Source organism: Melitaea cinxia, chromosome 3 (genome assembly GCF_905220565.1).
Source record: "Melitaea cinxia chromosome 3, ilMelCinx1.1, whole genome shotgun sequence".
Lineage (NCBI taxonomy): Eukaryota > Metazoa > Arthropoda > Insecta > Lepidoptera > Nymphalidae > Melitaea > Melitaea cinxia.
Window position 1 is genome coordinate 6,125,899 of NC_059396.1, and position 117,161 is coordinate 6,243,059.

The 117,161-nt window shown below is 33.0% G+C and overlaps 6 protein-coding genes across 7 annotated transcripts; 4 read left to right on the forward strand and 2 right to left on the reverse strand.

Moving 5' to 3' along the window:
• Window positions 1-21,058: 21,058 nt before the first annotated feature.
• On the reverse strand, window positions 21,059-41,798 carry LOC123669118 (sodium-coupled monocarboxylate transporter 1-like). Its single transcript, XM_045602752.1, has 11 exons — window positions 41,599-41,798; window positions 36,196-36,355; window positions 34,039-34,104; window positions 28,385-28,436; window positions 27,325-27,392; window positions 26,843-26,997; window positions 26,015-26,155; window positions 24,539-24,763; window positions 23,871-24,052; window positions 23,183-23,427; window positions 21,059-21,859 (listed from the first exon to the last, which is right to left on the reverse strand). Exons 1-11 carry the CDS (start codon window positions 41,796-41,798, stop codon window positions 21,536-21,538), a joined length of 1,818 nt encoding a protein of 605 aa, XP_045458708.1. The 3' UTR covers window positions 21,059-21,535.
• Window positions 41,799-47,375: 5,577 nt separating this feature from the next.
• LOC123669120 lies at window positions 47,376-55,016 on the forward strand. The gene is made up of 9 exons (XM_045602753.1): window positions 47,376-47,484; window positions 48,054-48,433; window positions 48,912-49,128; window positions 49,350-49,498; window positions 50,435-50,626; window positions 51,569-51,740; window positions 52,340-52,572; window positions 54,197-54,394; window positions 54,823-55,016. Exons 1-9 carry the CDS (start codon window positions 47,376-47,378, stop codon window positions 54,955-54,957), a joined length of 1,785 nt encoding a protein of 594 aa, XP_045458709.1. The 3' UTR covers window positions 54,958-55,016.
• A 1,365-nt stretch (window positions 55,017-56,381) lies between these two features.
• LOC123669121 (sodium- and chloride-dependent glycine transporter 1-like) lies at window positions 56,382-63,200 on the forward strand. Its single transcript, XM_045602754.1, has 12 exons — window positions 56,382-56,513; window positions 56,715-56,846; window positions 57,619-57,773; window positions 57,849-57,913; window positions 58,092-58,224; window positions 58,320-58,454; window positions 58,708-58,811; window positions 58,885-59,122; window positions 59,405-59,533; window positions 61,133-61,333; window positions 62,104-62,232; window positions 62,904-63,200. Exons 1-12 carry the CDS (start codon window positions 56,390-56,392, stop codon window positions 63,027-63,029), a joined length of 1,671 nt encoding a protein of 556 aa, XP_045458710.1. The 5' UTR covers window positions 56,382-56,389; the 3' UTR covers window positions 63,030-63,200.
• A 2,273-nt stretch (window positions 63,201-65,473) lies between these two features.
• LOC123669122 lies at window positions 65,474-93,153 on the forward strand. The gene is made up of 6 exons (XM_045602755.1): window positions 65,474-65,539; window positions 71,873-71,982; window positions 83,702-83,852; window positions 84,340-84,531; window positions 84,640-84,840; window positions 92,892-93,153. The coding sequence occupies exons 1-6, from the start codon at window positions 65,474-65,476 to the stop codon at window positions 92,946-92,948; spliced, it is 777 nt and encodes a 258-aa protein (XP_045458711.1). The 3' UTR covers window positions 92,949-93,153.
• A 121-nt stretch (window positions 93,154-93,274) lies between these two features.
• LOC123669732 (uricase) lies at window positions 93,275-96,697 on the reverse strand. The gene is made up of 5 exons (XM_045603323.1): window positions 96,675-96,697; window positions 96,031-96,536; window positions 95,806-95,929; window positions 95,466-95,652; window positions 93,275-93,903 (listed from the first exon to the last, which is right to left on the reverse strand). Exons 1-5 carry the CDS (start codon window positions 96,695-96,697, stop codon window positions 93,730-93,732), a joined length of 1,014 nt encoding a protein of 337 aa, XP_045459279.1. The 3' UTR covers window positions 93,275-93,729.
• Window positions 96,698-100,738: 4,041 nt separating this feature from the next.
• On the forward strand, window positions 100,739-116,430 carry LOC123669123 (protein PALS2). Of its 2 annotated transcripts, none has more exons than XM_045602757.1 (12): window positions 100,739-100,956; window positions 104,942-105,042; window positions 108,338-108,487; window positions 108,635-108,835; window positions 108,911-109,141; window positions 109,223-109,321; window positions 110,274-110,432; window positions 110,825-111,035; window positions 111,833-112,003; window positions 112,429-112,574; window positions 113,480-113,554; window positions 116,254-116,430. In XM_045602757.1, the coding sequence occupies exons 1-12, from the start codon at window positions 100,875-100,877 to the stop codon at window positions 116,428-116,430; spliced, it is 1,803 nt and encodes a 600-aa protein (XP_045458713.1). In that variant the 5' UTR covers window positions 100,739-100,874. The 2 variants fall into 2 exon arrangements, with proteins under 2 accessions (XP_045458713.1, XP_045458714.1); XM_045602758.1 differs by having other exon boundaries at window positions 104,951-105,042.
• The last annotated feature ends 731 nt before the right edge of the window (window positions 116,431-117,161 follow it).

The following is a 117,161-nucleotide window of genomic DNA, read 5'->3' on the forward strand; positions in this document are numbered from 1 at the left end:
TTTGCGATTGTTTGACTTCATCTTAAAGGATAAGTAAGTCGGCGAGGAATTTCGGAATTATACAATTGTATGTAATTTTTGTTATTCATTATCTTTATAAGGTAAGGTATTAATTCTAACAAGCTCAAAAGTTTGTTGTATAGATATGGCACGGAAGTACCATCCATATAATATTTGCACAACGATCAATTAACGCTAACATTATTGGAACTATAGTTATTGTATTCGATGACATTAGGTGGTAATGTTCTCTACATTAGATGGTAATTAAAATAACCACAGTTACAACATACAAATGAAACAAGTACATGTTTTTCTCTTTTCTTTGAAATCATTAATAAATAGCTTATAACTTCAAATTAACTCAGCGCTAAGCAGTTTTTATACATACATATAATCACGCCTCTTTCCCGTAGGGGTAGGCAGAGACCACTTCTTTCCACTTGCTACGATCCTTACATACTTCTTTCGCTTCGTCCACTTTCATTATTCCCTTTATACATGCTCTTCGGTTTAGTCTCTCGGCTGTTGACCTGGCCCTTTTTTTAAGACGTCCCTTATTTGGTCTCGGAACATCCGCCTTTTTTTTACGCTGGAAAATTTATTTACGCACTAACTCCGCCGCCCTCAGGCAACGGGAGTGTGGGGCTCCCGGCGGTAGGTGCCATGCCGGACTACACACTAAAAACCAGCGCTGCCCTCGTCGTCGTGGTGGGGCGCCACGGGGTCACGTTAGTATGCTACCGCAACGACAAAAAGACAATGGAAAAATTGGGTCTAGCTTGGTGTTGTATACATCCATAAAATGATTAGAAAAAGTAATTGATAAAACGTACAAAGGTGTAAAATCTAATATATAAAATTCTCGTGTCGCGGTGTTTGCAGTTAAACTCCTCCGAAACGGCTTGACCGAGTCTCATGAAGTTTTGTGTGCATATTGGGTAGGTCTGAGAATCGAACAACATCTATTTTTCATCCCCCTAAATGTTATGGGTAGTCCACCCCTAATTTTTTTTAATAGAATACCGTTGCTGTGTGATATTATGAGAATTTAAAATACTCTTTGTAATAAATAAGATGCGACACTAAAAATAAATAAAACGAAATATGTACGGTGTCAGAAGGATGAATTTTCATCAGTTGACAGAAAATTAAAGCTTGAGGCACTGATATAGTTCTAGTGATAGCGACAGCTCGATACTCTTTAACGATCACCTCACCAGCACAAATAAAACGTTATTGCAATTGGTGAAGAAGACAGCAAATAATAAGATTTATAAATATGTGTGGGTGAAAAACTGCAGTATTATGGTCTTTCCGATACTAGTCCAGTTTTATACTTCACGAGTTTGAAAGATTTAAACTACACTTAAATTGCAATTACGTATTGTCTGTGATAGATCTACTTTTTCCACTCCCCGTTAAATACAATTATTTCGTTTACTAATTATAATAAAATAAATAAAGTCATCTTCTATATATTTATTTATACGTGAAACAAAAACTTTGTACCCCTTTTTACGAAAATTGCACCGACGGAGTATAAAATTTCGCACACTCCTAGTTTATATAGAGAAGATGTGCAGAATGCTATTTTTTTCTTATTATGCATAAAAACATATCAAATAAATAAAATAAAAAAAAACATGCACACATATATATATATATATATATATATATATATATATATATATATATATATATGTATACTCTTTTGTTTATTATTATAGAATATAGTCTTTGACAAAAGAACCTTAATGTTCAAACCAATAATTTAAATAAATTATGGTTGAATTTCGACCACTGGGTGACCACTAGTATGTGCAAACAATTGGTGTCATTTTCTGAGTAACTGTGACAGGTGTTTTATGAAATGCTTGTGAGTCCTAGAAAATAACTTTTAAGACTAAGAGAATAGGAAGGAAATGGAAGTAGCAATCAGTGGCAGCAGGCAGGCTTATCACAGTAATAAAATTAATTACTTGAAAAGTTGAAAACCCAATTAAAAAAACACTCTGTTTAGGTAGGCTTCACCAGCACTTTTTAGCTGTCATTTCATAAATTAAAATTGTATTAGTTTTTAATTAATTAATTTTTGTTAATAACAGTGAAATCGCACTTATTACACTTTTGTTTTCTTTTATATGACAATATATGAAAGAAAAATCGTCTTTATTTATGGAAATTAATGCTAATTAAATAAATCCGAGAAACAGTGTAAAGTTTTAATGTGGAAAAATTGATAAAAACGTTGAAGTACTACTAGTTTCAATAGACAAGTTAATGTTCACAAAAAAAAAAAAACGAAATTTCCTTGAAAAAAACGAATATATTGTTGATGTTTAAGGCCACGGTTAAACACAGTGATGGAAATTCACGAAAAATGTAACCTCGGCAGTTTTAACTATTATTGACTACTCTAATTTACTTACAAATTCTTACTCTGCAACCTTTTTAAAAAAAATAGGAATAAAATAAAAAAAGTTATTTCAATTAATATTCAAATAAGGCAAATATAATAAGAGAGAGTATTTCTTTCCAAAAGAATGAATTACGAAATTAAATTTCATACTTGAAACTTAATTAATAACGACGTCAATATAAGTTTGTATCCGAATTTTTCCTTGAATAGTTCAGGCTCAAGACTTAGTGAACTTTGAGTCAGAACATAAGCTATTTTATAAGCGTGAATTTAAAGCTTAATACAAAAAACTATCTAAATATATAATAATAAACCGCAGTCTAACTATCTATCTATACCACAAGCTGGTTGTAAATTTATAAGTTCGTTTTCCTTATTTACGAAGACGATATTATACATATTATGTTTCCTTTTATATTAGAAGACATGTATCCACATGTAAAACACGTAAAAATGCAGTAAAAGTAAAATTAAATACTAGATTTTAATAACACACACTAACAAATAATAATTATTATTATTATTCAAATTAATCTAAAAACTAAAGTTAGGAAGTTATTTACTTAGATCAATAAGTTACCTTGGTGTTTTCATTAGCTCTAGACTATTAATGGTAATAACTAATCATCATTACTGTCCTTGCTGTAAATCTTATTCCTATGTTATTAATGAGACATAGAGGGGACAATTTGTATCTATTTTTTCTGTTTTATGCTACGCTGTTATTCTGTAATTGTTTCTGTACCGTTCTTCAAATAAATAAATAATCATTATTCAATATAGATTCGGTCTTTATTTATTTATTTTTTTGACTCGTAAAGTATGAAATCACTTTCGAAAAGTGAAATGTTATGGCGTTCGTACCTTTTAATATAAAACAACTAACACGGAAAAACTATTTTTAAAACAACTAGCACAATATAGATTTTTACATCACCTTAAAATCACTATATAGGTAGATACAGTATCTTATTTAACCTTGACATAAAGTTTGGCTACTTCAGTACAATGAACAATTAAAAACCATAACCTCTAACAATACATGGCTAGATATTTTCTAACGCCATAACTCAACATGCATATTTATTTATATTCAATTAATATTCCAGTAGCAGACTAATTGACCGTGGAAATGAAGTTGTCAAGCAAATAACGAATTCTAAGAAAACTATCAACGATGTCTTGAAAAAGTTGTTGCCAACGTTCTACTACATTGGATATTTGTAATCAAGTAATAAATTATCATAATACTCTTTATGAAAACTTATTACAATACAATTTTAAGTATTATTATTATAACACACGCACATGTCTTTACAAAAAGCTAAGCAAAATCCTTAAAAACTACTTTTGCTACTTGTTTATTTATTTTCTACTAGCTGCTGCCCGCGACGTCGTCTGCGTGAACGCTATACAGCAACAAGTTCTTTACCGAAACCCATAACTATTCAAAGTTTCATATTACAATGAATATCTTTGACAGGAGACGACACCATGCTATTTTTAATTTGTAAGATTTTATTTTTATTTCCCACACATTTCTCACTATAGATGGCGCCACGGTGACTTAGACCTAATATAAAAAAATCATCATATCACAAATTTCAATCTAGCGGGTACATAGTTCCATAGCTTGGCTAGAGCACCGACACGGTCAGTCGGAGATGCAGGTTCGATCCCCGCTGGAACGGTCGATTTTTGATATGATATTAAAAAATGTTTAGAATGTCTTCGTATTTATTCAAATTCGTATTTCAATGTAAAATTTTACAAAATGTTACAAAATTATTATTATTTCTGTAAAAGTAAAGCTACCACCGAATCGGATTGTAGATTCTGCAGAGAAGAACGGCAAGAAACTCCGCAGATACTCTTTTGAAAAATAATATATAAACTGTGTTTTAGTCCAAAATTAGTAACATCTTAAATGAAATACAGCGTCACTAAGTCCACACATTTTTATCAACTCTGTAATCCTGCACCGAATAATACGCTTTATCTATTATTATTTTCTTAATAACAACTCTAAATTTATGTAAAAATTATAATATATATGTACCATTTTGTTCAATAACTTGCCGTCATCTCGTAGGTAGTGACAGGACTCCGTTGCTGTAGAAATTTTTGGACTTCTCATTAAAACACCGCGGCAAATAGTTTTGACAGTGCTCTCTTGATCTTTACTTCCCAGTAAAGTTTTGTCAATTTTCGTTGAGTGGCTAAAGACGTATGTGATCAGGCGTAGCCGTGATGGAAGAACACACTTTTTCTAGTGATCAACTCCGGCCGTTTATTCTCAATTTCTTGAAATCCGAATCGATGGTTTTGCTCCGCGGTAAAGCTCAAAATGAATGACGCGTCCTTCCAATCCCACCATACACTAAACACCATCTTATTGTATCAGCCCGGGTTGCGCAAAAAGATCTTTGGCCACGATCTCTTTCATATATTCTTGTCGTAGGTGAACCACTTTTCATCAACAGTGATAAACCTCTCCAAAAATTGTTCGATATCATTACGTCTTAAGAGAGAATCTCAAATAAGTACACGGTCCATTAGGTTTCTTTCAGTGACTATATGTGGCACCCATATGTCGTACTGTTTTGTATAGCCAGCCTTTTTCAAATGGGTCAAAACTGCTTTATGGTCCATTCTCAGATGTAGATCTAGCACCACTTTTCAAAAATGTGGTCACCTCTTCATAGTATGAAAACCAGCCAGTTACGAACAATACAACCAATAATTGTGTTTGCTTGCAAACGAAAAAAAAAAACCGACTTCAATTACATCGACGAGTAATACAGCGTAGATCGACGAAAAAATAGTCAAGAAACTACGCGTTATCAAAGATTACTCAAAAAGTAGTTATCAGATCTCGATAAAATTTATATGTGACCACATGATAAACATCAGCTTTCGATAAAATTAAAATTTATCAAAATCGGTACACCTAGTAAAAAGTTATTGCGGATTTTCGAGAGTTTCCCTCGATTTCTCTGGGATCCTATCATCAGATCCTGGTTTCCTTATCATGGTACCAAACTAGGAATATCTCCTTTTCATCAAAAAAAGAATTATCAAAATCGGTACATCCAGTAGAAAGTTATGCGGTATAATACAATGTAGGTCAACGAAAAAAGCGTCAAGTAAAAACGCATTATTAAATATAACTCGAAAAGTAATAGATCTCAAATAAATTTAAATGGGACCAATTGACATACACCACCTTTCGATTAAAATAAAAATTGTCGAAATCGGTCCTCCACCCGGTCAAAAGTTCTGATGTAACATACATAAAAAAAAAACAGTCGAATTGAGAACCTCCTCCTTTTTTGGAAATCGGTTAAAAAGATTTCATTCCAACTTTTTATTACATAATTGTGTTTGCTCGCAAACGAAAAAAAAAACCGACTTCAATTACATCGACAAGTAATACAACGTAGATCGACGAAAAAATAGTCAAGCAACTACGCGTTATCAAAGATTACTCAAAAAGTAGTTATCAGATCTCGATAAAATTTATATGTGACCACATGATAAACATCAGCTTTCGATTAAATTAAAAATTATCAAAATCGGTACACTCAGTAAAAAGTTATTACGGATTTTCAAGAGTTTCCCTCGATTTCGCTGGGATCTCATCATCAGATCCTAGTTTCCTTATCACGGTACCAAACTAAGGATATCTTCTTTCCAACAAAAAAAGAATTATCAAAATCGGTACATCCAGTAGAAAGTTATGCGGTATAATACAACGTAAGTCGACAAAAAAAGCGTCAAGTAAAAACGCATTATTAGATATAACTCGAAAAGTAGTTGTTAGATTTCAAATAAATTTAAATGGGACCAATTGGCACATACTACCTTTCGATTAAAACAAAATTTGTCGAAATCGGTCCACCCGGTCAAAAGTTCTGATGTAACATAATAAAAAAAAAAAAAAAAAATACAGTCGAATTGAGAACCTCCTCCTTTTTTGGAAGTCGGTTAAAAATATGAAAAGACTTTTTCCCTGACCCATTATTTAAAGTTTTAATAAAAAATATGCTTTATATAGCATTATCAATACAATTTCTCCAACACACATACACTTTTCCACTCATTTTTCAAGAAAAACAAAATGCAAATTTAGATTGATAACAATCAAACATTTTTATTAACTCAGTTATTACAAACATTAACATTTTATTCGAATCCCCTTCGTTTTTAGTTGTCGTGTGGCATATTTAATGCGAGTGTTTAGACGACTCGATTGATATTCCGACGGCGGACTAATCGACCGGAAAATACGTTTTTCATAAAAAATTGCGAACTTTTTTAAAAGGGGAAAATTTATGTTGTATGTTTTCCGTACTGTCAGTTTACATGTATTCCTTGTAATATGTTTTAAATGGAGTTTTATTAATAAAATGTATTTATATTAGGAGACACCTTATGTATTATTACATTTATTTTTGACTTTTTTTGAAATTCTATTCTTTTAATTTCTTTTTTTAGCTATTATTAAGAACTATGTCTTCATGGAATTTGTAACTTTGACTATTACAGCTTTATTATCGCAATCTAATACACATTTTTTGTATAAATATGAGGAAATATAAAGCCAACTAACTATGAGTGTCTTTATAAATTATAAATCATAAAAAAGGCTCTATAAATTATAAAAAAGGTTACAGCAATTTTTACTCCTATAAATTTTGCATACCGCATAAACATTTTAAGATATGCCGTAACCCTAATTCATTCATCCCCGAGGATTACCGGTTTCCGAGGAGACGTCACATCACGTGTCCATGTCCGACCATCATTGTCGGGTAACTCGGCAAAAATGGTAAAAATACTGCAAGTATATTTGTCGGGACCTAATTCTTGAGATCTCACGTCGCTCTGCTAGTCAAATTTGATGACAGGGTTCTCAAATGATAACTTTAATAGGTCTAGGATATTTATTTTATTTTCTCTTACAGCTAAAATAATTATGTTATCATGTTATCTTTATGGCCATTTTAGTAACTATATAAATTAATCAAATCTTTAATCTCGACGTCGACAAATAAGTTGTTATATAATAGTAACGACAACGTACACAAAAATATATTTATTACAGTAACAATATGTTAAATTATCATTCAATTTGAAAATATGCTTTTTTTAATTATTGCACAATTGTATAAATACAAACTGCTAAAATAAAAAATTAATGATCTCTGTTAAGATAGCGGGTATCCAGATGCACAACGTCGTTTAAATAGAGAGATGTATCAACCCTGGCTGCTCAGACAAACAGACGTCTTCGTTCGACTGACAGCCGGCGACATATTTTATTCACGGCGCACCGCTCGTAATTCCGTCGATGCAGATAAATTGTTTTACCGCGGTACGGCGGGAGCAGGCCACGTCCCACGGCTTTGGCGTTTGCATGATGAGCTCGTTTTTTATGCTCGAATAAAATTGTGTTAGCCACCGCCGACGGAGCGACGTGTGAACACCGCCCGTGGATTCAGAAGAAATTGTTTCGGGAAGCCTGCTTTGATATTTATGAAAGTTGGCATGTCGAGGCATCCGTTTGAGTGAAAGGTATGCGGCGGATTATTAGAATCCCCTGGACGGACTATTCAACTTATTACTCGCTTTTATGTTAGAAAGAATTTTGTAAATTGCGAACAAATTGCGAAAGTAAGACACTAGTTTCGACATATTGCTATATTTTTCATTTTAATCGTTTTATCTAACATGTTCGTGTATGTAATTTCTGGATGTACTTACGTTCAGAAACTGTTGCTTCAGGATCGTCACGGGACCAGCGCGCCGTAACCTCCGCTATCAATATTAAATCTGCCAGTAGGTAAACATCTGCAGTCGAAGGCACACAGAGGTTTGATCACGACTGATTCAATTAACGACTTACGCGATGAAATATTTGCTCACTCGTAGTAACAACGTTTAACTAATTCAAGATTTTAACAAATACTTAACTAGCTAACTAATAAAGAGAAACTGTTACTAAAATTTATTCTGAATTTAAGCTCGTAAGTATCACCAAAAAGGAATTCAATGTTGACCTCAGCCTGCACGGTTTCATAGAAGATTATTGTGTTTATACTGAAAATAATGCGCGCTTGTGGCGTTCGACGCAAATATTTGAAGACGCAGTCAAAGGGTAGCTTTTTGCGAAGGCCCTTTGAGCCGGCCGCGGTCTGCGGTCAGATAAACCGATTAGCCACTGTACTTGGGGACTTGCTGAGATGTACAACTGTAGTGAGAAAAGAAATTTTTTATTTACATTATAAATTTATTATATATTGTATAGTGTGTAATTAATACTTATTATTGGTCTTATTCAATTTTGTTACGTTTTACGAACTAAATCTCATAAACCCTCTAAAATGAGCTCACCTATGTTACGTAAAGCACAGCACCGTGGTCCGTGGGTGCTACAAAGCGCTATGTTTCTATTATGACTTATGTTTTATAAGAAAAAAGGCTTTCAAACGCAAACTATCTCTTCTCTGAATCGGGCTAATGGAGACCAACACACTTGCTTAAACAAACCATATACCTATTTACTCTTCCTTTGAAATTTGACTTAGTAAAACTGTGTACTTTTGCTACATTTTTATTTATTATAAGCTTCTCTTACATTTTTACACTCTATACTACTGGACTTTATTCTTCCTACGACTGTTAAAATAGTGTTTCAAATAAAAATGATAATCACTCAAACCTTCTTCCTTTACATGACGAATGCAACAGTAAGAACCTATGTTCGAACGTTGAAAAAGTAGAGATCTAGAAGTGTCCGAAATGTAATTAAACATTTTTGATTTAATTTTTTAATCAAGGGTATAAAAACAATGTCTTAGGAACCAACGGAGGTTGTTTTAATCTTTCACAGCTAATATAAAATTCAACTATGTATATCAGATGCCAGTAGTAGCACAATAACTACTCCTATTTTGTTTTATGTATTGTTTTATACCTAATACATACATATGTAGGTACCTATATATCGTTGAAATAAATATAAACATAATACAAATATTATCTATACAAATAAATAAAATTGGAGCGTCTGTTTGTAATATTGAAATAACTGGTTTTTATTAAATGAATATTGATGTATACACGGTATATATACCAAAATAATATTTTTTACAATTTTTGTCTGTCTGTTTGTTTGTTCCAGCTAACCTCTGAAACGGCTGGGCCGGTTTTGACGGGACTTTCACTAGCAGATAGCTGATGCAGTGCGATCCTTTTATTTTTATATTTTTACATGTTTTCATCTTTTTCCCAAACAAGTATGTTCAAAAAAAAATTGTTATTACAGTTTATGATGCATTTCACTTCCAGGAAATCAATTCATCGTGCTGTTGACTTATTCAAGAACCCTCGCAAAGGCTTCGCGGCACTCCACCTGCGGTTAGGTGTAACTTAACGAACCCTCTCTGAATCTTTAATATAGTTTCGTTTAATGTCGGCTAGTTGCGAACTTTGCGAATGGCCCACGTTTATTTTGAAAGCTATCCGTTGTAAAGTAAATTCGAAAAGTGGTATGTTTGATCCCCAGTCTTATTTAGAAATTTTGCCCGTTCTTGTTTAATGTGTGCTTATTTTCCTCGACTGTATTTGTTTTATAATTTAACGACTTAAAACTCTTAGTAGACGAAATTAAAATTTTGTTTCCATCAAGGAGACCGTTTTAAAATTTAACTCAAATTATTTTCATTGCTTTCATAGAAAATCAGGAGCCGAATTAATTCCATTACTAATACAAACAACCACCTTCAGGACAGGTACCCCGTTCAAAGGAAACACTCGGTTCCCTACTTCGCAAATTAGATTTCGCATAAAGCCTATTTTGATTTGCGCCGTCGCTAAACATTGCGAGCTCTTTAATGTTTAAGCAGGCGCACAAACTTTCGCTATTGACTCGGTTCGGGCCGCGGCAACGGCCGGTTGACATTCGCGTACAAAGCAAATATGTTCTTGGTAGCGCGACCCCGACCGGGCGCGATAATAAGCTTACCGACGGAGGGCGCCGCCCTGCGTCTCCGCCCAACCATTGCCGTATTATTAAATTCTTTTGTTGGTCCGCTACAACAGAATTTTCAGGTATTTTCCTAAAGTCCGAGTAGTGGAATCTCAAATATGTCCATCTTTTGTGATTTCGTATACGTACAAGAAAACATGCAAAAAGTATGAAATACTCGAATTTTCTTTTAATAAATACCAGAGTCGGGACACGCACGGCTAACATTGAAAGAGTTATTTGAACAATTTTATACGAGGAGTTATACGGCACAGGTGCTCTAAGCTGCGCACCGTTTACAACGTGTGTAATTGCTCAAGTGAAGGCAATTATAAAATAAACTGCATAAATTTAAATGTGGAAATCCAAGCGTTCACCCTTTATGAATTTAGACTTCTAAGCCAGGGAGCGCTTCATTTTGAGAACACACTCCGTACAACAATAAAACTCATTAATTCGCTCGTGCGGTCGCGTTTTATAAATGTTTCACGTATTAATAAAATTAACAAAGCGATGGTGGTGGTAAGCGAGTGGGCTATATTCCGACAAAGCGTCGGAGCGGAACACAATGGAATCTAAAATAAATACGAGGTCTTTAGCAAACAGAACGTACAAAGCGTCCACCTGCGGGGTGAGAGCGCTCTGAGGCCGAGGCACTGGTCTCTGGACTATTGAAAATTAAGTGGCTCCGACGGACTTCAATTAATGCCCGCGAGGCGTCTGTCGGAAGCGCTACACACTACACTTCACTGCAGCTTCTAAGGTATCTCTTAATTACAGTCAAACTTAAGGCTATGAAATATTTACTTTCTACGCAACTGCAATAAATCAGCTACAATTTCCAAGGTACTATAACGCAACACAAGTATAACAATGTGCTCTAAAAGATAATGTATTTATTTTATTCACCCTAGGAAGGCTTATAGCACAAATCCAACTAATTTAGCAAATCTTTTACAAAAAAAAAATGTGTTTTTCCGAGTCTACAAAACGGAGTGCTACCCCATATTGACAGATCTCTATCTAGTTCAGTTAAGTGTCGGCCGACCGCTGCTTATCGCAAATTACAGCGTTTTACCACATCCTCTCAAAAATCGCAAATCGCAAAACCTTTCCACGCGGCTATTCCGATGCTCCTACCAAAGACTTTTTCGATCATATCATTGATGAAAATGTAAAATAAAAGTTAAAAATATATATAAAATAAATATATTTGTTTTTAATTTGTCATATTTATTATTTTTATTGGGAAAAAAATCTACTCTAAAATCAGAATGTAAATTAATTTTGAAGTTAATGCTTCAGTGTCTGTAGCAACTCTCTCACAGTATAAACTGCCAAGTGTTATTTTTTTATATGTAATACTAGGCATCTCTCGTGATTTCACCAGCTCTAAGTTTTGTTATTCCTCAAATTGCTACATTATGTTTTATCGCTTCGCTATTATGTATTAGAAAGATGTTTTACAGAATTTATCAAGTATAGTAGAATAATTAATATTAAATTAAATATATAGTATAATTTATATAGTACAAAATAAGTTTTTTTTTCTATAAAAACAGTCCTTAAACAACATATGAAGACGGTTAATATAAATAATAAGAAATATAGATAAATCTTTATATAGATTGTGAAATGTTGTTGTCGAGCAAACTACAAAAAAATACACTTCTTAGTAGGGGTTAAAGCTTAGCAATCGCCAGTTAAATCCCAGCGGTGGATTTTATTGCCATTCGTATTGTCGGCTAGAGATTTACTTTGACATGTTGGAAATTCGTTTGTTGTCTTTTCATCGACTTTTTTACGTTTTTAGCATTCGACTTTGTCGCAAAAGGATTAATTTGTTAGAATCCATTTACGAAAAAAATTGTATGACCTTCGTTTCTTTTATCACTGCTTCCGCTCGATATACAATAACATAACTTTTAGTATATAAATGTCACCTAACTAAAACCTATACGTAAGATAATACCAGCGAAGTCGAGTCAGGGAGTTGTAATAACAAACTGTACAAAGTCTGAGCTTTTTAATTTAAATTCTCTTAAAATAATACTGGTTCGCGGAACATTAACACGTAAAGAATGTAGACACATGTATCGGTTGATATACACCGGTTAACACATTAACGGTGTTTCCTCGGGAAGCCTTTGTCTGCACTCGAATTACGTGGAAAGGCGAAAATTTAAATACCCGCCGGGACTGTTTTACATGTGAGAGATGCACTTTGCATGTAATGTCCCGATTAAATGAGGCAACGCGGCGCTTCGATCACGGAGCTCTAAGAAAAAATTGAGGCGTGCTTTATATTTTAAAAACTTGGATTTTGTATGTTTTATCGAAACTTTTATAAATTATAAGCAAAACAACAGTTTATTTTTGTTTATCGTTCGATCAAATAACAAAATTAGGAATATATAAGTATTTCCACTTTTTATCTTCTATCATGAAGATAATATATAATATTTTTAATTACTTAATATTTTTATTCATACACCTAAGTTTAGATCTTGTTTCTAACATGTAGAGATATAGATAATATTTACCTAATAACAATTTTCAAATTACCTTACTGAACCTCACAATGAGAATAGTTATAGAAATGATGATCATATTATATCACATATGTCTACTCAGACTGAATCAAGAATGGTATTAAAATATTCTTAATGCAAAAACATTACGGAACAAGAGTTAGTCAGCAAGTTTCAGCAGAAAAGTAAGATACAAAAAAAAACTTAATTATCTCCTCCATAGTTTATTTTCGTCATACGTATTTTCGTATTCGTTTGAAGGCGACACTCGCACAAAGTTGCATAGTGTAGGAGAATTCTATTAAAACACCTCATTCGAGGCGGACGCGTCGTATCATGAGTCGATTAGGCAAGCTAATGTTTTCAGAAAATAAGCCTTTGTTGTTGTACGAGCACTTTTAACATAAATATAAACCGAGTGACATATTTTATCTTAAATTTAAATCTTTACATCAACATCATCACTTAGAATCAGTTATGGACAATATTTAGAAAATACAAAATTCTAATTAACTTAGACAATAAATTATTCTTAAAGTGACTACTTTAAGAATAAATAATAAGGTTATAAATCGATACATCGTTTTTTTTTTCTTTTTCAAAAAGTTAGCGATAAAATGTAAGACGCTAAGCCCGTCGTTACGGTCACAGTTTTTCCAAGGGGCGTAAACGAGCTCGGACCAATGACCGTCTTGGAGGGAGGGCTGATACGGTGATAACGACTTGAGAAATCAGCTCGAATCAACCTAATCCACACTAACAATGCGTATCAATAATCTTAGGATTACTGCACGTTCCACTATCAGCCTTGTAAGAACTTTTCATCGATTTTGTTATAGACTTAAAAAGCAATTTATATACTCTGTAACGGTATTTTATGTTATTTATGACTGTACAAACTGCTGATACGACAAAGATCTTTAATACAATTTTATTCATCAATATTTAACTGCTATTTGTCGGTTTTAGTTAGGTATTACTAGTGATCGCCCAAAGGTCAAAATTCGAGAATAATTTATTAAAAATTTAAATTAAAGAAAACCAAAAAATTAAAATAAAGAATCTTTTTTAAATTTTTGAATTTGACTACAGACTGAAAATCAATAAAAGAGTTATATTAAGCGTGTGTGTCAAATACATGGTAGTGGATGCAATGTTTTTTTTATTGATTTAATATGTTTTTATGCATAATAAAAAAAAAGTATTAGCATTCTGCACTCCTTCTTTGTATAAACTATAAGTGTGCAAAATTTCATACTCCTTCGTACGCGCAATTTTCGTAAAAAGGGGTACAAAATTTTTGCTTCACGTATTAATATATAGATAATTTAAAATAGTTTAATGGAAATAATGGAAATATGATTATCATCATATTATCATCGTTTTTCAATTTATATTTTGAGTAGAAAGTCTGTACTTGTTAATAACTCCATGTTTTACTTTTATCACTATTAGAAAAGTTATAAATTAATCCTTTGCTTTTCTATTTCAAACGACTAACTGGCTATACTTGAATAGATTCGACAATCTTTCGAGTTAGGAATGAACGAACTTGACGAATAAACCAAGACATAAAACCCAAAATTTCCCATCGGTAAGAAACGTTTAAAGGTCGTTATTCGAAACACCTCCGCCTCTCAATGGGGTAATTAATTTTGAAGTTGGCTCATTAATTAATTGAGCGTCTACCGCGGGCCGCGTGCTTTTTATGAGGACAATAAAGTGACTCGCATAACAGTCGCCACGGGTGGTGTCTTTATATTTGTAAAGACCATTGCAACATTATAACATTTCTTGGACTGTATAATGATGCTATTAAAACATTACGACTCTTCGGATACTTAATATGACGCACGTGTCCAGTTTACAGCCGTATTAATTATTTTGTAACCACCAAATGTAAGACAACTGCATTAAATTATCGTCCTTAATTCGATATTTATTCTGATAGTGCGTGTATAATAAATAGTACCTGGGTGACCGAGCTTAGCTCGGTATTTTTAGTAAATCGTGTGTTTTGGAAATAATATTTAAACACGAATTACATATTGATAAAATATGAATAATATTTTTCGATTTTACCGACATAATAATAAAAAACAAGAACTGCCTATTTAAATACAAAATAACGAGTCCAATTACAAAAAAAAAAGAAAAAATAATTGATCAGGGACATGGGGATTTGAACCATGATCTTCTCGGTAGATCCCGACCGGCCGATTTCCCACCGAGCTATTGCAACTAAATTGACAAATGCGAAATTTACCTTCGTATTCTAACGATGATTTTTCACTACCTAAAAACAGGGATAAAACGACATTTTCTAAAAAAGAATCCTAGCTAGATGGATTTATCTCCCCCGAAACCTCCTATATACTTAACTTTATGAAAATCGTTGGAGCTGTTTTCGAGATTTAGATTCTGTATTCAGTACTCTATATAGAGTACTTATTTTAATTTATAAATATCACCAAGATAATCTGCTAGGCAGTGATTACATGCCATGGTAATAGTGCAGAAATTACACATATAATTTTACCAGCGTTACGTACCTAAGGATGGAGAATATATGAAGGTGATTGATCGGTGCGATTGAGATATCTAATTTAATTTCATAGGCTATCATTGTATGATAAACATGAGAATGATATACATAGTCGTCAACATCATTTGTCTAATTATTTCAAGTATATTCAGCTACTAAGATTGATCACTTTTAGACATAGGCAAGTTTTAATCCTTTAATTAACGTAAAAACACCATCGACTTATGACATTTCGAATACGACGCCAGAAAGGCTTACTTTTATTTCGTCTGAAAACAATTAAACAATACTTAGACCAATTGAGTTTACGATTCAGCATCCAAATGCTTTTTCCAAGTCGCAATTGATTTTACGATCTTTCATTTTAGAAATTCGGAACTTTAGTGCTTTAATATAAATTTATCCATCCGTGTTATAGATACTAACTTTTGACATAAAATTACAACTTTACAATATTGCATTGTACATTTTAAATAATGTACTTTACATAAAAAATAAAACTTAATAAAATGAGAATAAAAGAAATTTCTAATTCTTTCAATGAATTTCTGAAAAATACTTACCTTATTATTTTCTGATTTATATTTTCTGAAAAATACTTTACCTTCTAGTAAAAGAGATTTCTTCTTCTATTATATTCGATCTTCTATTTTCTGAAAAATACTTTACCTTCAAGTTAAATAGAGATACGGTGGAACAGTTTTTAATGATTATTAAATACCAAATATTCCGTGCATTGAGTTTGATTTATTAAAGCATTCATTATACACGTTTAGTGTAATTTTTCATTTCAATGAATGCAACTTATTCAACAGTCGGCACGGCAGAGATCTGGAGACGAGTCGTTAAACGTATTGTGGGACTTTTAATAGCCGAGCGAGCAAATGTAAATCACGAGCCACGCGCCGACTTGACATCTGTAACGCATATATTTACCTTATTCAGCACGTCTTTGCAATTTTATAACTTACGAAACTTAACCGTCGGAATTGTCGCACGCGCTCTGAATCTTACTTCTGTTTTGGTTTCCACGGACGTGCGAAAGGTAAACTGTCAATGCTGTTTTGTTTCAGATTTTTATTTCAATTATAATTATAAATAATACGTATAGGTACTACTTTGTTTAATAGGCACAATACTGGTTGAGATCACGCGGTACACGGTTGCCTGGTAGAGATCGCTTTTTAGCGATATGGCCGCCTATTGTACAAAGCTAAGACTAATCTTAATATATTGTATTTTTCTTGGGTGTACAATAAAGAATATTTATTATAATTATTAATACTTTATCTAGTACTTTAGCGCAGTTCGCAGTGATCCTACTATTTGTTTGTAGTTGTAACTTCGATTACGTCTATTTTTATACAAAAAAAAAAAAAAAATGTAACTGTATAATCCGACTGTTACTTAGAACACAGAAGAAATTGTCTTTCTTAGAAATGGGCGACCGTGTATATTAAAAATCAGTTTTAAATTTTCATTACTCATTATATTACGTGGCCTGTAGTTACTGTTTCACTCACATTAACATTATACACGCACATTCTTAATCTTACATTAATACTGGCTAATACTAAAACCATTTTTAAAAAGTAAGTAAACAAAATCTTTCGAATTTCAAAATTTATGTGTATGTGTAATTTTCCTTTTTTCATTTTTTTCATTTGAACTCCTTTCAAAAGCATCTACAAAATAATCTGTTAGGATTTGTGCGTGAAATAGTAGTATTGAACAAAAAACCTTATTTATGGATGTAAGGATTAAGGAATTGGGTAAAAATAACCTCGGAAATAAAAGTATCGCAAAAGTTTATTTCAAACAATCATTACATATAATAAAATACTAGTTAAATAAATAAATATTTAAATTGAAAATGTATTATTTAGAAAAATATAATAAGTCTACCTTAGACTTCATTCTATTCCCAACATTGTAATCAGGTACTTTATTTATAAAAACATACATAAATATTTTACAGCATAACATTGTTCGCTTGTAAAGGACTTATATTAATTTGGCTTATTTGTAAACTAGGCTTACCTTTAAAAACCTCAACCTTTCTCAAGTTTATCACAACTTCGAATTGAAATTTTTTCTTAATAAAATCTAGCATTAATCAGCCACTTTAAAAATCGGACACGTTCACCCAATGTTCATGTTTTATTTTTAAATAAATAATTTTCTAGTAATTTCAGTCAAAGTACTCAATGGCATACGAATTGAGGACTGTAACTTCTAAATGGAAATAATGAACAAGTTTCTAACTAATGTACATACATTTCTACCTTAAGGAACCGGATATTTGTTTCATGTTTGAAACTAAACGAAAGTATAGACTTGACCTAAGCCCTGTTCCTGCACTCAAAAAAAAAAAAAAACGATTTTTTGTCGAAGAAATGTTTTAGAACATAGCATGTTTGAATTTGAATTGAAAACTTAGTGTTCAAATTTTTACGTAATAACCAATATTCTACTAAATGGCAGTTTACTGATCCTAATACATTCATACATAATAATCACGCCTCTTTCCCGTAGGGGTAGGCAGAGACCACTTCTTTCCACTTGCTACGATCCTTACATACTTGTTTCGCTTCATCCACTTTCATTATTCCCTTCATACATGCTCGTCGGTTTATAAATCCATTTTTTTTTTGTAATTAAAGTATTAATTCTATATGATAAATAAAACAATTCGCCGAAAGTTCTCAACTCGTTCTCAAACCATTCACTGAAACCGTGTTCCTTTATTCGAGGAACGATTCGCTTGACTCACGAATGCAAAACAAATTCCACGTTCTTCGGTTATGTCAAAAAATCGATTTTAGCCTATACTAATATAAAAGTATTCACTCCTTAAAGAAGCTTACTGATAATACAGCCGCCATTTTGTTTAATTTAATAAAATATTTTTCATAGAAAATCCATATTACGTAGTACATTCCTGTTAAAAAAATTGTTTATTTTTTATACACAGTTAAAATTTAATAACAATTTAATAATAAAGAATCGGACATTTTTTAGAAAGCATTTAAAATTAATCTTTATGAATACTAATTTCCATAAAAAATACAATTTTATTTATTTATAGCCTTTTAGGTACTCAAAATAATGTTTTAAAATTGTTTGCTTAAAGATCCCACCAAAACGCCACGCTAATCATCTGACAGCGCGTGATGTCATTTGTGGTAATAACAATGGGCGCGTTTCACCTAAGGTCCACAACGCCATTGATCACGACCACTAAAATTGTCGTTCCACTAACGTAAAAAATGCCGCGGGCGTTCTGGGCGAATTTTATAAGTGGTTGCGGATGTGTAGTGGAGCGCGGCCAATGCTTGATCCCACAAATGACGTCACGCGCTGTAGTTAGTGTTTCAGTACAGATTAAAAAGTTTCTAATGACAACATTTTATTTCTTTATTTAAAACATTTAAATGAATTAGATTACTTTATTATTCGATAAATAATGCTAAATCAGTATATTTATTTTATCTAAGTACATTACAGATTTTAATCTGATTACGGTCCGATCCCCTATTATGCTATATAGAACAGTGATTTATTTTTCTTATGAAAAATATTTTCTCAATGAGTGCTGTAATATTGACTGTACTTATAAAATCTTGGTCTGCTGTATTTAGTATCACTTCGTCTTCAATATTATATTTAACAATATTCAACATACATATATCAAGTATAATATTATTTCCATACATATTAAAAATACAAATATTCGAATATTAACAAGTGGAGTTATTTAGTCTTAAGGCCTGTTTTACCGGTTGCTGATAACTTTCTGAAGTGTAACTACTAACTAGAGGTTTATTTTCCATCTCTATAATACCTATCATTAAATTAAGTAAGAGATAAAATTATTAACAACCGATGAAGCAGGTCCTTAAATAATTAATTTCTAGAATATTTTCTTAGGAGTTTAAGGTTACAAGGAATTAAAAGAAAATTTAATAGCCTACAACTTCAAATTTCAAATTATTCTTAAAATTTGCTTTTGAATATTTCCAAACATATAATTTAAGTACACAATTACATAGGTATACAACGTTCTAAAACTGGCGTCTTTCCCTTTAGGACCATTTAGAGATACATGGAGACATTACATAGCCAAAATTATACGTGGAAAAATTAGCAGTAGCAAGTACAGCTCATTATTATATAACTTTAAAATCGACAAATGTAAAAAAAATGATGAAAAAAAATAAAGAAAAAAAAGGTTGAGAAGACATGGGTAAAGAGGCTATAATAACCGACTTTACTGTCAGATGACTCGGACATTGAAATGACTGACGTACACAGGATGATAATTTTATAAATACCAAATATATAATAATCAATTTAATTATTTTTATAAATCGTTAGGACAAGTAAGTTGCATATTTAGGTTACAATGTCGATTTTGATATCACAATCAAATAGAACGACGCCAGTTTAATAACACGTTATATAATGTATTTATAATTGTCGAAAATATATTTTTATTTTTGTCAAGTTTTTAGTACTTGTATAAAAGTTCATAAAATCTCAACAAATCAATCTTGCAAGAAAAACGAGTGTGCTTTTGACCACACGACCGAAGTAAAATTTCTTTAGTTCCTACAGTAATATACGAAACATAACTCTCTCACTTTCTATATACACTAACTTATATCTCCTTCAACATCCGTTCACCTCGCTCGATCACACTTTTCCTAACGTTATCGTCACACATTCACCAGATTACTCCCCAAGTCAAGCGTTCGTAAAGAAGTTTTACTTCAACAAAGTTTTTTAGTTACAATTAAACTCTACATAAATCAAACTATATTTTTTGCATTATTTTTCTATAACATTTATGTTCTAAAATGAAATTATGTAGTTTAAAATACGAAATTCTTAGGAATGCTACTACAAAGTCACGTAAAACTTATCACAATGTAAAAAAAGGTTTATTTTAAGTACATTCAAAGATACTGAGTTTTGGTACAGATACAAATAATAATAAAATAACTCACGTATGGGGGAATTGTAGAAAACTCTTGCTATCATAGTAAAGGTATGTTTTCTTCTGTTGTTACATAATAAGAAAAAAAAATTGTAACTGTCGCTCAACTAAATTTTATTTTTCAAAAAGTTTTATAGCCCAACATGATTGTATTCAATAAACGATTTTAGTAATACGTAATATAGTTTAGTTTAGCTACGGCTAATGAAGCTAACGTTAGCCATCTATGTATTAACGTTAAGATGCAATACATATAAATATAAATAATAACAAAAGTTTTCAACAACTGAACCTTGATTAACATTCAACTAATAGCTTACATATGATTTAAGTAATAATTGTTTTTGTGTCTTAGACATATTTAACTAATAGTTAACATTATCTCTTTATAATATATGATTGTATAATTTTTTGATCTAATTTATACCTAATTTCTACCATCTACTGGTGTCTTCGTTCAGTTCAATCTAAAATAAAAAGAAGCGTATTACATTTTTTATACTTAAATTCGTATTTTTTTTTTTTTTCGTTTCAATAGATATTTTTTTTAAAAAGAACTTTTTGAAATAATGTACTTATTTTGTACTTTATTTGTAATGTCGTTGTCAAATTTAGAAATCACAATATTACCTTTTGTATTACTAGTATTAAGTACTAAGTATTAGTGATTTTATTTAAAAGTTTTTAACCCCCGATGCAAACAAAGGTTGGTTTTATAATCAATCTAAAACTTGTTTTACGCCAATGTCAGTTTATGTGTCTGTTTGTGGCATCGTAGCTCTCGAACTGATAGACCGATTTCGATGCGGTTTTTTCACGTAAAATTCCTTATGATTCGTAGCAATGTTTGGTAAAAATCGAAAAAACAGTTTAAAGATTATATGATCTTTTTCGAAATGATATGAGGCATTTTGGCATAAAATGAAATTATTGCGTAGAGGTTATTTTTCATTTTTAATTTTACTGATAATTATCGAAGTTGTAAAAAAAGGCAGGATTTTAAATTTCAAAGAAGAAAAAAGAGAAGAACAATATAGTTCGGCTTACCTACCTTATCGGGAATCCGTTCAAGGATTAGAGGCGCAGACGGAGTTGGTGATTCCACGTTTTTTGTATTGAGGGCTCTCCTTGTCAACCCTGCATTCTCGTGGGCTTCTTTTGGCAAAAGTCTCCAGATTACAGGCGTGAACAATTCCGCGTCCATCTTAGAGCTGTCTCTCTCATCGAAGAAGTAACCGACAATAGCACCAACAGTGAGAGTCGCCAAAAGACCGAGAGGTGCAATCCAGTGGTATGATATCCGGAACAGAGGGAATATTGTTTCTGGGTCCTGAAAATAATTTTGGTAATTAAATGACCAAAAAAATGACTGTACGAAGCAAATGAAAACTTTCCAATCGAATAATATGAATAAAAATCGTGTTGAGTTTACATTGAACTACATCGAAACAACAGCGCAGCAACTGAGCACAATAACTATTCAGATCAGTCAGATCTACTACATTTTATTAATAAGTTTAAATTAATTACACACAGTGTGATAGCAATGAGCCAACGACGTAATGCCAACCCAGCTCCATGGTGAAAAAAATCTGGATCACAAACGTAACAGCGTACACCGTAGTAACAATATAATGCGAAACTCAATGCCCACCATCACCATTGCAAATATAATCTGGCCAGTTTGGTGTCCTTCTCCACTTTATTTAGGGCTATACGAACCGTGTAGTGTGGAAATATATAGCCACGACAATTTAACAGTAGTCCGGTAGCGACGTAAGCCCAGCGACGCGGCGCCCGCCAGCAGCACACTACTGCGCGTGCAGTGTCGCACGTGACTCACCAGCTCGGTGTTGGGCGCGGCGAGGGTGGTGTTGAGCGCGCAGTGCGCGGGCGCGGGCAGCGGCGGCGCGCGCAGGCCGGCGGCGGCGGCGGCCTGCGTGCCCAGCGACACGGCGCCCGCCAGCAGCACACTACTGCGCGTGCAGTGTCGCACGTGACTCACCAGCTCGGTGTTGGGCGCGGCGAGGGTGGTGTTGAGCGCGCAGTGCGCGGGCGCGGGCAGCGGCGGCGCGCGCAGGCCGGCGGCGGCGGCGGCCTGCGTGCCCAGCGACACGGCGCCCGCCAGCAGCACACTACTGCGCGTGCAGTGTCGCACGTGACTCACCAGCTCGGTGTTGGGCGCGGCGAGGGTGGTGTTGAGCGCGCAGTGCGCGGGCGCGGGCAGCGGCGGCGCGCGCAGGCCGGCGGCGGCGGCGGCCTGCGTGCCCAGCGACACGGCGCCCGCCAGCAGCACACTACTGCGCGTGCAGTGTCGCACGTGACTCACCAGCTCGGTGTTGGGCGCGGCGAGGGTGGTGTTGAGCGCGCAGTGCGCGGGCGCGGGCAGCGGCGGCGCGCGCAGGCCGGCGGCGGCGGCGGCCTGCGTGCCCAGCGACACGGCGCCCGCCAGCAGCACACTACTGCGCGTGAAGTGTCGCACGTGACTCACCAGCTCGGTGCCGGGCGCGGCGAGGGTGGTGTTGAGCGCGCAGTGCGCGGGCGCGGGCAGCGGCGGCGCACGCAGGCCGGCGGCGGCGGCGGCCTGCGTGCCCAGCGACACGGCGCCCGCCAGCAGCACACTACTGCGCGTGAAGTGTCGCACGTGACTCACCAGCTCGGTGCCGGGCGCGGCGAGGGTGGTGTTGAGCGCGCAGTGCGCGGGCGCGGGCAGCGGCGGCGCGCGCAGGCCGGCGGCGGCGGCGGCCTGCGTGCCCAGCGACACGGCGCCCGCCAGCAGCGCGCCGGCCGCGCCGCCCGCCAGCGCGCCGCGCGGCCCCACCCACCAGCACGCCATGCCCAGCGTGAAGATGCCGCACGTGGCGCTCGCCGCGATCGCTGACAACGCCGTCGCCACGCCTGTACCACAACAACACCCTTAGTTACCTACGTCTGTATTGCACTTGTCTTTGGTATGATGGACCTTTATGATACCTCATCCTATAATAATTTACATATTAAGCTTCTATTTCAGAAACTGATAATAAAGCTTATCTCGCACGTACTACATGGAGCCTGCGGGTGTATTACGTATATATATACGCCTTAATTAATAAAGATCAATTTTTGGAAGCAAATGTTACAAACACAAAATGTTAACGAATGCAATTGAGTTTGATGGTGAACTTTGAATTATTGACTAACTGCTACCACAGACAGCTTTATCAGAAACCGGTGGATTTTTCTCCACCGAAATAGAGGCTTATGTCCAGCAGCGAGATATTACAGGCTAAATCGACCGTATCGTATCATACCGAAGACGAAGCTGATTACAGTTCAACATGAATGAGATTGAGTCTTACCAAGAACACCGCCCAGTTTCTCAATAACGACCAGCATCAGCACAGATATGACCGCGAGCGCCGCAGTGACGCAGCGCGCCAGCAGCCCCTCAGCCAGCGGCCGCAGCCGCAGCCGCAACCAGCCGTGCAGCAGGTCCTCCACCGCCACCAGCGCGCACGCGTTCAACACCGCTGATAGGGAACTGTCCACAACTGTATTGTACTACTTGTACTACTGCTACTGTGGCATGAGAATGCTAAACTTACTGAACTTGTACATGGCAATGTGAGTTCAATCCCACAGATCACTTCAGTCTATCGCAATCCACTGCTGGATATAGGCCTCCACAAGTTCGCATCAAAAATGGCGTGAAATCATGCCCATCGTCACCACGCGTAGGCTTACGCTTGGAGCAGCGTGGTGGATTAGGCTCTGATCCTTCTCCTACATGGGGAAAGAGGCTTATGCCCAATAGTGGGATATTACAGGCTAAAGCGTGAAGCGTTGCGTATTTGAACTATCATCCTTGTAGAGAAATATCATAAGTATATGGAATATTATTCACTAATAGTGTAAAAAATTACGAAAGCGTATTAAATACGAAACATATAAAGACAGTTAAAACTCAGTAGTACATTAAATACCAAAGACATTATCTAAAGACGGATCACTATAGCTGATGGCGTACCTGAGTCCAGCGCCGAAGACCCCCGCGAGGAAGACGCCAGCGAGGCCGGGCAGGTGCTGCTGGGCGGCCACGTAGGTGACGAAGGCGGGCAGCAGGCGGTCGTCCACGAGCGGCACGCCCGCCGGCTCGCAGCCGCCGCGCACCCACGCGCCCCACGCCGCCAGCCCGCACCACACGCACAGCGAGATCGCGAGGATCGCGCCCACGCAGAAGATACTCAGCGCTCTGGACACACAATCACACTAGACCGCGCAGAAGATACTCAGCGCTCTGAACACACCATCACACTTGACCACGCAGAAGATACTCAGCGCTCTAGACACACAATCACACTTGACCACGCAGAAGATACTCAGCGCTCTGGACACACAATCACACTTGACCACGCAGAAGATACTCAGCGTTCTGAAGACACACTCGCACTTGACTACGCAGAAGATACTCAACGCTGTGAACACACAATCACACTTGACCACGCAGAAGATACTCAGCGCTTTGAACACACAATCACACTTGACCACGCAGAAGATACTCAGCGCTTTGAACACACAATCATACTTGACCACGCAGAAGATACTCAGCGCTTTGAACACACAATCACACTTGACCACGCAGAAGATACTCAGCGCTCTGAACACACAATCACACTTGACCACGCAGAAGATGCCCAGTGCTCTACACACATTCACACTTGACTACGCAGAAGATGCCAGGTGCTCTACAGACATTCACACTAGACCACATAGAAGATACCCAGCGCTCTACACATACAATCACACATAACACACTGCACAGCCTGCTGCTGTGATACCAACAATCGAGCTACTTCGATCACCACTCATTAGGAACATTTGTATTCTAGTCAATTTAATGGTCAATATAAATTACTGGTGTCTATATAATTATGTATACGAGTGTAATGACAAGTGACAAGAACAATAAATATCTATTATCTTCGTTTAAATTTGCGGTTACTTTTTCTATTAACCAAATTTTCAGTTACTCAATGAAAGTAATCTTTACTTCTAAATGTACATGTGTTACATAACTTTGATTTCTAAGTTTGTGTTTTTTAAGGTCCATGGTCTCTAAGGTGTATCATTAAGGAGGAATTACTAGGTATGGGTACCATTTATTTGTAAAATGTTGGTAGTATGTGTATGTTATATTCAAACGTTAAAGAAATTAAGCCTGTGACCTTATAGCCGGTTGTTAGGTAATTAAACTAAAATCAATTAGTCATAAATGAGTACTATTTATATTCCATCAATAGCTAAGTATCAATTTAGGAGTTCCGTTTACGCTTTTGAAGGTTAAGATCGGACAATAAGAGATCAACTCTTAAAGTAAAAAATATATATAAATAGTTAAGTAAATAAACATCTCACACTCAATTATTTCTAGGAGGGTGACAATATTGTGCCTATAAGTTGGTTGAACATTTCTGGAAAACGCGATAACTGTCACGATTCTTACATGATAGCTCTTCGTTTGTTAGGAAGAGCGATGTAACGCTGCACCATGGTTTGATTGACGGAGTTGAAGCAAGTCCAGTACAGGAGTCCACCGACCACGGCGCCCCACCCTGTCTGGCGCACGTAGGGAGAAAAGTCCCAACTATAAACGAATAAAATACAGCAACGATTACAAAACCATTATGTAAACTATAATTCTGAAAACAAATCAAATTAATAATATAAAATTCGTACAAAATCAACTTTAAATAAAGTGTCGAATACGACAGGACTAATTAGATGCAAAAACTGAGCTGCCCAATAACCAGTAACAGCTTTTGTCAAACAAGCGTATGGTGCTCCTGATGGTAACCTGTTACTGTAGCCTTGAAATCTTACAATACCGGCAGTATTACAAGGAATTTGTCGACCCTACCCCCTTTATCAACAAAGCACATCCTCATAATTTCCGGGCCCACAATAAAGAAAGCAACGCTACTTGACTTGGACTGTAATCTATAATGGACATCATATTGGTCGATTTTTTCTGTTTTTGTGCGTCTGTTTGACAGCGGGTAGTACCTTACAGAAGATCACAGTAAAATAATACTGTTTTCAAGCAGTATTGTGTTCCTGTTGATGAGTAAGGTGACCAAAGCTCCTGAGGGGATTGGGGATTGGGTCGGCAACGCGCTTGCGATGCTTCTGGTGTTGCAGGCGTCTATAAGCTACGGTAATCGCTTACCATCAGGTGAGCCGTACGCTTGTTTGCGGACCTATTGACATAAAAAAAAGAGTCAAGTACAATGTAGTCAATAATATTACTGTTGTTTTGAGATGTATAACTTACTTAGACAAGTCAAGTCTTCCAGATTCCCTTGCTATACTCAGCACGTCACTGACGCCTCCAACAGCAAGCGTACCGGCCACCGCGACCAGCACCACTCCTATGAACATCACACCCGTCTGCACCGAGTCCGTCCATACAACCGCGCGAAGTCCGCCCTACATACATTAACATAAAGACATCAAAAATTGATGTTCAAAGTTAACTTCATGGCCCGTAATTAACATTAAAATGCGTCATCAACCATACAATCCCAACTTCTGTATTTATGTTGAATACAATGTAATAGAGTGAAGGTATGTAATATCATAGAATATTTAATGTAGAGACGCTTTGTTTAAATTTAAAAATATATTTTAATTGCGTTTTACTGGTCATACTAAATTGAAATTTATAATTAAAAATTATATATTAATGTTTATGATTAATAACAATTATTTATCAAAAACATAGCATAAAATCTAATAAACGAAACTTCGACTCACTAATACTGTATAGAGGCCACATATTACAACCATCGCACCAGCCACAGCAAACACATTGAAACCCGTTACTGAAAAACAAAAACGGAAAATAATTAAATAAATACGCAATTTAATACAATGAATAAAATAATTTCTCTATTACTACTAGATAAGTCTTCTAATAACTTTTTTATTATTTTATCTGCAAAAAAGTAGTCAAAAATTATGGGAATAACGTAATTAAAATTGATAACCGCTTTTTTTAAACGTGAGAACTTTCAAACAATTACTAACAAATATAGACAAAAGATACCACTTATTAAATTCTAATCAATTCTAATAATTAAAGAAACCGTGTTACTATCGCCTCATTTCATTTAATTATGGAAAAACAATGATTAATTATCACTTGAAGTACATATGTGCAATGTAATTAATTATCTTAAGAGCATAGATCTTAAGAGTTAAAATTTGTGACTGTTATAAGGTCGCAGGTATCTGGAGTATATTGAAAATTATTGTTACTTCACATTTTTGTTACTGTTACATTAAATTTAGAGATAAATTCACAATGTTAATTTGTATTTACTTAGTGATAATCATATTTATATTCGTTAAATGTTTAATTTGAGAGTGAAGGTTAATAACAAAAAAAAACCTAGTAATTTACAAAACACAAACAAATTGCATTTTTCCTATAAAATTATATATTGACAATACATTGTATCGAAAAAAAATGAATATATGGAAATATGGCACTGGCAACTACGAGCTCGTGGATGCTGTAATTTAAATTTAAAAAAAAATGTATCTGTATATACATATATATTAATAATATATTATATCTTCTTAAAAAAACCTAAGACTACAAGATTGCCTACATGTTAGTTAGTGTAAATAAATATTTTGCTAACGCCGAGCAAATAACAAATACTCAAACGTCAACAATAAAAACCAACAGAGCTGTTTTAATTAAGTACAATTACTAATACAGCATAGGTTTACAGTCCGAGCAAAAAATTCCATAGTTGATTAGCGAGAGAGCAGATATCTCGTTACTAATTACTACTTTTTTACTTACATTGATTAAATGCTAGTGCAGGAACGTAGACAACCATAGGCAGGAACAATACCTGAAAAGATATTTACAACGATATATCCATTAGCGTTATTTAACCCTCGATGAAAACTCTAATGTTATTGCTATTTTTTATGAAAAATAATTTATATCTGCTTTTTGTATTGTGATCGCCGGGGAATAGGCATTTGTAATCTTTATTATAATTTCCCTGCTTTCAGAGTTTCGGAATCTAAGGATAATAGTAATATGATATAACAATAATACACTCTTCTGACATATAAGCACAACAAGATCTGGACAATTTACAAAGAACATAAATTAGAGAAAGGAGAAGAAGAGGCACACAACGTGCTCCTATATTATAGGGGAAACAATAATGTCTTTTTTTCTCGTAGTTTACGAGACAGGGTAATTACCAAGGCAGACGTTATTCGTGAAGGTGTTTACAGAACAATACGTGTACAATTATTGCGATTACAATACGATAATGGTGTTTGCCATGACTCACTAACCGATAGAGATTTCTTGTGATAATTGGTAAAAAAAAAATATTAAAAATTGACAAACAATACATATGCAATTTCTGAACCGAAGCTTAAGTAGCTATTTTCCTTTTACAAAACAACAAAAAAAATGGCTAAATTACTGACGTGATTTCATTTCAGCAAATTTTTATTTTAAAAATTTATAATTTATGGATACAATTATTGAACTTATAAAAAAATGTAGAAATATGTTATCTAAACCTGCGCAATATGCGTATGTATGTAATATTTCCAATTTACCTAAAATCGTACATTTGCCTGTCAAATTAACTCAAAAGTGTAAAGACAAAATACGAGTTCCAAGACATGTGTAAATTAAAACAATACGCTCACATGTGAAATGGTCAATTGACAATGTACACAGCACGTTGACTCGCATGCGAGTGAAGTCCAAAGAGGTCATCCTTGACCACCAATTAGATCTTATAAATATAATGGTAATAAATAATTCAGATAGATTTTATTCATATAATAAATTTTTCTTAAACCTTTGGCTCCTTCTTCGTGATTAAAACGTCATAATTTTTTTTTATTATTGATTTTACTTTTATTCTATTTAATTTTATTTTTACTTATTGTTTTTTTTTTTTTTAATATAATTTTGTTTTGTTTTTTATTCTGAATGTTGTCTTGTTGTACTAACCCAATATGGACTTATAATTTGGTCTGAAATAAAGTATTATTATTATTATTATTTACTATAAACTTGATACACTATTGAGTTATCCAAGTAGACCCACGACGCGGTGTTTCCTATAACTTTTCTCTGTTTATAAACTGAACTAAAAATTTATTCAATCAATAGTTTTCTTCTGTATAATATTTGTACCTGCACGTTGAATACTTATAGTAAAATATAATTGGTCAAAATGATAGTAATAAAGCGTATTTAATCATGTTAATTTCATATACAACTAAAAATAATAATAGCGTTGTGTTCATTTTTATTCTCACGATAAACAGAATAAGCTGGTATTCGATCGTAAAGTACAAGAAATATCTAAGTATATTGCTAAGTATCGTATAAAGAAGTATGAGGAACTTATTTGTCTATCTATCCACCAAAATAAGAATATTTATTATTTTTAACTACGGGTGTCTGACAACTGTTACGTTTACAATATGTTTCGAATTTTTAATTAATATTTACATTTTACGTATTTGTGTATGTTAAGTAGCTAACTCTCGTAGTTTTACATATCCTATTGTACTAAAACTTGTCGATTCCATTCATACACAAATATATTGATAGGTACCTACTCGTATGAATTGCTTTGTTGTCGTGTTTCCGAGTGTATCAGACACACGTTTTTAACCGATTCCCAAAAAATTTGATCAGTAATTTAAATCGTTTTTTTTTACGTGTGTGGTCAAACACAATTATACTTCGATTATTTTTATTAAATCAGCTTTCTTATCGAAAGGATACACCCTTAATTAAATTATTTACTTACAATAAATTTGTTGGTCTACAATGTTTGCGCTCAAATAGCCTCTTAAATCCATTAATGATATAAAATGTGTATGTATTCTATCTGCAATTTTGTTTACTACAGAAAAATATTCGACATCATTTTGAACAGAATTGCGTCAAAATTCTATCGATTATTTATTGAGTCCGGCTGCAAATGTATGTGTTAAATTGGCCAAGTCAATGTGTTGATGAGAAATAATGTAGAAAAGTGCAAAGACCGCTTTGACAAGTCTAAGTTTCGGATGTTGCGCATTTTTTGTTAGAATTCCTTAGCAATGCTTTGTTTATTGCGCCTTCAATTCATCAACCAAATACTTGTTAAATTATTTTTTCATCGACCGAACCGATAAAGAGGAATCCTAAAATATGTGTACATACGAGTATGTGTATAATATGAATAAAAAAGAATATGTATACATAAATATATAAGAACTGGTTTACTAAACATCATCCTACATCCTTTTTGTAACAAAATGTTCATAAAATAGGAAAAAAAAGTGTGTGTCAGCGCCGACGCACGACTGGAGTTTACTCCTACAGACCGACTGTCTAAATAGGCACAGGCTTACTAGTCTAAGAAAAATATTAATACAATATCAAATGGTAAATAAACGAATCAAATAAGGCCATCTATCGGAACCCTATTGGGTTAGATGGCGTTAATAAAAACGTAACGAGAGTAACGAGTCATTCGTTCAGTAGATTTTACTCCTCATATGTTTTTCATACCGGGGGCCTAATATGAAAATCGATTCTTAAGGTCTAAACTCCAAAAAGGTTTAACTAGTGAATCATCATTACAGCCTATACAGTCCACTGCTAGACATAGGCCTCCACAAGTTTACGCCAAAAATAACGTGAACTCATGTGTTTTGCCCATAGTCACCACGCTGGGCAGGCGGGTTGGTGACCGCAGTACTGGCTTTGTCGCACCGAAGAGGCTGCTGCCCGTCTTCGGCCTGTGTATTTCAAAGCCAGCAGTTGGATGGTTATCCCACCATCGGTCGGCTTCTTAAGTTCCAAGTTGGTTGTGGAACCTTGTTATCCCTTAGTCGCCTCTTACGACACCCACGGGAAGAGAGGGGGTGGCTAAATTCTTTAGTGCCGTAGCCACACAGCTTTAACTAGTGAAACAAATTTATTATTAAAGCCTACATTACTTACAAATTGTAGACGATATAAACAACTTGCTTCAGTTTAAAAGAAGCTGTGACGTAACTGTCAAGGACTTTTTATCGAAACTTTACACAAGTGAAACAACTACGGCAATCTAGGAAAATACAAGAGTATTGAATCTTCAATTAAATAATCTTGGCATATCTTTACTAAATTTTATATCAAATACCCGTTAATATAGCTTAGCAGTTAAAGAGTATTTACTCAAGATTATTAATTGTAGTTAAAATAGACTATTACCTAACACTAACGATCAAATAATATAATTGCGACTTTGAAGCGAATATTGTTAATTATATCTTATAACCCTATTATTATTAGCTTGATTTATTTAATAACTGCTGTTAACACAAATATACATAAAGCACTGACATATTTTGTGCAGTTAAGTAAATAATTGTGTTTGCTCACAAACGAAAACGACTTCAATTACATCGACAGTAATACAACGTAAGTAGACGCAAAATAGTCAAGTAAATACGCGTTATCAAAGATTACTCAAAAAGTAGTCATCAGACCCCAATAAAATTCAAATGGGATCACAAGACAATTATCAGGTTTCAATTAAAATAAGAATTATCATAATTATCTATAAAAAATAAACTTCAGCTTTTTTCAGTCCACTGTTGGACAAAGGCCTCCCCAAGTTTGCGCCAAAAATGACATGAACTCATGTATTTTGTCCATAGTCACCGTGATTGGTTGGCGGGTTGGTGACCGCAGGGCTGACTTTGTCTAACCGAAGATGCTGCTGCCTGTCTTCCACATGTGTATTTCATAGCCACCAGTTGGATGGTTATCCCGCCATCGGTCAGGTTTTTAAGTTCCAAGGTGATGGTGGAACTGTGTTATCCCTTAGTCGCCTCTTACGACACTCACGGAAAGAGAGGGGTTAGCTACATTTTTTACTGCCGTAACCACACAGCAGCTAGCTATAGCTCACTACGTTATAATAGATCGACAGTCTGAACCAAAGTAGTTTTACTGAATGCCGATAGATGGCGTCGTGAGTACGCATAGTCACTTAAATACGCGTCATCAAAGATTACAAAAAAGTACTCATTACATCTCGACCAAATTTAAATGGGACTACAAAACAAAACACCAGCTTTCAATTAGAACAAGAATAGGTTATAATACAACGTAGGTCAACGAATAAATAGTCAAACTAATACGCATTATTACATGTAGCTCAAAAAGGACTTGTTAGATCTCAATTAAATTTAAATGGGACCACGTGACGGGCACTACCTTTCGATTTAAACAAAAATCATTGAAATCGATCCACCCAGTGAAAAGTCCCAAAAGTTCCAAAAGTTCTGAGGTAACATACATAAAAAATACAGTCGAATAGAGAACCTCCTCTTTTTTGGAAGTCGGTTAAAAAGTGAATGAAGATTTTTTTAAGATAATGGAATTATCTCATTGTTACAAGAATTTTCTATCTTATAATAGTTGTAGAGACAAAAGAAAAAACCGTTGCTATCTACGCTTTAACATAAATAACGTCCCAATGCATTCTGCCAGTAAACCGCGATGTTTTCATATCATACAATTAGTTAATAATAATAATATAAGTAACATAGAGTACATTGATACGATCACTAAAGCCAAAAAAGATTATAGTGGACTTGATTTACCGACAATTAGCTCAGAAATTATGACTAAACATGTTCAATATTGTTAATTTTATACAGACGGATCTAAAGATTCGAACAATTTAGGGCCTGCATTTTTCAACAAACAAATAGGAATCGATTTCAAGTTTAAAATCAACGCTAATATTTCAATAACGTATTTGGAACTCTTTGCAATACTTGTTAAGACTACTTAATTAAGAGCTCGCTTAGCATTTGGCTGTACCAATGTAACCCCGATAGCCTACAAGATTACATTAGCTATTGCAGCAGTACAATCGCATGTCTAAAAATATTACCTTGCAATGGATTCCTTCATATGTGGATATAACTGGTAATTAAAAGGGTGACCAATTAGCCAAAATGACTATTATTAATGGAATTGATGTTTCTGTAAGACCGTATCATGCAGACTGTATTTTTTTTTATCACAAAAACATTTACGAGTAATGGACAGAATATTTCGATAAAAGGTCAAAGGAGAAAGGTATTTGGTACAAGACAATCCAACCACAACCTATCTAGCAAGTTCAGCGTGGATTGAAAATAATTGTCGTATAAAAAAAAATGATAATATGAGTATTGAGTTGAGACTCAACAATTATAACACTTATGATACGTTTTCGTTCTGTGCATATTCCGCTGGATAAGATCGCACACCTTATTAAAGTTGACTTGCCAAATTGCAACAATTGTAATACCATAGAGGATGTTATATGTCTTATTGTTTCGAAATGTCGAAGCAGAAAATAGGTCAACAACGAACTGCTTCAAAGGGTTAGTCAAAAATAAAATACTTTGTTAAGTTTTAATATTACTTACCTCATCCAAAAGAAACAGTATCGATGCTACCGCTCTAACGTGTCGGTTGAATCGAAGTTCTAAATACTGAAACAATTAGACCATCATTAGTATTTCTATAAAGAAACTTTAACATTAGTTTAACTTAATTATTTTAAGTGTTATTTTTATTTAATGTATCCAATTTTATCGACGACTTTAGAGCGGCTGAGTAATCCAGAATATCAAATGTGAGATCTTGTGACTAAAATATGTTATCATGAAAATAAAGTATAGTCTTTTTATGTTCAGAAATAAAGTAGTCTTAACGGAAAAAAGAATATGAAAATCAATTATGTACTTTCAGAAATTAGTGCCTACAAATTTACAAAAAAATTAACAAAATAATTAACATAATTTACCTCTTTATAATATTTAAGCATTAGATGATGAAGATGAGATAAGGAAAAACCTAATAAAATGAGTCAAATCTTATTTCCAAACCATTCGAACAACGTGTGATATTTCCTTACATGTTAATAACCACTTCGGCCAACATAACGATCGACCTCAAAAAATTTATTCTAATCTAAGGCTTGTTTATAAAAAAAAATATTCAGTTAAAATTTATTTATATATATTCTCGTTTATATAATTATTTATTTTAATTGTATTATGATGCGGATTACTAAAAATGGTATCAAAAACATAAAATTGTATTTTTAAATAATTAGGCTAAAAATATCGAAAGAAGTATTTAGTCGTACATATTATTTCTGATTTCAAAACAACCAGTAATTGAACAAGATGTTGATGACGTAATGAGAACGCAGTTTTATTTCTATCGTACAAAGTCCACCGCGAGCGTTTGACAGATTTGCACTTGTATGAGATTACCTAACGTAGATAACATCTATACTAAACCGACTTGTGATAAAGAATGAAACTGAACGACATCTAATAGATTATATTCATTCTTATATAATTACTAGCTTACCCAGCCACGCGTTGCTATGACTCAGTAATTATAATATATTAAAAAAAATAATAAATAAATGCCAAACCACCATATATTAAGATTTTATACAACTAACCGATAAATACACACTAAAGTCGTATACTAAATATTTAATTTGCAATAACAAATATTGAGATCAATAATTGAGATAAAAACTACCCTATCTCCCAAGTTGTACCAAATTACAGATGCTTACATAATATAAAAAATGGTTTAGTAGTTTCGGAGTTTATCGCTTACATCCATCGTGACACGAAATTTTTATACATATATATAGATAATGCCGTTTTTAACACATACGCTTTGTTTAGCTCTAGTCGCACATTTAAAATTAGTTACATACATAAATAAAATATATACAAATACCAAAATATGGCTGGATAAGTTATTGTGTGTGAAAAATGGTTTTTGTATAATTACTTTGTTATTGAAATATTCAACGTTAAAAATGAAACAGACGAGACAAAATTTACCCGTAATTTACATTGCAAGATTCAAAATAAAAGAGAGATATTTCAAGATTTTTTTAGCTACTTTGTTATTTTTGAATAATACCCATTCCAAATAACCATATTCATAGGCTTGGCATTAGCCATGAAACCCGGAAATTTAATAAATAATATTCAAAACATTATATATATATATATATATATATATATATATATATATATATATATATATGAAACTGATTGCTATAAAATAAATTTTAAAATAGAAAATTTTTGTTATTACTTATAGAAAAAAAACTTGTAGCTGTGTTAAATACAGTACCATTTAACACAAATACCTTCACATTTTAACACAAATATCTTTGTTTAATGGGAAATAGTCTAATACAAATCTAGATAGACACATACTTTAGTAAACTTATATACATCGATTAACAAAAAAAAAAGAATCAACGTCAGATCAGTGATTCAATAATAAGTTACATTGGAACTAAAATTGTTTTCACATAATGTACACACTACACATGTATTTATGTGAGTACTCGTACAACTGTTTTAGACGAAGTGAGTAAGAGGTACTATATCTATCTTTTAAATTACCAAAAAGTTAAGTATCATTATCGTTACTACGAGAAAGTTTAAGCTTTGAATACATATGAGACTTTACTCTAGCTATGTAGCCTTTATAGAATGTTTCATCATATTTTAACAAATAAAACAAATCGAACTTACCTCATATGAAGAGGATAGCCTTAGCGTACAGAACACAGGTAAATACACGGTAGCTACCACGACGCAGCTGAGTGTGACCCCCACGATTACCAACCAATATTGTGTGCCGTAGTTGTAAATTTCTGCCGGCGTTCCGAGGATTGTCACACCGGAAACATAGCTATAGATGAAAAACATACAATAAATATATAGGTACGAGTATGTACCTATTAAGTCATAATCATCAACGTATTTTTTTTTATTTAACTGATTATGAACTGATGTCGCGCGTTAAAAAAAATGTAATAAATATATGTAATGTAATTAAAGAGCATAGAATAAGAGAATATTAATTCTTTCTTAACGCGACGAACTAAATCACAGATAGGTAAATATATATTTAAAAAAAAAGTTGGAGAAATATACGTTACACTGATAGTATAATAACTGAACTGATAGAATAGTAAACTTTATAACACAACAAATACTCGTAGGTATATTATTAAAGATACTTTAATGATAGTTTCAGATGGTATAGTGCAATGTGCGGAGTTATGGCTAGTTCTAGTATGGTAGTTTTATGCGGACGTATGTGACAATTGACCGATAATTTGGGCATTTATCTAACAGTACTGTAACTTCATTTACAGTCACTCGACTAAATCGCCTTTACGTTTAATGGCGTTCCAAATATTTGATAAAAAAGACTAGACACATAATCCCTCAGCATATTTATCTTCGACTAGCTTGTTGGCGCAGTTTGTAGTGGCCCTGCTTTCTGTTCTGCGGGTTGTGGGTTCGATTCCCGCCTGAGTCTAGGTGTAATATAATATTTGTATTTATATATTTATATATGTGTTATTACTATGTATATTTATTAAGAAAATAGTTATAACAGTCGGCTGTTAGTGTAATTTACCATAGGAACAGACGACCGTGTGTGTATGTTATATGATATTTATTTATATTTATTCCATACATAGTACAGTCCCATAACTAGGCAAAAGACTCTTTCTCCCTATAGTAGAAGGGTTAGTACTTTTTGCATTCCCTGTTCTCTACCGTAGTAACCGAATAATTCCCTTACAGCGAATAACGATCGTTATCACTTGATGTAGATACCTGTCTATGATAAGAATCGAAACCGATAGCTTTACGTGCTTTCCGTTACACAGTGGGGAAACACACAAGGACGTACAGCCATATTTAAAATTATATTTGTTCGGTTGCTTACCACGTTTATTGTTTTGTTGAGATCCCTATATTTCGGCAATGTTTTAATCGCCATGGATTACGGAGAGACTGTCTCCTTGTGAGTTTAAGCCTCCCCGATTTAAACGGCCAAACAAATATAAATTTAAATATGAAAAGTAATTGCATTAGCATTAAAAAGACATACAACCAGGCAGAAACAAATATTTGGACAAATACAAACTTCTACACCGGGCGGAAATAGAATCCGCGACCGCCAGTATATTAGGCGACTACATGAATCACAACACCAGAACGACTATCGACACTTGTTTATAACATGGTCACAGAATTTTAACCCTTTTGATGAGCAAGCTACTGAGTTGAATTCTGATAAGATATTGGAAAAATAAAACATTATTGTTGAACGTACTTAAAATTTAAAGGTTACGTTTGTCGAGAAAATAAGAATAATTCCACTATAATACACAAATTTCATTTTTACGACGTAATAATATTGTAACTAAATTAATCATTTTAAAGATATGTCTATTAAGATAACACGGTGAATTAGTACAGATTATTAGCGCATAATAATTATATTTATAGCTAAGTGAACTTTCTTATTCTGCTGGTTAATTTCTCCGTTATATAATCCTTACTTTTATGAAATGAGATACGTTATCTAAAATATTTATTTTATCAACGGCTTTTCAATGAAAAAATATACGTTTAACATCTTAATATTCTATTTGGATATAAACAGGTTACGGATCTTAATACAGCGCGATTACAATCTGGCCTTCGCGATTTATGAGGGCTAGTCAATAACCCCATTGACAACAATGAAACCATCGTTGTCACGGTAACAACGGGGATTGAGTGTTTTACGCGTTTTGTGATCCTCTTTTTTTATAATTGAATTCGTTAATAATAATAAACTTCATTATCTTGGCACTCAGATCACGTTTCCTACTTCTTTTGATTTTATTTTTGTAGTAATAAACATAACTCTCCTTGTAATAATTGATAATACTTATTGTGAATGAATTTAAAATATATAATTCACGTTATGCTGTTCCTAAAAAAACACATAAAACGTTGTCATTTATACATTTTCTTGTAACCCTCGCTAGAACAGCAAGACAGAATAACCTCCAACTCTTATCCCTAAATAAAAGATAGCTCTGCCCAGCATTGGCACGATTATATGATGCTGCGGTAAGCTGCAGATATTCTTAGTTTTCTGTTGTTAACCTAATAACTTTAACACAACCATTTGGGCTCGTTTGTTTCCAATTCTTGCGAAAAAAATTACGTAATTTTAGACGAAAAGCGTATGAACAGAACGTAAGCAAATGTTACGTCGTTATTATTAACATTAGCTATTAACCTAATGAGAAATATACTACATAATCTAAAATTAGTTTTCAAAAGTAACAGGTTAGTAAAAAAACCGCTCAAGTGCGAGTAAAACTTGCGTCCCGAGGGTTCCGTACAAAATTATTCCATAAAAATTGATAATTTTTTTTTTTTTTTTTATTATTTGACGTGACTAAAAATTTATGCTTTTCGCAATTTTTTCTTTATGTGTGCTATAAGACGTTGCTTCGTACCAAATTTCAAGATTCTGAGTTCACAGGAAGTACCCTGTAGGTTTTGATTACCTTGCCAGTGTCGAAAATTTGCAGCATAAACGGTTGTATCTTTTGATTACGTTGGCTTAGAATTTTGATTTTTTCCACAGCTAAACGGCATACCTAATTATTTGATATAAATTTCAGCTTGATACCTCCACGCGTTCCTGAGAAAAAGGGTCTTGACAGACAGACTGACAACAAAGTGATCCTATAAGGGTTCCGTTTATTCCTTTTGAGGTACGGAACCCTAAAAAAGTAAGAAGTGGAAAAAGATTTTGTAAAGTATTGTAAAAGGAAACATATTGAGGTTTTAATCTTGACATCTCTAATTGAACTCCTCCGTGGCCTTTTAATTCTACTGGACATAGACAAAATCATTCACGTTATTTTAGTATTATTGAAAGCCATGAATCCAAATGAATAAATAATTGAATTAATAGAAGGAAAACGGACCATATTAAAAGGCACCCTATCTCCGTTCTTAGTTTTTTCTTACACCTCTTTATGATTTTAACCAGTAACAGATTCATCATCCAGTGAACTGCAAATTTCCATATGTGATGGTGATCAATTAACATCAAGTGACGTGTCTGTTTACTTAATAACTATTAAAAATTGTGCCTAGGTTATTCTATCAGCCAGTGTCACGCAATGTATACATTAGCAGTTCTATTTTATAATTATTAAATAAATATTCAATCATCATCAATCATTACAGCCTATACAGTCCACTGCTGGACATAGGCCTCCACAAGTTTACGCCAAAAATAACGTGAACTCATGTGTTTTGCCCATAGTCACCACGCTGGGCAGGCGGGTTGGTGACCGCAGTAATGGCTTTGTCGCACCGAAGACGCTGCTGCCCGTCTTCGGCCTTTGTATTTCAAAGCCAGCAGTTGGATGGTTATCCCGCCATCGGTCGGCTTCTTAAGTTCCAAGGTGGTTGTGGAACCTTGTTATCCCTTAGTCGACACGACACCCATGGGAAGAGAGGGGGTGGCTAAATTCTTTAGTGCCGTAGCCACACAGCACAATCAATATTATTTGTAATTAATTCAAAAGACAAATAATTGTGTTTGCAGACAAACGAAAAAAACCGACTTCAATTACATCGAAAAGTAATACAACGTAGATCGACGAAAAAATAGTCAAGTAACTACGCGTTATGAAAGATTACTCAAAAAGTAGTTATCAGATCTCGATAAAATTTATATTTATATGTGACCACATGACAAACATCAGCTTTCGATTAAATTAAAAATTATTAAAATCGGTACACCCAGTAAAATGTTATTGCGGATTTTCAAGAAGTTCCCTCGATTTCTCTGGGATCCCATCATCAGATCCTGGTTTCCTTCTCATGGTACCAAACTAGGGATATCCCCTTTCTAACAAAAAAAGAATTATCAAAATCGGTACACCCAGTAAAAAGTTATTGCGGATTTTCAAGAGTTTCCCTCGATTTCTCTGGGATCCCATCATCAGATCCTAGTTTCCTTATCATGGTACTAAGCTTGGGATATCTCCTTTCCAACAAAAAAATAATTATCAAAATCGGTACATCCAGCAGAAAGTTATGCGGTATAATACAACGTAGGTCGACGAAAAAAGCGTCAAGTAAAAACGCATTATTAAATATAGCTCGAAAAGTAGTTGTTAGATCTCAAATAAATTTAAATGGGACCAATTGGCACACACCACCTTTCGAGTAAAACAAAATTTGTCGAAATCGGTCTACCCGCTCAAAAGTTCTGATGTAACATACATAAAAAAAAAAATACAGTCGAATTGAGAACCTCCTCCTTTTTTGGAAGTCGGTTAAATACTGTAAAACCTCCAAAGATATTACATTCTGTAACCAAAATATAGACCTACTTTGATATATACTCATATTCGGTCTTTCATAAGACTGAAGTTAAAAACAAGCTACTTAAAAACTATTTCATTACACTGCTTTTCATAATCTGTGTATGACGTACCAATTATAAGCAACTTATTTAATTAATTCACTGCTAAATAATTGCATAAATATACGTTTACTTTTATTAAGTTATTGTTTGTTAAATATAGAGATAGATAGAATATACTTTATTGCACACCACTCGGAAAAAAAACATTACATAAAACAGTTATTTACACATAGAGATAGTAATGTACAAAGGCGGTCTTATCGCTTAGTAGCGATCTCTTCCAGACAACCTTTAGATATAGGATAATATGCATTGAAAAGGTATATTATTTAGGATTAATTTCATTCTTTGATTATTTGGAATTTTAAGGTCAATAACCTGTGAAGATGTTATATTTAATTAGTTTTTTACAATATAATAAGTATTGTTTATGGAATATGTAATGGATATATTTGATTCTAATATACTTAAATAGTACACATTTTTAATAATAGCATTATCTCTAAAGAAATTATTAAAATTATTTAAGCTCGTCCAACTAAAGAAATTTATAAGGATGACTATAAAATTATAATTTAAAAAAATAAGGCGCATATTTTCCTGTACGACTAGAACAATATTAAAGACTTCTAATTAAAACCAACTTGTAATGGCAATCGTTTTAGATATTGTATTTTGATTACCTGGCAATCAATGACATAGCAACAGGGAAAGTCGACATCGCCTTTCCTCCAAGTAAGTAATCCTTAAGGTCCACCAAAGCTTTACTCCTGGAGCCAATAGCGCTATACCAAATTCCTCCAGCACATGATGCTGCGCAGAGTACCCCAAATGCTACGTAATCCCCCACCCCAAAACCCCCTTCTTCCATTGTGAACGACATCTTGAAGTCCTGTACAAAAAATAAAAATAATAAAGTAACTTTTCTAAACATTTTATACTTGTCTATTAAAGATTTATATTCTATAGATTTAGACATACATCGTATCTATCAATATTCACAAAATTTTTAAATTGAATAGCATATTTTTCTTCTTTAAAAATACATAAAGAGTTATAAAACTAATGTTATTACAGTTTACGAAGAGAACCCGGATTAGGGTAAATCTAATAAATCACCTTGTATACAAATAACTTTGTTTCTACAAATTTTACGTCGTTTTCTCATGATACAAAATAAACAATCATTTCCTCATGATATAAACCATGTCTTTAAAAAATTATGTTCACAAGAAAGGATAGGAGAAACCAAGCATGCCATTAGATATTACGACTAGAAAAAAAAACAACATGATCATATTTGATAAAACCGTGGGCATGTTTCATTTCCACTACCAGCTAGATAACATTGTATTTGTGATAAAATCGTATATTACATAATCAGATTTGTTCACAAACGAATCAAAACAAACTTCAATTTACATTGACAGATAATACAATGTAGGTAGTCGAAAAAATAGCGAATTCAATATGCATTTTTAGGCAGAACTGGAAAAGTATAAAGTACTCGAAAGACCTCGATCAATATAAATAGGACCACACTACAAGCACCAATCGGCTTTCGAATAAAGTAGAATCATCAAAATGAATGAAAAAATCAAATCAAAAACAACAAAAACACAGTCAAATTGAGAACCTCTTTCTTTTTTAAATCGCTTAAAAATACACTAAAATATATAACTTTTAGTGAAGATTCAAACCTCAAACTATCTCGACGCGTCAAACAAATCTTTTAATAGCATTTTTGATAAGAGTTGGGAAGTATGAAAAAGCAGGAAAATATACGAGTACCTGTATTAACATTTTACCATAAAAAACTAAGACGACTAAGAATAGCTTATAGCGCAATAGTTGAAAGTCATAGTGAGCGTAACATACTGACTTAAAACGACTTGCATACCTATTCACTTTAACAGTGCTAAGCAAAAATTACAGTGCTAAGCTAAAATACAGTAAAAGAGCATTAGAAAATACAACAACTCCGTGAAATGCTAACAACATATGACAGCCACAATTTATATAATATTTGACTCATAAATAGTTGCCAATTATAAAGAATTTTTGCTAGTTCTAAGTTCCTAATTTGGAAAAAGACCGATCCTTTTAAAAATATTTTTAACCGACTTCAAAAAAGGAGGAAGTTACTCAATTCGACCGTACATATATATTTTTTAATGTATGTTCGGGGGTAACTTCGTCGTTTATAAACCGACTTTGATAATTCTTTTTTTTTTGGAAAGTAGATGTAAAGTTCAAGTAAGTTTCATTATCATGGTACCACCATGATAATGAAACTAGGAACTGATGATAGTATCCCAGAGAAATCGAGGGAAACCCTCGAAAATCAGCATAACTTTTTACTGGGTGTACCGATTTTGATGATTTTTATTATATTTAATCGATAGCCGATGTTTATCATGTGGTCACATTTAAATTTCATCGAGATCTGATTACAACTTTTGGAGTAATCTTTGATAATGCGTATTTACTTGACTATTTTTTCGTCTACCTACGTTGTATAACTTCTCGATGTAATTGAAGTCGGTTTTTTTTTTGTATGCCAGCAAACACAATTATAAACTTTTCAACACTTAATAAAATGCAATGCCTAATGCATGAATTCTGATATAGATTTAATCAATTTATCGACATTATATATTGACCTAGTTATTAAAGAAATATTTAAAAAAATCATTCTCAAATGCTTTTAGGTGATATTGTATATAATAGTGTATGTGTTGTTAAAATAAACTAAACAGATAATTCAAATGTGGAATACTTTTTTTTAGAGTATATTAACTAAAATAGATTTTTGGCCTCTGACCGTAGGGAGCTACGAATTCTGATAATTAGGTCAAGGCGTGGAATTATTCCATAATATAATATAAATATATAATAATACAATAAACCCAAGCAATAAGATATATTTATACCAAAGTGGAAGCCATTGAATTAAACAAATAATTTTACAACAAATCTTGTATTGAGATTTATCTTAATCAAATGCTATCGTGCAAGATAACTTATCGTGAATTTTAATATTATATTGATTTAATCAACAAAATCTCAAGATTCAAAGGTCGAAGTACAAGGACGGTACTTGGTTATTCACATTTTCATATTCTTGAGCATTCATATTTCGAAATGTCTACGTCACTTTATCAAACTTTTATTTATTTTTTTACCTAAAATAGTAATATAACAATACAAATTTATATTAGTAGGTACCACTATAGATGATAAATGCAAAAAATGCAATGCGTATAATTAATTATAAATGCGTGTCATTATACCTATAATATTTGGTGTAACATATCTTATTTTAAAACTATAAGAAAAAAAAAGTAAAAAAGCAATCGTTTTGTAACAATAATTGGAACTGCATATTACTTTTTACTTATGTTATATCACATAAACTAATATTAATTTAGTTATTATTATTTAATTATAATACAAATTAAATCCTCTTACATAATTTAAGACAAATCGTAATTTATTAAATTTGTAATGCAAACAGTAATGCCGTAATACATAACATTTCAATATAATGTTGTGAACGCTTAACAAAAAAAAAAACTACAAAATCGAGCAATGACCTTTGAAGGAATTTATTAAAATTTTACAATGTAATGAGTACAAATTACGAATGTATCTTTTTTTATTTATATTTACTTATTTTCGAAATATAAAATTCAGTTTGACATTAGAAATAATTTATAGTTACACATTAACCAATATAGTTTCCACATTTTATAAGTTTTACTTTATTTAGTTATAATTACGATTAAGTCTTGTTCTATAATCTTTTATTTATCTGATACTAGCTTTTACCCGTGGCTTTGCTTGCATTGATTTTTTTAAACAAAAAGTATCCTGTGTTACTTCTAATACTTCCAATATTATGTGTACAAAGTTTCATGATGATCGGTTAAATAGTTTTCGCGTGAACGCGTAACAAACAAACTTACATTCATATTTATAATATTAATTAGCTGACCCCGCAAACGTTGTTCTAACATAATATACATTATTAACCCGCTTAATCCCCCCCCCCCCTTCATAACTTAAGAGTATGAAAAATATATATTTGCCGATTCTCAGACCTACCGATATGCAGACAAAATTACATAAAAATCGGTCCAGCCGTTTCGGAGGAATATGGTAACTAACATTGTGACACGATAATTTTATGTATAAGATTAGCCTTTACCCGCGACTTCGCTCGCATTGAATTTTTTTAGGTATTAGGGATATAGGGATTAGGAATTAGGGATATCACAATAAATTATTTATAACGTAATATTCTTACTGATAGTCCACTTCATAAATTTGAACACGTTTTTGATTGATTGATTTGAAGATTGGATCGTAACCAATACAACGAACTGTATTTCCGCATTCAAAACAATGAACAATATAACGATCGTCTCTACCTGTTGACAATATTGTAAGAAATGAACTCACTTCTTACCTTACAAAACGATTTTCATGTATGTAATTTGTACATTAATTAATAATTTATAGTGGACCTGACTTATATGACCATATCAGAATAAAAACTAATATTTTTTGTATAAGGGAAAATTTGTAAAAATCATGCATTCTCGTTTCTCGTTATGTATTAGAAAAAATAGCTCTAATTTACTTTAATCTTTTATAAAGGCCTATTTATACCTAAATAATAAATTACTTTGTATATGTACCAGCGTCTTCGGTGCGACAAAGCCAGCCCTATGAACATCTACCCGTCTGCCCAGCGTAGTGACTATGGGCAATACACATGAGTTCACGCCGTTTTTTGGCGTGAACTTGTGGAGGCCTATGTCCAACAGTGGACTGCGATAGACTGAAGTGACGATGATGATGATGATGATGATGAATAAGACTACATTTTACCTTGTAATTTTGGTTTAAAGAAATTCTTTTGCCTCCTAAATCTCAGATTGTATTGGTAACGTCGTCCTTCTTAATTTCACTTCTATATAAAACTTTTACGGATTTAGAGTTTTAAGCCTTTTACGGAAAAAGGCTTATACGGAAGAAGTATACGGATTCTTGGCATATATGGTGTATTGCCAACGATACAAGGGCATCAACGCGTGTACTGCACAATGTCGACAAGTCCACTAGTTCCGATAACTTTCACTAAACATCACAACTCGCAGGTATCTGTTGCACTCTATGCAGTAAAATATTCATATCAATGTTCACATTCTTTGTAAAATAACTTAAATTTCCCGCGCGTTTCGAATATAGACTACGAATGTCATTGTCAGCTTATCACATACACTACTCATTTCATGACGGCTCCGAAAAAGAGCACATGCAATTATTTTGATAGCAATAGCCTAAAAGTATACACGTCAGTTTCAACATACGACCGCACGAGTTATGTTTAATTGAATAGCCAACATACGTCAGTCGCACACACTACAAAATTAGTGACACGATTTAAAAATGCAACACACACATTGGCGCGCACCATATGTTGCGAATACACACCGAAAGGAATTTTTTTACAGCTCTCGTAGTGACATCTGTTGATAAGCTGCTCAAACGTGATCATAAAACTGCTTTATCGACAGTACAGATGGGAAAATTTCACTAAGCAACACACTGAATTCACTGAATTAACTCTACTTTTATGGGTTTAACAATTTAGTTTCTTATATTTTCTGCTGTGTGGTTACGGCAATAAAGAATATAGCCATCCCCTCTCTTCCCGTGGGTGTCATAAAAGGCGACTAAGGGATAACACAGTTCCACTAACACCTTTGAACACCTGGCTTTGAAATACACAGGCCGAAGAAGGCAGCAGCGTCTTCGGTGCGACCAAGCCAGCCTTGCGGTCACCAACCCGCCTGCCCAGCGTGGTGATTATGCGCAAAACACATCAGTTCACGCTGTTTTTGGCATGAACTTGTGGATGCCTTTGTCCAGCAGTGGACTGCGATAGGCTGAAGTGATGATGATGGTGAAGTGATATTTTTTACTAGCTGCACCCTGCGCACGATGCTACGCTTTTTTTTATCGTACCAACTCAGAAACCTTTGTGGCCTCATGCACAACACTTTGCTGAAGATCATGATCAAATGCATAGTTTACGATTCTATAAAGGACATACAGACAAACATTCATTTTCATATATATAGATTTTCCAACAGAAAATAATTTTATTTTTTGAAATGTAAGATTTTTTTATTATTATTTACCGCATTAATTTACCTATATCTTCATAAAAAACGTACTTATAAGTATTTTATTTTTACCGTTTTAAATAATTTAAAATTGTGTCTTAACTTTATTCAATTATCCTATTTATATCAAAGCTAAATATATGAATTTTTATATAAAACCTATTTTACAAAATGACGTACCAAAAATCTATATGAGTTTAATAGTTTTATGATGCCGGTGACATTATTTATTACATTTTACTTTAATTTCGTGATATAAAAATATGCCACCTAAATCAAAAGAAACAGCAACAAAAAAACCTCTACCTCAACTCTTAAGACCCAGTATTAGTAATTCAAGTCTAAATTTCGTTCCAGATGATGTTATAGAAGGTAGGACACATAAATAAAAATTATTATTTGCCTATTTGATCGGTGCTTTTGGTGATATTGATAAACTACAACTTAACTACAATATTTTCGTCTCTCTTACTGTCTTTACTTTCTGAGGCAAAATTATTTCTATACCTTTCAACGACAATCACGTCGCTTTCTTCATCATCACTAAGGAAGAAACCCATGTTATTGTGTAATTTCTACTTAGCGCAGCTAATTAATAAATGTAGTTATGAAATACAACATAGTACTTAATTGATATAAAATGCATTAATATATTATAACACGGATAATTACATAATTAATTCGCGATTGTTATTAATACTACGAAAATGTTAATATGTTTCATAGGAATAATTAGCAAATGACGACATGTGTCACCTGGTGTTCAGTGATTAACGCATCATTATAATTATACTTACAGCACGAAAATGCATTGCTAATTAAAATAAGATTTGTTGGTTTATTGAAGTTAACGGTTGTAAAGCCATAGGTAGCTGATGTAGCTTCTTGCATTTTTGTGAAAGTGTTCTTCTCATCTAAAAACATAAGCGTCCTTTTTAAAGGTTTTCAAGAAAGAATAGAAACGGGAATAATTTGGACTTTTGCGGAAGAAGCCGCTAGATATCATAAACAAAAATTTTATTTAAAAAAAGTCAAATTTTCTGAAGGTCTTCAAAATAGAATAAAAAAGAGTATTCTTAACGGCTTTCTTGATGAAAAATCTAAATTCACCCTCAGTGAACAATGGGAAATACTGTTATCAATGTGTTTATGGGATAATGAAAAATTTTCAAATGAAGAGGCAAAAAACTGTTTTAACATTAACAATTCAATAACTGATAACATAATTGAAATGATAAAAATTGCTGTTCAAAAAAATGATCGGGATTTGCTAAAAATGAATTTGAAAATGGTTCTTACTCTGAGAGTGAATGATTGTGAGGTAACTCTATCTTAGTATTTTCATAATTACTTTATTATGACAGTATTAGATTAACTTAAAATATCTTATTGGTACTAATATTATACCTAAGTAGTTATGTTATATTAATTCGGCTTTAACTTTAAAAGCATCCAAAAAACTTGGGTTGTACATAAAATAAGCAATTCTTAGTCAGCTGCACTATTTTCAAAAGTGCTATGTTTATGCATTGCAATTGCAAATTAGCAGTAAGAATTTAGTGAAGCAATTCGCAGTAAGCAAGGGGATGATAATACTAAACAAATAGAAAAATCAAAACGTGTTTTAGTATGCGTAAATATATCTATTAATAGCATAGAGAAGGAAAGTGTATCAGATAGAACATCAACGCGTTTTTATTATTGTTAAATTACTATTTATAAACTTACACCACGTGATTATGCATAATACTTTATTTGGCTCTTCTAGACTTAATAATATTTATTATGCTCGTTTTTAGATGACGGAATTGGATGACTCTTTAAAGGAATTTCAAAACTTGTCAACTTTAAATCTTTGTGGAAATCATATAGCTGAATTTGACCCACACGTCCTTCCGCGAGGATTAATAATATTAGAACTGCAAAATAATCGTATTAGCAATCTGGACATATTTGTTGAAAAATTACCATCTAATTTGATTTGTTTGGGACTCGCCAGGAATCTACTGTACAATGGTTTATTGCTTTTGGATGCATCAAATATTAATTTAAATAGATAAATACATATATAACTGAAGATGAAATACCCAAAATTACTAATTTCGTCTATCGACTCTACATTCAACACAAAAATGTGTTAACTACAAAAATTTAGTTTTGATTGAGAATTCATGTCACTAATTTGTCTCGGCCGTATAGTACAATTAAATAATTTCTTTATAATTTATTAATTTTAGATAGTATTAATGGGCTATCAAGACTATCACACAATATTACGATTTTGGATTTATCTGACAACGACATCTATGATTTAGAAGCGGTACTAACACCTTTGGCTGTACTACCAGATCTGATAGCGTTACAACTTGCAGGCAACCCTTGCGCGGTGTGTTTTATATTTTATTGCTCGCATGTACATATTCTGTAAGTTAAATGTAGATGGCGCTGTAAAAGATTATCATTATCAATAAGAGCTGTACTATTAATTTCGTTTATAATACATAATTATTATAGAGGTCATTATAAATAAAAATTAAATTTACTAAACTAATATATTCTATTTCCAATGTCATAAGAAATTACATATGATTAGGGTTTATTCGTTATCAAGAAACTTATAAAACATATTTCTATGTTTTGATATTTTTGTTATTTTATTTAACATATCTAATTTTTCAACTGTATTACACATCATAATTATTAGGAACATACATATTTTTACAAATTCGCTATTTAGGTAATTAATATTCAATTTTTAAACTTATTATATTTTTTATACAAAAAACCTATGATCCAATATCTTTTAAATATTCTAAAAGTAAATTAAGCTCCACCTACTTAACAAAACAACTGAGTTTAATAAAACAAAAAAAGACCATTTAACATATATGCCAATAATATGCCATAACACAAAATATCGTGTCTCTACCGCTCTACCGCATTCACAGTATCCAACAGTTTAAAGAAATAACTCAAATATAAACTCACACTATATTTGAATTGGTAATGATTGATTACTTTCTGACGTGCGATGTATTCTAAGAAATGTTGTAAAAATGGTTACATTCTTAATAATAATATATTTTGCTTCATTCGCAACGAAAATATTTCTTTGCTATTTTTTAACACTTTTGATTTTAGAAATAAAAATAATAATAGCAAGTCAAATTAAGTTAAAAATAATATATAAAATAACATAATCAAAATATATAAATTAATATAATCAAAATGTCATAAAATTTAATATATAACATCAAAAATAAATGAATATAAATAATTAAACGTCTGGAACTACAATAATAGTATTTAAAATTTCTATTAGGTGTGTGCAGCTTACGCCCGTACAGTACTGACGAGGCTTCCTCAGCTACAATGGCTGGACTGCCGAGAAATTCTTCCTACTGATAAACCGTCAGAACCTTTTGAACCACACGCTGATGATTTAAGATCCGCATACTTTACTTTTACTGTCTTCCGAATAATGTCTGTTCCTCAACCTCCCAAGCCTGACAAGGTATATAATCACTAACGTTACTATTATAAAATGAATTTAATTGATTTTTAGATTTTTTTTTAAATATATGAAAATGCTAGTTTTTAGCTAGTATCTAGTACAAATTCGAAATATTTATATATGTTACTAGCTGACCTGGCGAACTTCGTATCACCTTATTTTTTTCTGAAATATAATAATAACCTAATATATCAAATTAAAATATAGCCTATCTTTTAAGTTGGATCAAACTGCACACGGTGTTCAAATTTGATTAAAATCGGTTAAGTAGTTTAGGAGTCCATTGAGGACAAACATTGTGACACGAGATTTATATATATTAAGATTTTAAACTTATACCATGACACGTATATATTTTTTAAATTTATATCATACTATTGCTGCAAACTGCATGATTTAGGACAAAGTATGATCTACATGTTATGTTACAAGCATGTATACAATCCGAATTAAGTCGTTTAAAATTCTTCTTAACATAATGAGAAATGATTCACTCTGTAGAATATTTACAGTCTGTCACAAAAATAGAGTAATATTATTAATATTAATTAATTACACTTTCTTTGAACAGAATTTTTCACTAAATAAGCTAAACAAAGTAGTCCCTACAATAGTGTTAAACTTATCTGACTTGTCACATTTTACGAAAACGATTTACTTTTACGTACATATTATATGTATGTTTTTTAATTAATGAATAAATGACTCGTGTTCAACGATCCTAAGTAGGAATTATTGATGTTTCTGGGGTCCGGAAGAACACACAATACGAAAAAAAAACGCTCGAACGGTAAACATATATATAGCCTATACAAATGTTTGCCGTGTGTGAGAATCGAATCCACGATCGACATCACAACAACCAGTGCTGTGACCGCCGTGCTAATGCGTTTTCAAATTATATATATAACTATACACTAAGTATATTTAAAATCATTCAAGGGTGCGACAACAACTTTTCATGTGGAATTGGAACTACCTCTGCTGGATTCGACAAGACGAAAGTTTTTGATGTTTCGTAACAACGATTCGCTTATTGAAATGCTACCCCCACCAGAAGATGAAGAATGGCCGTCGACAAAAGTGTCTCCTTCATTTGCAGAAAGTAAAATAGGCTTAGGTAAATTTGTTGTAATGTGAATGATTTACACATGTGGTACATCATCCTAATTATAAAAATAGTTTTTGACCACAGCGTTGTTACTTCTAATGTAATAAACTAATCTCAATATTAGGTTAATATTTTGCAAATAGCATTTACAACAAAATTAAGATAAGATTGATAATACCGAAAATTTACACATCTGAACATTTACGTATAATGTGAAAATATTACAAGGGTCTCAATATAATAAAAGGGACTTCACTATACACACTGCTAAAATAATTAAATAGCAATCTATCTAGCTGTCTGTTGAATACGCATCACCCCTAAATATTATATATTATGTCTCTATATGTAATTTGAAATAAGGTATAATTATTATTCGTAATGCTGGCTATCACAAGTAATATGTGACTAAATTTACTAATTAAATAAAAAAATTATAGCAGGTATAAAAATAGTATAGTGTTAAGAGTAATTAGTCATTTTTGCTAAACTTTCTACCATCTATAAGTTTCTCCATAGATTATATACGTAATTCCTATTCAATATTCTTTCAACTTATTAATAAATTTATTGCATAAATTTAGTTTTTATTTTCATTCTAGAAGCTTCAGGGTTGCAGACTTCAAGCACATATCACGAATCGGATATCTACAATCACTTAGTAGCAAAGAATTCTCGTGAAATCTTTCACTTTACGGTATTCGAGAGTAATCGTGTTCAGTGGAACAAAATCATGAATTTCCAAGAACCAACCATTAAAATATTTTGTCCGAATCTTTTCTCACTGAGAGATACTTTCCGCACAATTATTACAGTTCGACTTGTGTACACAGTGGTGAGTATTATTTTAATCTATCTTGATATTCACTTCACTGCACTTCAGCTTAATACAGTCCACTGCAGGGCCTCCACAAGTTCGCGCTAAAAATGGCGTGAACTCATATGTTTTGCTCATAGTTCCCACGCTGGGTAGGCGGGTTGGTGTCCGCAGGGCTGGCTTTGTCGCACCGAAGACGCTGCTGCCCGTCTTGATTATTATATTACACTAAATATAATTATGTATCTCCTGAGTTTCGGATACCTTAGGTTTTCTCTATCAAAGTGGCCTCTTTAATACGTACGTAAGTTTAATGTGGTTGATACATATGTAATAAGACATGTATTTACTCGTATGTACGCTTTAAGTAATAGAGATGTGTTAGTAATTAAAAATAACAAAATTACATCAATCTTTTCTTACCAACTTTTCTGTTTATAATATTCATAATAATACATATCATTTACTAATCAGTTATGATTTGAAACTTACAAATGGAGTCACAAAGTACTGAGAGTTCCATAAAAGTCGTACTCCAGCAAAAATTGATTGATCAAATTGATACACGCAATTGTTACATTAATCTTCGTAAATCAAACGTGACTCAAAAGTTTACTTGAAATAATGTTTATAATTTCAGCTTAATATCCCTCAGTGTATCAAGACTTCAGTTCAAGCCTAATACTTTTGAGTAGATAGACACGCTAAGTCTAAACTTGCGCATAACACAATAGATTTAATATAAATTTAAGCATTTCATAATCCACTAAATTATTATTCATCAATAATTCAATATTATATTCATCATTCACGACGTTATTTATAAAGAAATATTCAGTTGTTTTTGTGTCCTCTTCCATTTGAAACCTAGTTAAATTCTAACAAAACAATAACACAATAAACAATCTTGTTTAACAAGGTTAATAATTATTTTCTCAGTCAGATTTATAGAACTATAAATCCTCTATCTTGTTCGAATTTTCATAAAGATAATTTAAAATCGATAATACGACTTCTAAAACTAAGTTATGTATTATTTTCTTGATAATGCATTAATCGAAGCTATCGTGACCGGTTATCCTATTTGTCCCTATTTTTACTTTTTGTTTCGCTAGAGAATTAGTATAAAATTGGATCACTTGAATTATTTTTAGCACAGTAATTGGGTAACTTTTATTTTAACTTATAAGTAACCTACACACGTAAACTTTACTCCATTTTACGAACCCTGTGGCGTTAGACATCACACCGTCCTCGATGAATAAGTAATTTTAAATGAATAATAGAAATGAGGAAGGAAAGGTCAAAGTGACAAGTTAAGAAAAGCAAAGTAGATCAGAAAAGATAAGATAGCGCAAGAGGAATCTAAAACAGTTTAAAACTTCTTTTTTTGTTGTATAAAACTTAAAATCGATCTCATTCAGTATATAATATCCTTTTCTATTTATCGTGTAATTAAAACCCGCCAACCCGCATTGGAGCATCGTGGTGGATTAAGCTCTGATCATTCTCTTATATAGGAAAAGAGGCCTATGCCCAGCAGTGGGATATTACAGGCTGAAGCGTGTAATTAAATGTGATTTTTTTAGTTATACAATTTACTCTTCATATCTTGATTTGTTAAAAAGTAATTTACTATCAGACGGTGCTAAGTAAGCAAAGCAAGTCAGATAAGAAAAGCGCCCACTCGTTGAAGCAGCCAGGAGAACAGCGCGTTACCCTAGCGTCTATTAGATGCCCACTTAGGAGACCAGACTGGAGCCAGCCCTCGCAACACTTCCACTGGGACAACTCGCTAGCAACCGACGAGGCCATCCATTGGGGAGATGGGGACTTGTCTGTAAGTTTTTTTTTTATTTGTCTTTAGTAGTGCTATCAACTAAAATCAAATTTTAAACACATTTGTCGTAAATTATCCTTCACTATAAAGTTATATTGTTCGGTCATAAGGCAAGTCAAACGTGTTCCTAATCGTACAGCAAACGGACTTTGTAATCAACCCTTATAACAACTGTCTTAAATATTTCCAATGCATACCTTTTATATATAAATCTCTGTACTATGTACTTCCCCAAGATAAATTATTTCCATGTCTAATGTTATCGCAATTCCCAGACGTTTGATGTCAAAGGGTAAAATAAAAACAGACTCACATTTATAAAATTACTCCAGATTACTTAACATTAAGTTAAAGAATTACAACTACTTAATTTTTAGTTTTTTGGCTTTATAATTGCTTTAGTTTATGATTTTAAAAATACATTTCAGGTATTACAATATACTCTAGCGCCCGTTAAAACGCCGAAAGGAAAACAGGATGCAGATCCGGGTGCGACGAAACAGTTTCCTCCAGAAAATTTAACCTGTCACTTTGGATTTGGAATAGATACACTACGCATTTGATTTTTTTTATAATGATGAAAACTTACGTGTATTTGTATAAACAACTCTATCTCAAGAAATAGATGTTTTTTTTTGAAAGATTATTATTTTGTTTTTGGTTGAAACTATTACAAGTATTCAACATTATCTGTCCGATCGTTTTAAAATCAATCGCCGTTCTATTTTATGAAGTTATGTGAACAACATACTTCAATATATGTCGGTTCGAAATTTAGTATTCTGTTTGCTCAATTATATTATAATAACCTTAACCTAATTTTGCAGCATCAACTGAATTCTGTCAGATACTTACCATTTTAGTGAAGTTGCATCGTATTTCTGACTATTTATATGAAAAGCTTACAAGTGGCGATCAGCCTGTTCATTTTACTACTGATCGCCAGCTAAACTTATTATGAATTACTACTTCATAATAACTAGTGAAATTTTCTAGTCCTATTCCAATCGTTTAATCAACATGAAATTACAAAATACTGACTTATTTTAATGAAAAGTATTTGTTTTCTATTTTAAATACTTCTGTTTAACTTGCAATGTATGTAAGTATGGATGTTTGTTAGGTTAAGCTTGCTACTCAGTTTTGAAGCACATATCTTTAATAGATTAAGCTGAAATTTTGTATACACGTTTAGTGTGGATAACAATGCAAACTTAGCTATGTGACGTCATTATAAATCTAACATGGTGTTCACACCCAAGATGGTGGAGTAGTTATTTTTTATGTTCTCCTATGTGAGTATCAAATGAAAATGCTTGCTGAGAATAACTATGTAACTTTAAATCTAATATGGCAGACATTTGAAGATGGCGGACTGGTTACTTTTAATGCACTCCTACAATATGGGTATCAATTGAAAGGATTTATTAAGAATATCAGACTGAGAAACCTGCCGAGCGATAACAAAACAATAAAAAATAAATTAAAAGTAAACAACTTCTGAACAAGCTTTTATTTAAAGTTCTCTAAAAAGAATAAAATTAACTTTTCCTTTAAAACTTTTACTATCAACATGTGAAATCATACACAATTTGTATGATATAAAAACTTGTCGCGAGATTTACATACCTATGTAGATAAACAAGGAAAATAAATAAGTTGATCTGATTGATTTTAATTTTTAAATTTTTTAATTAAGTAAGTAAAAGTACTTTAATTTATTTATTTACTCTTAGTTTTTGTAACAACAATGTGAAAACGTATATTACGTTTTATTTATATTAATTAATGTAGTATAATTATAATCCTGCTCTTAAATTGTACGAAGGGAACTAAGGTTCGAAGCTGTTCGACAATCAACTGCATATAAGTTCACAGACAACTCAAATTTATAGTTTGAATAGTTATTTTAAATAGATAAGTGGGCATATCCTCAATTCAAACAATCGGTCAGATGATATTATATAGTAGTGGTCACAGCTTATTTGACTGCGAATGGCGGGAAGACCGCACGAACGCTGGGACAGCCAACTCGAGTACTTGCTCTCATGTCTCGGGTACGCCGTCGGTATCGGGAACCTCTGGAGGTTTCCGTATCTATGTTATAGAAATGGAGGAGGTAAATCACATGTAAACTTTTTTAATACAACTAAACGAGTTTTTTTTTTACAAAAGTCCATATCATACTCTACCGTTAATTCTAATTGTTTACGTACGTATCTGAAACTTTAATAACAATAAGTCTGTAATTATTTATTTAACTTTATATGTTAATTTAAAATGTACGTAGTATTAATAATTTACGATTATAAATTTTCAGGCGCATTCCTTATTCCATATTTACTGACTCTCGTGACATGTGGCATTCCGCTCGTTTATTTAGAGACATTTCTGGGGCAATTTGCGAGTGCAGGATGCATTTCAGTTTTCAACATAAATCCCCTGTTCAAAGGTAAGTACGTAATTAACTGTTTATTTATTTATTTTTCTATCTTTTTATACAACTAGGTTTGCATACAAGCGTACAACTCACCTGATGGTAAGCAACTACCGTAGCTTATAGACCTCCTACACCACCAGAAGCATTGCAAGCGCGTGGCCTACCCTATATATACCCTTTAGGAGCTCTAGTCACCTTAATCACCAACAGGAACACAACACTACTTGAAAATAGTATTATTTAGCTGTGATTATCTGTGAGGCGAGATACTACCCCAGTCGGGCTGCTCCATGTTTTGAGCAGGAAATTTCCTGCTGTGCCCTACCTCAGTTAATACAGCTTTAATACAGGTCTCAGAAAGTACATGTATTAAGCCATCTATTTCTTTACTATTTATATTTTGTAACACGGACTCTATTGAGGTATCACTAATTATGATTTCCGAAATGATATTTAACTTTTCTCTATAACAGCTATTTTGAAAAAGCGACAAGCGCAAATTTTCCACAAAAGTAAACAAAACTGGTCATCCTGTTTTTCAATTTAGGTTGACTTATGTTCTTGCACAAAAATAAAATAATTGGGCCAGCATGAGTAGGTCAACTCATTTCGAATATTTTTTTCTTTGAACTTGCTACTGGTACTTTAAGGAGTGCAGGTTTCAACTAAATATGTAATGGGAAATCTAATAATATAATCTAATAAATATACTAAAATATAAAGTATGTAAATAGATTTTGAATTTTTCGGTTACATAATTCTTATTTTATTTCACAATTCACAGGAGCAGGCTACGCTGCAGTAATATTGAACGTAATAGCTATAACATATTTTGCATCGATTATGTCTTACCCAATATTATACATATACCATTCATTCAGTTCACCTCTACCTTGGCAGAGCTGTGGTAACTATTGGAATACCGAGAAATGTGTGGAGGTAAAATTATGATAACATAAACAATATATGTTTATATGCGATTGCAATGTTATTCTATTCGTTACACAATTTCAGATCACTGGAAATTATACTTTCATAGGAAATGGATCCGTTACTACGCCTGAGAATGAATTCTTTCAGTATGCTTTTTAATGGTTTTTAACACGATGTTTTATTAAATTAACACAATAAAAATTAATTTTAATAAACGATCTAATTTCAATGTAGCATACTCTTGCAAATTTTATAATTTTCATAAAATTTTCAGTAGCAAAAATTTAATACAAAAGTAATATATCATCAGTTATAAATTTGCAGTATACGTCTTTTGCGTATGTCATCCGATATCACACACATTGGTGGTATAGTTTGGCCAATATTTTGGTGTAACGTAATCTGCTGGATACTAGTATACCTTTGTATTTGTAATGGAGTTAAAAGCGTAGGAAAGGTGAGTTTTACAAGCGGAGATTTTTACTACAAAAATGCCAAAGCAACATTATTTTTCTGAAAGTGGACTTCTTGAAATTGTATTTATGTTCACAGATCGTGTACTTCACTGTTTTGTTTCCATATGTCGTACTATGCGCTTTATTCATTCGTGGAATTACGTTACCAGGCGCTTGGCAAGGCATACAGTACTTCATTCTTCCAGATTGGAACCAATTGACGAAACCGAAGGTATTTTAAATCATCGGTCATTCGTCTTAAACTAGAATTTCTACAACACTAGAATTTTCAAATAAGTACGTTTAAAATTGTCACAAGTTTAACGATATTTCTAAGAAAAAATTTGTTCTGAAATTGTCAGCAAATCGTAGTTGTATTTTACATGTAGGAGAATAGAATTGTATTTAGTTTAATCCATTTCTATATTTGTAATCTTATAAATCTTTATATAGCACTATTAATTATTACACTTATGTCACTAAAGGTTTGGGCTGATGCAGCTACTCAGATTTTCTACTCCCTCGGTCCCGGTTGGGGCGGACTCGTCAGCATGGCGAGCTTTAACAGATTTCACTATGACAATCTACGGTTCGTTTTAATATTACAAACATTTTAAAATACGTAGTTATACCTTATTTTTACAAATTTATGTTATTTTTAGGTCTTCTATCATAATTCCACTCGTGAATAGCGGGACTAGTATCTGGGCGGGATTGGTCGTATTTTCTGTTCTTGGGTTTGCCGCAGAACGTGCAGGAGTCCCAGTAGGGAACGTGGCCTCCGCTGGCCCTGGACTGGCATTCGTCACATATCCCACGGCTGTGTCCATGATGCCAGCACCTAACTTCTGGGCTATAACATTCTTTGTTATGCTTTTTTTTCTTGGTGTTGACACTATGGTAAGTATGTAATCCAAAATTTTTCATGTTTTTTTTACATGCCACCTTATATTTATTTATTTTTTGTTTTTCGTTTAATGAAAAATAAAAAGAATGTAATGCGTGTATTTTATTATGATAGCTAATAACCAATACACACGTATATGATTTTCGCAAATCATCGTAGTTCACCTTTTTACAATAATAATATTATTAATGTTGCCTTATAGAAAAGAGCAATGATATTTTGATCTTCAATATGAACAACTTATGAATTCAGTTTATTCTGGATGTTGTTTACAGTTCGTTACAATTGAAGCAATTATCGCCGGTGTCTTGGATGAGTTTACACAGCTTCGTAAACGTAAGAGGCTTGTCACGTTCGTGACATGTTTTATCCTGTTCCTCCTCTCGATCATCTGTAACACTGAGGTTTGTTTTTTTTTTTGTTATAATTATAAGTTCAATTTTTGAATGACTCTTTTGATTGTTGTCTTTCAAATTGTAGTTTTGTTTTTACATAGCAGTCATATATGTTATACATTTAAAAGAAAATTGCACCCAAAATGCTACGACAAAAATCACTACACTTTATAACACCTACTAATGCTGACTCGATTTACATTTCATGTTTCACTCGGTTATCATTATAATGTTGATTTCCTTCGGGGTGACTAACATTATTCACGCTATGGGGCGGTACGGCTTATAGCACTATACCAGTAGAACGTTTGCGTGCATTCACAGACAATTTGTAATCAATTACGTTCTTAAGTCAGATTTTGTTTGTAATTGAAATAACAAACAAAAATGTCATCATGCTAAAACGAATGAAAATTTAAGAGTCGTCATGCTCTTGTAACAATTAATTTTATTACAGTTAGCATTACATATATTAAAATTAAAATTACAAATGTTCAAGAACAATTAAATGTAATTACCTAAATGAAAGAAAAGTGAATATAGCTGTGAGCACTCGTAAACGAAAAAAAAAACGACTTCAATTACGTGGACAACTAATACAGCGTGGGTAGACGAAAAAATAGTCGAGTGAATACGCGTTATTAGAGATAACTCAAAAAGTACTCGTCAGATCTCAATACAATTTCAATGACACAATATGAAAAGCGTTAACTTTCGATTAAAAAAAAGAATCGTCAAAATCGGTACACCTAGTAAAAAATGAGATAACAAACATTAAAAAATACATTCAAATTAAGAACCTCCTTTCCTCCTTTTCTTAAAAAAAAACTTTGTTGAGAGAAATTAATTACTACAAAAACATACATAGCTAACAATATAACGAATATACTAATCGTGACAAAAGGTAACGTTATTAAGTACAGATAATCATTTTGAAAAGGCTTTCTTATGTATATCCACATAGCATCTATTTACGACTGTTTCATTGATGTATTTTATACCAAACTATGTATTCAAAAAATTTATGATATTTTCCTTAACCAAGCATAGCAAGTAGTTAAGCTAAGTAGTCAAAGGTGGTTTTCACATAGGAAACGAATAATATCATCGACGAACTGTCATTTCATCCATGCGATCAATCAGAGCGCGCCAATTCGATTCCATTTCTTCAAATTGAAAACGATTTCAAACGATCACTTTTCACTTTTGTATCTAATATATATGTAAATAGAACAAATATATGGAACCATTTCAATATTTGTATTTAATCAAATATAAAAAATGTATTCTTATGAAATATATATTAATTATATAAATTGCCCAATACTTCTTGATTCCGATATCCTTATCGTTGAAATGATTTCTAGTTTTTAAAACCAGCGTTTCTTTTCCTCCTACTAATTTAGCCTTTCTGTAACTTACGAAAAACACTTTATTAGCAACTAGTAAAACAGACCCTTAAAATAATTGCTTAAATAAAAGTTTTCTTCATAAATAAAACAAAAAAATAATAAAAAATTAAATAGTTATTGTATTCCAATGATTATATAATAATGTTCAAAATTTTTGTTCAAATAATTTTTTTTCACCTGTATTATTAAAATGCAGGGCGGCTTACACGTTTTAGGTCTCCTCGACGCACATGTAGCGATAGCTTGTGTGCCTGTAGTGTGCGGTCTAGAGCTAATAGGAGCAGTGTACACGTATGGACCCAAGAGACTAGCCATAGACGTATTGTTTACGACTGGAAGGCCATTAAAACCTATCTGGATTGTTTTATGGAGATACATAATACCAGTGTTGCTTCTGGTAAGACTACGTAATATAATAATATAAAATTGGTGTGATTTTAACGATTGATGTTATATTATAATATCACAAAAATAGAAAAGTATTATAAATTCGAAAAAAATTCTGAGGTAGGACAAAGCAGGATATCACCATCATCATAATCATCATCATTTTAGTCTATCACAGTCCATTGCTGGACATAGGCCTCCACAAGTTCGTGCCAAAAATAGCGTCAACTCATGTGTTTTGCCCATAGTCACCACACTGGGTTGGTGACCGCCGGGCTGGCTTTGTCGCACCGAAGACGCTGCTGCCCACTTCGGCCTGTGTATTTTAAAGCCAGCAGTTGGATAGTTATCGGGTTTTTAAATTTCAAGGTAGTTGTGGAACTGTGTTATCCCTTAGTCGCTTCTTACGACACCCACGGGAAGAGAGGGGGTGGCTATATACTTTGCTGCCATAACCACATAGCATCCTGCTCAAAATCTGCAGCAGCCCGACTGGGGAAGTACCTCAACCTTACTGCAGATCACAGCTAAATAATAATACTTTCAAGCAGTTTTGTATTCCTGTGACAAATAAGACCAGAGCCCCTGGGGTGTTAGGGGTAAGGTCGGCAACGCGCTTGCCAAGCTTCTGCTGTTGTAGGCGTTTATAAGCTATGGTAATCGCTTACCATCAGTTGAGCCATATGCTTATTTTCCGACCTAATTTTATAAAAAAAAGCTAAATTTTTAATTGAGGTATTCAGACATTACAATATTTTTAAACTAGTGTATGGTTTGTAGATAATAACAACATACTCGCTACGAGACGCTGCGGGGCTGGCGGGTTGGAGCGTAGCGATGATCTCCGTAATCTGCGTACCGATACATGGAGCTAGAGTACTCTTTAAGGCAAAAGGATCCCTCAAACAGGTCTATTAAAGTTGTTAAATAGCATAATTCTATTAATATTTAATCACTGCCATTTAAAATGGTCTATACATGAAGACTAAAGTTCTGTACTACCAAAAGACTGATTTCCCACAAAATTTATCACAATATTATAAATGAAATGGTTGTCTAAGAGTAAAATTGCAAACATTTTTCATTCTTTTTCCATTAAATCACCGCATACAGAGCTTTTTCTTAAAATTTATTCTATCGTGTATAAATTGAGGTACTCATCATGCTAAGCGGCAATATGTGTACGAGTACATGTATGCGTCTATACAAGTATGTGTAAGTAATCAAGTTTTATGTCTGTGATAGTGACATGGCAGTCGTCGTCCCGGTAACACGTGTTCTTATCGCTTTCTTGTGTGATGACAGTCAATAAACTACTACACAAATATTTTGTATTTTGAATTAGGAAAACAAAAAAATTAATACAATTAACATGCCTCTTTATGTATAAAAATACACTTGACTATACCTCATGACACGCACACACAGTTTCGGTATTCGTAAAAGCTTGACGCTTACATAGCACTGTTTGCTAATATAAAATTAAAAGCCTATTATATAAGGTATTTAAATATGTCTTCTATATAATGAGGAAAAATGGAAAAGTTCATCTTCAACTAGAATATTTTATAATTTTTCAGAGATTAGTCGAAAGCTGTAAGCCGAGTAGTGATTGGGGACCGAACGAGCCTGAGATAAGAGAGCGATGGATAAACTTTCAAAATCAAAACTCCCTTCCTACAAATTCAATAGAACTTAAAAAATAACAAAAATAAAGAAATAATATATTATAACATGTATTTTTTTTTTTTTCATTTAAATACATTCGAATGAAAGTGTGCTTAGTTGTTGTTAAAATTCGTATGTTGTACACAATAATTATTATACTTGAATATAATAAGAAAATAGTAATTAAATCTTGCTAGAGTCTGAAAATATTCATTTGCGTTTTATTTTCAGAATATTATCAAAATGATATTTAATCCCATTACTTAACTTAAAGTATTTTAATGAAGTATTTAATTTTTTTTATTATAAATACAAATTTGTTTAATTTTACAATAATATATATCCGTCAACCCGCATTGGAGCAGCGTGGTGAATTAAGGCTCTGATACTTTTCCTACATGGGGGAAAGAGGCCTATGCCCAGTAGTGGGATATACCGGCTAAAGCGATACATATTCACTATGCACAACTCAAGATGTAATTATTTACTTTTTCTTTAAGATCATTTTAAAAGTCATAGAGAAGTCTGTTACAAAGTTTCCTTTAAAGCTTTTTTTTGGCTGGAAATAAATATTCGGATATGTTTACCTTTTTATAGTTACACATACCTTTATATACGTACCAACAAACGACTTTTTCTTTTTTTATATTTAAATTGAAAAAATAGTCCACGAAATAGCAATTATTATATTATCCTCTACATATTCATGATGTAACAGCATAAATTATCAACAAAAATCATTTTAAGAACTTAGCGCATATGAAGTGTGCTTTAACGCGCATTACTTGAAAATCGTTTTATATAAAAACTAGCTGTGCCCGCGGCTTCGCCCGCGTTGAAATTAGTATGTCTCAAAGTTTTCTTGGCAAACTTCCAGTGAAACCCTCATCAAAATCGGCTTAGCCGTTCCGTAAACCTTCCTCTTGCCAATGGTGGAGCCCTCTCTCCGATGGTGAAACCGCATGAGAATCCGTTCGGTAGATTTTGAGCGAATCGATCACATACACTTTTGGGGACTTGGATTTATAATACACTAACTGTTGCCCGCGACTACGGCCGCGTGGTTATGCAGATATGCATTACTATTAAGATGTTTAACGCAAATTATTTTTTTATTTCAGTCAATCGTTCAAGTTGAAATCAATCAGTTAGAAATGCTTATCAAACTGAGTAAATTTTTAAAAGGCACAACTTAGTATAATTTAATAGTTATTTTTAGAAAACCTCTGTATACACCACATTTTTAGTTTTATTTTCAGGCTGTATATGTTTCATGCAAATATCATCAACCCCAATTAAATCCCCTTAGCAGTGGAATATCGTAAAATCCGTTCTTAGCGGACATCTGCTAACTATAATCTACCTCCCTGCCAAATTTTATCTTTGTTCAACCTGGGTGGATAGACCATCCAGTGGTTTTTGAGTTCTCGTGATAAGTGAGTTAGTGATATTTCTCTTTTATATATATCGATTACGATGCATTATTTGGATGCCTCCTCACCATCTATAGATCATATATTTTAAATTTCAAGAGTCTTACTTCAAAAACATAAGACTTTCATACAAACTTCCGACCCCCGTTTTACCCCCTTAGGGGTCGATTTTCATAAAATCCATTCTTCACAAATGATTACGCTCTATAAGAAGCCTACCTGACATATTCCAAGCTTGTAGGTGTAATAGTTTCGGAGATGTCGTGATGAGTGAGTCAACCTACTATCCCCCGTTTTAACCCCAAAAGGGAGTTGATTTCTAAAGATACATTATTTGGACACCTTCTCACCATCTGAAGAGCGTACATTTTAAATTTCAAGTCTCTTACTTCAAAAACATAGGACTTTCATACAAACTTGCAACCCCCGTTTCACCCCCTTAGGGGTCGAGTTTCGTAAAATCCGTTCTTAGCGGATGTTTACGTCTTATAAGGAGCCTACCTGCCAAATTTCAAGTTTGTAGGTGTTATAGTTTCGGAGATTTCGTGATGAGTGAGTGACCTTTCGCTTTTATATATATTATAGATTATAGATAAATAACAAAACAATAACTTCAGTCATAAAAAAATGTGGTCACTAAACATTATGTCGATAAATTACTTAGAAAGAAATATAAGTTACACTATTATGAAACTGAAAATAAAAAATGCAACAAATGGACGAATAATAATTACAAAAAGGTGTTTTTATTTTAAATAGATCGATATAAGTTTGATTAGGAACTAACTTACTACTTAAGTGTCAACTCTTTGTATTAATATTTTAATTAAATTTTTAGCACTGGCTGTTTCGTATGCATTAGACGTTAATTTAAAAGATAAAAATGTCTATTTCAAAATTTCATTGATGAATATTTGAAATAAATTTATCATAAGCATGTGGTACAAAATTTTCGTGTAAATAGTTTCGGTTCGCTTCTAAGCAAATTTACATTATGTAAAACAACTTACCTTTTGAAATTCAAAATTTTTCGTTAAATTTAATTAAAAATGGGTGAAATGAAAAAATCGGAACACCCGCAGGGTGAAGATAAAGATAAAAGAGTGAAAATACAGGTAATTAACCGTCTTAAAGTATTTTATTTCATCACTATTATTTTTTATTAACAGGTTTAACAGGCAGTCAGTTTTTACTAGCAAGTTTTACAATTATATACTAGCTGACCCCGCAAACGTTGTTTTGTCATAATGTTATTAAGAGGAAAGGGTACCGGGTCTTTCTCCATACAAACGTAGTCGACTGTTTTCTCCCTGGATAATGACACTAGATCAAATATTTTTGTGACATAGAACTCTTTGCTGCCATGACCATGCCCCTATGTTTTGATTTTTTTCATATTCTTATTATCATAGTAATTAGGAGACTTCAAAAACTCGAAATATTGCATAATTTTTTGTACATTTTCAGACACTCATTAAAAAAATTATATGCATATTTTCAAAAAAATGAAAACATAGGGGCATAGCCAAAGTCTTCTTTTATTTTCTAAAAAAAATTTTTTAAAAAAATTGCCATGTTTTGAGGAGAAAACAGTCGACTACGAAACACTGTTTTGGTCAAAAATTATATACCTAAAACGGTCTGAGCTGCAGTTGTCCTTTTCTTGCTTTTTGGGGGATAGGTCTGGGGGAGGGAAGGGTCAAAGCAATACGTACGAGGGCGGGGTGAAAAGTTTCCGGCCTGATAAAGAAAAACAACTTTTTTCATTTTTTTTTTCGCTTTATATTTCAACATCATCTTCATCAAGATTAATAAATTTTTCATAACAGTGCTCTAATGCAGTGATACCACTTTTATAGTCTGATTCATCAAGTCCCTCAAAATACTCATTTGTAGCATCGATGACTTCCTCGTTGTTCTCAAATTTTTTACCTCCAAGCCACTTTATAAGGTTAGGAAACAGATGCTAGTCGCTGGGGGCTAAATCTGGCGAATATGGTGGTTGGGAGAACAATACGAACTTCAATTCGTTGATTTTAGCCATCGCAATGATCGACGAATGGGCAGGTGCGTCGTCATGGTGAAACAAGATTTTTTTTTTGCCAAGTTTGGTCGTTTATTTTTCACTGCGTTCTTCAAAAGTTGCAATAACTGTGCGTAGTATTGACCATTGATGGTTTTCCCTTCTCTAGATAATCAATGAAGGAAATTCCTCTTGTATCCCAAAAAACGTTTGCCATAACCTTATTCGCCGATAAAATTGTCTTTGCCTTCTTTGAGGTTGGTTCACATGGTCCAGTCTATTGTTTTAACTGTTGTTTGTTTTCAGAAGTGTAGCGGTGAATCCAAGTTAGCAATTGACGCAAAAATTTGCTGGAGTTGCGCTTGTACAGCGCCAAATTTTTGATTGAAACAGTTTCTTGGGTCAACTTTTGATCGACCGTTAGCAACCGCGGCAGCCACCTAGCAAAGACCTTCTCCATGCTCAAATGTTCATGTAAAATATTGCGTACACGTTCAATTGATATCCTAGCAGCATCAGCTATCTCACTTACTTTTAATATGCGGCCATCCATCACCATTTTATTAATTTTTTCAATCATTTCGAGAGTCGTGACTTCAAAGGGGCGTCTTGAACGTGGTTCGTCAGAAGTACTCGTTTGACCTCTCTTAAATTTAGAAACCTACTGTTTCACCGTTAAATATGACGGCGAAGAGTCTTTCAGTGTGGAATCCAGCTCTTTTTTAATTTGAAACGGTGTTAGGCCTTTTAAATAGAAGTATTTCATGACCGCACGCTTCTCTGATTTTACCATTTTCACGTAAGCAATCTAGGTATCTTGTCCAATCATCTCTCAAATGTATACTAACAGAGCCATCGACCCGAAAATTTATATACACGCTAGTGAGATATAGTACTATAGAATACAAACCAAAAATTAGACCTGCTATCGTGATCTCTAGGTCAGGCCGGAAACTTTTCACCCCGCCCAGGTATATACGCCAGCGAAGTGATGCCTCATAGTCGACAATTATATCGATACACTAGTGATGTTATTTTTTGTCGATATTTTCTAAAATTCGTATTAACAAAATTAAATAATTTCTCTTTTCATAACTACAATAAAACCGTATTTGTATATGCGGTTTTTATTGTAACACTGTGCAAACCTGGGCTAACGAAGGGTTTCGCTAACAAATAACAATGATAATTATGGTAAATAACCGTGTTGTTTGTTTTTGGTATCAAATTAGAGGGCTCAATACAAGGATTTCAAAAAAGTATATTATGATTATTATTACCGAAATACTAATAAAAAATAGAATAAGAAAGTTTAAAAAATTAGGACTCTGCTCTTTCCCATGCCTATGCCAAGCAAGCTGCGAGCCGCGCTTCTTCCTCGCCTGCTAGGCGAAAAACAACTTCGGGGTTTACTCTTTCCAATATATTTTTTTATCAATTTCGGAATACTCTGTAAAAAGCTATGCATGGTCAAACATAAATAAATATAGGTACGTAGCGACTTTAGAATCTCCTCTGTTTTTTTTCATCGGTAAAAAATTGCTTAGCTGTTATCTTGACATTACTGAGGAGCAGATTATTAAATTTGGTCGAATCTATGTACCTATGCGATTCGTATTTGGACTTCGCAAATAGAATCATATTTCTGAATTGCGTAAAAAAACTCAAGTGGCCCCACTAGCGTAGCATTCCTTGGAACCCCGGGAACCTTGGGGCCCTGTATCAAAATTAGTGGGGGGACAGGCAAATGATGGGTAAAGATTTCTCACAAAAAATGCTTGCATTGAATTAAAATAAATATTTATTGATTATAAGTTATAACTTCCTCCTAGAATAGACAATAGTGAGTGTAGTCTGCTGTAGCTGTTCCTGTTCCATCGAAATCCTTAGGTAATTTTTTATCAGTTTTAGTTTTGAAAAACATCAAGTTAATACCTCCGGAAAATTGGATGCAAGGCTATTGAATTTTATCAGTAATAATTCCATGAGTTCTTTAATGGAATGAATGTTTTGAATTTCGGATTTTAAGCTAATTTAAAGAGCTTGTAGTTCCAAGCTGGGGAGTTATTAGCCTTGACCTGCAGCAATAGATGCGGGGGATCGTTCGCTTCAGCCTGTGAGGCCAATACTATTAGTGAATTCCTATGAATCTTCCGCATCTATATGGGGGATTCACAGGCGCATAACCTGAAGAAGAGATTCAACGCTGCCTCCAGGTCTTACAGGTAGTAAATCGCTAGGGAAAAGTTCAAACACAGCAGAATTGGCGAGAGACTATTGGGCTTTCCAAATGGAACCCATGCCTTTTGTTTCTGACAAAAGCTGTCGAAGGTAACTTTTTTTAGTCTACACTTCCATCATTGCGCGACCCTGAAGGCTCTCTGGCATATTATGCGAAAAAGTAAGCGAAATTCTTTGCACTCTTTTTGCGTCGAATTCAACTCTTGACGATGAGGGAAAAGCACTACCGAGCATTCCACGGTGCGAACACGCGATGCGTAATGTGCACTATGAGCAGTGTCGTTTGTCGTGTTCTGCATTCTTTCGATGTCAAGAAGTCTAGTGGTGATAATTGTATCCACCAGTGGTTTGCAACCAATGTGCGAGCTTCGTGCGCAATGTTTCCGCGTACATTCAAAGTGTGGAATGACCTTGCTAAAATTTGGGGGTTTTAAAGCGTCTAGTGTCTACATCTTTTCTCTAAAGGCCATGGGCGACGGTAGCCGTTATAAATCAGATGGCTTCGTCTGCTTGTGGGCCCCATTCTTATATAAAAAAGATTAATTCATTGTTCATAATGATTAACTGAATCCCGAAATAAACGATACAGAATGTTATCAACAATTGGGCGCACGCTTGACTTGGATAAAAGGGGACTGCTTTTCAGACTTCAGTCATTTCTGAAGTTAAAACTCTATAGGTATGTATGACAGTTTTTTATTCTTTTTTCCAGGAAGCACAAGATTAAGTGACATTGTGGATAAAATTTTACTAATTTTTGCTTACACACCTTAGGGGCCCTGTAAATAGGGGGCCCCGTATCATTGATACGGCTGATACGGCAGTAGTTACGCCCTGAGTGGCACCCAATTCCCTACTTCGGGAATACGTATATTCTCAACTTACTTTACTCTATTCTTTTTAATCCTGTTGTACCTGCTTATCTAAAACGACGATTTAAATTTCTTAGTGATTCCAATGAACGCAGTTTTCGTTCTGAGGAAAGCTTACTTCTCGAATTTCCCTCTCACTCCTCTTTCGTTTATACTAAATCTTTCACTGTTCAAGCTTGTCGACTTAGGAATTCTATAGACGTGTAAAATCGGTTTCTATTTTTAACCGACTTCCAAAAAAGGAGGAAGCTCTCAATTTAACTGTATTTTTTATGTATGTTACTTCAGAACTTTTGACTGAGTGGACCGATTTCTACAATTTTTTTTTAATCAAAAGGTGGTGTGTGTCATTTGGTCTCACTTGAGTTTATTTGAGATCTAACAAAAACTTTTCGAGTAATATAAATAATACGTTTTTACTTGACTATTTTCGTCGACCTACGTTGTATTATACCGCATAACTTTTTATTAGGTGTACCGATTTTGATGATTTTTAATTTAATCGAAAGCTGATGTTTATCGTGTAGTCATATTTAAATTTCATCGAGATCTGAGAACAAATTTTTGAGTAATCTTTAATAACGCGTATTTACTTGACTATATTTTCGTCCTTACCTTTACCTACCTCCGATACCTTTGTTGTATTACATGTCGATGTAATTGAAGTCGGCTTTTTTTCCTTTGCGTACAAGTAGAACTCGGTCCACCCACTCAAAAGTTCTGAAGTAACATATATACAAAAAAAAAAGAAAAATACAGTCGAATTAAGAACCTCCTCCTTTTTTGGAAGTCGGTTAAAAATCAATCTGGTACGTATTATTATTTTCTGTTGGTGTTCAATAAAGTGTATTGTTATGTTATGTCATGTTAATCAACCACTCTTTAAAAAAATTCAATCGATTATGTAATTTGCCTAACTAAAAAAACATAAATAAAATAATAATTGAAAAAGTCGCCTTCATGATTTTTGTAAGTGTACAGTACATAATGTTTGAAATTGGTGTGATTTATTTAGCTATCTTTGTATAATTATTGAATTTTTATCTTGTTCCAGCTTTTTCAATTGACTTTCTAATAGTTGTTCTTCACGCAGGCGGCTTTTCTTGTTTTTTTTTTAATTATAATATTATTTTTAACCATTGTTATATCGCCGCAATTATATGTTAATTAATATATATAACCTATACCTATGTATTAATAACTGCGACAAACATGAGACATTACAAATTATGTAGGTACTAAGGCAAACATTTTGTACTGTGTATGTACTACATTACATATATATACTATACTTACACTTATACTATGTACTACATGTATACACTATAATTATGTATGTATTTCATTACCCATTCTTACACACACCTCAACCATGTAATTACATACCTAATTCATAAATAAAGTACCTAAGTATTTCGATAATTACCCACAAAAATATAGACATGTATCAAGTCACAAAGAATATCCAAGTCAAAATAATAAAACATAATAATAAGTAGTTTACGAAATTCAATAATAGTAAGCCGAGTCACAGCAATACGATGCAGAACAAATTCAATAAAACAAGCCAAATTCAGAAAAATAGCACTATGCGCTATATGTACTCGTAGTCAATCACAAACGAAAGATGCGAATACTAAAATATCGTCAACAATTAATAGCTGAATAGCCGGCGCACGCACACTAACAACACGACAGTCACACATAGAAAAAACGGGGCGGAGATGGCGCGGGGCGCGGTAGCGGCATGCAGCGCGACAGAAACATTTTATTCAAATACCTATTTTTGAAAAGTCTCTTCGGTACCCTTTCCTCTTAACGCCCTTAATCCTTCCCCCCTCATATCCTTACGGGTATGAATAGATGTTGACCGATTCTCAGACCAACCCGATATGCACTTTTTTTTGCACTCTACATTGTAACTAACATTTTGACACGAGAATTATATATATATGATAATATTCCTTGGTTAAACTTTAAAAATCCCACTACTGCACAAAAATAATTTCTTCTCGTAGATTTGAGGTGCTTCATTGCAGTGTTCATTAGAATATTTTGTACTATATTGTAACAAGTAGTGAATATTGAACGAATAGGCAAAGATTTCTTTTACAGAGTGGGTACCTTACCCACTGTTAGATCGCATTATGAACTTCTTTCGATATTTACGATACTATTCGCATTTCCGTTACTACACTCCCTGTAAGATATTACCTACATATTTACCAAGTAGTTTAATAACTAGAATAAACTAAACAATCATGCCTCCTTAAGATATAGTGGCAGTTGTGAGAATTATATTCTATTTAAAGGTGGAAGGAGAAGATGAGACTGGAGAGGGAGAGGTGGGTAGGAAAAAAATGAAAAGGTTCCAACTGCCAAACCTACCAAGATGGTGGCAGGCAAAAATTATTCAATATGCGTAAGTTAGAACTATTTCTTTATCATCTCTAAATAAATTTTGTTTATATATAGTGTGGAAATGTGTGCATATAGACACCTTAAAATTTTAGAATATCGATATTTGAGGATCTGTCTACTCACCTCGAGTCTTCAAATTATTTTAACAATTATGCGTATATCGTCACACTGTCTCTGATAGGACCAGGGCCCCCGGCTATAAGACTGAATATTAGTATTCAAAATACCTATACATTCGTATAATTCTTCGATAAATTCGTAGATCCCAGAAAATGGGTTAGAATTATACTTTATAAAGAGGTGCAAAGGCCACCTAAAAAACTTGAAACTTTAGTTACACTCAACCCACCAAATCGAATGAACTAAGATAATTTTCATCAGATGATTCTCATAGTTTCATGTCAATGTCAATAAAGAGACGAGACAAACAAGATGAAATGTAAAGTGAACGAATGTGACATGAAATACTAATTTTATATCATATTGATATCAGATTTACGTAAATTGATGTCATGTAAATGATGTGACTGGGATATTATTGCTTACTCGTATCATTTCTAAGAATAAGGATGTACATACTCATAGAGTTTTGGAAATCATTTTAGAGGGGCACGTGGTAGGATGTATAAAGTAGGAGATTTTTTTAATAAACCTTAGACTAAACTACATAGTTAAACTAAACAAATAAATTGATTAACGAAGTTACACACACATACACACGTTAAGTAGAAGATAATTGAAATTGTAAATACTTGCCAGGGAATAATAAATTAAAAGTGTCTTTGTATTATTTTCGTGATTCAAAAACCTTAGTATCAACTGACCCGGTCGGGGCTGGCGACGTTGGCGCCATCTGGGTCACTCCTCGGTCGAGCTAACTATGACTAACGCTTTGAGCAGAGTTTTACGTTACTGGACCAGTAACACGATACCAGTTTTATAATTCTAAACTTATTCTTTAAAATTACTATAAGTCTACTATTCGTTACCTACTTTTAAAATAAACAAGCTACATAATATTATAAAGATTACGTTTCTATACAATAAAAAAACCCTTAAAATGTACAAAACATGAAAGTGTATACAATTTAACCACACTGAATTGGTTGAAAGGGAGTTAATTAAACCTACCATTTAAACTCACTGTCGATATGTTTTAGTGAAAGTGAGGTAAATGTGATCGGTTTCGGGGGGTGAAAGATTAATGTTTGCGTGTGACACGTGGGGCGTGTAGGGTGTTAGGGTGGCCTCTTGGCGACGGTAATGGCGGCAACAGTCATTGCACCTTAGACTGCGAGTGAAACAACATGCAGTAACATAGGTGGCAAACATGCAGCGGTCGTCGTCGAACGCCTCAGATGGCACGTTCTGGACCACCATCGAACTGCTGGCCGACCGTGGGCGTCGCAGATCGACAGGGGAATGTGATGATCCTATTTTAATTACTGCATCTCCAAGAACAAAATCATCGCTCAGGTGCCTTTTACTGTTTTAATAAAATGAGCACGTGCAGCACTTTTTTAGCGAAATTTTGCACTCAACAAAATTACTTAAATACTACTCACTATATTTTTAACCGACTTCCAAAAAAGGAGGAGGTTCTCAATTCGATGTTTATTTTATGTGTGTTACTTCAGAACTTTTGACTGGATGGACCGAATTCAACAAAAAAAAATTAATCGAAAGGTGGTGCGTGTCATTTGGTCCCACTAAATTTATTTGAGATCTAATAACTACTATTATATCTAGTAATGCGTTTTTACTTGACAATTTTTTCGTCGACCTACCTTGTATTATACCGCATAACTTTTTACTGGGTGTACTGATTTTGATGATTTTTAATTTAATCGAAAGCTGATGTTTATCATGTGGTCACATTTAAATTTCATCGAGATCTGACTGCAACTTTTTGAGTAATCTTTGATAACGCATAACTTGACTATTTTTTCGTCTACCTACGTTGTGTTACTTGTCGATGTAATTAAAGTCGGTTTTTTTTGTTTGTGAGCAAATACAATTATTATTTTTGCCTTAAAAGCAATAGCAAATACAATTATTATTTTTTGCCTTAAAAATAATAATTGTATTTGCTCGAAAATAATAAAATGAGCACGTGCAGCACTTTATAGAAAATTTTGCACTCGACAAAATTACTTAAATACTACTCACTATATTTTTATTTTTTAGTTGATAATTACGTACGCCAAAGCTTAGAGAATTGTAAAAGTCATGCTCAAGAAAATCGAAAAACCTTTCGCGTATTTCAAATTTTAGCAATATTGCTGTACAAATATATACAAAAATATACTGTTTTCAAATTACTTAACGATTGCAACGATTATGTCTAACAACATGTTTGTATACCTTGTCGCATTCTTCGGGTGTAAACAGTTTTTATAGAACCGTAAATCTTTTATGTATTATCATTTTGAAGATCAGACAAGTTTATTCTATCAAGATACGCTGTGCTTTGATACTTCACATAAACGTAATATATACGTGTAAACGTAATAGCTATCATAATCTATATATTTTATTATTAATACATAAAGCAAAAACTTTGTACCCCTTTTTATGAAAATTGCGTGGATGGATTGGCTTATACTTTATATAGAGAAGGAGTGCATAATGCTAATTTTTTTTTTTTAACTATGCATAAAAATATATATAATCAATAAAAAAACATTACACAGACTACCATGTATTTGACACACATACTCTTTTGTAATGTTCACATTTTCTCTATTAAACTTGAAAATTTCAAAAAAGGTTCTTTATTTACATTATTTTTTGGTTTTCCTTAGTTTAAATTTTTAATGTCAGTCGAATTTCGACCTCTGGACGACTACTAGTATATATTAATAAGGTGAAAAAGGTCGCTAAGGTGAAGATGTTTGCTTCCCTTTTTAGAAAAAAACCTCACAATTACTTCACATAAATTATATATCATTTTATAGATAATTTCTTGCTCTAACGGCATACACAACTAAAAAATTTATTGTTGCTTTTGTTTTTGTAAAATAACTAATTATTGAAATTATATACATGACGGCTTTAATTTTGAAATAACGTGATCGACTGATCGTGAATCGATGATTATTCGCACGGGTATTGCTAGTAATAATATATAATCGTATAAACGTAACATTTTGCGTCATCCGCACTTCCAAGATTACTTGAACTTTACAAAAAATATTTTGTCAAAGTTGTTGACCTCCGTGACCCAAAGATTACGATCGATGTGTAAGTGTTATTTTCTTATGTAACGTATAAAGTTGTAATATATAAAGTTGTTTTATTAAGAGGAACAGAAGAAAGTTCAACATATTAATTACAAAACCTGAAAAAAATATTTCTTTGTAACTTATCAACAAACTAATGAATGTTACAAAACAGCCGATGTAAACAAAATTATTGTATTAGACGCTCCATGACGAGTATCTCCCTGTCTTTCATCGTGAAAATTAATCGATAAACTCATACTCCCACTAGTAGTAGTCATTAACAAATCTAACCGACACTTTGTTCCGCCGCTCCCTAAGCATCTCAATGGAAACGGCGAGGACGTACGATTTTATATTTATCATTCATGCCACCACAATGAAGACGGTACAAATATAACTATGTGTAAACTTCCCAGAAAGTGATGCTAACGCAGTAAATAGACCGGAGTATTTAAGAAGCTATAAAGACGAGACGTGCGTTTTATGACTTTAAAAATATCACAGCTTTTCAGTTTTACTACCGACAGTTTTACTGGCTACTGATTTTCTTTATGTTTCTATTGATATTGACAGATTTGATCAATTTTTTAGAACCTAGAATATAAGCTTATTTTTTTTAATTTCTTTGTTTACATTTTAATTTGTGTAAATTATTACTCACTCTTTTTCACTTTACAATCGCAATTATTATATTTGGTTAAAAATACGTCATCATGTAAACATACGATGTATTTGACTAATTGATTATATAATTTATTATTTCATTTTTACTTTTACATTTATAATTATTGAATATAGTAAGCTTGTTATATTGTATGACTAGACATGTTTTTTGCAAATGTATGTTACGAAATATTTAATATTAGCACAAATATGCAATTACTTTCGTAAGAACTCATTTATACGAGCTACCTTGTTACGCCGAAGTTTAACTTTCAATACTTATTTTTATAATACATGCATTTAGAGAATAAATCACTCCTATGACTGTTATATTGTTCTTCATTGATTTGTAGAAAATAATTTAACCGTGTATTACATCTTCCCGTAAATATGAGTATTTATATTTAACAATTAACGATGGTTTTCAAACTTACTCGCATGTAGGATGAACACGTGTCTAGGAGCTCTTAGTGAACCATGAACAAATTATTGAACCATGCGTTTTACTACTGCATGAAAATAGAAAGAAGAAATGAGTTTTAGAAAATGTATAAAGACTTGCGAAATATTTTTATTTAACAACATTACAATTACGTAAGCGTAGTGGCCTTAGTGACTGGGTGATAAAGCGGTTGTAGGCACTATTCCCACACATATCAAATGTTTGTATAGGCCACTCATGTTTGGAGGTTCTGTTATTTTATTCTTGTGTATTGTTTCCAAACCTGCGACAACGGTATAAATCTTAATATTGGCCGTTGAATTTGTACCATTTATTTACTTGTTTATTATACAAAAAATGTGACGTATATGTTTGAAACATATAAAAAGAAAATATATAAACCTTATTAGAATATAGAGTGACGTGAATAACCTCTATGTCGACTTCCTGTCTTACCCAGCTGTAATTCATGAAAACACTTCTGCATAAACATAACAACCCGTAAAAAGCACGCTATTTATTGCTCGTGACTCGTTCATGGCTGAAATTTTCAAATGAGCTCACGCTAAGTCTCCCAAATCAGATCTTATTTACATGACACCATTGTAGGTTCTAACGTCAAATTAATGACGTGTACGCGTGACGTCACATGTCGTTTGGGATATTTAGAAACGTTTCATGATATCGTACGCACGTAACTCGCTTACAATATTACCACGAGCTATTTCAAATTAATATATGGTTATTAATAATAATTGTTATTGAATAAAAAAATAAACACGTGCTTTTAAAATGGTCATACATTCAATGGAATTGTGAAATATTTTTGTTTATTCAAATAATATTAATTGTCGCCCGCTAGATGCCCTCGCGGATTAGATATTTATATTTTTGCAAATATGAGCTTCCGGTCTGCGTTTCTGCCCTTGTGAGTCTCCCCAACGTATCTCGGAGAACACGTAATGATCTCGGTCTCGGTTGTCTGTTGCTGAATCAATTAATCAATATTTTCATTATCTATAGGTATACAATACGTCCCACAACTGAGTACCTAAACTTTATTTTTTAATAGGTAAATAAGAGTTAGAGAGGGTCTTGCACTATGTTTTTTTTCTCACGACCTCACATCTAAAACACGAGATAAATTTAGGAAACATGTCGGTGTCAACCCGTAATAAGCGATCACGTTAATACCACCTCGACACATATTTGAAAAATAATATTCATATATTGTTTTCTAATATTTACGCGAATTTCGCTCATTATAAATAAACAACTTTTTTTTCTCCCGTGACCATGGTTGCTGTAAAGTACCTGAAACGTCGGACAATCTATAAAACCTAATAAACCGCGATAAAATTCGAAAAAATGTCATTATTATGAATGAAATTCAGTCCTCAAGTCATTTTAACCTGTAAATACTAATATTTGATAGCCATCACATCATCACCATCACTTCAGCCTATCGCAGTTCACTGCTAGACATAGGCCTCTACAAGTTCGTGCCAAAAACTGCGTGAACATATGTGTTTTGCCCATAGTCACTACGCTGGGCAGGCGGGTTGGTGACCGCAGGGCGGGCTGACACCGAAGACGCTGCTGCCCGTCTTGGGCCATTGTAATTCAAAGCCAGCCGTTGGATGGTGATCCCGTCGTCGGTCGGCTTTTTTACGTTCCAAGGTGGTAGTGGAACTGTGTTATCCCTTAGTCTCCTCTTACGAAACCCACGGGGAGAGAGGGGCTGGCTATATTCTTTACTGCCGTAACCACACAGCTAATATGTAGTAGCATATTTATGAATTATGACTGTTTTATCTTTAGATGAAAAACTCACTCTTCTAGAAACTTCTTCTAAAGACAATTTTATCCGACTATATATACTGATAACCCAAGTATCGAAGCGTACATATTTATTAATAACATCGTCCAAGATATGATTTCGTACGGATTTGCAATAACGTCAATCGATCACGTGAGGCAAAAAATATTTTAAGTGATGATGTAACCATACAAATTATTAAGTTTAATTTTTAAATTAAAGTAGTGCATACAGATACATAAGTACTACATACATATACTACTTGAAACATACTTGGATGTGGAGGTGATGTAGAAGACACATGGTCAACAAAATATACATTTTTTCCTTCTACAGTGTTTTTTTGATATTTGCTATATCAATGGGTGGTTATAAGTTTTTTTTTTTATTTACTTAAAACTAGCAGTACCCTGCGCGCGTTGCTACGCTATTTACTGTACATTTTTACAAAACAAAAATAACAAACTGAAATATGTTTTCACGGTTTAGTCCAAGTGGTTACAACAAATGACACATATCGTAATCCTTTTTTTCAAATCGCTATAACTCTTCACATACGTCACGCAATACATTTTTTTTAAGTGAACCGGGTATCTTATTGGCGTCACTGCGCTTTGAACGTTTTTTTGCAAATCCCCTAACAAATATAGTAGGAGATCCGAACTAGAGACGAACTTCACCCATCTGCTTAATGTATGAAAATAAATTTATATTTATTTTAGTATATTAAAAAAAAAACTTGGAAAGTTCCTGGGTAGGCTAAATTGAATTCACAATTGAAAATTTTATTTTTATTAAAAAGTGCGCCTAGGAGTTTACAGAATAAATTTAATACAGTATAAATCTTATACAGTTTCATACTGTCCTGTAGAAAATGCAAATCTTGGGTTGTCTACTATTTTCCTGGCATAACTATACATATAACTATATACTGGGTGACAGATATAAACAGGTATATTAATATATGTTGCTATTAGTTACTTTTAACCACATTATTATAAATAAATCGTACAAAAAATTAGCACTGTTTAACCGCGAACACGATGTCTAAGCCTATACCCCTTTCTTAATAAAAAATCCAGAAAAAAAGAGATGAGATGAGAAAGATTTTTATTCACGTTCGTAAATTAGCATGTACATAAAATGACAATGTGTGTGAAATAAAGTTACACATTGTACTATGTATATCTTGTTTTTTTGGAAGAGTCCTAATTGGTAAACAAACCGCTGTCAATCGTAATTCACGTTTTTTCCGCATTTATCACTCACTTTCACAACATATTAGCTTACGGACATTTGTAAAACTCCATTTACTATTTATTTCACTAAAAACAAATATCAATTTATCATTTTAAACACATAAAAACTACAAAATACGAATTCCGAGAGTACAGATAACTAATATTTTCGAATATGACATTTCAATATCTTTTTTTATAAGGCAAATAGGGATGTTCTTTAACTATATTTTAAAATTTCACGAATTATAACTTGTTAAATAATATTATAGTAAAGCGATTTGTTATTTATTTGTATTTTGTTATTAATTGTTTTTTTTTTTCTCCTTTTTTTTATGTTGAGCGCACAAAAAAAATGCTTACAAAATATTGCAAATGTCAATCATTTATGGTAAAGTGTTCATTGTAAAGGTTTTATTTTATATTATGAATATTTCTGAATATCAATTTCATCCTGAACATTTTTAATGCTATCCCATATAATATTAAAGTATACCACATAGCAACGGCATAAACGTTTACTGTAGTTCACAGGAAAAAATTTTGAGACTTTAGGATGAGACTTAAGATTACCCAATGAGAGCTTCGTGGAGTACAATGTTATTAGTCCTTTTTTTAGATGTTAGAGAGAGTGTGCCGCCGGCGCAAGGTTTTTTATTCATAGTAAATACAAATAATGTGACAATAATATTAATAGGGTCGACTTTTTTTAGACACAGGCGGCCCCTTTATTTTGTTGTAAATTTTATTTTTGGTATCTTTTTTACCGACCATATCACATAAACGAAATATATAGGGGACTGTCCACTTTGTATGGGGGTTTCGGCCACGAGTGGACAGTCACTGAGAATAATAATTATATATTAAGTTAGTAGTACTAACAAGTATGAATTAGAAAAATTATATAGTTTTGTATGCAGGTGTTTCATTTTTTGTTTTTTTGTGGATAATTACAAGAAGGTTTCTGAAATAAAAAATCATTGTTTTGTTATTTTTGTTTTACTAATCGGATTCGTACGTTAACAGAATGTTATCTAAAAACTAGGCAGGTAGATTTATAAAATCTTGAAACCTTTTTCAGCCCAAAAACCAAATAATTTCATGACATGGCCACAACAACCTACTGTCCGTCGACCAACCATGCAGTTGCAATAATATTTTTTTATGACTTCTCTGCCTGACCTTTATTGTTTACATATAAAATAAATACAAAATATATTTTCCTACTTATGAATATGCCTACAGTGTATTTTACGTCGCAGTAGTGATGAATTCTCGGTTGACGGAAAACCTTACAGTAGGTTGCTATATCACCATGAAAGCAACATCGAAGTCAAATGAATGTATGAAACAAAAGTCTGTAGTTTAGGGTTGCCATAATAAATAATATTTTCAATAAACAAATAAATCGATTAAATCGATAATCGAATTTAATATAATTAATTGCTTGCTTTTTATTTAGTCAATAACAATGTTTCTAAAATAGTTTATTTTTCACCAAAGTTAAATGTTTTTTTACTAAATACACTTTTATAGACTTTTTTTAGACTTTTTTCTTATTAATTCGATTTAACAATACTTTTAATCGATTTTAACAAATAATTGATTTAAAAATATTTTAAAATCGATTGTTCGTTAATAATAATTGTTTGTTTAAGACTGGCAACGTGTTGTAATCAAATCACCAATCGAAAATAAACTAGAAGTATATAATTAATGAATTAAAATACTTATTAAATAAACTTTTCATCAGTTTATATTGATAAAACTGCAATTCACGAATAAACATGATTTAATTTATGAAAATTATTGGTATATTTGTTTTTTTGTATGAATTCTGTTCACCTTGGGCCAAAATGGACAGTCCCCTTTGTTGCCTTTTATGCTCGATGCTCGATTAATATTTTTTTTCGTAATTCTGTACCTCTACTAATTCTTAGCAAAATTATTTAATATATTATTAGTTTTTTAAATAATTTCAGCAATATGGTATCATTAAATATTTCGATGTAAAATTAATTTTACTTTGTCTATGGCTTATTGATATTGTTCATTCATTTGCTCTTTGTGTCACTTCACTAAGCTATACTATACTCTAATTGTCTGTGGTCATAAGTACGCCATATTTGTTTACCAATTAGGACAATTCCAAAAAAACAGACCTTACATACAACGACTTCATTTAATACTATACAATTTAATTTTTGCGATCATAGTAACAAAAAAAAAATTGTAGTAATTTTAATCAATTATTTCTACTTATGAATACTTACTATAGTTTCAATGAACTACCTAAAAATCTGTGACTGAGGGATATACGAATACTTCTTATATTTCAATCTTAGCCGTATAGTTTCATTTTTAACCGACTTCAAAAAAGGAGGACGTTACTCAATTCGACCGTATATATATATTTTTTTAATGTATGTTCGGGGATAACTTCGTCGTTTATGAACCGATTTTGATAATTCTTTTTTTTTTTGTTGGAAAGGAGATATCCTAAGTATAGTATCCGTGATAAGGAAACCAGGATCTGATGATGAGATCCCAGAGAAATCGAGCAAAACCCTCGAAAATCTGCATAACTTTTTACTGGGTGTTTCGATGATTTTTAATTTAATCGAAAGCCGATGTTTATCATGTGGTCACATTTAAATTTAATCTAGATCTGATTACAGCTTTTGAAGTAATCTTTGATAATGCGCATTTTACTTGACTATTTTTTCGTCTAGCTACGTTGTATTACTTGTCGATGTAAATGAAGTCGGTTTTTTTCGTTTGTCAGCAAAACCAATTATCACCTTTACTTGCACAGACCTAAAAATATGACGAAATCAATAAAGTTAAAGATGTGTTACTCAAATAAGTAAATAAAAATTGACATTGATGTTTTGTTACCTATTAAAAAAAATAACTACTGATAAGCTTTAACATGTGTGTCAAGTCACTCTATCTGCTCAAAACATTATAATAATGATTAAGACGAATGTTATATTTTTTAAGTGGTATCTATCACGTTCAAAGTACTATTTTGTTATCAATGACGCCGTCTACGTCCTAAATTTACCTACCCGTCTCGTGGCGATAAAAGCTCAGTACACACAATTACAAGTGAACCCTTTTAAGCGCCAATAATAGTAACCCAACGGACGAATATCGATGCGTGTAGACAGTTTTATGTGATACGATTTCATCGCGGAAATTTTATCTGCTATTAAAACATATAATTACAAACTTAGTCTTGATTTAGAAGATAATTTTCTCAGCACATCTAAAATTTTAACTTCCATTAATTTCATCATTGGATTCTTCTCTATAGAATAAGAAGGTTAGGAGCAGCTCACTCCGTATTGTATATACGAGTATTAATTTCATGTGTCCGAATATTTAAATCTTATTTATGCTACTTACTATTTTGCAAAGTAATGTCAAAAGGTTAAAACAATATTTATAAACATTAAAAACGAAAGTAGATAAAATTGAAATCTATATTTGTAAGGTGATATAGTAGGACAAACTTTGTTTAAAGTTATTCTTCATATAATAATCTTGAACTCGCGGTCCTTATTTGTAATTCGAGAATAATTTAGAAATGTAATTGGGAAGCCAAAATGATTTAATACTGAAGTTATACATTCAAATCGCTGCTAAATACCTAATCTATAATTCCAAAGTCATGTATGACAACTCTCATAAAAGGTTTGTCACGAAATCTAAAGAAGTAGATCTACTTGATGATCTGTTTATTATATGACGGTATTAATAGAATTGAAGAATAACAATATTTAGTACACAAAACTTGACAAATCGATTTTAATTCTAATTAATCTAATTATTTTCCAATACATAAACGTCACTAATGTTCACTAATATTCAGGTAGTTTTGCTGTTTAGTATAATTTTATTTTTGTGGATTTAATTTATAATCCACTTACGTATACTCATATAAATTGCTTTTATTGTACAATTTTTTTGATAGCCAATCAAAATTCAAACTTCATATGTAGTGGTTGCTCATCAAACTATCAGCAGTCAAGTATAAACACCACGTTACATGAAAATGTGTACATGTGGTATCGGTGGGAACCGTGCCTTACCGTGCCAGCCTGGCCGCGTACCCTGATAAAGGTCTCAACTATGACACGAACGCCCAGCGTCAAAACTACTAATACTTTAAAACGTCAGGGACGTCTTATCAAGCCTTCATTTTTAATAAATTTTCTATCAAGACGATTCGAAAAAATATAGAGCCTGCATGGCACGTAATATGTAGCGTCGCTTCTAAGGTAGGTAGAAAATACGGATATTTTTAATTTTGATTTTATATTTTTCAGCTTTACACACCCGCATGTCCGGGCCCGTCTTGAGAAGCATATGGGCTCCAACCTCGTTCGTCTTACGGATAAAGCCTATATGACTGAGTTGGAAGAAAGAATCCGTGCAGTTAACGAGGAGAATCTCAACAAAAGAATCTCCTCCAGAGTAGTAAGTACACAAATATCCTTTACTATTAGTTTCAAATAGTCTTATTACTATAGATGTTAAATTTGATATAATTTTTAATTCTCATTTAATTGGTCACTTGATGTATTTTAAATTAATTTTAATTGTTAGTGTGGGCAAAAAAAAATCTTTATATTTAACCACAATTATTTAATAATCTTGTAATAATTTATCATAACCGTATACTTGCTTCACCTCGATCTCAAATCATAGATATGCTATATTTGAAATATATGAACTTATTATAGTCTATTTTAAATACGTTACACGTGCACACATGTATGTATTAAATGATGTGTGATAAATTTTTATCATCTTAACCAAGACAAGTCTAGTTTAGAAGCTCGTTTATTTATCATATTTGTAAACAATGTATTGGTATTGAAAAATAATAAACAAAAACCTTAAGACTATTTTTAAATACATATAGATATATGTATTTAAAAATATAATATATATATCGTTTTAGCTGGATGAAATGGAAAGGCTAAAACGGCTCATACTCGTTGGTAAGACACCACTGAAAGAATGCCCTCCTGAGCTCTACCATCACCCCGTGTTTGTGTTTTGGCGGATGGTGAACAACGAAGTTGCAAGAGCTTCAAAAAAACGTGTAAATGCTTACTATAGAAAGCTAAAAGCATCGCAAAGATTTGATCAGGTAAAATAACATAACAGCATTAACTTCACGAGAATACCCTTTTTATACATATTTTTTTAAGTTTATGTCAACAATAATACTATCATTTTTTTTTTCAAAAAACGTTAGACAATAGATGAGGAACCAGAAGCTGAGACTGCAAGCGAAGAAGGCGAGCAACTAACACCGGAACAATTGCTTGCGAAGTGCGCTGAAGAGTTAGAGGAACTCAAGCAAGCTGACATCGAAAAGGGAGTGCGCTTCACTGATGAACAATTTGCCGTCCTGAAATATGAAACAAATGATGTTAAGACACTCAAAAATCTAACAGTGAGTTTCACTATATGACATTTGCTATATATATGACTTACAATGAATTCAAGAATGACTTGAATATCTTTAGATGATTTTTAGACGAAATTTTTCAATTTATTAAAACTAGTGGTCGCCTAGTGATCTAAATTCGATCATAAATAATTTAAATTATAAGTTTGAACGTTATTAAGATTCTGTTGTCAAAGACTATACTTCTATTATAATAATAAACAAAAGAGTATATACGCGTCTATGTGTCAAATACATGGTAGTGTGTGTAATGTTTTTCTTTTAAATTATTGTATTAATCTAGTTTTTATGCATCATTTAAAGAAAAATATAAGCACTCCTTCTCCATATAAACTATACCTAATTGTGCGAAATTTCATACTTCTCCATCCATGCAATTTCTGTAAAAAGGAGTACAAAGTTTTTGGTTCGCGTGATAATATATTAAAATATAATTATAAATTTAAATGTCGTTTTGTCGATCTAATGAACGTACAATGGAACGACGAAAAATGTAATGTATTTTATATACATATCTATTCAATAGGTACTCGAAGAATATTGAAATATCCGGATGCATTTTAATGTTTAGTAAGGTGACCCTGGACGTTAAAGTACAATGTATCGCTTGTAATTTATTTCACTGATAACGAATACAGATCATTTTGTTTAGAAGAAAAGACGGGCTCGTGGCGAACCGGTTCAAACTAGATATACACTAGCTTAGGCTGACCCTTGAACGATTGAATTTACAGTTGTTTAGATAAACGTTAAACATTCAACGATCATCCATAGAATTACACCCGTGGAGTGTGCGATACGGTGATACGCACTTTATCGAACTTTTGTTTTAAATAATTACATTTGTGACCTAGTGTAAAAATTACCGGTGAGAAACGATGAAACAAAAATGTATAAATATTCGTTCAATCCATAATACGAGTATGTAGACTATTTTAATCAAATTAAAAGGTATAGTTTTTATCGAATTGTTACCTCAAAGATTAAAGTTTCATTATAGTTACGAGTACCTATTACAAAGTTGAATTAAAATTTCATCAATTTAATTACTGAACTTAATCTTTTAAAAACTAGTTTAGTGGTTAATGCACTTATAGACATAAATCAAATTAGTTTACCAATTAACATTCAATAAAGTGGTCATTTACGACCACCGCAAAGATGTTATAATATAATTATGAACTCGTATATCGTTAATTCGTTATATTATTGTTATATAACGTTTTAATTACACATGTGATGAACATTAACACGGGCTACGCAGTCATTAAACTCTAAAAAAATCCACAGTAAGAACGTTTGCCGTTTGCCGAACGTTTGTTTTGAACGTTGGATTAGCTAGTCTAAAATATTAGAATATGTAAGAAACATCGAAGAATATTATTAAGAATATAACCAGAATTAACCAGATCAAATGCCATTTAAAAACAAATTAGATTTTTCTAACCTAAAATAATAATTAACAATATTTTTAATGCAATATATGTTTCATCGACCGTTCCAGCAGGGTCGATTTTTGATGTGACATTAAAAAAATGTTTACAATTTCCTAATGTGTGGGTAACACAAAAATAAAATCGTACAAATCTACTCTTTTTCACTTAATACGACATTAGTTATATCTTAAAATAATTGTGTTTGCTCGCAAACGAAAAAAAAAAACCGACTTCAATTACATCAACAAGTAATACAACGTAGATCGACGAAAAAATAGTCAAGCAACTACGCGTTATCAAAGATTACTCAAAAAGTAGTGATCAGATCTCGATAAAATTTATATGTAACCACATGATAAACATCAGCTCGTTTAAATTAAAAATTATCAAAATCGGTACACCCAGTTAAAAGTTATTGCGGATTTTCGAGAGTTTCTCTCGATTTCTCTAGGATCCCATCATCAGATCCTGGTTTCCTTATCATGGTACCAAACTAGGGATATCCCCTTTCCAACAAAAAAAGAATTAGCAAAATCGGTACATCCAGTAGAAAGTTATGCGGTATAATACAACGTAGGTCGACGAAAAAAGCGTCAAGTAAAAACGCATTATTAGATATAACTCGAAAAGTAGTTGTAAGATCTCAAATAAATTTAAATGGGACCAATTGGTACACACCACCTTTCGATTAAAACAAAATTTGTCGAAATCGGTCTACCCGGTCAAAAGTTCTGATGTAACATACATAAAAAAAAAAAAAAAAATACAGTCGAATTGAGAACCTCCTCCTTTTTTGGAAGTCGGTTAAAAAAAGAATAAGTAAGTGAGAATAAAAAAAATTGTTTAAAAAATGGCCTTGTTCCTAAAGCAACAATAAAAATATAGATAAACCCATAAACTTTTTTTGCATAATCATTATTGCGTGTCACTACCCAATTTAAATGTAATGCGATTCTGATAGATCTCTCTCAAAAGTTACCTTATTATCAATATCCTAGACGTTTATGTCTCTTTTCTTAAGACACGTCTGTATACAATAAACTCAGAATTTTAAACAAGTTATCATAAATATATTTTGAATAATTTTTTGTAGTCTAAGTAGTAGTCGTCTGTTTTGTGTATGTTTTAAGCATCACGATATTCATTACGATTCTGTTACTTTTTAATTTTGCTCTGAAGTAACCACTTTTATAATTAAAATAGTCAATTCTAAAGACGAAAGAATATTTAAATTAGATATAATCACTTTTCTACCTGTTAAAACTGAATTATTCAAATATTAAAAGTTAAACAAAAAATTTCATATAACTTTCGTTTATTAAATATGTTTATTTTACTAGAATTTGCGTCTGAATAAATTAAGATAGGTTCGGTAATATTATATAATTTAACGTCTAAGAATAAATTTGCATGCCAACGTTAATAAAATAAATGTTTATTTTCCGAGCCTGTCATTAATTTATTTTGAAACAAATATCAATTTTAATAATACAGCTATTTTACATTTAATTATTTAAATCTATCCATAATTTTCATGAATCATGATAAACTACTCATATATTTTTGGGAATTCGTCCTTGTACTCGTATTTATCTGTTGCAATATGTTAAAGGCAGACCTAGACAAATTATTTGAAAAATCATCATATACCTATATTAATACGCTAAGGTTTAAGATGTTTGCCTCTTTAGAAAAAAAACCTCACAATTACTCCACCTAAATTATATATCATTTTTTAAATAATTGCTTGCTCTACCGGCATCTACAAATAAAAAAGTTATTATTGCTTTTGATTTTGTAAATTAATTAATTATTAAAATTATATATATGACGGCTTTAATTTTGAAATAACGTCAACATGATTGACGGTCGGTAAATTTTTTGTTCAATTTCAAATCAACTCACGTATAAATACTTTTTTGTAATTTTGTTAAGTGATAATTAATAATATAAATTCATTTAGTGCGAATTATTCGCATGAATATTGCTAGTTAATATTAATTAAAACGTGCTACAAATAAACGGACCCATTAATCACGTTACGTACCGAAATCATCAATTGATTCGAAACTGTGTGATGTCCATGCTAAATATAACAATTTCCTACTTGATTTTTTTATTATTAACAGAAATTTAAAATATTGACTATTGTTATTGATACTTAGCACATGATTTAATCACTTTTTATTAGACATGAGATAAGACTTCTATTTGGGGTGTTTAGAAGCAGAGACACTAACGTCTAAGGTATTTCTTTTTAAATCGAATATTACTATTTCGATAATCTATACATATAATAAAATGGTAGGAAAGTCAAAACTGTACATTGAATATTTTTTTAAAGAATACTTGGGGTGTGATCTACAATCGATACCGAAACCAAAAATATAGTTTTTAGAATTTTTGTCTGTTTGTCTGTTTGTCCGTATGTATGTCCGGGATAAACTCAAAAAGTTCTGCATGGATTTACTTGAAATTTGGCACGAATATTATTAAGAAGTCGGGTCAACATATAGACTGCATATTATCACGCTATCACCTACGGGGAACGAGCAGTTAACCTTTATTTCTTCAATGCACTCTGTAACAACGTGTAATCTAACGACGCATATTTGAATGTTGTTGTTATTACGTTAATAACCATGCTGTAAGCTAGCTTTACACTATAAATAAAGACATTCTGTAGTATATTTAATAAAAGCATTGCACCCGTGCGAAGACGGGGGGGGGTCGCTAGTAATTTATAAGAATCGTATCAAAGCTTTGAATTACATAAGAAGATTGTATTTTCATATTTTTATGAGAAGAAATAGATTGATCTAGAAGTGTGATCTAGACCAATTTGTTTGTATTGTCGTAATCAGTCCATAATGTAGGTGCTACGGCCAAACTGCGACCGAATATAACATTATTGCATGAAAAATGGCATTTAGTAACACCATTAATCATACCATTGAGAATCTGTGTAAATAATCGTTGAATCCTAATATAATCAACAGCGCTTCATACGATTTTTAATGCTATATTTACATATTAAGTGATATTCATAGCGTGATCAGAACATTTGTACTTTAATTTTATCTGTTTATTTGTAAAAGTAAAATAACAGTTCATATATATCATTTGAACCAGTTACAACCACTACAAAAGTCGCCTTAATCTCTGAGACGAATACCCCGACTTTATCATCTGACGACATTTGACTTTACGTTCAAACAGGCCTCTTAGCCACGTATGCACAGTGAAATTAAATAAACATATACAATCTACATAAAAAAATCGCTTTTGGTTACACTATGTATAAGTAACACTCCTAGACCTCCATTTATAAAGATGAAAGAAATTTAATAAACTTTTGAAATCTATCAATAAAAGAATAATACTTACGCAATGTGACAATATAATATTGTAAGAAATACAGTCAATATAACTTCGCTAGACGGAAAAACAAATAGATGACCAGCGCGCAGACGCATGCGCTTTAATTTACGGCACGTAATCCACTTCGTTTTCATCTTCTCGAATCAATTATTATAAATGTGTATCCAAAAAACATGCTAGTTAAGTCAAGTAAAATTATCTTTGCAAATCGGTCTTGATGATTAACTCAATTATAAGGATTAATATGCCATGCTTAATAATAATGCTCAGACATCACTCAAAGACAGAAGACTACCAGAGGTAGATGTTGTGGACGTTTGTTACTTTATCATAAACTTTTATCTGTTGTACTCCATTAAACGTCGACTAGCTTTATCGACAACCGTTGAAACAGGCCCTAAATACCAGTAACAACCCCATAAAGTTTATGTTAGGCGATGCCTAAGAAGTCGGTACCGGTAAAATAGTATAATTACCCGTTTCAATATATACATATAAATAAAATTGAAGTGTCTGTCTGTGATTTCAAAATTACTTTTTTAAGTGCATACAGCTATTTACACGATACTAAAACATAAACAAACGATTTTCAAATTTTTGTCTGTCTCACTTTCTGTTTGTCCGGGCTAATTTCCGTAACGACTAAACCGATTTTTACAGAACTTTCACTGGAAGATAGAGGAGGTTGTGAAGCTATATATACATCTGGGAGGGCAATTTCGATCACGTTCGGTAAATGCTTGATCACCGGACAGTTCTCGAGATCGTAGAAAGCGGGCTGGTTGTGCCTGTAGCACAAGACCTTTTCCTCAGCGTATAGGCTGATTGGACTGCTGTGCGAGATGATCAAGCTACTCGAAAAGATTATTGCAGTACGTTTTATTCGGCACCTCAGAGACTCGGGGCCAGACCTCTCGCTTTAAGCTGCGTCGTGCGAGGCATGGCCCTTTACGGTGCCTATTAAATAAGGATCCTCCTGAGGAGACTGCAGAGGGGCATAGGTGATTGACCCTATACGTGATGGCATGCACGATGTCATGTACGGTGGCCACACTTTTAGTAAATGACTCGTCTTAAAACTGCAGGCGCAGATAGATGCTCGCAGAAGTGTACCGGTACCTGTCGAGCTTCCGAACTCGAAGTCAAATCCCGAGTGTGAACCACATACATAGGATAAGAGCTCAGGCTCGGCGAGCTTATCGATTGCTGGACGGAAGACCTAGTGTCTCCAGCGGAAGGCTCAGTCACGGTGGACGCTATACGTCTCCACCTCAATCGCTAAATGAAACGCGGTTGCACGCGGTGCTGATCTTGATGTTGATATAGGTACCTTCCGGACATGGCTGCTTCGTTAAGTACCTGCATCAAATCGCTAGGAGGTAGGCTAACGCTGATTGCCACGCGTTTGGCGCTCCGATTGATACGGCGCGTCACACTCTAGAAGAATGCGCCGCTTGAGGACCCCAGTGCCAGCCTCAGGTGGCCATCGTAGGCGGAAACCTCTCACTGCCTAGCGTCGTCCACTACATATTTGGCTGCGAGAAGTGCTGGTCAGTCGTGGCCTCCTTCTGCGAGTAGTTCATATTTGTAAAGAGGCCGCAGAGCGGCAGCGCGACTCTGACATCCATGCTGACCCACTCCGCAAGAGCTGATCAGGCGAAAGGAGACGCTGAAATAAACTGCTTTACCCTCCGCAATAGAGTGAGGGCAGGGTACAATCCCCCTCAATCGCCACCGTCGGGGTAATAGAGCACTCACGGATACCGTAGAACCTTACCGTTTAAGAGAAGTCGTTGGCATCACGGTTGCTTGCGTTAGTGACCCCGTGCCCACACCGTCAACGACGACGGGGTCAATGCGCAAAAGCATTTCCCAGCGTCAAAAAAGGCTACTTTATATCCCGGAATTTCTATCGCGAAATCGAATTTACGCGGGAAAAGCCGCGCTTACCGCGTGCTGCCCAGATAGATATGATATAACCAAACATTTTTCTATTAAATACGACAATTTATGAGCGCAACAACAACTAAAATCCCGAAAAGTTTATATTATAAAGACATATGTAAAATAAAATATATCAATAGTAAAAAACAAATAAAACTAAAATACTACATTCTTCACACTAAAAGAAAATACTGTGTATTGTCAAGTCTTTAAAATTATTATTTTTTATTTTTATGATAAATTAAAAACGTTTTAATTGTTTATCTATATGTCTCTAGAACGGCTTAAATAAGATAAAGGAGGTCACATGGCAATATATACTTTTATTCCACGATTCGCACGCGATCAGGATCACGTGTTAAAAGAATAATAATTATCCAGATGGAATCTTTCACGCGAACGAAGTCGCGGGTACAACTAGTTCTTGTAATATAATTATTATGTATAAACATCGTAAGTTATAAATAAATTATCTGTAGTTTAAAATGAAGCTGACAGACAAAGAGAAGGTAATCGATACATAAGTACATAAATAACTTGTACAATGTTGACAAATTTTAATATCAACGGTCATGCAATTATAACAATTGTAATATAATTAATATATTCATGTATTTTTATTATAGTTGTTAAGTGTGCATATATTAAGCAAAGTGACCCCTAATATAAGTATTAAAGAACAAAAACATATTTGATAATAATTAAAATCTTTAGCGGTCTCTATATATATATATAAAACATTTTTGTCGAGATGTTTCCCGCTTCTATAAATAACATATTCTTGACCTTATAAGAAAAAGAAACAGCTAAGCTGTGAATTCTCTGAAAATCACGTACAGAACTAGAGCATTCTTTAACGTAGATTTAATTTTTTACTAATCTCGCACCTCATTTAGATTATTAAAATAACGAAACCCTGTTTAAAAGGCAACTCACATCATGATTTAATATAGACTGTGCTTCCTTTACTTTAATTAGAACCATTATATGACAATAATAAATTAACTCGTTAACATAAATAATAAACATTTGGCAAGTGCTAGTTAATAGGTTCACTTATACTTTTCAAATTAAAATGCTATTTAGTTAATTACCGTAATGTTTTTTCTAATCTAACAGTTAACGACGCTATTTTTGATGCTGCCCTTTGGTACTCCACATTTAACCGACTTATATCCGTCATTGATTAAATAAATTTATTATATAAAATAAATAAAAGTTCTCGTTGAAATAATTTAAAAGTGCAAAATAATTTTATCTTATTCTTGTTTTCAGACAGTTGAGGAGCTCTACGCTTTGGCTGACAAAATTATTGGAACAAAACGTCTATAAAATTATGTAATGTAAGAAAAACTTTGTTTCTCAAGCTTCGTGTATTTATTTTATGTATAATTATTTTATTTTTTAATTTTGACTCGTATTGCTTTTACGTAGTATCACTATTAAGTAATTTGTTAAGTAAAAGAAATAGAAAACATTTTGATAATGATTTTAAGAAACAATGTACTTTTTGTAATAAATCTGTTATCTAACGTAAGTTTTTTTCTTTCTTTTTCCTTTTTTCCTATAGTGTTATTACTATTATTGTACTTTACTGTAAATTAAGGAGTAGAGCTTGGTTAAATTTCTACTTAATAAAGAAATAAATAATATAACAATTTTTAATACTTATTCACTTTATTAATATAGTATTTAATATCGTAATTGTACTAAAAACATGATTTCAGCATGTCATCATTGTAAAAATATTTTATTTCTACTGTCTAAAAGCACATCGCTGAGATTTCATCTTGACTAGATTTTTATAGCCTCATGTGCTTCTTAGTTAAGTTGACAAGAAACAATTTTAAAACTTTATGAGAGTACTAAAAAAAATATATATATATAAAAACTTATTTCATTACACAAAGTTTACATGTATGACCTCTAGTATAAGGAATTGTTAAATTGTTTAATTGAGAATAATATTAACGTCAACAATATTCAACAGAAACACAAAAGAAAATTAATTGCTGGACAATCAAAATCCGCAACAAGTTGTAGTATATTCTATGATAATATTTCTATCTTAGTCCTGAGGCAGACTGATATTGGCAGTCTAGTGCACTCAAGGTCACAAGTGACTTTTAGGACGTCTGCGAAGCTGCGCGTAGATGAGACCCGCCGGTTTGTCGATGGGCTGGTAAATGTAATGCCGAGGGTCGCCTTTCGTGACGTTCGCGGGGAATTTGGAAACGTCGATATTTAGATAATGTTTGTTCGGCATTGTCATTTTAATCCAAGTGATCTGTAATAAGGAAAGAAATTAAATTAATTTTTATATATGACTGTATGAAGTAATTAATAAGAACGCTAATGATAAATTGTATGACATTAAGAACGCGTATTCTTAATCTAATATTGTACAAAAATATTTATGACGATTACTTTAAAGAAGTTACAGATAAACTTTGACACGACGAGAGACCTAGAGCCGCTCCTCACGTGACTGATAACTAGGAACGGTGTGGCCTCGTATCACGATCGCTAACAACTATATACAGAATTTATGAAAAGTAATCCTACTGCTGAGCAACTTACATATATTTATGTGATTAAAAGCCTAGAAATTAAAAATTTGTAGCCTACACAAAACTTAAATTTAAGGAAACATAGTATTTTAAAAATTAAATATGACACGTGAAATCGTTAAATTAATTAATAATTTAGTAGTTCTCTCAAAAATCACACAGAGCTGAACAACAATCACCGAGATAACCTCAGCACATAATCAAGTACATAAACACTTATATCGCATATTATTGTAGACTTGTTTAAACACAGATCTGTCTATAAACGTCTTCGTATGTAAGAAAAATAACCTATTTTCTATTTCTTTTACATTTTAATATCAAACAATTGTCTATTACATATTTGCAGGGAAAATATGCAAGTATATTAAATATGTATCTTGACGTAACTTGATACACTAGCGTTTTAAGATTTATTTTCTTCCTTCAAATCAGAATCAATTATTTTTTTAAGTATGCTTAAATAGCAATTAAAAGTTTTTATAAAAAAATTAATAGATAAAGCTTATTATTCGGTGCAGGATTACATAGTTGATAAAGATGTGTGGACTTAGTGACGCTGTATTTCATTCAAGATGTTACTAATTTTGGACTAAAACACAGTTTATATATTGTTATTATCAAAAGAGTAACTGCGGAGTTTCTTGCCGATTCTCCTCTGCATAATCTACATTCCGAATCGGTCGTAGCTTTACTTGTACAAAAATCTAATATATAAAATTCTCGTGTCACAGTTTTCGTTGCCATACTCCTCCGAAACGGCTTGACCGATTTTGATGAAATTTTTTGTGCTTATCCGGTATCTATGAGAATCGGCCAACATCTATTTTTCATCCCCCTAAATGTTAGGGTTAGTCCACCCCTAAATTTTATTTTTTTATTTTTTAGATAAAATTTTTAATTTCTATTTTTTTATGATACAACATTAAAAAATACATACAACCCTAAATTTTCAACCCTCTACCATCAACCCCTATTTTTAAATAGCGTTTAGTGGCAAGACAACGTTTGCCGAGTCAGCTAGTAATAATTTATTTTTAAAAGTTTAATTTGTAAAATGACAATTCGAAAGTGCTCTTGGGCCTATTTAAATAAAGCTGTCTGTGATTTTTATTTTGAGCACTTTTCAAACATCATTTTACAATAATAAGCTAATAAATTTTCTTTTTAAATTATTTTTCTCAACTGTTTTTAAATATTTTTGTACCATTCGTGTAAAATATGGTAGGTACATACCTAATATATTTTTTATCCTTTGCGACAAAAATATGGAACTTACCTCGGAAACTTTTTCTAGGACGGTTTTCTCAGCTTGGTAAAGTGTGTGTTGTACTGATGGTGAATAAACCCCCGTATCAGGTGGTCCAGCAAACTTTTCCAATATAGCATCTTTCACGGTCAACCAAGCATTGTCAAAATCTGCTGATTTCATATTATCGTAGGTCCATTCTGCTTCCACTATCGTACTATAAAATAAGAAAAGGTAGAAGAAGATTATATAGCTACATAGTTTAACATTAGAGCTATATTTTGTAAATGATTTTAAGAATTTATCATTCAAATTTTTGCCTTATGTTTTCCTAAAACGAAGAGAAATAGCAAAGAGATTTTTTAAATACCTGAATATTCTTTCTGGAGCATCTGTTAGCGTGGTATACTCGTCTTGTACGAAGTCAACGAAAGAGGACTGTGTCGTCTTTAAAACACGTAAATCTCTCAAACCTGATTTTACAATGACAGCCTCTGCAGAAAGCATAAACATAAATATATAATACAGTAAAACTGCTGTTATTGTAAAGACCAAAATTATCTAATTGTTCTCAAAATAATTTAAAAGAACTTACCGTGTCGTGCTTGGGAAACTTCACACCATCGTGTCGCTGTCGGCGCAAAAACGAAAGCATGATTGTGTGGTATACCCGCTTGCAGTCTTTCCCAGGGATATTCAATAATGTGGCACTTTGCTTCTACGATTTGCCGATATGTATATAAGAAATGATTCACAACAACTGCACCAAACTCTTCAGGAGTCTTAATTCCATGCTTCTTAGCAAGCAAGTAAACGGTGTTCTTCTGTGAGTCAGTGGCGACAACTTCCTTATTATCGCCAGCAATGTATGCAGATTCACTTACAAGTTTTAATTCTGTGGACACTTCAAATTCTCGGATTACATGATAATTTCCGTCACGATGCACATGCAAGAGCTTAACGGAACTTTTTCCATAACCGTGATCGCTTAATTCAAACCGGCCCCCTGTGTCCTCAGCGGCCGTAGTGGCGGATCTGGGGCCCGTCAAGGAATACGGACCACCTTCGCCTGCGCTTGTGTTTGAGGGTTTCGCGTAAATTCTGAAATATTAAAATTAAGAAAGAAATATTATTAGATGATTTTTTCACACGTCTTCGCTTTAAATTTTATATCACATATTATCATATATTTTTATGGTAGTAATAAATTATATTTTTTTAAATGTAAAAGCATAATACCTGTTCGTGCTAGTCCACGGCATGATTTTAATTTTTTACTTTATTTTAAGCGTATGTAAGAAACAGCGCCGGCTCATTTACTCAAGAAGAGACTGTCATAATTGGAACTCAGTAGCGAATTTATAAAGGTACCCTGTGACCCTCGTTATCACTGACGAGCACGCGCCTAATGCGCAAACTGGACCTTATCGGTATTCACATTAATTTTATTTATCAAATACAGAGCAATATAACGTTATCAAAAGGAATTGTAAATAAACAACAACTATGGTTTTTCATTCAAATTTCCTTTTATTTACACGCGTATTTAAAAGAAAATGAAAAAGATGTGATAGTTTACTAAATAGAGAAAATAGTTTTTAAAGCAAACAGAAAATTATAAATTAATGTCTTACAAATAAATATCTTATAACATTCACAAACAGTCGTCGGTTTCTAAGATAAGTAACTTAATTTATAGGTAACAACTGACTGATATAGCTAAAAAAAAATTTAAATATACATGGAAATAATACATATATAAATATAAATATTACACCCAGTCTCAGGCGGAATCGAACCCAGAACCCGCGAAGCAGAAAGAAAGGCTACTACAAACTGTGCCAACGGGCTAGTCATAAATATATACAGACTGTTAATATTCCTATGATAAATCTATCTTCTTTTCATTTAATTATATCTAAATGTTTAAGATATGGTAAATTATTAAACTGTTCCGAAACATAGTTTTGGATGAAAAAGTTTTGATGTCGTTTTACCTTTATATATTAATAATTGTGTTTGCAGGCAAACGAAAAAAACTTCAATTATATCGATAAGTAATTAATACAACGTGGGTGGACGAAAAAATAGTCAAGTAAATACGCATTACCAAAGATTACTCCAAAAGTTGTAATCAGATCCAATTAAATTAAAAATCATTAAAATCGTTACTCAGTAAAAAGTTATGCAGATTTTCGAGAGTTTCCCTCGATTTCTCTGGGCTCCCATCATCAGATCCTAGTTTCCTTATCATGGTACCACACCAGGGATATCTCATTTCGAACAAAACAGAATTATCAAAATCGGTTTATAAACGACAAAGTTATCCCCAAATATACAAAAAATATATATATACATATATATTTACAGTCGAATTGAGTAACCTCCTTTTTTAAAAACGTTATATCACTACATAGTATAAAACAAAGTCGCTTCCCGCTGTCTGTGTGCTTAGATCTTTAAAAAATGCGCAACGGATTTTGATGCAGCTCTCTTTAGTAAATGGAGTGATTACAGAGGAAGGTTTATACGTATAATACATAAGTACGTAAAATAGTAGAGGAACACTGATAGTTTTTGATTTTTCTAATGTGATGTCGTAAATAAACACATTTTTTTGCGCATATATTATATATTCTATTTATTTTATTTTATATTTTATATTTAGTATCAGCATTGCACCCGTACCAAGCCGGGGCGGGTCGCTAGATCTATGTAAGAAAATGATTAAATTACTAAATGTACATTGCGTATCCCTTAATCTTTAAAGCAAGGGCGTTCTTTTGTTTTATTCGTTTTCGAGACAACGGATTGATCACTTTGGTTGACTGAGATTTTGATGTATTAATGGTAACATTTTATTTATTAAATAAATTAGTTTAACAAACAAGATAAGTCAGTACTAAGATAAACACGTGTTTTTATTTCACCATATCTTTAGCCTAAAATAGAATCCGATTCAAAAACAATCTTATTAAACGTACAAATTTTTATTTGTATGACTCTAGACAAAGATACATTTCTCTAATATATTAGTATTAATTTTCTTGAAGTTAACACGGGATCGGTCATAGATTCAAATATGGGCTACTACTGCTAAGCTTTTATGTTGTCAGTATTTAATCTCGTAATTGGCTATAAAGTAAAATACTCGTAAGGAAATTATCGTGAGATTTGGCGAAGTCTGTTTTCATTCAGCTTCTTAAGACAAAGAGTCTTGTATTCAAGTTCAACTAAATTATACGTCGACGTCAACTAAATTTATAAGTTGTTACTATAAAGCATAATTTAAATATTGACCTTGATCTTATATAAATTACTCGTACATTTGATCTTAGCAACAATTAAAACAATATACTTTTATTATTACTAAGAAACAAAATAATGAGGAGCGACGACGTCATTTTAAATTCTTTATCTTCTCAATACCGACTAATTACTGTCTTAAAACAACAATACTTATCAAATTTTTATTGACTCGTGTAAATTAAACGAATCCTGCTGTTAAGCATAGATTTATTTTTTATACAAAAATTTGTCACATACAAATGTGTATAGTATAGGGATTATCAAAGAGAACATAGAAATAAGAACTCGATCCTTGATCATTGATCGCTTTTTATTTCTTGTTTCATAAATAAGCTTTCAAATATTATAAATGTAGATATAAATTTCAAATTTTATGTAATAGTCTAATATAAGTGGCGTGCAGTTTTTACAGTCATGTCGTAATTTTTTACGATATTTTATATTTGCTGACCTTATAATAATAAAATACCTACTACGAATATATTTTACGACAAGTAGGAATTCTAACTACGGATACTTTATAGCCGTCTGCGTAACGTTTCGTTTATTTTAAATTATGATACGAGGAAACATACGCGCAATATCAAATATTCCAAATTGACTGAAAAACTATACATTTCTCTTAACTGTAATATGTAAAGACTAGGCCTATATCTTTATTACTAAGAAATATATATATCACATTCAATACCCAAAAAAGCTTACGTAATTACTTAGATTATACAGACATTTAAACATTTTATATACTGTGTTACAAAGATCTATAATATAGAATTGAATAGAATTAAATGTATTTTTCGTGTTGCCGGTTCAGTATATTATAATAAAAATGCTACTACATATTGATGTTTAAATAATAAAAGCTTAACATCATGAATGAAAATAAACTGTAAAAAATACCCAAACATCTTTTTAAAATGTAAAACAAAACATAAATTTCTTACTTGTATGCCTATCGAGATTTTTACGGTCAATAAATAAAAGTTCTTAGAATACTTTAAAAGTAGGCGCTTTAGCAATTTATGAGAGTTATTGCATTTTATAAATAAAACTTTCATGTTGTAGATAAATATATTATCTTAATATTTTAGTGATTTATATTTACACATACTCGTATGTAAATATTTATAAGAGAGAAAAGAACAGTGTGTTTGGAATTATTAACATTGAAATAATAAGAATATTGTTATTCATGCGCTTATTTTCTCATACCGTCGCGACTAGGAAGCTGAGTAGCGTATAGTTGCGAAACATCGGGGCCGGGCAGTGGCGGGCGCGAGGCGGGCGGTCATGTTTAAGCTTTTAAGTTACGAAAAACGTTTTATCGAATGTCTTTATCGACAACAAAAATTTAAATAAATTTATCTTATAAAAAGTCATAATTTATATTGTCAATACGTAAAAGTGTAATAAAATACTTACATTTAGTTTTGTTCGTTAAACTACGACTTTTTGGCTCAAAATTCCTATTGTCTATGCCTTTTGTTAAACATGCATTATAATATTTATCATTAAAACTACATATCGACAGTTTTGTAACTGCCTAGTAAAACTAGGACGTGGTCCGACGTTCGATTTTTTTTGTTATATATATATATATATATATATATATATATTATATTTATATATTATATATATATATATATATATATTTTTTTTTTTATTGACACACTCATACGTACACATACAGATTTTATTACATTGTATACTTAATGATCTACCTGTCCCCCACCTACAGGGTATATATGAGAAAGCTTAAAACCATCGTTATAAAAACTGATGCATAAGTAGTACTTACTTAAATTTCGTTTATTCTAATAACACAAAAAAGTTATTTCTAAATGAAGTATTAATCGTACCTGGAACACACACAGATTATATAAGTACTTAATTTAAAAATAAACGTATCGATATGATGGTGGACAGTACTAGTGCTGTGTGGTGAACGTAGTGCGCAGGCGCGAGGGCGGGCGGCGCTGTGACGCGGCTCGCTCGCCCAGCTGACGGCGCGGCCGCGTGACGTCTCTACGCAACCGCGAGTGTCGCGCACGCCTGCACCAGCTTCGGGTCATGTCACGACCTGCACGGTGAATCTTTCGTGTTACGTACTGTTGCACCTTACTGTTCCAAATGATGGTGCGCCGTAGTGGACGTTACACTGTTAACTGGCGAGGATTCAGAGACTGCGTCAGCAATAAAGCTCCCGATGACGGTGAGTTGTTTGCAAAACGACGTGTGAATAAACTTAACCTCAAAACCGATATGATACAAATTATAACTCAAACGTAATTTATTCTGTACAAAGATCCATATTGAATTTTATGTAATGTCAAACACGTTACATACCAGACGTCTGCAGATCCTCAATAAAACGTTTGCGCATACTCTCTTATGTATTCACTAACTATTGATATAATATTTTAGTCTGGTGCAACAAAATCATTTAACCGAATCATTTGCAAAATTTTGCGATAATATGATTTAGTTTTCATTGTGTCAACGAAATGAAATTGTAACAGTACAAAACATAGAACTAAAAATAAAAAATAAAAACATTTTTCTAGTCTTGAGAAATAATATATAACCGATAACTATTAATTATTACAAATATTCTTATGTACAATAAATTCTAGTTACTAGAAGTACACTGAATCTCCCTTATCTCCGCCATTCAGTGATGCTGTTAATTTTATTAGAAGTAATTCAGATGATTTACTGGAACTGTTACCACAGTTTCTTCTTTACCATAGCACACGAGGCCCAAGACCAGGGCCGAAAGTCTAACATAGTCAGCTTTTATATCTACTTAATTATATTCTACAGCATTGAAATATTGAAAAAAAACATTGTAATTAATTAAAAGTAACGGCCATTTCATTTAAGAACAGACCGTAATCTCCGTTAATATATCTTGATGGATATTCTTATTTTTTTATTGTTAATAAAAACTGTGTAGTTCTATTTTATTTTTAACCACTTCAAAAAAAGGAGGAGGTTACTCAATTCGACCGTATATATTTTTTTTAATGTATGTTCGGGGATAACTCCGTCGTTTTCGGTTTTTCTTTGTTTGCCTGCAAACACAATTATTCTGTTAAAACTGCATATGCAAATAAGTTTCGTCAGTTTTTTTTTTTTATATAACTAGGTCGGCAAACAAATTTACGGCTCACCTGATGGTAAACGATTACCGTAACTTATAGACGTCTGCAACACCAGAAGCATCGCAAGCGCGTTGCCGACCTTATCTCCAATTCTCCCCAGCTCTGGTTACCTTACTCACCTACAGGAACACAACACTGCTTGAATGCAGTAATATTTAGCTGTGATCTTCTGTAAGGTCGAGGTACTACCTCAGTCGGGCTACTCCATATATTTAGTAGGAAAAATGATGAATCGTGTAACAAGACTTAGTACATTTTTTTATAACAAGTACAAATTTACTTGTTATAAAAAATTATAGTACGTACTGTTTAATATTTAATATCAGTGCCATTATAGTTATGAAAACAGTAAATGGAGTACTTATAAAGTAGTTTCCTAGGGAGTTTTAGTTTATCACATAATGTTTACATTTACGCTGAAACATATATCAAAAATGATTCGAAATTTTACGCTAGACAAAATAAGGACAAATAATAATTCATGATCTACAAAAAATATTTCCATTAAGAAGCCGGATAGCTTTAATCCATCTCCAGGCAACTCGAAATATTTACGGACTATTCTATCGTAAATACTCAAGCCAATATTTTTGAAAATTACCTGGCTAGTAGGTATTTGTTGAGTTCCGTTTCAATTCGCCCGTTATCTTTTTTTCTACTTCATTCATTTTTATTGATCACTATTTAAATTTTCTGCCTATAAACTATTTGAAAAAGTGAGCCTCGGTCAGCTTGTAAATCATTGTACATGAAATAAACTTTTACATAATAAGCAATTCGGCTTCACTATAGGATGCCCCACAAATAATGTGTTGCGCTTTTACTTCGATAGTCAATGCAAGGGAGGAGTCACGTGATGCTTTAGGTGTATTCTGTGATTTATCCAAAGCATTTAAGTGTGTTCATCATAATACATTAAACAGGAAACTCAGTCACTATGGCATTAAAAATACCGCACTAAAACTTCTGAGTCCTTATCTTAGTGAAAGAACTCAGAACCAACCATTACTTCTTAAAATTTAGGATATCTTTGTAAACATGAACCATTTATGGTATCCTAAATTATTGTGATATAATAATTATACACTACTTTTGCCCCTCTTTGTAAATATTATCGATTTCTAGGCGAGCGGAGCCGCGGGCAATGGCTAGAATACATATAAAGCTAATAAGCATAGTCGTTTGTTACAGTAATATAATCACGGAGTTTACAAAAAAGACATTTGAACTCGCTTGAGAGATAATATTACTACTTTAATCTATACTCTATACCTACAATGAAATAAAATTGGAGTGTCTGTTTGCAATATTGAAATAACCGCTTTTTACTAAATGCATGTAGATGATACACTGTACATAAACCAAAATAATTTGTTTACAATTTTTGCCTCTCTGTCTTTCTGTCTGTTTGTTCTGACTAATCTCTGAAACAGCTGGACCAATGTTGAAGTGACTTTCACTGGCCGATAGCTGATGTAATAAGGAGTAACTTAGGCTAGTTTTATTTTAAAAATTTATTAATTTTATAACTCTGCGAACTGAACAATAACTACTTGTTAAATTCCACATAATAACACGGATAGCTACAAAAAGGGAGATGCGATTATGGGATAATTCAATCCACTTTTTTTTATTTCATCTATTAATTACGTGATATTTTTAGCAACTTTTTAACCCCAACTTCCCTTTGGTGATATATATTGACGTCTAAAACCTCTGGAAAGAAATCTAAATGTCCTCGCCCCCAATACCCAAAAATCACGTATGTTTTTTATAAAAAAAGTAAACGGAAGTCTTCAGAATATTATTCTTAAATACAGTTATAATCTGATAAAATTTTGAAAAACAACATTTGTCACAAACAGGATGAGAGCTCACGATTGCCAGTGCGTAGCGCCTAATCGTTATGTTCTGGCAATATTTATATTTACCTATATTTATACCGTTTAATTGTTTTCGTAATGGTTTCCATTTTTGTTTTAGTGTTTCAGGTATAACTGCAAACGATTTCCTTTCAGAAAACTTGTTTATAGCACAAAATTATTTATTAATAGGTATATTACCATTTGCCCCTCAGTGAAAGAAAAAAAAAACCTACGTGTTTCAGACACCTCTTTAGTAATATTTTTCTGTTAACTAGAAAAATCATTTACTTACATTTTTTAAATTCAGTACCTAATGCCTATTTACTGCCGTATCTAAGTAGTAACAAATCGTAATCGCCATTTCTATCTTCCAGCAACCGGATCATTAAACAGGGGCACCGACCTCAAGGGGCTAAAAATCTGGAGGCGCGATGAACTTTATATTTTTAAGCGAATAAAAAATTTTAACATTAATTTTTTTACATTGTGAATTAAAAGTAATCGAATTTTCAATATAAAATTTTAAATTACTATATTTGTTCCTTATTCATATATATACGAAAATGAATCACAATTTCTGTTGGTCACCCTATAAATTGAAATGGACTTTCTCTTTGACTTTACTTTTTTCTCTTTTACTGTTTGAAACTTTTCAAGACGTCGCAAACTTTTGCTTCTAATTTTTCACGTCGAGGTATAACCTCGACTTAACTATAGTTATAGGGCATCAATCATACATTTCTATCATGTACGCTACAAATGGCACTGACCGTGATCACTAAACTATATAATAGATCAATTGACTGTTTCGACTTTCTATTTTTCGATCTCAATTAACAGACTAGTCAAAAATAATTTATGACATTTTTTAAAAATTTGTGTAATATTAATGTTCAAACCCTGCATTCACATGGATATCTTCACGCTTTCACGCTTACATTATATATCTAAGAATTTAATATGTATGCTTCTGGACCCAGAACATAGAAGTAAATCCTAGTTTGGGGCATTGAGTGTGAAGCGTTTATATATTTATATAGTCAATATCCGTCCTACTTGTATTTGTACCCACTCTTAAATAAAAAGAATTTTTTTTTATGTATACTTAATATTTGTATATAAGAAATCTACATAATATATATATATACATATATTTTTGTTATTACAGAAATACAAGAAGAACCACAAGCAAAAGAAGATCTTTCAAATCATGAAGTTATATTTCTAAAAAGTATTGTTGAAAGTCCGGATTTTGCTAGAAAGTATGGAGTAAGTATATGTGGTCAAGAATAAAATTATGATCTTGTAGATGTACAAATTATTTAAAAAAAATCAAATTTGTTGCGCTATCATTATAATGATAATTTTACAACTACATGCGAATCAGAAAATTATTATTATAATAACAAAACAGAGCTGAGGTTAAATTAATTAATCAAACTGTATTCTTAATCACTTAATAAAATTTTAGACACGTATATACAAACTGCATTAAAACGTATATTAAAATAGACGAAAAATATCTTAAAGCAAAAAGTTATCAGTGAGCAGATTTGCTTGTAAAATCTGCCTTAAGAACATTGAGTTCGTATTAAAACATTACCATGAATGACCTTTAACAGAAGATACTGTTCTCGTAACTTTTTGGTCCTTTAAAAATATAGTCAGATAGTCTGAGTAAACCACGGTCTATAAGACTGTGGACTGTGGAGTAAACTGGACTATGACTTGGTAAAGAAAGGACCCCGCACAATTTGTATGGAAAATGGCTCTCGGCTAAATTGGCTGAAATTTTGCACTGGGCTAGTTTTCAACATGCTGATTAAAAGTCCCAAGGCACAAACCCCCAAGCTTAACCCACGACCCTCTACAACCCCCCAAACCCTCCAAAATGCACTTTGCAATAATCGACTGCAGTTTTGCGAAGAGATAGGCACTAACATGCTTAACATAATTCTAAACTATACCCCCTCAAAATAGACCCCCGACCACCTACGGCTCGACCCCCCACTCCCACCAACTCCCACACACCCTCCCTTAATTCATTTTGCAATAATAAGCTTAAGTTTTTAAAAGAGATGGATATCAACATGCTGGTCGAAATTCTCAATCGACCCCCCCCCCCTAAAATCAACCCCGACCAACAACCCCACTTAAACCCCAACCACCCTAAAATTGAGTAAAGACTCGTGAATGTACCAACTGTAAAGCTATTCACAGAGAATACTGCTATTCTTAAAAATAATTTTCTTAGGGTCCGCAGAATACGGTGATTCAGCAGTCCTTTTCAGGATAGTAGACCCGATCTTCGTCACTTTTGCGAACTTAACAAACCCTAATGAATATGGTTGAGGAGATAGCCATTCTTGTCTAAATGATGACCACAACTTCGAACATTATCCGGCACAAAAATATTTCTTTTTACGAATTGCATTGTTTAGACAATCTCTGGATGTTATTTTGTTCGTTACAAATAACGCGAACACGAACGCGATGCTGTTTGCATTAGAACGTTCAATCGCAAACAGCTTGGATGGTCATTAATTAAAGTTATTTCATCTATTATTGACCTGTTGCAGTTGATGCAAAGTCTTGAATTTTCATTAAGAACTAGGGGTAAATGGCCATGATCATCCCTTTTAGTAATCGCAAGTTGACGCTTATCAGCATTACCATCACCATTCATAAATGTCAACTGTCCCACGTTGAATTCTCTATTACAAACGCAACACCGTATTTTTGTAAAAAAGTTCGTTTAAGACTGGAAGGGACTGCTTCGCGAACACGAACTAAAGTTCGCAAAAGTGATGAAGATCGGGTCTACTATCCTGAAAAGGACTGCTGAATCACCGTATTCTGCGGACCCTAAGAAAATTATTTTTAAGAATAGCAGTATTCTCTGTGAATAGCTTTACAGTTGGTACATTCACGAGTCTTTACTCAATTTTAGGGTGGTTGGGGTTTAAGTGGGGTTGTTGGTCGGGGTTGATTTTAGGGGGGGGTGTCGATTGAGAATTTCGACCAGCATGTTGATATCCATCTCTTTTAAAAACTTAAGCTAATTCTTGCAAAGTGAATTAAGGGAGGGTGTGTGGGGGTTGGTGGAGTGGGGGGTCGAGCTGTAGGTAGTCGGGGGTCTATTTTGAGGGCTATAGTTTAGAATTATGTTAAGCATGTTGGTGCCTATCTCTTCGCAAAGCTGCAGTCGATTATTGCAAAGTGCATTTTGGGGGGTTTGGGGGGTTGTAGAGGGTCGTGGGTTGAACTTGGGTGTTTGTGCCCCTTGAGACTTTTGATCAGCATATTGAAAACTACCCCTATGCAAAATTTCAGCCAATTTAGCCGAGAGCCATTTTTCATACAAATTGTGCGGGGTCCTTTTAAGATGGCAACATGAGAACAATATGTCAGGGAAGAATGAACTCTCATAATTTGGCGGGCCAGGCCCCTGCCTGATATTAATTTTTTGCAATTGTTTTAGCTAATCAAAGCAAAGTTTTCTGTCCTAACAATTCTTATAACGTAAACTAAGCTTCACTCAGATATTGGCAAATCCTTCAGGGACCCAAAGTAAAAGAAGAAGAAGTAGCTAATTCAATTGTTCGTCGTTCGTGCGTAATTATTGTATTTGCTTGTTGTTCGTTTATTGAAAAAAAAAAATCAAAAATTTTAACCAAACCTAGCTCTTGCTATTATTGCACTTCGCTTCAATATAATTACACTTACATGGGTATATTCAAATAAATACTGCTATGCATGCGCGAAATCTCAACTGCTGCGTAGTGCAAGTGTAAAAAAGATTATTTTCCCCGCGAAGTTAAGAGAGCTGGCACAATGAGATTCGTGTTTAGTATGTTGTTTTGGTCAAATTTCAAACTCAATGAAGTTAGAAACGTTGAAGAAAAGTGACCGTAATAAGTGAATCAGCATCGAGTATTAAATTCAATAACCTTTATGTTTATTTTTTCATTTTTGTAATTCTAATAAAAAAAAAAAAAAAAAAAAACAGAAATGTTCTGTAGTAAAAATGTTTTACTGAAAAAATATTTTTCTGACATTTAGAAAATGCTATTTTTAATCTTTAACTTAATGCCACTTTTGACTGACACAGAACGTTGATAGTCATTCTGTGTCATAAATACTGTTTAATTGAAAAATAAATATTATACTCTATGCGGACTGTATAGAGTATAAAACAAGTTCTCGTGCTATATTAACAAAAACACCTAACTGGAAACAAAATCTCGATGAGAAACCGAGTAGGTGGGTGTGTACTGTGTTGTGTTCTTAAATGGATAAATTATACGTTACAACTGATTAATAAATATAAAATTAAAAGAATTATTGTTAATTTACCATTATTTAAAATCATATTATAAATTTACGTGGTGTGTATTGTGTATAAAATATAACTTTTCATTCAAATATTTAAAATAAACCAGTGCCACGCCTAAGCATCAGGGTTTTTGTTTCGTTCTTTTAATATTTTTCCAAGTAAAAACGATAAATACTTTTTTTGTGAATTAAAGTAAAACTTTAGTTAAGCAACGCTTTGGTGTTACAGTCGATCGATTCGGAGGAAGATTTGTTCGTAAAGCCAGTCTCCTTGGATAATGTAAACATAATAAAGTCACTGAGTGAATATCGTGGCAACAACATACGGACCATCGAACAGGCTGAATTAGCTATATTACTTTCCCGAGTGCATTTTAAGGTAAATATTTAGTAAAAACAATGATTAGTTGAATTACATTTTACTAGACTGATAATTAAGTAAGGACAAGTGAAATGTTGATTGCTAGTGTTATTTTTTTTTTGTTTTAATGAATAGTAAAGATCGATTGGATGTTCTTGTTAATAGGCCCTAATTGATGCACACGACCAAATCGGGAAAATTTGGCTTGAGCGTGGTTCAGGAGTAGATGAGAAAACTTCGAAAGAAGAACAGAAAGACATTGCTGAAAGTATAGATATAAGTCCAGGTGAAAACGGAGACATGCCAGTGGAGACAGTTAAAGTTGTAGGTCTTAGAAAAGTGCCTGGACAACCTTTAGGTTTGACAGTAAGTAGGAATAGTTAATTATTTATAGAAATAACTGTATTTAACAATTAAAATCTCATTTAATTGTCTTTTTAGGTAACAACAGATGAACATGGTCAATTGATAGTAGCTAGAATTCTTGCTGGCAGTGCGGCCGCAAAACAAGCACTGCTTAGTGTAGGCGATGTGCTCTTAGAGGTTGATGGCGTACAAATAGATACAGAAGAACAGTTGAAAGAAGCTGTTTCAAAGCCAAACGATAGAGTAACATTAAAAGTTGGACCAAATCTCAAAGAAAAAAATGCTCAATTAACTAATAAACTTAGTGTAAGTTACTAAACTTAATAAATAAAAATTATGTCTATCTTATTATAGCTTTATTTGAATAATTTTATTCATATGTTTCAGTGCTACATGAGAGCTTTATTTGATTATAATCCCTCCGAAGATACTTTATTGCCATGTAAAGAGATTGGATTAGAATTTAAGAGAGGTGATATTTTACAAGTAAGTTAATGTGTTTTTTTTTTTTAATTTTATTGAGATTGTTTTACTCTGTATCACAATGTTATTTATCATACTTCTCCAAAACACCTGGACCAACTTTTATGAAATTTTGTTTGCATATCTGGTAGTTCTGAGAATTGGCCAACGTCTATTTTTCATACCTTTAAAGGCGATAAGGCGAGGGGGGGATTAAGGGGGTTAATAACATATATGGCAAAAAACATTATATTTAGTATGCAGGGAATTTCGAGGGAGATAAATAAATCTAGCTAGGATTCATTTTTAGAAAATGTTGTTTTATCCCAGTTTTTAGAAAATGAAAAAATGGATACAATATTGTTAGAATACTAAGGTAAATTTCGCACTTGTCAATAAAGTTGTAATAGCTCAGGTGGAAAATCGGCCGGTTGCGATCGACCGTAAAGACCACGGTTCAAATCCTCAAATTTTCAGATTGGTTAAGGTTTTTTTTCTTTTTTTTTTCTAATTGCACTCATTACTTTCTATTTTTTATTATTTCAGTTCAGTCAGTTCATATTTTTTATTATTATATTGGTAAAATCGAAAAATACTTTTCATATTTTATATTTATTATTTTTAACGTTTTATTTTTGATTTTTTATATTTTTTTATTATTGTCGTTAAAAAAATATTATTCATATTTTATAAATATGTAATTCGTATTTAAATATGATTTCCAAAAAACACGATTTACTAAAAATACCGAGCTAAGCTCGATCACCCAGGTACTATAAGATTATATGTTTAGCACAAACCCATGGTCAACTGTTTCAAAGTCAGGGAATTTAATGCATATAACTGTATACACCGAATTGGTATGAAAAATTAAATTCACAAGCCTGTAGGCAGAATGCATTACTGCTATTGGCACCAACAGACCTGGCTATTTTTTGTTTATAACTCATTAGTTGATGTTTATTTTATATTTTAGGTGTCCGATAGAAGAGATCCCAATTGGTGGCAGGCAAGCCACGTTGAAAAACCAGAAGTAGTAGGATTAATTCCGTCGCCAGAATTAGAAGAGAGACGGAAAGCCTATGTACCACCAGAAGCTGATTTTGTTCACAAAATTAGTATATGTGGAGCAAGAGTAAGTTTATTTCACTTGTATGAAGCTATTATTATATTTACTAAACACACCGACGGTCGCGGGTTCGATTCCCGCTCAGAGTGGATATTTGTGTTTATACAAATATTTATTTCTGGTCTAGTTATTATTCCTTGTGGGTCTCTCCACCGTGCCTCGGAGAGCACGTAAAGCTGTCGTTTCCGGTCGTTATCATGTACACCTGATAGCGATCGTTACTAATAGTAGGGAATATATCTGCCAACCTGCAATGCAGCTGCGTGTTATTTATTCAGCGGGATATTACAGGCCGAAGCGAAGAAAAAGGGTTTTAACAATTTAGTTAAATAATTATTTATTTATGATATTTCCAAACTTTTTTTTTTTAATTAATGTGTCACTTCAAAAAAATTCAGATATCAAAAAAGAAAAAGAAGTTCGTGTACGAGTCGCGGTCGAGCGTGCAGCTGGAGGGCGCGGAGCTGGCGCTGTACGAGGAGGTGGCGCGCACGCCGCCCTTCCTGCGGCGCGTGCTGGCGCTCGTGGGCACGCGCGGCGTGGGCCGCCGCACGCTCAAGGCGCGCCTGCTGCACGACCAGCCCGCGCGCTTCGGCGCCGTCGTGCCGCGTCAGTGTCTACTGTTCCCTTATTGTTTTGAACTATAACTTACTAGTGTGTGGGTAACACAAAAATAAAATCGTACATATTAAAAATAGCACGGTGTCGTCTCCTGTCAAAGATTTTCATTGTAATATGAAACTTTGCATAGTTACGGGTCTCTGTAAAGAACTCACTATAGACGGCGCCACGGTTCGCTTAAACCGAAAGTAAAAATCATCATATCAGAAATTTCGCTCTAGCGGGTACATCGTTCCATAGCTTAATTGGCTAGAGCGCCGACACGGTCAGTCGAGACGCGGGTTCGAATCCCGCTGGACCGGTCAATTTTTGATATGATATTCAAAAATGTCTATAAGTTACTTCTTTACGCACGCTCGACTTGGCGAGTAAGTTTGTGGATGTGTGGCGAGAGCGTTACGTAAAGTGTGATCGAGCGACGCCAATGAAGGTAGAGAGAGAGGTGCGAGCAAACATTTTCTTTCTCTCATAACCAGTTACGTTTCGTTACTGAACATGGAATTACGAGTGCAGGGTCAGCCTGGTGGTAAGCGGATACCATAGCCTGTGAACGCCTGCAATACCAGAAGTATTGCTACTGTACTCACCTCAGTAACACGACACTACTTAAGTACTTCCTCAGTATTAGTTCTAATTTTAAAGAAGATACTCAATACTTCCCATTGCGACCTATTTTAAAAATGTTTTATTTTTATAATATATATGAATTAAGCATACTCTTTCATATAATTAAGTTCGAGTGACACCATTTTAGCCAAACTCAAATCAATTTTCTTTACGTTTAGATACATCTCGTCCTCCCCGGCCGCTCGAAGAGAACGGTACCTCATACTGGTTCGTGTCTCGCGAAGAGATGGAGCGGGACGCGCACGCGGGACGCTTTCTGGAGTATGGAGAACACAACGGACACTTGTACGGAACCCACTTAGATTCTATAAGGGCTGTCATTAAAGAAGGTGAGACAATTGTTTTAGTTTGAGTATTAAATATTATTTAAAAGTATTAGATATTGTTTAGTCAAATTTATGTTTAATCTACAAAACTCAAACGCGTTCTTCAGAACTTGATAACACAATAGAGATGCTGAAAAAATTATATTTTGTTATCTAATCTATTATATTTATTGTATATTCTTTTTTAAGTGTCAGAGTAAATTTTAATATTTGTACAAAAATCGAAATGTAAACTTACTTTATTCAAATAGCTTCATTTAACAAATAAAATTTTAATAAATTAATTAGCCCTTCTATACATATAATAATCTATATATTTTTTCCCTTAAGTAACAATTCCCTAGCAAAAGTTGTTGTTTTCTCGGTCAGAATTGTCAATATATAGGTATGTATATTGTATATTTTATTTTTGCTTTTTTTTTTCATAGGAAAAATGTGTGTTCTGGACTGCGCCCCGCAATCACTCAAACTCCTACACAACAGTAGCGAGTTTCTACCATATGTTGTAATGATCGCAGCGCCAGGCATCGAACAGTTACGGAACCTCACCTACGCCTCCAACCGCAACCTCACGGTAAAAAACCCTTTGCTATAAATAACAACTTACTATATGAAGCATTTTTATTTTGCATTGGAATTATTTAGTGATGTTATAAAAATGAAAACCTATTATATATATTAGGCCGACGTGTCGGTCTCTGTATGAGATTAGACAAAACAAAAGTTATGTTTAACAACCAAATCATACCGAGACCGGTATCGGTCGATGGTCGGTTTAAGATAAGAGAGTTTTTTTTTTTTAATATTTTTAGATTACATTTGGGCTTTTTTATTTTAGTCTAGAAATAGTACCCAGTATAAGTGGTTTAGCTTAATGCCGCCCACTTGCAACAAGTCTGTGTACAAACTATGACACTAAAATGATAACAGATTATAAAATGTTTCTCCTGCAAAATTACATGTTAAAAACGACACTCAGACAGTGTGAACATTTCTTGTCATTAAATAAACGCCTCACACGTAACGGTTCAATCCCGTGCCGGGGTTTCGGAAACACCCACTACACAAGCACAAACATCCAAACCATAGCAAATGTCTGTATGGCCAATACAAATGTTTGCCTTGTGCGGGGATCGAACTCGCGGCCACCAGCTTAAGCGACTGCTATGATCAATGCGCTAACGCGTCGTCAAGTTTATTCCCGAGTTAAAATGAGTTCTATTTAATCCTGAACTTTAGCTATTGACGAAATATTTTCTATGTGAATTGTCTGTATTAAGCTCCATATAAATAGCATGCATCGAATTTACTGTTTTATAATTATAATTTAGTAGTTAAAAAAATTTGTTTTATTGTAATAGTCTTATATTTAAAGCAATTATCGTATATATTTTGTCTGTAGAATTGTGTGTATTTTGTTTTATGGCATGTTTAAAGTAGTATGATTGCGTATGTGACGGTTGCGCATGCGCCGTTTAGTTTGACCGACAGAGCTCCATCCGGTACAGTTCGAGACGTGCGCGCACTCTGGAATCGCTCGCATCGCTGTATGAGGTAAATATATTTATTTCTAATAATAAATAAGCCAATGACACGTCTCGGCAAAAGAAGCACTGGCCGTCCTCCAACCAGGTGGATTGACGACATAAATAAAAGCCGCTAGTGGAAGTGGATTCAGAGGGCACAGGACCGAATGGAGTGGCGAGCCTAAAGGGAAGCCTATGTCCAGCAGTGGACTTCTAAGGGCTGATGGATGAATGGATGAAGTCAATGTTTTTCACGATATATTATGCTACGAAAATAAATTGAAGTTCATAAAACCGTTACGTCCCAGTTCTCTAACATAAGAAGATTTCCAACCGAAAACGAATAGATTGCATGAAGTTTAGATGATGTTAGATATATTCCGTTTTTTTTTTTTTTTTTTTGGAATTCTTATTTGGTAAACAAAACCCTGTCAATCGTAATTCACGTTTTTCCGCGTTTATCACTCACTTTCATAACACATTAGCTTACGGACATTTGTAAAACTCCATTTATTATTTATTTCACCTAAAACAAATATCAATTTATCATTTTAAACACATAAAAACAACTAAAATACGAATTCCGAGCGTACAGATAACTAATATTTTTGAATATGACATTTCAATATATTTTTTTAAAAGGCAAATAATATTTTTATATATTTTATAATAATCAGGTCATAATATTTTTAGAACCGAATGAGTATAAGAAGTGAATGAACAGCATGAGCGATAAAATAGGCCATGTTCTTTACGTATATTTTAAATTTTCAAGAATTATAATTTGTTAAATAATGTTACCGTAAAGCGATTAGTTATTAATTTATTTTTTTATTATTAATTGTTTTTTTTTTTCTTTTTTTTTATGTTGAGTGCAAAAAAAATCCTTACAAAATATTGCAAATGTCAAACTTTTATGGTAAAATATTGTAAAGGTTTTATTTTAAATTATGAATATTTCTGAATATCAATTTCACCCTAAATATTTTAACGCTATCCCATATAATATTAAAGTATACCACATAGCAATGGCATTAAAGTTTACTGTATTTAATAGGAAAATTTTTTGAGACTTTAGGATGAGACTTAGGATTACCCAATGAGAGCTTCGTGGAGAACAATGTTATTAGTCCTTTTTTTAGATGTTAAAGAGTGTGCCGCCGGTGCAAGGTTTTTTATCATAATAAATACAAATAATGTGACAATAATATTAATAGAATCAACTTTTTTTCTAGACACAGGCGAAAATAGGACATTTTGTTGTAAATTTTATTTTTGACGTCTTTTTTACCGACCATTTCACATAAACGAAATATAAATTTGTTGCCTTTTATGCTCGATGCTCGATTAATATATATATTTTTTTTTTTTTTTTCGTAATTCTGTACCTCTACTAATTCTTAGAAAAAATATTCAATATATTATTAGGTTTTGAAACAATTGTAGCAATATGTTAGCGTTAAATATTTGAACATAAAATGAATTTTACTTTCGTCTATGGCTTATTAATATTATTCATTCATTTGCTCTTTGTGTCACTTTAGTATACTTACAATAAATATTACTCTATTGTCTGTGGTCGGAAGTACGCAATATTTGTTTACTATTTAGGACTATACCAAAAAAATAGAATATAGTTATCTACTTTTCACAATCAGTTAACAGTTCAAACTCATCAAATAGTGGCTTACAATTGCCTAGTTTACGGTTTCTATTGCGCCGATTTATTGAAATTTTGCGTAGATATGTAAACCCTGACCAACATAAAATATAGACTACATATTATTCTATCGCATGGGATGGTTGGTTGGGACCTCTCAGTAGCACACATTCACTCGCAGCAATATTTCATTTTTCAAAATTCGACAAACGGAATTCGGGACAAATTTTTCACAGGCAACCCTATAACACCGTGTTCATGATGAAATAATCTTTAATTTCATTTAATTTTAATTCAATAATCATACTGGTGCAAAATGTAGTAGTATCGTCGATCGATATACCTGTTTATATCTGGCTACCTGAGTTTTGTAACAGGAAAAGAATAAGGAACTCCTGGGGGGATTGGGTCGGCAACGCGCTTGCGATGCTTCTGGTGTTGCAGGTGTCTATAAGCTACGGTAATCACTTACCATCAGGTGAGTCGTACGCTTGTTTGCCGACCTAGTGGCATAAAAAAAAGCAACCTAACGTTTGCATATTCTATGGGCTTCATGCTTTTGATTGGTATAGAATTTGTCTAATAATAAAACCGGTGAAAATTAAAAAAAAAAATTATGATTTAATTGATCATATTCTGGACTGAAATTTGTTAGGCAACCCATATGCAATATATTTATTGACAAATTAAATAATATAAATATAAAATACGTTTCATCAAATAAACATCTCGCTGAAGGTCGTTTTATATCGAGATCCTATACTAATATGTCGGTACCAAGTTCGTCAGGTCAGCTAGTATGTATATAAAAGTGTGACCCAAAAATTCGTTGTGGACTGTCGAGACCAAACCCCTCTTCTCTGCTTATTTATTTATTTGTATTTGGGAAACAAACAGTACAACATAACACAAATAATAAAAGATAACAAAGATATATCGCACAGACCAGTTAAGTTTCCACCAATAACCAATACAAACAAGAAGCAGAAAGTAAAAAATGAGATACAAATTCAAATAATCAAATACAAAGTTGAAACTCATGCTTAATGAATGCTCGGATGTTACAGGAGGAAGACATGAAGCAGACACTAGAGGACAGCGCCCGCATCCAGCGCCAGTACGAGAAGTACATCGACCTGGTGCTCACCAACAACAACGCGGACAGCACGTACGCGCGCCTCATGGACGCGCTGCACGCGCTCGCCAGCGACCACCAGTGGGTGCCCGTCGCCTGGATCTACTGAGCACCGCTTACAGCCAGCGATCACGCCGTCGACCCGCATTGAAACTGTTTGTGCTCTACAACTCGTACTCCAGCCATAGACTTACTTTACAACGAAACTGTAGCTCTCGAAATATAAGTCGGCTTACTGCATCGTGATAACGTCATTATCGTCAGGGTCGCTTCCAACTAAGTACGAGTGTGTGCTCGATACATAGATCTGCTAAAAAAATATTTGTGCTTTGCCATTAGTATGCTTTTGGTATTGATGTCATCAGAGCGATATTAGAGCTGCCAACATAAATGGGTTAGTTTTGGTATTTATAGTGATATAAAATCTATCTGAGAAATACATCTAATACAATGTAAATTTTTTTCCACTTATAACATTTTTGCCTTAATAGAAAATTGCGCCAAGACAGTATCTTCAATATGGCGTCGTTATACGACATCGTTAGCACGGATCAGTAAAGCTGGTTTATATTTCAATGTTAGATTTTGTAATACTATATATTCATAACTTTTTAATATTCAAGCTATTACTTTCTAGAATCTAATGAGCCAATGTTCATTTTTAGATCTAAACTACGTCTGTCATAAATTACACAAACTATTAATACTTTGTGATGAAGTAATTAACCAACAGTAATGGTTATCCATATAACATGCAATTCTGTCGCTTCGCTAAAATATACTTGCAAGACTGCTATTTTGATGAAAAAAAACCAGCAAGTTTCTATCATTTAAAAAACT

Bases quoted from the DNA above. Each gene is read 5' to 3' on its own strand.
- LOC123669118 (XM_045602752.1), bottom strand. From the start codon at position 41,798: ATGTCGTTCACAATGGAAGAAGGGGGTTTTGGGGTGGGGGATTACGTA. The intron at 34,105-36,195 runs GTAAGTTCGATT...TAATTGTTTCAG, and splicing joins GGCTATCCTCTTCATATGAG to TATTTAGAACTTCGATTCAA. The intron at 27,393-28,384 runs GTAAGTAAAAAA...TTTGTTTTTCAG, and splicing joins TGCACTAGCATTTAATCAAT to TAACGGGTTTCAATGTGTTT.
- LOC123669120 (XM_045602753.1), top strand. From the start codon at position 47,376: ATGCCACCTAAATCAAAAGAAACAGCAACAAAAAAACCTCTACCTCAA. The intron at 50,627-51,568 runs GTATATAATCAC...AAATCATTCAAG, and splicing joins AACCTCCCAAGCCTGACAAG to GGTGCGACAACAACTTTTCA. The intron at 52,573-54,196 runs GTGAGTATTATT...ATTTACTATCAG, and splicing joins TTCGACTTGTGTACACAGTG to ACGGTGCTAAGTAAGCAAAG.
- LOC123669121 (XM_045602754.1), top strand. From the start codon at position 56,390: ATGGCGGGAAGACCGCACGAACGCTGGGACAGCCAACTCGAGTACTTG. The intron at 56,847-57,618 runs GTAAGTACGTAA...CACAATTCACAG, and splicing joins CATAAATCCCCTGTTCAAAG to GAGCAGGCTACGCTGCAGTA. The intron at 59,123-59,404 runs GTAAGTATGTAA...TGTTGTTTACAG, and splicing joins TTCTTGGTGTTGACACTATG to TTCGTTACAATTGAAGCAAT.
- LOC123669122 (XM_045602755.1), top strand. From the start codon at position 65,474: ATGGGTGAAATGAAAAAATCGGAACACCCGCAGGGTGAAGATAAAGAT. The intron at 65,540-71,872 runs GTAATTAACCGT...TTCTATTTAAAG, and splicing joins ATAAAAGAGTGAAAATACAG to GTGGAAGGAGAAGATGAGAC. The intron at 83,853-84,339 runs GTAAGTACACAA...ATATCGTTTTAG, and splicing joins AAAGAATCTCCTCCAGAGTA to CTGGATGAAATGGAAAGGCT.
- LOC123669732 (XM_045603323.1), bottom strand. From the start codon at position 96,697: ATGCCGTGGACTAGCACGAACAG. The intron at 95,930-96,030 runs GTAAGTTCTTTT...TGCTTTCTGCAG, and splicing joins AGTTTCCCAAGCACGACACG to AGGCTGTCATTGTAAAATCA. The intron at 95,653-95,805 runs GTATTTAAAAAA...CTTATTTTATAG, and splicing joins GCTCCAGAAAGAATATTCAG to TACGATAGTGGAAGCAGAAT.
- LOC123669123 (XM_045602757.1), top strand. From the start codon at position 100,875: ATGATGGTGCGCCGTAGTGGACGTTACACTGTTAACTGGCGAGGATTC. The intron at 105,043-108,337 runs GTAAGTATATGT...TTGGTGTTACAG, and splicing joins ATTTTGCTAGAAAGTATGGA to TCGATCGATTCGGAGGAAGA. The intron at 108,488-108,634 runs GTAAATATTTAG...TCTTGTTAATAG, and splicing joins TTTCCCGAGTGCATTTTAAG to GCCCTAATTGATGCACACGA.